Source organism: Chiloscyllium plagiosum, unplaced genomic scaffold (genome assembly GCF_037043375.1).
Source record: "Chiloscyllium plagiosum isolate Xiang-an unplaced genomic scaffold, Cpla_swu_hap1 HiC_scaffold_25, whole genome shotgun sequence".
In the NCBI taxonomy this organism is placed as follows: Eukaryota; Metazoa; Chordata; class Chondrichthyes; order Orectolobiformes; family Hemiscylliidae; genus Chiloscyllium; species Chiloscyllium plagiosum.
In genome coordinates, this window is record NW_028270163.1 from 20610762 (window position 1) to 20754940 (window position 144179).

The 144179-nt window shown below is 40.1% G+C and overlaps 1 long non-coding RNA gene across 1 annotated transcript; it reads left to right on the forward strand.

Annotated features, from left to right (window-relative positions):
- Nucleotides 1–14878: 14878 nt before the first annotated feature.
- Nucleotides 14879–102899, forward strand: LOC122562045 (uncharacterized). Its single transcript, XR_015761452.1, has 4 exons — nt 14879–14995; nt 81651–81743; nt 96032–96091; nt 102476–102899. It is a non-coding gene; the product is annotated as an uncharacterized LOC122562045 (long non-coding RNA).
- Nucleotides 102900–144179: the final 41280 nt, after the last annotated feature.

Genomic DNA, 144179 nt, shown 5'->3' on the forward strand with positions numbered 1-144179 from the left:
AACTAATAGAATGCCATAATTTATTGTAAGGGGAAATAAGCACGATGTCCACCAACACCCTGGAGTTGTTCAGTGAGGTTATGGGTCACTTCTACAGGGAACCAATGAGACCACACCAGTACAGCATTGATCTGCCTAGTTCGTGAAGAGTGTGAATGTGTTAAAAACAGTTCAAGGAAGGTTTACCAGACTAACACCTGAAATGAACAGTTTGGCTCTATGAGGAAAGATTGGACAGACTAAGGTGGTGGAATTTGGAAGAGTGAGATGTGGCTTTTATTGAAATATATACGATCCTGAAGGGTCTTAACAGGGTAGATGTGTAGAGACTATTCCCTCTTCTGGGAGAATCTAGAAATAGGAGTCACTGTTTAAAAATAAGGGGTGGTCCAATTAAAATAGGGAGGAGGCAAAAGTTTCCCAGACACAGCTGCATGAGTCTGTGGAAGTTTTTCGTGAAAAGAACCCTGGAATTCCTTCAGTGTGGAAGCAGGCCATTCAGCCCATCGAATCCACACCAACTCTCTGAAGAACAGTCCCACCATTTCCCATGGCTAATCCACCTAGTCTGTATGTCCCTTGTCACTATGGGAAATTTAGCAAAGCCAGTCCACTTAACCTGCACATGTTTGTACTGTAGGAGGAAACCCACGCAGAGACTGGGAGAATGTGCAAACTTCACATCGCCCAAGTCTGGAACCAAACCCAGATCCCTGGTCTATGAGGCAGCCATGCTAACCACTGAGCTCCGTGCTGCCCTAGGAGGACGGAATCAGAGGCTTTGGATATTTTTAAGAAAGAGGTGGACAGATTCTTGATATGAAAGAGGCTGGAAGATTGTCAACTGTAGGCAGGAATGTGGATTTGAGCTTGCAATCAGGTCAGCTCAGTTTTATTTCCTCAACTGAGGAGATTCTAATCTCCTAGTTATATGCTTTTTTTGTTTTCAGCTCAGATTTTATTAAATGGCAGAATTGCGCATTCTGATCCTTTAAGTTCATCTGAAATAAGTTAGAAATTGTAATTGAGAAATTTCTTCACTACTTAAAATGTGATTTACTCTTTGAGATGCTAGCTGCTCCATTACATATTTCTCATGTTAGATTAATGCAACTGATTACTAGAAAATAAGAATCAAATTAAACAATGATAATATGCCATGGCTTAATCACTATCGTAAAGATATGGACTTGTGTTAATTGCATGACACAGTTGTGACTGCTATGATCCTCAGCATTACCAATAGAAAAATTCAGATTCCTTACTACAAACTATATAGAAACACTAAAAAACAGTGATCTACACATGGCAGTGATTTCCAGACGCTAATATCAGTGTGAGGTTGGGATGATGGTTACAAGCCTCTGAGGCATTCCTTGCGCAATTCCTGCTGACACTTGAAACCCTTGATGAGATTACTGCCTAGTAATCACTTCCAGGTACTATTATATCGTCTATAAATACTGTGGATACAAGCTGCAGTTTCCCAGTCATCAACAAGTGTTTCTGTGATATTCCTGCATCAAAAAAGATCAAAATTAGTAATCTTTCAGTGTGGTTAATAACCTGCATCATCAAATCAAAGTATTGATCTACATGATCCATAGCTACAGTTCACAGAAAACAAACTACCAAATCAAAAGATCTTATATGTGATCAAGGTCATGAAGATATGTATATATTGCATTTGATATCGCATTTTAATCTCTAATCACTGGATTTTCTTGATATTAGATAGAATATTAGGTGATCTATAAATCAGTGTGAGGCAGACTTCAAACTTATAATCAGCAGTGTAAAATGAAACTGATCTAACCAGACTATTTCCTGTTAAAATGTATTCTAGTGATAGTAAAAAGAGATGAATGGATGATAAACTTGTCCTCCACGAAAGTGAGCTGCACACCATACACGCCATAGCAGCAATACACTTTCCTGGAATGGTCACTGGATTAGAATCTAATTTCACAGTTCAGGTGACAGGTATTGTCCATTTGAGTGTTATTTTGCCACTGATGTACAGTAATTTGAACTTGTCAATTAGCTCCTCGGCTTGGAATCACCTCCGGGTGACAACTGTTGTCAAGATCATGATTACATATTTTTCTTGCCTTTTTTTTTTAAATAGGAACATGCTTATTGTTGTTTCTAGTAGGTTGTTGATTTGGTTCTACACTTAAAATGACAACACGCACATGCATATGATTTCTGAGCTCCCTTTTCAAGCAGAGTACTTTGCTGCTGCAGATGTCAATAAGCTGAGGTCATGAAGATAAATGGTTCCTGCGTGATTTTGAACTTTAATCTTGGATCATAGTGTTTACAAGACACAGAAAAGAGAAGATCTATGTGATATGAAATGATGAGAGCTGTTCAAATATCTTCTGCATTTATCATCAACAGTCTAAAGAAATGCTATTCCAAACATCATAACTTGCTCCAAAATATACGATGTATAAAAGGATGAATCTGTGATAAACTGTTATTACAGCTTGTCTTACATGGCAAAGGACTTGCACACAGAATATGTGTCAACAGTACTGATAAGCAACATGGACCCCATTCTTGGGGCAACAGTAATCAACAGTGGGCATGCTTTACTTACAACTGATGATGCAAAAACAACATTAGCTAAAAGTACAGAAAAATGTTGGAATCAATGCTGAGAAAGGTAGAAAGATACTACAAAGTGTGTAATGCTAATTATTGCAAATTGTTCCATTTAATATCAGGTTAAGTTATGACTTAGATAGGGATAAGTAAAGGTTGAATTAAAAGAGCATTTCTGCCTTTGTGTCCTCTATTGCTCATACTTAAACCAACAAGTCCATAGTACTCCAAGGTTCTGTTGATAATTGAGTAGGAAGTCATACTTATTGCTGGGAGACAAAGCAGAAGATCCATCTTTGAGATTTTTTAAACTTGTTCCAATTAATTTGAATGCATTAATGTATAGAATACTTATAGGTAAGGTTAATAGTTTTACCAATTCAACTCAACCCTGCCTGCTTACTGGCCTACTGCTGAAATGTTCTGGACTTCAGCACATAGGAAATGATTTTCACTCTAAGTCGGGCAAATAGAACCTTGATGTGAATGGGTTGGGTTGACGGCCTTTAAGCTTTAAACATGTGAATGGAGCTCTGAATGTTACCGATAAAAACAATGCTGAAGATTCACAAAATGTTTGTTATAGTTGAGCCATTAATTATATTGTTCTAGTTCCAGAGGCGTTTCATATTTTTGGCAGGATGACCAATCTCTCGCTATGAATTTAAGAATTGTTACAAGTTAAAGAGTGTAGTTTAACATTCATGCACATTCCTTTAAAACTCATTTCCTTGAGAGTTACTCTGAATTCAATGCTGAACATATAAAGTTAAAGAGGTCAACCAATTACAAATGTAAAGATTTACAATGACTATTCCCAATTGATAGGTCTGTTGGCTCACAATATCTAGTTATCCTTCACAAGAATAGATCTTAATATCAGCTATTATGAATGATAACATTATATTACAAAAATATTGTTCATAAGATGTTGCTGTCTATGCCAACTCTTATCACCCATCCCTAACTGCCCTAGAGAAGGTGGTGATGAACTGCCTTCTTGAACCATTGCAGTCTATTTGGTGTTGGTGAACTCATTGCTGGTAAGGAGGGAATCCAAGGATTCTGACCAAGTGGATAGAAATTGGTAATCCTTGCTTGTTAACACTTTTGTTAATCCCTTCCATCACTTTTCCGGTATTTGAGAGTAGGCTGAAGGAGTGGTAATTGGCCAGGCTGGACTTATCCTGCTTTTTGTGAACAGTATATACTTGGCCAATTTCCCATACTGTTTGTAGATGCCAGTATTGTAGCTGCACTTACCTTTTGCATTGATTTGCTGAGCTCCCACATTATTGAGGTTGGCGGTATTTATGAAGCCATCTCCTCCAGTGGGTTGTTTAATTTTCCAACACCATTCACAACTGGATGTTGCAGGACTGCAGAGCTTAGATCCGATCCATTGATTGTGGAATCAACTTTGTTCTGTCTATCACTTTGTGCATATTGCTGTTTGGTATGCAAGCAGTCCTGTTTTGCAACTTCACCAGGTACAATTTTCAGGTTCACTTGGTGCTACCCTTGCCATGCCTTCCTGCACTCTCTATTGAACCAGGGTTGACACCTGGCTTGGTAAAGATTTAGGGGTGGGGGAGGTGGGGGTGGGGGGATGGTGGGGAAAGTTGCAATATGTTGTTATCAGCAAGAAGTGCCTTTGACCATGTTTGACTGATGTATTGAAAGGTCAACATTGAGAACTCCCAGGACTACTCACTTCCTAATAGCATATTGTTGCGCTGTCACATCTGCTGGGTCTGTCCTGGCCCCTACAGTTGGCTGATCTGTGAAATAGCTCTCCCAATTTTGGCATTAGAGTCCAGATATTAGTAAAGAAGGATCTGCAGGGTTGAGAAGGCTGTGTTTCCCATCATTGTTTCCAGTGCCTGGGTTGATGCTATGTGGTCCATCCAGTTCTATTCTTTTTTTGAAATTTTTAGGAAGTTTGACACAACTGGTTGTTTGGCCATTTCAGAGGACAATTAGAGGCATCCACATTGCAGTGGGTCTGAAGTCACATGTAGGACAGACCAAGTAAGAATGGCAAATTGCTTTGTGGGAAGAACACTGGTGAACCAGAGAATTTTACGGCAATCAATAATCGTTTTATGGTTATCATTAGAATGTTAATTCCAGATATTTTAAAAATTCAGATCCCACCACCCACCAATGATGAGCTTCAACCCTGACTGCCTTGTGCATTATCGGGAGCCAAAAGACTAGTGATCCACTCCAAGCTCTACTACAAGGATGCTAAACTGAGATGAGGAGAAATTTCTTTAGCCAGAAGGTGGAGATTTTGTGGAACCCATTGCCACAGATGGCTGAGGATACCAAGTCATTTAGGGTATTTAAGACAGAAATAGTAGGTTGTTGATCAGTAAGGGGACCATGGGTTATGAGGAGAAGGCAGGTGAATGAAGCTGAGCAAGATATCAGCCATGATAGAATGATGGAGATGATTCAATAGGCTGAATGGCCTAATTGTGCTCCTGTATATTATTGTATGATCAGCATGAACAACAATTATCACACTTGGAAGTCACTGGTTGATGACAGAGGGAAATAGCAACACCACCTGTTGGTGGGCATGTACCACACCACCACAGTAACTGGTGCTATACCAGCTTGACAAGAGATGCCATTGCCAAAAACAACTACCACAATACCTAGTAGTTTCTGCCAGCATTTGTGGCAGAACCTCCCTCTGCAGCAATGTTGCTCCATATGAAGACATCCTGTCTGAAATAGATTGCTGCTAAGTGTCCATCATCTTTCATCAAGAGAGGGATGCCAATTAACGGACATGAATATTACTAATTAGATTGGGATTAAGATTATTGGTTATAAGAATTGTCATCATTCCATTTCAATGTCTTCATAGCAAAAGGGAAAATAATCTTTGTGTTTTGTCATCTTTGCTTATTTAGTAGGATTTCTTAAGTGGTCACTTCAAACAGAAGTCATTTTTATGATTTTTTTCCGAATGAGTCATTTGAATGCATGTTTAAGCAAACACAAGTTTGCATCTTGAACAGCTCTTAGATAGTTTTCATCAACCTGTTCTGACATGTTATGCCACAGTTTTGGAACAATAACTTGAATTCAGGCCAAATGGTCCACAGACAGGGACATTACCACTGTACCTCTCTGAAGAGATTGTTTTCTGAACTGGAAAGCTGGATGCCACACTAGTCAACTCTGGAGTCATACCTCACATAAAGGCAGATGCTTGTGGTGGTTGGAGGTCACCTCAGCTCCAGGACATCTCAGCAATATTTCATAAAGGTACAATTACCATCAATTGCCTCCTCAAAGACCTTCCCTCCTGCTTAAGGTCAGAAGTAGGATGTTCACTGATGACTGCACAATGTTGCGCCATTTGTAACTCCTCAGAAGATTTGGATCATAACCAGGACTGGGCTGATGATAGTAAGTAACATTTGTGCCACACAAGTGACAGGCAATGGCAATCTCCAATAAAAGAAAATCACTCATCATCCTTTGACATTTAATGGTATTGCCTTTAATTCAATCTCCTCTATCAACAACCTGGGGTTACTGTTAACCATAAAATAAACTAGATTAGTTATATGAGTACTTTGCCTACAAGGCCATGTCAAAGGATAGGAATACTGCATCCCCAATTTCCTGTCCACCATCTACAATGTGTGGAGTGTGATGGTATACTCCCCACTTGTGTGGACGAGATCACCTCCAAAAAACACTCAGTAAGCTTGATACCTTCCAGAACAAAGCAACCCACTTGATTGGCAAAATGTCCACTCCTTCCACAACCAATGCTCTGTTGTATTAGGGTACATCATCTTCAAAATGTGCTGCATAAATTCACTAAGGCCTCTTAGACAGCATCTTCCAAACCCATGACCATGACCATCTAGAAAGTCAAGGGCAGCTAATACATGGGAATGCCACCACCTGCAAGTTTCTCTCTAAGCCACTCACCATCCTGACTTAGAAATAGATTGTCATTTCTTCAATGTTGCTGCAACAAAATCCTGGAACTCTCATTGCATTGTGGGTCTACTTACACTAAATGGATTACAATGAACTATATAAGCTGGTCAGCACCACCTTCTCAAAAGTAACAAGGGAGGGACAATGAATACTGGCTCAGCAAGCGATGCCCAGTTCCATCAGGGCATTTTTTTAAAAAAACTAAATAATTGCTCAATTTATCCTAACATCTTTTGTACCCTCAAATTAGCTTCTAATCTAGCGGATTTCACAGTAAACACTTGTTATGTTCATTTTGTTAAATAACAGCCTCCGACTCTCTACCTTATTAACTAGCTTGTTGGAGCTTGCTACTAGATTTTAGCAACAAATTTCAGCAACAGCGAAAGCACTAAGTTCAGATTCAGTGCATTTTAGATGAAAAGGTTCCGACCGACATCAGAAAATTCCACAGCATTCTGAAACCTCTTAGGCAACGATTTAATTTGGCTTCTGTTTATTTATGCTAGTGGGTAGTCCACCATTTTGAGCCTTTTGGAAAGGTATGGTAAATGGTTCTCCAGTTAACCTGATGAATGTGTTTCAGCTGAGAAGATTTCTTTGCAGTAATGAACTTCGGGAAGGCACATTTTAAACCATATGGAACTCATTCTTACCAAACATTGTGTACCTCTTCATTGAAAATCTAACATTTCAACACAATAATTGGTGTATCTCAAACAGTAATATGAAGATTATTTTAACTCATGCATGCAAATTAAATCCAGCTTGCTTCTTTTCCCAATAGAGAAATGTCTAGTAGCAAAGTACGGATAAGTAGCAAAAAGAAAATAAAACTCCTATGTTTACTTATTTTTGTATAAAGTGCAGTTACAGACCATTCCAATCGAGTTTGTTTTCTCAAGAATTTCTCCAGACTCCTCTGTTTCCAGAACCAATGCATGCCATATCATTTCCATGTACAATAGTTCAAAGCGATCTGAGGAGGACAGAGACAGCTCTCTAAAGACTCCAGGATGGTCATTCAGATTTTTTGCTGCAACTGCATTGTTCATTCGACTTGAATTGTTTGTAGGACAATTCCCTTATCCTCATTAGAACTTAGTTCCACAATTACATAAAACAAATACTCTGAGTGGACCTGAAATGATCTCCATTATGAAGCCTGTAACGGAGATAGAGAAAATAAAATAAATGAACATAGGTGGATCACAAATAAAAACTGCAAATTTAAAACAAAAGTGAGTAACATTCACACTCCACTTACCGTTTTGTAGAGTGAATGGATCAATTAAACTTATTTTTCTGAGTTCCACCTACGCTGACTGTGACAGTTCTCAGCAGTTTTTGTTTTCATTTCAGAAACACAAAATTAGTTGGCATCATGAAGGAATGTGAGTTTTAATTTGTTATAGACTGTGGGTAAGTGAAGGCAAAAAGTAGTTACATTCCTGCCAGACAAATTTGTGATCATACATTCATTGAGACTCATTATTCTTGGTGCAATCATTTCTGTAACCTAATTATTCCATTCCTGGCAAAAGAATAAGTTTCATTTTCATTGCACATTATATCACAAATTTGTTTCCAATTGTAAATTTTTAAAAAAAGAAATCCCTTCATCCAGTTTAGAAAGCTCACAAATTTGCTTTTGCAGTCCCAAATTCTTTTGGAATGTCAGTTGATGAAAATGATTTCAACACTGCTCAATTTTCAGCAGTTTTTTTTGGGCGTTGGTGAGAAAATTAAACTCTCTTTCCATGGCTATATTATTCTACATTATAATCCCTGCAACATGATCTTGGCCACCGTGATCTGATTATTATTTTCTATTCAGGCTCAAATCTCTCCTCAATAGTGCAGCAACAGGGCAAGGTTGTTTGCTTAGCTGTAATTGTAACTTGTAGCCTCTGCATCTAGCCTGTATTCTTGTCAGATGGGATGTGCTTCCCTGCTTTGAAGTCAGATGACTGGTCAAAGCCACACATGAGCAACATTATCTGGAAATGCCTCCTGTACAGAGCATTCGCACCGCCATTGCAACCTCTCAGATTACTAGCTGGGAGTGAGATGAAGACTTTTTTGGTGGTTATGTGAGTAGTTTAAACCATTTTTCTTTTTTTAGAAAACTGAAACAATCTTCAGGCATGAGTGTCTCTCCATTAATGGTTCTCAATTCTGGCTTCAAACTATAATTAGGACTAATTGAGTCTAAATCATACATCCAGTTAGAAGAATTATAGACTGGAAGGTTTAGATGGTAATTGCAAAGATGTATAATGAAACTTACTGAAATTTCCAGTGAGGAGAAAATGAAGTCTTGAAAGGCAAATTTGAGATCTGTTTCTGTGTCATCGTAAGGTTGAGCAAGCTGACTAACTCAACCAAATTAGGTTTTCCATCACTCCCATGACCCCCCGCCCCTACCCCACCCCACTACCCATACTGCTGAGGCTGCATGCCGAAATATACTTTCAGTATTCCTGCTGTCCATTATTAATGACAAAGTTCACATTTCTTCCAGAACAATTCGAGAGACATGTTTGATATGGGAAGGAAAGAGACAATTATTTTATTGCAGTGCTGGACTGTAAAATGTGGACCTTCCCAAAGGCTTAAATTATTTGTCCAGCGAGACGCTGCTGTTTCAGTATTGGTGGAATCAGATACTCATGGGTCAGATGGCTCGAAGTGAACTGTTGTCCTTTCTTCCAAAGGACTTGGTAACTAATGTAATAGTGAAAAGACACGCTGGATGGAGAAAACAGGAAAATACTTAAGTATTTTTAAGTAGAACAAGGAGCTATGGGAGCAGGAAGGGGAATGGAGTTGAGACCAGGATAAGATCAGCCATGATCATGTTAAATGGCGGAGTGGGCTCAAAGGGCTGAATCGCCTACTCCTGCTCCTAATTCCTATGTTAAAGAGAAGCAACCGGTATTTTCTTTAGTCTTTGATTGATGAGCCAGAAGGTGAGATATTCAGGGAGCTTCAGCAATTCAAGAGATAAGTCAATCTTTTTAAAGATACATGGATGTGGTGAGGTATATTTTTACAACCAGTTGATGAGTGGGGGGTATGATCGCACCCCTGGTTTTCCTCTCTTTCCATTCCTACCAAACTTATCTTCGCCATAAGTAATGAGAAAATCCTAAGAACAACCAAATCATTGAACTTCAGGTTCAGTACAACTAATTGTTAAGCTCAGATTCCAAGCAAGATCCCAGTTTGTCACATTCTAATCAAGAGACCTCAAACTGTTAAGCTCCCACATGAGGAATGATGAACTGGCTCCCTTTTATTCACCTACCCCACCCTCCTTGATTGGTTGAAAAAAATAATTTTAAGGATCCAATTTAATCAGACTTTCTTGAATTAACAAAGAGTGAGTTTGTAAAATTACTGCAGGAGAGAACAATCAGTATTGCAATGCACAAAAACAGATGCAAAATAAGAGATAAATACAAGGAAATAGATATATTGTGTCATCACTGGATTTTTTGCAAAGAGCAGATAGTTGAGTCCATGCACATGATTCATTTAATGGCACTGATGGGGCTGGAATGAAACTCCATAATAATCATTATAGTTGACCTGGAATTGTGAAATTTCCATTTTTCACTTTTTGTTTTTTTTAAAACTTGAAGTGCTTTTTTATGATTAAATTTAGTTCTGTGTTTATATTTCTACTTTTACAAGGAATATGTCCTTTTAGAAATACCTGAAGGAGCTGCATGTGGCTCATATTTTAGTTTTCTTAAAGAATTAGGAAATATCCCTTTCCAATCTTAAAGGAAATGGCTCAAGTAATTCTATACAAAGTAAGAAGTGTCCAGTGACCCTTCTTCAGGTGTTTACTCTGCTTTCTCACTCTGCAGATGCTGCTAGATTTACTGAGTTTCTCTAGCAATTTCTGTTTTAATACTTTGATGTGATATCTTTGACTTTATTCATGGCAGTGTTCTTTGCATGAATTAAAACACTAACTGAGGCCAAGATAGAAAATACTAATGTCGGCTGGAGAATGGGACAAAGGAACTCAGTGCTGTGAGCATTGGAAAATAGGAATAAAATGATCCAAGAGCATAACATTCCTGAGCACTTCCTAGTTATTCTGAGTGAAAAGGATATATGTAAAGGAATTAAGTGAGTCAAAGACTCTGGGCTGAATCTTAATGATTGTTTGGTGAAGTGTGAGATATATTAGGCTTTTTGGATGATTCTCTATGTGAGACTTAGCAAGAATTTTTTTTGTCATATCTGGCAAATCATTCTTCATTAACTATTCAACTCGCCCCATGGTGCCCTGCACATTTGATTCCAGCCCTAGTTTACCATGCATCATTCCTAGAACAATTGCCACTCAACAATCATCCACTGAAAGACCAGCAACCCTTTAGCCTGCTTCCACATGGACAAGGACTGATGATTCAGCGTTGCCCCTCAGGCAATGTAATGGCAAATCCACACTGCCCCCAGAACATTGCCAGCATGGCTGACATTCCCTGGCACATTCAACCCCATTGCTGTTTATCCACCAGGCCATACACTTACTTGTCCTTCGATACATTTCATCTAAACACTCTCTCTGAGCCCTTGCTACTTGTTCCCCAATGGTCTCTGGTCACCCATGTCTTGCCCTTGTTCAGTAGGGGAACATCAATTACAGGCAAACACTTGGACAATTCCAAACTTGAATGTTTATTTTCTGCCAGTGAAAAGGAACACAAAGGGACTGAATCCAGGCTGCAGATTACACCCAAATGCTGGTCTCTTGACTTTGACACTTCACAATGACCCCCTGTACCCAGCTCACAGCTACAGAAGACAGGTCTCACTCAGGTTCTGTCTGCCTGGGATACCCTTATACAGCTGACCTCTGTTACCCACAAGGAGAGCTTCCTCCAGCCCAATGTCCTCAGCCTTCTCCTCAGACAGCTGCTCCTATTTCCCAGTTCCTCAGCGACTATCACATCACCTTGTTACTGACTCCAACTATGGAGAGTACAGTACACCAGGTGGGTGTGATGTTGTTTGTCTTAGCTATATTGGAGGGAAATCCAAGACGACTGTAGAACTGAATTTCCCATCGACCTATCGTCTGCTCTATCTAGATCTTTATGACAAAATGTGCAATAACTTGCTGAAGGTGCCTCTCCTGCTGAATGACGAATACATTATATCCAAAAGGAAGAGCCCTGCTCTACTCCATCCCTCTTCCCATCCCAGACTTCCATCAACCAGCCCTTTGATGCTGTTCTTAATCCTCCTCATACACATAAAGTTTCTTCCATCACGATTCTTGACCCAAATTCTACAAATACCTCTGCTTTTGACACCCCCAGCCTTGTATCCCCCACTTCCTTTGGCAGTGACTCCCCAACACAGCCCCTAAAGGCCTCCCTTGCATTCTCCTTAATAGTCAACAGATGCCCCCTCCCTTGATCTCTGACCAACTTTAACGAGCAGCCCCTAGACTTGACAGACTAGACCCCTGACTGCTGAGCTTGTAGCTCCCTGATTGATGTTACTTGACTGCTGCTAGCCCTACAGGATGACCACTATCCATTCCCTTTTCGCTTGACTACAGTCAGACAGATCTCCTGAACATGACCAATCCAAGCAGTCTGTACCACCGATTGATGACACCAGGAGCAGCTGACTGTCAGTGCCCTCCCACTCTTGACTAGATTGATGAGTAGTCCCCATCTAATTTCTGTCATGCCCATTTAGTTCATCCTGGCTGAAGCACCATCATGCTAACTTGCATGGCATGGAAGGCAAGTCAAAGCATGGATGGTGTGAGCGTGCAGGTAGGTGCTAAGTGAGCTGCCAGTAAGACAGCAAAGGGACCATCCGTGAGATACAGCCTGGTCCAGTCTGTGAGATGGGTATCCTTGCAGCAGCCTTTCAAATCTGATTGGACTTCGAAAGCTCTGCAAGTGGATCAGAAAGGTGCCATGATGGTCATGAGGGAATGGAAAATTTTGGAGATCACTGTGTGAGGACGAGGGATGTATGAAGCTGGTGTCTGTAGATCCTGCCCTGAGATGCTGTTTGCTGCTGAGGAACACGGAGTATCCTTACAGCCAGCAGTGAACTGAAGTCTCCAGGTACTCACTGTGACTTTCTTCTCAAAAATGTCTGGCATGTTCCACTTGTCTGGTAAAATAGGAAACTGGATAGTAATGAGGTGAGTTGGGCTATTAATGCAGCACTTAATAAGCTCTAACTTCTCTCTTTAATTCTGCAGCTGTACAGGGCCCTGGTGAGACCACACCTGGAGTACTGTGTGCAGTTCTGGTCTCCAAATTTGAGGAAAGACATTCTGGCTATTGAGGGAGTGCAGCATAGGTTCACGAGGTCAATTCCTGGAATGGCGGGATTACTTTACACTGAAAGACTGGAGTGACTGCGCTTGTGTACCCTTGAGTTTAGAAGACTGAGAGGGGATATGATTGAGACATATAAGATTATTAAAGGATTGGACACTCTGGAGGCAGGAAACATATTTCTGCTGATGGGTGAGTGCCGAACCAGAGGACACAGCTTAAAAATACGGGGTAGACCTTTAGGACAGAGATGAGGAGAAACCTCTTCACCCAGAGAGTGGTGGCTGTGTGGAATGCTCTGCCCCAGAGGGCAGTGGAGGCCCAGTTTCTGGATTCATTTAAGAAAGAGTTGGATAGAGCTCTCAAGGATAGTGGAATCAAGGGTTATGGAGATAAGGCAGGAACAGGATACTGATTAAGGATGATCAGCCATGATCATATTGAATGGTGGTGCAGGCTCGAAGGGCCTACTCCTGCACCTACTGTCTATTGTCTATTGTCTATTAATTGACAACATTCTGCTGCCCAGCACAAAACTTGCATAGCTGTTCAGCAAAAATATAAAAGTGGGAGCAAGATACTCCCAACGTTGAAACAGGCTTCTCCTTTCTTTTCATCTAATTCTGACACAAATCTTACAATCGCCCAGTTGCTTAGACCCCTATGTGACCCCTGTAGCTGGTCAGATAGCCCTCGAGCATTTACTGTACAGTTTTCAAAACTGTGAAGACTGGTTGCTTGGCCAAGACACTTGAACGCTTCAGGGGTCAGCACAACCCACTGCCCGAAGAGAAAAGAAACAAAGCTGGGAAAATTGTATTCCCGAAATTAGCAAGTATATCTGAGAGATTGGTTTCCAATGGTCAAAACATCTTTAAATTTAGTTTTTAATATGGACTGTGTTAGGAACTGATCCTCCTCAAACAGTAAAGGTTTATTGCAAGGTAAAATTGTAGGATTTACCACTCCTCAGTAAAAAAATATAGAATTTCCTTTGCTTGGTTTATAATGTGATCAGTTCTGCTTTTTGATCAAAGGTCAGTAGAAGCTGGTCATTTTCTCCTTTATTTCTGTTCATTTCAGCTGAATAAACATCACTAATTCATTGGAGAAACAAATGCATGAAAATTTGCTTTAAAGCACAGCAGCATTGCTCCATTAGTGCATACTTAAATTACCACCTTCATATGCATATACTCTTGTTTGAACTTATGTACTGACCTAACTGGTGAACTTTACACATATTGAGTTATGCCTGCAATTTGAACAGCCATGACAGTAGAATTTTGACTGCATTTTTTACAGGGAATTTTATGGTCAATTAAGAATGTTCAGAATTTAGATCATTAAATTTAATTCCAACACAATGATATTCATTATGACACAGAATGACAATAAATATTATCCTAAAATTACTTGTTGATAGAACATACTTGACATAAGGATAACAGTTATAACACTAGGTATATCCAGTAAAGTTGGCAAACCAAGTTAGCAATCTCATTAACACTTTCCTTTTCCTTTCCAAGACATATTGTAAACTTCCAGCTGCGCCATCTGGAAAGAAGCAGAAGAGAATTTGTGGTATTATGAGGTTCATGTATATCATGATGCTGTAATTAATTGCATGACTCTGCCATCAGTAAGAGAGAGGGCACCAGTCTAAAATCAGCATGTGAAGAGAGACAGGACTAAGATATTACACGAGTAAGCTGTTTTTGATAACCTAATGTTAGATGTAAAGAGAGGACTGTTACAGTACATCAGAAGCTGAAGAGCTTTATTTTGAGATACGGAGCAAGCAGTCTCAGGGAAAGTGCATACGTAGACAGCTACAGTCCAAAATATTCCAAACCGATATCTCAGTATGCAGGAAGCAACATTGGCCTAAAATAGAAGATACAGCATGGTGCAGCCAAGAAACAAAACTTCCAGAGCCTGGATCTGACGTTAGTGGCTGGGGGAGAGGAAGTACATTGAAAAATTTTGAAGCCTAGCCATGGCAATACTCTGCAAAGTAAAAACACAAAATTGGAACATTTCGACAGGAAGAAGGAAAAACTCAGGCACTCCCCCAGGTCAGTCAGGTATAATAGTGTGTTACCAAGTGCACCCTGAAAGAACATGAAAACTAATCTCTTTCACAATGAGAGACTAAACGGAGGTAGCTCCAATAGAAAGTTAGCTTTTGCTCCAACCCTTCGATAAAATTGAAAGCCCATCTTGAGTCCAAAAATAGGAGCTCTTGAAGCAAGAGCTTGAGTGCTACTGAGCAACTTCAGACTTGCATACCAATAAAGTGAGCATGTTTTTATATTCCTTAGCCCAATAGTTGATGACGTTCTGGTAGCACATAACATAGAAAAATGTGCTATGGGCTATGATTAAAGCATTTGACTTGTATTTGAACGCCAAGAGAAGTTTAGTAATGGAACAGGAGGGAATTATTAATGATCTCAGCATTTGAAAGACTCAATGTAAGCCTTTAAAACTGATTTATATAATTTAACAGGATATTGGGAATTAAGAATCAAGGATTATGGAAGTAAGACAGGAAAGTGGAGTTGAGAATTATCAGATCACCATGATCTCAATGAATGGTGACTGGATCTAATGGACTGAATGGCTTATTTCTGCTCTCAAGTCTTATTGCTGAACTGAGTTTTAAAAGATGAATTAATTAGACACCTGTGTAAAGGATGAGAAATTATAGCGTTCTTCAATCCGAGGAGGATTTTTATGATGACACAGACAATTCATTTCACTACACAGGCAAATATCAGGGCACCAAAATGGTTAGTACAGTGAGGAATCATTCGGAATTCTGGGTAATTAGACTCCAATTTTACACCGTCACTCTCCCATAAACTGGCAACACTCCAAAGAGCATGTTAGGATATTCAAGACAGAGCTGTATACAAAATTACGAACATAACAAATGTCTTGGAGGGATAATTGAGTGTTCTGAAATATGTGTCCAACCAGGACACTTCAGAAAATATTTGAACTTAACAGGACCTTCATCCCCTCAAAAACAAAGAAAAGGCCCAACAAGATGAAAACTGCCAGAGATTTGGAACTTATGCAACAAGGAAATAGTTCAAGAAATTAGAGATACAAAAAAGGTAAAGACAACATTCTTAGGTGAGGTCAAAGAGAGTTAAAGCTGATTCTGAGCCATGACTGTGAAGATCCGGGACTTTGAAACTGAACTTCAACCTAACACAGGTGCAGCTGTTTCAAATTGGCAGACAGCTCACCATGCCAGAGATGAATGAAATCAGAATAGCTAGTATAAAACTCCAAGGGCAAGGAGGTACAGGTCTTCGGCTGCAAGGGGAAATCTCACTGAAACATTGTATCAGAGGAAGAAATATTAGTAAAGCATTCTATATACTGAGGAAACAGAATGCCTAATTGCCAAGGCTCATGTTCAGCTAGGTTTTTTAGAGTGGATGCAATATTTCAGAATGTCAGAGAGAGGTTTGTGAAGGATTTCCATAGCTGGAATTGAAGCAGGAGCATCACATTACTATGTAAAATTTCGGTGCACAAATCCAGTTGAAAACTCATGGAAGATTCCTCTTCCGTTGATAGGAAAATCAAAATCCCAATTGGGCAGCATGATTGAAAGCTGTATAAAGCAGTGATTAAGTAAAGTCATCCTGTTTAGTCTGTCAACATCAATTTTGGGAATGATGGCAACAAGTAAGTTTTTTTACAAAATTGGATACCATTGGATGTATGGGATGGGGAAGGGAACTGCAGGGATGGGCAAAATTGAAGTGTGGAGCTTGTTCAAGTAACAGCTACTGCATACCCTTGATAAGTATATGCCTGTCAGGCAGGGAGGAAGTGGTCAAGCGAGAGAACATGGTTTACTAAAAAAGTTGAATCTCTTGTCAAGAGGAAGAAGGAGGCTTACGTAAGGATGAGACGTGAAGGCTCAGTTATGGCACTTGAGAGTTATAAGTTAGCTAGGAAGGACCTAAAGAGAGAGCTAAGAAGAGCCAGGAGGGGACATGAGAAGTCTTTGCCAGGTAGGATCAAGGAAAACCCTAAAGTTTTCCATTGGTATGTCAGCAATAAAAAAAACTAGGGTAAAATTAGGACCAGTCAAGGACAGAACTGGGAGGTTGTGCGTGGAGTCTGAGGAGATAGGAGAGGCGCTAAATGAATATTTTTTGTCAGTATTCACACAGGAAAAAGACAATGTTGTCGAGGAGAATACTGAGATGTGGATCTCAGAAAAGCATTTGATAAGGTTTCCTATGGCAGGTTATTGCAGAAAATACAGAGGCATGGAATTGAGGGTGATTTAGCAGCTTGGATCAGAAATTGGCTAGTTGTAAGAAGACAGAGGGTGGGGGGATTGATGGAAATGTTCATCCTAGGGTTCAGTTACTAGTGGTGTACTGCAAGGATCTGTTTTGGAGCCACTGCTGTTTGTCATTTTTATAAAAGACCTGGATGAGGGCATAGAAGGATGGATTAGTAAATTTGCAGATGACACTAAGGTCGGTGGAGTTGTGGACAGTGCAGAAGGACATTGCAGGTTACAGAGGGACATAGATATGCTGCAGAGCTGGGCTGAGAGGTGGCAAATGGAGTTTAATGCAGAAAAGTGTGAGGTGATTCACTTTGGAAGGAGTAACAGGAATACAGAGTACTGGGCTAATAGTCAGATTCTTTGTAGTGTGGATGGGCACAGAGATCTCGGTGTCCATGCACATAGATCTCTGAAAGTTGCCACTTAGGTTGATAAGGCTGTTAAGAAGGTGTACGGTGTGTTAGTTTTATTGGTAGAGGCATTGAGTTTTGGAACTCAGTAAAAGAAACAAGTGTTATATGCAAAAGACAGGAGAGTAGGGTTGAGATTATCAGATGAGCCATGGTCTTATTGAATGGCAGACCAAACTCAAAGGCTGAATGACCTGCTTCTGCTTCTATGTCTTATGGCTTTACAGTCTGAGTCAACCCATGAAGGAACTTTGGAAATAAAAGTCAGAAATGCTATTGGAGTCAAGAACAGTCTGACGTTTGAAAAAGTAAAAGACAAGCTAATTGTTAGTGATGTTTTAGCACTTTACAATCCAGGCTTCATCACTGTGAGAGCAATAGAAGCATCATCCACAGGACTAGGAGCAGTCTGTTACCAAGTGCAACCTGACAGAACATGAAAACCAGTCTTTGGCCCAATGAGAGCTTTGATAGAGAGTGAATAGAGATAGACAGTCACAGTTGCAGGGGAATGTGAAAGGTTTGCAGATTACCTCATGGAATCAAAATTCAGGTCAAGATGGATCACAAGCTTTTGGTAACAGTGCTTTGATCAAAACTAAATCTCAAAAATTCCTCTGAGTAGACAAACATTCAGACTTAGGCTGATGAGGAATGATGACGATAATGTCTTTGTTTCAGACAAGTTTCAAGTAATGGCATGTACAATCTCAATGACAACAATGGATTGAGCAGATAAGAAGTAGGATAAGTGGAGTCTTTTTCTATGGCAAAAATAAACATTTTACTGGCAACTAAGGGAAAATTCAGAAAACCCTGCGCAGCTTAAAAATCTAACAAAGAGTGCACAAAGGTCGGACAACTTTGTCTACAAGGCCGGTTGAAATATAATCCAGAGGATCAAGAGCTGACAAGTTATCATGAGCAGAAACAAGAGACAATGGTGGAAACCTTTTAGTGAACCATCATTAAAGCTATACTGAAGCTGATGTAAAGAGCAATCCCACAGAAACTCCATGGGGGACATTTAGTTATCACGAATGAAAGCAAGAGTGCAATGCTCAGTATGGTGGCTAGGTATTTGAAAAGACATACAGAAATAAAATTCACCAAACCAAATCTATGCCACTCACAGCCTAGTAATGATACTATGAATTTATCAAGATTTTAGAGAGGCCAAGGGAAAGGCTGGCAATAGATTTGTTTGATAGTGAAAGGAAAATGTATATTGTTCTAGTCAACTATTATTCAGGTTGCAGTTTTGGTTTGATGCACAAGATAATGCAGATCTGACAAGAATTTTCTCTCTGCAATAACTAAAAGTGATCCAGGTACAGTACCAAAGAGTAGTTTGTGAGTCTAAGATTGACATCCCTTTGACAGATTACAGCATGAGAACTGATGTTGAGAAGAAAAAGACCCCAAGATGATTTACAATAATCTCTTTCTTCAGCTTTGGTTTAAACAACTTAACAGTGAAGTTCCATCAAGAGGCTGAAGACTAAATATGTCACATCAAATTTTTATTGTATTTGTGTTCACTGTAATGTATTCATATCAATGTGAACGGGATTGAATGTAATCCATCAAAATGTTTCCACAATTCAGCAGGCATTGCATTGGCATCAGTCTGATAACAATCTATTCACAACCAACAGCAAAAAGTTAAGAGTTTATAAATAACAGACTATTTAACCTCCACAAAAATAACAAATTCAACCAAAATATTATATGAAAAAAGCCAGTCTACAAGTTTGAAAACTCTCTGTGTGTATATTTGTATTTATGAACCTACGAATTACAAGCAGAAGTCAGTCATTTGTCCCCTTAAGCTTACTCCACCATTCAATAAGATCATGGCTGATCTGTTTGTGTTTCAAATTCCACATTCCCTTCTAACCCCGATAACCCTTGATTGCCTCGTCTAAAAAAAAATTATGCCTGCCTTAAAAATATTCAATGGCCCTGCCTCTACTACCTTCTGAAGCAGAGTTCCAACATCACACAAGTCACTGAAAGAAAAGTTTCTCCTCCTCTCTATCCAAAAAGAGTAATCCCTAATCTTGGAACAGTTGCCCTTAGTTCTAGACTTGCCCAGAAAGGGAAACATTGGGTGGAATTATTTCAGCCCCTGATTGGAGGTGAGCATTGGTGAGCGAGTTGGGAAAATGGGGTGAGATCAATAGAATTGGGATTCACAATGTCGCAATCAACAAGTCTGATTCTCCAACCAAGTTTTGAACATCAAAATAAGAATCCCACTAGTGAGTGGTGCGAGGCCTATTTGTATGCATTAGCACAGCATTATTTTTGAAAAGCACCTCATTGATGTGCAGTTTTCAATTCTCCCACCTGTCGGATAGAAACTAAACAGTCACAATAGCCAACATGAAAGTCAGAGTGGGTACCTGGTAGTTTCAACCTGCTGTGTGCTCCTTCATCTTGGACAGCCAACATGAACATCTCAGTGCACACTCCATGTGCAATGACCATCTCTACCCCCGATCCTCCTAAAGGACATTGGCATCGGCCATGTACCAGTGTCATCACACTCTCAGAACATAGCTTCAAATAATTTACAATATGGTTTCCCAATTCAATGCTTCACTTTGGAGTGCACTTACACATCCCATTGAAATATTGTTGCCTGGACACTTTGCATTCAAGCACAGGCACTCAAGTCCTGGACTGGACCAGTGTCCAGGGCTCCTCATTTCTTCTCTTAGTGCTTACTCACTTCACACTACCTTGGATACTCATAACATCCCTGATTTATGCATGACTCCGGTTGCAATCTAGAGATTATTATTGTTGAGGTCCTGCATTTTAATTTAGTGGCTAGGTTCTCATACTTCGTCAACACACTCTCTTAGGTCTGTGCGGTTGGTATTAACAAATATATATAAAAAGTTTCAAAGTTATTGATATTGGTAAACTACATGTCCAAAAGTATTTTATTAGGTGTGAATTGCTTTGAGACATCTGGTGAACACAGTAAAGTGTTATGTAAATGCAAACCTTTCTTTTAACAAGTTCCATTGTTAGCAAGCAATGAAATAAATTGACAATATTGTAGGAAAATATGTTCAAGGCAAACAAATACTTAATATTTTTTATAGATAAAAAAGGAATTGTGTTGTCTGGTACTGATAGACCTGCTCTGAAGGCTTGTACGTTCCCACTCATGACTACAAACCTTTTCTTAATTCAGTCATTTGAAAAGGTAGAAAACATTTGGTTCTTATAAAATTACCTAAATTATCAAATATAATCACAGCACTTCATAAAGTATTTCATTGTGTGCAGCACGTTGAGATACTTCTCCATGAAAGGTGCTGCATAAATGCTATTTATTATTATGCATTCCCTAGAGTTATCCATCTTTCAACTCGAGCAAAGTTACTACAAAGCTCCACATGATAATGTGGTATCCATGACAGAAGGAAGACTAACACAATCTATTCAAGCTGTTCTAGGTCTTACTGGACGGAATATTTGAAAGATATTGTGAAGGTGAATTTGGAGACAATTTGCAGAACTGGCACGAATTAAAGGTTGTGATGAAACATGCTCAGGGAGTATAAATACAGGTGATAATTGTATGTCTCTCCCATAAAATGTACATGGGATTAGGATACAGTGAGTTATTTATTGTATTTCTTTTTATTTTTCAAATAATTTCTGTCTAGTCGTATCATTGCTTGGTGGAGCAAGATTTTATTCAGTGTTCTTGTTCACTTATATGTTCAAACTTAGCACCTTTGAGTTGTCTCTCAGTTAACACTTTAACACTGGAGCAGTATGGTTTTTTTCTATACTAACCTGAGTGCATGTTTCATGTTCTGGTTGGTTGGGCAGTGGGAAATTAGTGATATTGAACCAAGGAAAAGGATAAACAATTATTGGGTCATGCAATATCATATTTCTTAATGACAACTGGTATAAACGTCAAAGGAATACCTTCATGATTTAAGTTTCCTCTCAAACACCCTACATATGTTTCCAGATAATGGCAGTCAGAGCACTCTAATTTCTCTGAATGAGACTATTTTCACGGAGTATACTTATAGCTAAAATAAATATGCATGTGCTTTCCTGCAATCAAAAAAACAGAATATTTTTACATTCCAAAGAAACATTAGAGAACTGGCATGGTATAATCTAATAATGACTCTTTTGTTTGCCTTTAAAGTATATAAGTGTGTTTGATTTCATACAATGAAACAGCCTGCAGCAATGCATATTGCAATCATGATCAAAGTAAATCTAATTTAAGTTTCATCTCTATTTTTAAATGAAGTGAATTTGAGAGCTAAGATGGGCAGGAAGCACCAAACAGAAAGATGCAGCTGAAGGTTACAACAAAAAGAAAAAAATAAGTTACAATTTTCAGGTTTGTGCGAGGCAAGAATTTGGATTAAGACTGTCTTTGGAAATTCATATTTTTCTAACCTCTTTCTATTTCAACATTGGTAGATGTTAATTGCAGACATAGGTACTGCACAAAGTAAATATACACAACCAGTTGCTTTGCATTTTAAATTTCAAACCAAACAGAATTAATGTAAGTAATGCAGGATGCAAAATAATGATGGTGCTTTTGAAATCCATTATGCTCCCGAGGGTGCATGTCGGACCACCAACGTTTCTGGCATAGTCCCAGCAGCGTTCCATTTCGAGGAAAGGCACATACCAGAATATTTTTGACCATTTTCTGTGAAAACAACTTACAGCCCAAATGGCTCTTGTGGCACACAGATGCCGAATTGAGACTGTTGCTGTCCAATAGAACTTCAATTCACATCAAATGTGCAGCAACCTGCTTATCACACTCACCAAACGGTCTTGTAACAATCTCCCAGTGATGAGCTAGGATTAAGATACAGGGCTAATGGTAAGCAATGCTGTGACAGCAGCTTCAGAACTTCTTCTACCAACAGCAACACAGCACCCCATTGTGGCAGAACAACTAACATATTTCACTGTATTTTATCTCCTTCAATCTCTTCACCACATGCCTTAATGGAGCCAAGCTCCTGTCATTTGATAAAGGCACAAAACTGTGAATACTAAAACAAATACAGAGAATGCTAGAGAAGCTCAGCAGGTCTCTCAGCATCTGTGGAGAGAGAAACAGTGTTAATGTTTCAGGTTTAGGGCAACTTCTTCAGAAACGTTTACTCTGTTACTGGCTCCACAGATCCTGCCAGACCTTCTGTGTTTCTGCCTTAATTCTATAAAGGCATTCAGTAAATAGCCACAGATCTTTATCAACCAGTCTTCCGAGGCATTTACTACATTGTTATACTTATATATTTGAAATATATGTTTTGGTTCCCCTGACTAAACTCCATTCTCTCGCCATCGACTAACTCTTTCAGCTAGCAACAGTCTGAAATTAAGCCAGTCTGTCTATATCCTTGATATCACTTTTGATCATGCCATGATATTCTGACTGCAAGTTCACGCCGTCACTGAGGCTGCCTTTTTCCACTTTTGTAGCATTTGTTGGCTTTACCCTGAAATAACTCCAGAGAGTCAATTTGCCATCACCCAAGTCACCCTTTGTTTACACATGAACATTCCTTGAATTTAGTACTGCCTCTTCAGAATCAGCGAGACCTCCCCTTTTTATCTTTCAACGAGGGCTCCCTGCTTGGACCCAAATAACAGCCCCAATCATGGAACTCATACTCTGAGGTCTGACTGGCTGACCTTGTTACATTCACCACACACCCTTCCTTCAGCTCATCTGCTGTTGAAACTCTCATTCATTCTTTCGTTACCTTTGAACTTGATCATTTTAACTTACTCCAGACTAATCTCTCACATTCTATCCTTAATGTTTGAAATAATCCAAAATTTAGCTTCTTACCTTCCGTCAAGTCCTGTAGCCCATAGCTCCTGTGCTTATAAAGCAAATTGGATTTCTGTCAAGCAATGTTGTGCTGTTAACATTCTGATTTTATTATTCTTTTCATGGCTTCACCACTTCCTATCTCTGTAATCCTATCTCTGTAATTGTTAACTATTTGCAGTCCTCATATTGCATGTATCTAGATTTAATACTCCACCATTGGTGGCTTCAATTATCGAGACCCAATCTCAAGTATACCCTCATATATTGCAGAAGGTAATGTTCCTGAAGTGTAAACGTTGAAAACTGCTTTAAGCTCCACCTTAACTGAAGACTCCATATTGTTTTGGCTCAGAAAAAGGAGGAACTTAGCAGGCAAATATGTCAGCATTGTCTCCAATAGTCTCAGTACTTATTTGCAAGTAGTTGATGCAATTTGTACCTATAACATCAGCCAATATCTATAACTTGTTAAGACAAGTGCACCTCCTCATTAAGACTCACTAATGGTTTACCTTTTATCATTAGTTAGACAAAGTGCCCTTGCTATGTGTACCTTGCCTTTAATACTTTAACTTTAGGGATCCATGTTAGATCATAAGACCATAAGACAGAGGAGCAGAAATTAGGCCATTCAGCCCATCGAGGTTGCTCTGCCATTCAATCATGGCTGATGAGTTTCTCAATCCCATTCTCCTGCTTTCTCCCTGTAACCCTTGAACGCCTTGATACTCACGAACTTATCTATCTCCATCTTAAATATACCCAATGACCTGCCCTCCACAGCCTTCTGAGGCAGTGAATTCCATAGATTCATCACTCTCTGGCTGAAGAGGTTCTGCCTTATCCCCATTCTAAAAGGTCTTCCCTTTACTCTAAGGCTGTGCCCTCAGGTCCTAGTCTCTCCTACCAATGGAAACACCTTTCCAAGATCATCTCTGTCCAGGCTATTCAGTGATCTGTAAGTTTCTGTTAGATCTCCCTCATCCTTCTAAATTCCATTGAGTATAAGCCCAGGGTCCTCAAACATTTCTGATATGTTAAGGTTTTCATTCCTGGGACCATTCTCGTGAACCTCCATCGAACATGCTCCAGAGCCAGTACATCCTTCCTGAGATATGGGGCCCAAAACTGCACAATACTCCAAATATGGTCTGACCAGAGCTTTATAGAACATCAGAGTATATCCCTTCTTTTATGTTTAGGTCCTCTCAAGATAAATGCCACCATTGTATTTGCCTTCCTAACTAGTAACTCAACCTGCAAGTTTATCTTGAGAGAATCCTAGAGTAGAACTCTCAAGTCTCTTTGCACTTCAGATTTCTGAATTTTCTCCCCATTTAGAAAATAGTCCATGCTTCTATGCTTCTTAGCAAAGTGCATGACCTCACACTTTGCCACATTATATTTCATTAGCCACTTCCTTGCTCACTCTCCTAACCTGTCCAAATCTTTCTGCGGCCTCCCTGTCTCCTCAGTAGCACCTGTTCCTCTACCTATCTTTGTATCATCTGCAAACTTAGCTAGAATGCTCTCAGTTCCCTCATCCAAAATGTTAATGTGTAAAGTGAAAAGTTGTGGTCCCAACACTGACCTTTGCGGAATACCACTTGTCACTGACTGCCATCCTGAGAAAGACCCTTCTATCCCGACTTTCTGTTTTCTGCCAGACAGCCAAGCCTCTATCCATGCTAGCACCTTTCCTCCAACTCTATGGGCCCTTACCTTGCCCTCTGTGTATACAAATCTGCACCTTGCCCAGCAGCTTTAAATTGCTTGATCAACAAGATCTGTCTTTGTTGAGTGATCTGTGGGTCAATGATAGTGTCCTTATCTCTGAGCAAGAAAGCCAGGGCTTAAGTCTCACTTGCTTCAGAGGTGCATTATAACATCTCTGAACAGGTTAATTAGAAAATATCTCAAAATTTGTAATTCTCCAGGGGAAGCACATTCTAAAGCAGCATTTGCATTCCATGAAAGAAAACTTGACAACACAAATAGGAATAACAGATAATATTAGTGATGATTGTTCCATGTCCAGACAAATTCACTATCTGGAGATTTGGACATATCAGCACTTTAACTATCACACTACTCATATACCCACTGAGTATTGGAAATAGTCAAACTTTCTTCTTGGAATGGAGGGGCATGTTTTATGAGCACTTGCCTTTAAGTGAATTCATCTTTGAAAAGTATCCATATTAGAGAGGAGGAGTGCTGGATGACTTAAAACGCATAAATATAGATAAATCCCCAGGAACTGATCAGGTGTATCCCAGAGCTTTGTGGGAAGCTATGGAAGGGATTGCTGGGCCCCTTGCTGAGATATTTGTATCGTTGACAGTCACTGATGAGGTGCCAGAAGACTAGAACATGGCTAATGTGGTGCCATTATTGATGAAAGGTGGTAAGGAAAAGTCAGAAAACTATAGACCCGTGAGCCTGATGTCGGTAGTGAGAAAGTTGTTAGAGGGGATACTGAGGGGCAGGATTTACGTGTATTTGGAAAGGCAAGGACTGATGAAGGAGTTTCAACATGGCTTTGTGCATGGGAACTCATGTCTCACTAACATGATTGAGTTTTTTGGAGAAATGACAGAGAAAATTGATGAAGGCAGAGCTGTGGATATTGTCTATGTAGACTTCAGCAAGGCATTCAACAATGTTCCTCATGGTAGATTGGTTAGCAAGGATATAGCACATAGAATCCAGGGAGAACTATCCATTTGAATACAAAATTGGCTGGAAGGTAGAAGACAGAGGGTAGTGGTTAAGGATTGCTTTTCAGACTGGAGGCCTGTGACCAGTGATGTGCTGCAAGGATCAGTGCTGGATCCACGGCTTTTTGTCATTTATATAAATAATTTGGATGTGAATATATGAGGTATGGTTAGCACATTTGCAGATGACACCAAAATTGGTGGTGTTGTAGATCATGAGGAAGGTTACCTCAGAGTGCAACGGATCTTGATCAGATGGGCTGATGGGTCAAAGAGTGGTAGATGGAGTTTAATTTAGATAAATGTGAGGTGCTGCATTTTAATAGGCAGATCAGGGCAGGACTTAGAGAATTAATGGGGACTATTGCCAAATAAAGAGACCTTGGAGTGCAGATACATAGTTCCTTGAAAGTGGAGCTTCAAATAGACGGGTACAGCAAAAGACGTTTCCTTTATTGGTCAGTGCATTAGTTTCGGAATTGGGATGTCATGTTGCAGCTGTATAGGACGTTGATGAGGACAGTTTTGGAATATTGCATTTAATTCTGGTCTCCCTACTATAAGAAAGATGCTGTGAAATTTGAAAAGGTTCAGAAAAGATTTACAAGGATGCTGCCGGGGTTGGAGGGTTTGAGCTATAGGGAGGGGTTGAATTGGCTGGGGCTGTTTTTCTTGAAGCATTGGACACTAATGGGTGACCTTGTGGAAGTTTATAAAATCATGAAGGACATGATTAGGGTAAATAGTCGAGGTCTTTTTCCCAGGATAGGGGAGTCCAAAACTAGAGAGCATAGGTTTAAGGTGAAAACGGAAAGATTTAAAAGGAATATAAGGGACAACTTTTTCACACAGAGGGTGGTGGTGTGTATATGAAATGAGCTGCCAGAGGAAGTGGTACAATTACAATATTTAAAAGGCATCTGGATAGGTACATGAATAAGAAGGGTTTAGACAAATATGGATCAAATGCTGGCAAATGGGACTAGATTAATTTGGGATATCAAGTCGGCATGGACAAGTTAGACTCAAGGGTCTGTTTCCATGCTGTACAACCCAACATTTCTAAGGATGCTATATACTATGTGTATACAATGTTATGAGTCTGCCGAGCAGTTTGTATGCTACAGGCCTTCAGACTATACACTTGGTCAACTGTAATATCTAATTTACAACTTGTAATGTGCTTTTCTGTATGAAATAAATGTATTCACAGAGTTAATCAATCTCTGGCAAGCAATTGATTATTTGACCACAATCATTAACTTTATATTCTTTTGACCCAGATAGAAAGGGTGATGAGAGTCAGAGATGTACAGCATGAAAACAGACCCATCGGTCCAACATGTCCATACCAACCAGATATCCTAACCTAATCTAGTCCCATTTGCCAGCATTTGGCCCATAGTGGCAACACTCTGTCTGAATCATTTAACTGGTAATTGTTGTGTCTGCAACATTTACATCACCTCACACTTCTCTGACTCTCTGCTTTGCTTTACCCCTTTATAATACTCCTTAAATTTTACCTCTTTGACAAAACTTTTGATCTTCTCACTGTTGTTTCCTGATATGGTACTGTGTCATACTTTGGTCCATAATGCTCTTACGAAGCAATTTGGAAAATTTCGTTTAAAAATAAAATGCTCTATGATTGTTGGAATGTTGTGCTATAGAAAAAATATCTATGCATAAAACCAATATCATTGTTCCATACATTTTATTTATTTTTATTCAGTAAATGCAAAATGGCCCAAGCCATAGCCTCCGCATTTGTTGACTTTAAGGTCTGTCACTCAATCTGTGGAAGGAGCATATACGTCAGTATTGCCACAGTATTGTTTGTGACTTTCCACAACTGTGTATGAGATTTGCTCTGAGGCCCCAGTAGTGGAGGTTTGATGTGCAGGCACTCAACTTTTCCTGAACTGGTTTAGCAAGGACAATTCTCACTATTGTAATGCCTACCGTTCAAAAGATTGTGTCTGCCACAAGAAATCTGCTATTGACTTTCCATGTTCCCTATTCTTTGCTGGTGGATCATGCTTGGGAAGGTTCCTCCATGTGGGGCATTGAGATGGAAAGTGGGCACAAGGTGGGTTGAACAGATCATCATGCAGTTGGTAAGTGATATGCAGCATGGATGGTTTCAGCCAGCTTGCAGGTTTCTGTCACTCAGTGAATGTGTTGGCGAGTGATGTTTGTGATGACAGGGAGCCAGAGGAGGGGTGTTGAGTGGAGGGTTCCAGTCCTCTATGTACAGTGTGATTGGGCAAGTGCTGAGGACTGGAGTGTTGTGGCAGCAGCATCGAAATTGATCCATCAAATTTGCTTAGAAGATTGTGAGGTGATTTTGACCATTGCTGCTATTTTCTTCAGATATTCCTGAAAGATCAAAGTCCTAACTCAAGTCATTCTCAAGCATATTGGGCTGGGGTCATACTTAGCAATCTTTGGCCATCGATGTAGTCATGGATTTGTTTTTGTTGGCATCAGCATTATGAATACACGGGACATAACTTGGGTGAGATATGTGAAATAGACTCTCAAGCTTGTAGCATCTTTATTAAGGTTGAGAGTGTGGTGCTGGAAAAGCACAGCACGTCAGGCAGCATCTGAGGAACAGGAGAATCTCCAACCCTGACTGAGAGTGGGTTCCTCTTCAGAGGTTTAGTGTGGACTTGTTGAATGGCCTGTTTCCATACTGTAGGGAATCTAATCTTACCCAGTTTTTTGGCAAAATCTTCAAATAGCTTAGCATGTCAATTTTGATGAGCGCAATATCATCTTCAGACCCTCGACCAAGTTGACAATAATATTCTGGATAATTCCATCCTACTCTTGAGAATATCAAAGAAAATCCAAAATAAGGTTGGAAAGCATTACTGAGTCAAAAGCGTCTGTCTCATCTACAAACATTATTCTTTGCTCTTTTGGTAGTATCTTGAAGGATTGCAGTACTTTCATCAGAGCTGAGGATTGTTCTATGAACTTCCTTCTGACCCAAATTTAAAAGGACTGCCATCACATGTTATTTCTCGATGAATTTTGTCAGCAATCTCAATAAAATTGGGCCAATCATTATAAATGGATAATCTACAATATTAGCCAATTCTTCTATGCATTTAATTTTGATATCAACGCTCATTTCCATAACATCTGGAATCTCTGAAATCAATCTTAAGTGGAAAACAAGAGTCTTAAAAGAAACGTCAAGTTGCTCAACATGAAACCTTCTGAAATTTTCAACATTCATCCTCTCAGACTTGTCTCGAGATCTTTCTTGTATGTTAAGACCACCTCATCCATCTCTTTTTGATCTACCCAAGCTATTAATCTTTAAAAGCAAGCACATTGTGATATTTCACATATGGACACCAGCTTTGTGTTAAATATTGATAGAGCTTAAGAGCAAAAACGTTACTCCTTAAAAGCACTTTTCAGGTAATAATCATCTGATGATATATTCCCATCAACTGCTCAGTCAGTTCTTTCTTTATTCCAAATATTTTGCATATACTCGTTCCACTTTATTGAAAAGACTGACCAAATATCTAGTTGTGCCTTCAATCAAACCAATTTCTCCAACCATTTTATTCTAAGATCATAATTCTGCACCTCAACAAAAAAGTGTAGATTAATTTGTTGGCAGAGTGTACCCAATATTTGACAAAGATTCAAGGTACATGGACCTGACACAGCATGGAAATCAAGGTGTATAGCAGAGACCCATTTCAGAACAATGATAATGTGAATAATAGGTCACAGTCTGTACAGACAGAAGGTTCAATTCAGCTTTAACTTGTTTACTGAGTTTGTAGTGAAACAACAGTCTACTATGAATAAAGAAATTGGAATTAAGTGAGGATTGATAAACAGAAAACTGCTTTCTTAGCTATTTACAGTCCTCAAGTATATTTAATTACCAGGGTTATTTTGCACAAACTCAATAATTATTAATATGAAATTATATCAGCCAGGATAAAATCATAACATATCTGGCTGCCAAAACATTTATTTTATTACTCAATTGAAGTTAACGACTGCATTGAAGTTCTAAGAACAAATCAGGAAAGCTGTAACCTTCAGGCAACTTACTGAATGAATGAGTAGTTTACTGATTCAGAACCCTCCAGCGCCACTCTGCATTGGTCTGAGTAGTATAGCATCAATAAAGCAAACTTGATCTCACTATTAACGCTAGTGGAAATTGAGCTATCATAATTTGCTTGGCAACTATTTGTATGGATCTCTGCAGTGAAGTGTAAAAGAGCCATCACATTATGAAGTGGTGCGTATAATGAATAAATCGCTCTTGCAAAGATTTGCTGGCATTGTAGTAATGGTGTACACCTTATTTATGTTAGTCCTATGGCACATACTTTCAACCAATTCTTACCTAATTTGTACAAGCGTGGATAAATTTCCTTTCCCTGTTGAATTTCTCATCTTCAATTTATTTTAGAAATATTTCTCAAGTTCATTTCATTAACTCCAGGTTTACAATTTTGCTTGTATCTAAAATATCCAGTTGGTCAATTTATTCACAACAGGATGATCATAAATGAACTTCTCTAACTTAGACAATTGAGCAATTTCTTCTGTTGATCAATCTAAAATGGTGTTCATGATTTCAACGCTGTTATAATTGTTGGTCTTCACTTTTCTGGTATGCACCCAATGACCTATCAAATGTTTAATCTTTCAAATTCACCTCCATGACCTTTACCTCTCCATTCTAGCTGCACTCCCTAAAGACAGAGCTGTAAAACATTTCAACAAAACAAGAACTAAAGTGCCATTGTTAACATATGTATAATCTGAAATCCTCTAACTATGGATGTATCACTCTGTGAGAAACGAAACTCACTCACTTCAATAATCTCAGTCCGAGACAAGATCTGAATCAGTAGTGACATTTATTTCGCTCTTGCAAGAGGGGTGTGGTGTCTACTGTGTACAAAGGCAGTCACACATACACACTGAATTCAACTAGTACACTATATTTATGTAATTCGTTCCTATTCTTTCATCCCATTGCTCCTCTCCTGTTTACATCTCCCGCTTCTCTAAGACCGGTGCCCATTACTCTTGTTTATCTCTTGCCTTATCCGGCCTTGTCTGTGACAAAATGCTTATTTCTGGCCTCACAAGGCTGTTTGGCCACATCCCACCATGGTCCATTGTTAGGTATATCCTCCTTCACTACCATCTGTTTCCCTCACTTGTTATGATCTTATGACCTCATGACTTCTTGATTGTGGTTTGTTCTTGTTATTGCAGAAGCGGGAAATAGATACTTATAACTACTGTTTGTACAGGCGTATCTAGCTTAACCCTGTCCCCTCACAGCACCTTATCTATTTGTGCGTAACATCTACCATTGTTTGCAGGCACATTTCATTCTTGTATGCACATTTTAGCTCATACAAAAACAATTGTGTATTTCCTTCACATAGTTTTCATTCTTGTTGACTCAGCTCTTGGCTGAAACAATTATACACTAGTGTGAGTTCATTTACCTTGCATAAGTAATTATGATTGCGGAAGTAACACTACTTTACCTCTATCCCACAACTCCATTGGCCAATTTACCGTCTGTACTTTTGAGTTGGGACAGTAAACAGCAATAACCACACATCTCTATATCTCAGGAAAACATCGAAAGGCACAAGAGAATAATTGAATAGAATAGTCTCCAATGTGCCCAAAGAGTGGTTATCAATAATGCTATAATCATTCACATGCCTTTTTCTATTTGTTCATGGGATATGAGTGTCTCTGATTAGGTCAGTATTTATTGCCCATTGCTAATTTCTTCCCCCATTAATGCCTCAGATAAACCTTCTGTCAATCAGGCATCTCCTCACCACTGCAAACAGCCAATCACTCCACAGATCAAAGAACCAAATATCCCATTGAAACCCACAATTTGCCAAACATACCTCCTTCTCTTTGCCTTTTGAATATTGCCCTGCATATTAATTGGTGCCCAACTCCCCCTAACTCTTGATAATTCCCAGCTTCCAAATTGCCAGCCTGGCCCCCATCACTCCCATCCCCACCACTGTCCAGAATAGCCTCCATCCAACCCAATGAGCAACTCGCTTTGCAATTTGACTGCAGCCTGACAACAGAATTTTTTTTAAAAGAGCTGTTATCCTGTATTACCAAGATTTACAATTTTCCTCATAGATACATAGAAGACATTCCTTCCTCATAATCCTCTCTCTCTCTCTCGCTCTCTCTATCTATAGAGAGAGCAAGAGAGAGAGAGAGAGGCATATATGTTTTTTGGGAGTGAAGGGTATACAGAGAATATTTTTGGCATTGTATTTGATCCATGAAGCAAAGTCAGTCTAATAGAAGATACTGTGTTCCAGTGAAATGTTGGGAGCAGTTCCTCACTGCCTTCGAGATTAATAACAAAGTCATTAAAGCAATTTAACCCCTTGGGTCAGAGGTCATTAGTTCACAACATCATCAAGATTACAGATTTTAAACCTGAACATACACATTCCTTTTGCAGGGCATTGTCAGATCACAATAGGTGACTTGTGAAGCAGAAATCTCTGCACACAGTAAGGTTAGGGCCTCTGTGTTTTGAGCAGCTATTTTCTAAAAATAAAGAAAGGCATGGCCATCTGTTGGATGGCAGCAGATACTCTAATTGCATGGTTTGAACACCTTAAAATCAACCAAAGCAGGGACATATTTTCTGATGATGGGTCAGGAAATTGACTTCAGAAGCCAGTCACTGGGACTCTATCAGTTTTGCACACAAGGGGGGAGGTGCAAATGGGCAGAAGAAGCTTTTATTTTAATAAAATCACAGTTAGTACTAAAATATGAAAATCATTGATGAGTTTCTTGTACCATTTTGTGAGAGACTTGTACAGACTCTGTATAAAATACAAATTATAGAGAGAGCTGTTCATTGTCAACAGCAGGCCCATGACTTCTACTTACTGTTATTTGAAACTGCAATGTCAATGAAGAATCATGGTACTTGGGATTTTCCCTGCTCTCTCATGCCAGGTTATCCTGCTTTAACTAAATTTAGTTCAAGGATATTAGCTAATATCTTTAGGTCCTACCATTTTTTTAAATTTTGCACCCATTGGCATTCCAATGGGAATATTATATTTGTTGTTCTATTGGAAACAAAGATAATAAACAGGAATATCAGGGAAGGTTGTGGGCGGCACGGTGGCACAGTGGTTAGCACTGCTGCCTCGCAGCGGCAGAGATCCGGGTTCAATTCCCGCCTCAGGCGACTGACTGTGTGGAGTTTGCACATTCTCCCCGTGTCTGCGTGGGTTTCCTCCGGGAGCTCCGGTTTCCTCCCATAGTCACAAAGATGTGCAGGTTAGGTGAATTGGCCATGTTAAATTGTCCGTAATGTTAGGTAAGGGGTAAATGTAGGGGTATGGGTGGTTTGCGCTTCGGCGGGTCGGTGTGGACTTGTTGGGCCGAAGGGCCTGTTTCCACACTGTAAAGTAATCTAAAAGTAATCTAATCTAAAATAAACATTGTACAATTGATAACATAGACCACAGAGACAGATCTGTCCCTTGAGCAGTGTTCTCCTTGGGGCTCAACTGTTTCAACATTATAATGTTGAGCTCTAGTTCAATCCTCATACCTGACTAAGAGCTCAAACATCCATTAGAGTGTTGAAACAACTGAGTGTCAGGGAAAACATGGCTTTCTTGATCCCTCTATCTCTTCTGTCAACATCACAATACCGATACACAAAATAAAGAAGTTTAAATTGCTGGTAGTTTCTACAATTGACACTTTTCAGTGTCTGAATGATTAATTTTCTTGACCTGTAGAGATAAGATTCTTTTAGAAAAAGTGATAAATTATTAACTGTTTTGTTGATTCTTTTAAACATGACCATTATCACCACATGGTTCATTATTTCTCTGCAGTCTGTGCTTGAACAAAGGAGCTTGGCATTTAGGATATGAAAGGCCATGGGGGTATAAGTGGCAGAGATTGGCATGGAGGAGTTGAAGGGCCCAGGCATCTTTAAGGGGCATAGTCTAGTAGTCAAATGAATCAAAGGTAGGTCAAAATGTGGAACTTGAAAAAGAAACAGATTACAGCCAGCAGGCTTGAGGAGCTGAATTACTTACTTTTGTTCTTCATTCATATGTTCATAAATTTATTCATAGATTGGCACGTAGGCATTAGTGAGCCATTTTAGTCTTACCTTTCAAAAGGTTCCATCATCTAGACTGTTGTTCATGACACATCTGGACAGTGAAACATGTCCCTTTAAAAAGCTGGCCTCAATTCATGAAAATTGTTGAGAACTGGGGCATGCTTAAATCTGGCCTCAGGGTGTAATCCTGCACCTTAAACTAGCACTGTTAGAAATCAGAAATCCCAGGAATGGTGTTAGAAATCCTGAAATCAGATTCCTCCATCATTTTCACACCACTGCAGTCTCCCTGAGTCCAGAAGATTCCAGTCCAACACTGTACCTATTGTCAACACAGCCACTTCTGCTTTTTTTTTCATTTAAGAGCTCACCATCAAGTTACTCATCTGATGATTTAAATGATTAAAGAATTTGAAACGTTGCCCACCAGATGCTGTGCAGCTATTACAAAATGAAGGAAGGGGAGGGATAAAAGGGAGCAGGAGGGTGTGATAATGCATCCCCGCCCCTGTGTTACACACCTCCCTTTAAATGCATTGAGAGTGTAGGAGGACAACTGAGCACGAATATAGCCACGGAACAGAGGACCAATGACCCTCTCTAAGCTTCAATGCCCAATGCTTCTGCTACTTGTTTTCTAAACCCATCACCAATGTACCTAAATAATCAATGAAACAAGCAAATTACAAGCACTTCTCACAGTGTAACAATAACAAAAATCAAAAAAGGAAGGGAAAATATGGAAAGGAAGCTCAATCAAAATGGTGTTGAAGGGGGTGATGATCCATTCCAGGCCCCGCGGTGCCCACCTCTCTACGCTTCTTCCTTTGTCTATAAAAATGCTTTCGTTTTTCTTTCATACTTTTTTTTATGTATTACTGATTTTTTTCCACCACCTGTGTTTGTTTCTGCTTTTTCTTTTAAAAAGAAACCAACTTGTTCAGAGATGTTATTACACATTCCTGAAGCAGGTGGGGCTTGAACCTGGACTTCCTGGCTCAGGGAGCTAGGTAGGACACACACTTCCATGTTACCATAAGAGTTCTCAATGCATTTGATATACCTTTCTACTTATTTATATCCAGAAATGTTTTGACACACTATTGAATGGTTTGTCTCCTCCCATCACCAAATCACACATGGATTTTTTCATTGACTCACCACCAGCAGTCAACCACCCATGTTTACCAATTGAATACTTTATACACAAAGCCCATTACAGGCAATGCAGACCATCAAAGGTGAGTGAAAGGTATGGAGAGAGGGAGGGGATTAAATCAAAATGGAGTTGGAAAAAGGAAAATGTTGTGAAACACCTTCAGAGACTTGAATCAGAGCCTCTTGATCTAGAGGTAGGGATACTATCACCATTCCACAAGAGCCCTAATGCTGCTCCTGTTGGCTGCAAGTATGAACATCTTGTACGTGCTTCTGAGTTAAAGCAATCTTGCCCACCCCCTGACCCAACATAATCTTTAACAATCAAATTGCTCCATTGGCTGAATTCAGGCCCTTGACTCCTTAATTCCTACATTTAGCCACATCTACAAACCCAACTGGGAAAAATTTCCTCGAATTTTGATGTGGGTGGCAGGGCTGTTTGGGAGTTAAATTGGGTGATCTCGGAGCAAGATCAAGAGCTGCTGGCTGTCCATGAGGGTAGATCCGTAGTCTGTGTCAGTGCACACTGCTGTACAGCAGTTTAATTATAAAAGCAATAAAACAGAAAACATTCCTCCAGCCCCCACCCCTCATAATCCCCCCTGCAATACACACTCACTATTCCATCTTCATGTCATCTCAATTATACTTTCCATGCTCCCTAAGTCTCTCCAACCATCCCTACTGCCCTTATGTTCTCTCTGCCCTTCAAGCCTCCCCAGTAGCCCTCCATATGTTCAATAACACTTAATGTTCCTCTCTTTATCTTCAAATGGTTTCTCATGCATCTTTTACCAAACTGTGCTCCTGTACCAATCTTCCAGCTCTTTATTGCCCCATGTCAACAATGCCAACCCCTGTCCCTATACTTTACACTTTCCCTCCACGTTAATTCAACTAATTGGGATTCAGTTAGTTGGAAGGTCTGTTTGCAATGCAGAGTGATGTCAACAATGCAGCTCCAATTCCTGCACTGGGTCAGATTACCATGTAGGTCCCACCTTCTCAACCTTGCTCCTTGCCTGACCCTCAGTTTAAACCACCTGTTATCAGCCTCTCTCTCTCTTAATGAGAGAGCAGCTCATGTTCTGGTAGGGCTAATTTACCTAATATCCATCCATGGCTATGTCACTATTTAAAAAAAAATTACACAAACTTCAATAAGTACATTGAAATTCCTTCAACTAAAGGCTTATGAAAAGGTTCATTAGTACTGTAAGTTTTTCAACATCTTTGACAGACCTTTGACAACTGATAGTGCTTTAACAGTTCTTTGACAATTATTTGATTGTTCCAATTTTTGCAATTTCAACCTGTACCTGACTCTCCCCAACCCAAGGGTGCCAATCCATTCCTCACAGGACCATTGAGATTCCATGCCCCACCCCTACAAGATCACCCCACACTCCCACTAAGGTGACATGGACAATATCCATATGAGTACCTCACCTTTTCAAAGGGATACTCTGGCTGTCCAAAATAAGTTCACTGAAATGTACCTGCTCTGACCTGGCCTGCTCTACTCTGTCTCCATTACAAACAGAGGGGAGATCAAAATCTGAAGGAAACTGAACATGTTTGAAACATAGGAAATTCACAAACCAATCTCTACCAAAATGGGAAATATTTCATGCAGGGTTGGGCTTCTGATTCTCTGGGGTTGTCAGCATTTTTAACCTGAGAGAGGGGCTTTGCTAAGCTGGAAAATCTCAGCTCATAACACCAAAACACAGGCAGCAGTGGGTACTGCAGATGCTGGAGGTTAGCGTCAAGATTAGAGTGGTGCTGGAAACACACAGCAGGCCAGGCAGCATCCAAGGAACAGAAAAATTGACATTTTGGTTTTCCTGCTCCTCAGATGCTGCCTGACCTGCTGTGCTTTTCCAGCACCACTCTAATCTTGGCACCAAAACACAAGTCCCAAGCAAACAAATTTTGCAGTTCCCTGTGTTTTTTGTGCCTTCCATGACTTTTATTTGTTCCTTCACTTTTTAGTTCCACAACATCTCCCTCTGAAACTGTATTTATATCCAAATAAACAGTGTTACTGTCGCCCTCTCTATCAAGTTAAATTTCCAATTATGCTTTCTACTATATTAATAGTAGTTTTACAACCTGATCTGACACAAATTTTTTAATAGATACAAATTCAAGGCTACTTTCAAAGATAGGTTTTTAGTGGTTCTGAATTGTTTGTACCTACCTTGCATTATTGACCATTTAATGAAGGCAGACAGACATATGGAATAACCAGTTTTGGGTACATGAATTAAAATATACCCCCCAGTGTGTAATTTGTTTTGGTGACAGTCTCGAGATTTGGCATCAGTATTTAATTATTTATTTGGAGATATGCTTCTGTTGTGTGCTAAGTAAGGAAACTGATCTTGACTATTTGGGGTATTGTGTCAAAATGAGGTTAATGCATATCTGCAGGAGCATCAGTCAAAGTGAACTCTGTTCCAGTTGATAGAAGTAGTTGCCCCATATATTGGTGTCAAATTTCATCCTTCTGTCTGACTTAAAAATTGAAAAGCTAGAAATGATATTCAAAGGTTTGTAGTGGATAATTGAAAAGATCAGGTAGCACACAACTTCATTTGACATTTGAACTCTGTGCCAAGCATATAAATTTCAATTACAGAGATAAGACGAGGAAATGGTTGAGAACTAAATACACGGCTCTATTTGGGAGATGTTGTGATAAACTAGGTGAAATGGATACATTAAATGGAGATATTTTTCCAACAGAAGGTCCAAGTTTACAGTAAACACCATCAATAGACAAGTAGAACATGACGGGACATCCTGTAGAATGACTGCATTTCCATTTTGCTTCTTGCTATCAGATGAAAAAGTTGACAATGTTTTGCAAGCTTGTAGCTAGTACAAAGAAGATAACAAGTTGGGGCAGCCAAATGAGTTCAGTGCTGCAATGGTGGACCACCCAATCAGAATACTCATGTTTCCCAATATGAAAGCAGCCTTTCCTTTTGGTACAGTTTCCTTAATGAAGGGTGCTCCTGATAGCATCCAAAGTGAATTTTTTAGATATGAAATGTTCCTTGAGTTTGCTTACACAGAGGAAAAATGCAGTAGAAGGTTAGTGGAGCATAAAAACGTAAATTAATTGTTTTAAAATATATTTTTATTAGAAAAAGGAACATTTTTTCTTTTGAATATTAGAACAAATACACAAGCAAACAATTCAAACTAATATTTTTAAAAACTGCTAATTACATCAATAAATATCAGCTAATAGCTAAGCTAAAAAAGACAAGTCTTAACAATAACAATAATGGTAATAACTATAACACAGCTCAGCAAAACAAAGCAATAGCCCTTGAGTGCATAAGTGTATACATATTCATATGTTTGTAGTTCCTGCCCTCTGGATACCAGATTCATTACACAGAATTGTCATAGCTATATAAAGGCTCTTATTAGTATGCTGGACAGATCGGTACCCAGGTAGTCCAAAAAGGGCTGCCACGTCTTATAGAAATCCTCAGTTTTATGGTGCACCATACTCATCAGAAAGTCCAAGGCGATATGCTCCATGACTAGCTTACGCCAGTCTACCAGCCCCGGAGGGTTTTCCGACACCCACCCTCACAGAATGTTCTTTCTTGCACAAAAAGTGAGGATACTGAAAAGCCTTTTTAATGTGTGCAAGTAATGAAAGTGAATTAACAAAGCCAAGAAGAAGAGACACCAGGTCCATCTCCAAGGCCTTCCCTATTCCGCCTGCCACAGAGCTCCAGTATATCCACAGTCTGTGGCAGGACCAAAGACAATGAGTAAGTGTGCCCATGCTGACTTTACAATTAGGACACATTGGAGACACTCCTGCTTTAAATTTAGCGAGGCGGTCTGGGGCCAGATGGACCCTGTGGAGAATCTTCAATTGCAAGGCATGAGCCATGTTGCAAATCGACATCCTTCTTGCATTTTCCCCACATATCTTCCCATATTTCAGAAGAAATCCCAATGTCCAATTCCCTCTCCCATACCTTATAGAGCTGTTTGGTTTTGTCTGAGGGACCCTCTCCCAATAGATGATAAACGTTGCTAACAGATGATGTAACCTCAGCACCTATAAGGATCAGTTAGAAGTGTGGTCTCTTTTTGTGTGAAGTTTCTAATTTGGAGGAAATGAAAGAGGTACCTACTGGGCAATTCACATTTCTGAAACAACTGGTCAAAGAACATCAATATATCCCCTTCGAATAAATCTCCAAGGCAAAACACGCTCCAGGCTGCCTATAGATTAAACGCAGAGTCCATTATCCCTGCCTGAAAGCCCGGCATACCGACTATGGGTGTCAAAAATGACGCTTTGGCATTATTATCCTCACTCTGACACATTGCCCTCTACGCCTTGACGGTATTGATAACTACTGGGCTATGGCAATGTTCCTTAACTGTTCTCATTTTGTCTAAGAACAGCAGGCTAATAAAGGGGTTAACTTGCCTGAGATCTTTGATGTCCAACCAAAGTGAGTGAGGCCTCCCCCCCGCCCCCAACCCAAACCCCACCCCCCCACCCCCCCAGCCAAATCATTCACGTAAGATAGCAACGAGCTTAACTGATAGTTTTTGATATCTGGGAGGCCCACTCCTCCCAGTTTGTAAGGTAACTGCAATTTAGTCAATTTAATCGGGGCCGCTTGCAATACCAGATAGAAGAACTAAATGAACCATTCGGTCTTCTAAATATTTGCTCAGTAAAAAGCAGAGGAAGCAACAGGCAGGGCTGAATGTTCATTTCAATGAGGACTATCCGACCTAACCAAGCAATCAGAAGCGCCTCCCATCTTTGAAGCTGCTTGATTCTGTCAAATAAATGGACAAAATTGGCTTTAAATAGCCAATCAAAAATGGGAGTAATAAATATACCTAAGTAGAGAAAGCCCTCCTGTGATCATCTAAAGGGGAACCAAGATCCACCCTCAGGATCAGGCACTCTGAGACCACCCAAGGGCATGGCCTCTGACTTCACAAAATTGATCTTATAACCTGAGAAGTCACCAAATAGATTGATGCACTGTATCAGGTATGGCACTGAGACTGTTGGGTTTGATAAGAAGACAAGAACGGCATCCACATACAGTGCGAACTAATGTGACTTTGTGCCCACTTCTGGGGCAGTTATATTGGATTGCTTACATATTGCCTCTGCCAGTGGTTTAATCACCAATGTGAAAAGCAATGGTGACAAGGGACAGCCCTATCGACTGCTCCTACAAATATTAAAATTGCTTGACCGTACGCCATTGGTGAGGACCGCAGCAAGAGAAACACTATACAAAACCTTCACCCACCTGATGAAGATCTCTCCCAGGCCAAACCGCTTCAAAGTATGAAAAAGATATGGCCACGCGACCCTGTCAAATGTCTTTTCTATATCTAAGGAGATCACCAATCCCTGTACCGATTGCTGTTGACAAACTTGGATCATGTTAAGTAATCAATATTATCCGTCGAGATGCAATCTTTTATGAACCCCATCTGGTCCCCCTTAACGATGGAGGGCAGGACAGTTTCTCACCTTAATGCCAGAGTCTTGGATAGGATTTTGAAGTCAACATTCAGGAGTGAAATGGGTATATAGGAAGCACAATCCTCCAGGGCCTTCCCTTTTTTAAGAATGAGAGAAATGTTTGCCTCTCTTAGAGATGGTGGGAGGAGGCCACAACTATGTTAGTCATTGAACATACTAAGCATCCATGACAATATACTTATAAATTCCTTATTGAACTTACAGGGGAGCCGATCAGAACCCAGCGCCTTTCCATTCTGAACCTACCTCACAGCCTCCTGCACCTTTTGCTCTGACAATGGGGCATTGAGGAGAGACTCTTGTTCGAAGGTCATTCCTAGAAGGTCCAAATTCTTAAAAAAGATTCCATCCTAACCTGCCCACTGTCACAGCTTTCAGATTGGTATAATTCAGAGTAAAATTTTTGGAATGCTGTATTAATCCTTTTAGAATCGTAGGTCAAATTTCCAGTGTCCTCTCTGATCGAGGTAATGGCCTGGGGGGCATGCCTGTTCCTGGCAAGGTATGCTAAATACTTGCCCAGCTTATCCCCAAGCTCAAACAGCCTTTGACTTGCAAATGTAAGCTCCCCCTTGGCTGTCCATCTGAGCATGGAGTTCAGAGTAGATCGAAGTGCCGTGATCCTCTGCAGTTTAACCAGCAAGGGCCTGTCAAAGTATGCCTTTTCAGCTACTTTCAGACACATCTTGAGCAAGCGTTGCTGCTCACCCGTCTGTTGCTTCTTAATAAGAGATAACCAAACCCCTAGCACAGGTTTTAGCTGTTCCCAAAGGATAGATGGGCTACTGGCCAAGCCTGAATTAATATCTAAAAAAGCCCTGAACTCAATAGAAAAGAATTCGATAGACTTGCTATCCTTGGGGATGAAGGGGTCCAGTTGCCAGTGCCTCGAGCCTACCACTGTATCCTTACTCTTAACCATTAAATACACTGGGGCATGATTGGAAATAGTGATATTACCAATTGTACATGATGCCACCGAACCCAGATGTGCTGCAGGGGTCAGAAAATGATTAATCTTGCTATAGCATTTACGTGGGTTCGAAAAGAAGGTGAAGTCCCTGCCAGTAGCTTGACGGTGCCTCCAAGCATCTACCAACCCCAATTCAGCACACAGATCCCTTAATAGTTTAGATTGCAAAGAAGATATCGGCGGGTCTTTGGGCAATCTGTCTACCATAGGGTCTATGAGACAATTGAAGTCCCCTCCTACAATGATATATTAAGATGCAAGGTTAACCAGTCTAGAAAGTTCATCTGATAAGAATTTAAGGAAGTGGGTCAGGGGACAGTGAACATTTAAGATCAAACCTTTAAGGATTACAAATCTCTCGTGTGTGTCTTTAATGCACTTTAATAACTTAAATGGGAAACTCTTTCTAACTAAAATGGCCAGCCCTCTACTCCTGGTATTGAAAGATGAAAAATAAACCCGGTCATACCCATTCTGTTCCAGCTTCAAATGCTCTGCATCATCCAAGCGTGTTTCTTGTAATAAGGCAACATTCACCCTTTCCCTTTTAAGGCTGGATAGTACCTTCTTCCTCTTGACTGGTGAATGACTCCCCTTAATATTTCAGGTAAACCAGTTAAACATATCCTTAGCGATAACCTTCCATAGCACCATCTAGATTCCAGAGAGGAATAACCTGAACTACATATTGCTGAGCTTTAATGCAAAAAAATCCACAAAATCCAAAGACTACACTGACTAAAATAACTACAACAAATCTACAAAAGTTACAAAAACTATGTATAGCAAAAACAGAAAAACAAAAAAATCACCAAAGGCACTGATTGGAGGAATTTACACCCCATTCACAGGGGTATCTACACATCCTACAACCCTACTTACCATCCTAACCACCCTCTCAACTCCTACCACCTAGAATATCGCCATTTACAATGACTACCCGGTAGAGAAAAACAAAACACCCAAAAGCTAGGTTAGTACTATAAACTAGTAAACAATAAATAAATATAAATGATGTCCATCCGGGATGGACATCATTTCACACAAATTATTACCAGAAATGAGACTCCACCAAGTCCTTTTAAAGAGAGCAAACCTGAACATGCCTATTCTGCCATTCGACTTAAGTCAACGTGCCCACAAAGTTCTTCACTTTCAATGGCGAAGTGAACAAATGTATAGTTCCATTATGATTGATCTGAAGCACCACTGGATATCTTAAAGAATACTGGATCCCAAGCTCTGTCAACCTCCTCTTGACGCCATCATAGGACTTCCTTTTCTGGACCACTGCCGCTGAGAAATCTTGAAAAACATGATCCTGGAGCTGCCACATACCAACGCCCTCAAATCCCTCTCCGCAGCTCCACAGGCTTCCAGGATCCTCTGTTTGTCTCTATAATGATGGAACCTTACCAGGACAGGATGGGAGCGCAGATCTGCACCTGGCTTTCATGCCGCAATCTGGTGGGCTCTTTCAATTGTTATCCTTCGCTTCTCAACCTCCAAACCAAGGAACTCCAGGAGCCACTTCTCAATGAACTCCACCGGCCGCTCCTGTATGCCAACAATGCACAGGTTCTTTCTTCCGCCACTGTTTTCAAGATCGTCCACCAGATCCAACAGACCACGGACCTGTATTTCCAGGGCTCTTGGAGGGGTCAGTCTGCCTCTACCCTGTACCCTGGGGCCCGGGCTTATTGGTCATTTTTCTCTAGTCTTGCAGCAGATGCAGGAGCCAGCTTCTCCTCAATTTTTTCCTGGATCTGCTTCCCAAAACTTCACAAGATTTGGCCAGCTCCTCAACCCCGGTCTGGTGAGTAAGCAACAAATTGCTTCAGAGGCTTGGGCTGTGGCCCTGGCCTGGGGTGAGGTTCCTCCTTTCTTCGGCATTCTTCAGCTGCAAAGGCGAAGCTAAGTAGATTTTTCCAGGTTTCTAGCTCCTTTACTGTGTTCTTACTCACAGCAGAGTGTTTGGAATGGGTCCTGGCTCTGTTGGGTCAGTGTTGCAGCGTGGAGCCCAGCAATCATGATCCGAACAGGTCGCCGCCATCTTGGATCCCCAAATTAATTTTAAACAATAATAGAAGCCCTGCCACATCAGGAACTTCTGTTTTCCTATCAGAGATATTTGTTCTGTTCATAGAGACATTGAGTGATAGTAACAGGCCAGCATTGCAATGACTTTTTACTAAAAGAAGTACTTTGTGTTTAAAGTACTGTCCTTGTAGAAATCAACTTCTTCTTAACTCCTGAATTTTGAGTTTACAAAATAATGCAATAATAACTCATCATTAAATAGTAATGAATGAGTGTGACGATGCTGTTGCTTTAAAAAAATTATTTTGTCCTTGGTTTTTTTTGAAGAGAGATCATAAAGGCAGAAGTTCTGAAGCGTCTATCTTAACAATGGAAGGGGAATGGCCAGTTCTCCCAGTTCAGGGTTTTTTCTAGTTTGTTTTAACTGTAGCAGTCACAAGATGTATGAGTCCAGGGGAATTGCAAGCTTCAGCAAAGAATTCCTCTGCCTTTCTGCTTAAATCTCTGTCTGGATGTCGTTCCCTCCTGCCTGTAAAAATCTGGTTTTGAAATTACCTTTTTGCCAAAGGGTGTGGTTATGGGATGTTACTGAATTGGAACAGTTAATTAGTAATAGTTACTGTGTTGGGTCTGTAAGTTTTCCAGTAGTTAAGTTAGCCTAAATTCTGTTTTCTTTTGTTTGTGTTTCAAGCAGTGTTTAAATAAATTCTGGTTTGCTTAAATGAGTAGTTTGAGCAGCTGCATTACACCTGGAACACCCACTTCACATCTGCCTTTAAAATAAGAAAAAGTTAGGGTTTAGGCTAACTTCTTAAAATATTTTGAGGGGAACGGGCTTGATCCATAACACGAGGAAACAATTTACTGTATCTTAATCCATTCAAGAAAAATTCTAATGCATCCCCATGTAGCTTACAGTTCTTTCTCAAATATTTACAGAATTTTAGTTCCATTATGCCTTTTGGATATATTCCAGACATTGGTTGCCCAGTATGTGAGGAAATGTAACTGTTCCCTGTCCTGAAAGCCCTCTTCTCAAGTTTGATTCAATATCTTTTAGTCTCATGCCCACAGCTCTCAGGGAGTCAGTGGTGTAGGGATATTGCATTAGATTAGTAATGCAGTAGGTGCAGTATGAATGTTTTGTGGGCAAGGATTCAAACCCCACCATAGCAGCTGCTGGAATGGAAATTCAACTAATAAAATCCAGGACCAAAAGCTACCCTTGTAATGATGACCATGAAGCTATCCATGTTTTAAAAAAAATCTAATTTATTAATCGCTTTTAGGGAAGGAAATCTGGCATCTTTACAGGACTGGCTCCAGTAATACAGTTGACTCTTAACTGCCCTCTGATATGCCAAGTAAATCTCCAGTTCACTTAGAGGTGGGGAACAAATGCTTTCCTTGCCAGAGATGACGACATCTCATGGAAATATAATGTACTTAAATGTACTTAAAATTATGTATCAACTTTCTAATGTACCCTAAATTGCCCGCACTTATAAAAAGCAGGCGTATGGAGTTAGCCACAGACCAGCTATGATTTAATTAAATGGTGGAACAAACTCAAGAAGCCAAATGGTATCCTCCTATTCCAGTGTTTCTTCATATTCCTGTCCCTTCTCAGTCACCTTCCTCCCAGGCTGATTTTGTTATCGAAATTGAGAAACATGGTAAGTGTGAAAGAGAAAAGATCATTAGTTATTTGTACACACCGAATATGGTAGTGACACATTTTAGAATCATTGGTAAAAGCTCATTGCAGCTTATGAGACTAATCTGTTGAAATTCCAGCTGAGGAATGATAGGTGTTGTTATTGAGTTTGTATAAATGGAAATGGATAGCTAAATACATCTTAGGATTAAATAACACAAATCTTGAATTCTTAAATAGGTATGCCCATTAAAAAAAAACTCCAGTAAAGCTAAAGCAATTTAGCCAACTCCTGTGGAGTAGTTAACTGTTTAAAAAGTGATGCATCATCATCCATCATCTGAATGTAACCTAATACGGGTCATGATTTTTGTTTCCTGCATATCTTTGACTCATGGACAGCAGGTAAGGTTTATGGAAGACTTTTCTGCTGGTTGCGATGTTATTCTCTCATTCCAACTTTTCTAAAATCTGTGTATGGGGGAAGAGATTTTGTTTTAGTTTTCCTATTCTGTGTGAATCATTCTTTCTTGGTGAATGAACGTAAAAGAAAGGAATGGTATTTAATAGTATGGCATCTATTTTACATTATTAAAGAAGTGTATTTTACTTAAAGGATGGTGTTGTATAGATAACTGAACTCAACATCAAATGTACATTTGCAAATAAATTAATGCTCAATACCTTTTCAATTTTCTTCTGATCTATGTCGAGTATTATGTTTCATTTCTTTTCTGTTGCATCTGTTCTAAAAAAGCATGGAACCTGGTTTTCTTAATATGCGTGTCAATTCTTGGCAAGGGGAGCAGGAATCAAGCTCCATTAGGGTCACCTTCCCACAATCATTTTGGCAATCCCTTGGCTGTATTTTGACTGGCTAGTGTGTTCAGACTGTGGGAATCTCATTTGTCCATTCATGCATGCTATCAATTAGATGAGTGGGTACTTGGCTATATAAGCTATTACCTCCATCTTTTCCAGGCTAACAAATGACCTGTTCATGTTCCATGGCTGTCCTATTGCCCTGCCATGTATCCATTAATAAAATGGAGTGTTTTATTTTGGTCTGCAGCCTGAAGCAAAACCAAAACAAAATGTCAGTCTTTTGACACCATTACGATGGTTCTAACATGTGATTTCTCCAGGGATAATGTGCTGCACCAAAAGCAGATTACATTATTGACCTCTGATAATTTAACAAGATAAATCTGCTTTGAATGTTCTCTCACCCTCAAACTTTAAATGAAGGCATATCAATTCTGACTACTCAAGTTTTTTTTATTCCTCCTTTAACTTCTTTGTTTTTATTGTGAGAATTCTGTGCATATAAAGCTGCAAGTGCTGGAGAATAGAGCATTGCTTTGCTTCTTTCAGCCATTCTCAACATTTTGAATTAAGAGGTTGGATTGCAGATTCTCCCCACACCCACATTCCCACCACGTTCCCCCCAACCACCAACCCCCCCAACCAACCCCCTTCCTGCCCAAGTGGCGTCTGCATCTCTGAAATCATTTGTCAATTCTGCTGCCAAAGCTAAATGTCCCTTTTCTACAATGAACAACAGTATGGACTTTCGGAGTGAGTTTAATGAAACAGTACTGATTTGCACCATGTTGCGGGCACTGTTTATGATACATTTCAAGCTGTGAAGGAATAAACTAAAACTGACACCTGCTTTTTGTGTCTCAATGACCCCCTTTGTAATAAAACTATTGTCAGATAAAGGGACTAAAATTGCCTCAGTGTGAAGAGTGCAGACATACCACTGTGCTCTTGTCTGACTCACTTTATTGGTCAATCTTAATCATAGAAACTGAAGTTCCTGGATAAAACTGATAAAAAGTTCAAACAAATAATGAAACTTGGGATGGGGGGGAGTGGTAGAGGAGTGGGTTGGGGGAGGGTGTTGTATGAGGTTGTAATGAGATGGGAATTGGAGTTCAGGAGTATCTAGTAATCTTCAGATAGTCACCAGATAGGCTGGCACTGATGCCTCATAGCACCAGGGATCCACTGTTGGGCGACTATCTGTCTGGAGTTTACATGTTCTCACTGTACCTGTGTGGGTTTCCTCCGGGTGCTTTGGTTTCCTCCCACAGTCCAAAGATGTGCAAGTTAAGTGGATTGGCCATGAGAAATGCAGGGCCACAGGGATGGGATAGGTCTAGGTGGGATGCTCTCTGGAGGGTCAGTGTGGCCCTAACGAGCTGAATTGCCGGCTTCCACCCTGTACGGATTCTATGATTCAATCTCATTACTCCCATTTCTTTCTGATCTCACTCACCAGTCAGGAGCAGTACAGTTACAAATCACCTACATCCAGGTGATTATATAAAAGGCAATGTTTGGTGACACTGGAACTTTGGGGTGACTACGTTCATATGACAATACGGATCCAGAGCCTGTATGTCGATGTGCACGGGAAAAGCACAGGCTTGAAACAGGAATTGAATGGGGGCTGGAGGGAAGAGATGGGACTGCGAGGATGGGAAAGAGAAAGAGAATGAGAAAATGGACAGAACTGGGAGGATGATAGGGAGAGTGGGCCCCATCTGATATCTTCCCCCCACTCTGATCATCACTCTCTCACTCCACCCAATCTCTCTTTCCTTTCCCTGGCAGATCTCTGTATCCACTCCCCCATCCAATCTTTAAAGATGAAAATGGGTAAAACTATACATTTGAAAATGTAACTAAAGCCTGAAGGTGTGTTCCAACCAAAAAGCTGCAGACATGTTTCTGAAGCTTACATTGAAATTGGCCAGCCAAAAGGTAAAAGGAGTTAAGGTTTCAAGGCACAGAAAGCATTTGTGGATTCAACCCTTTTCATATTGGAAGCCAGCCCAATGACAAAGATGCACACACACACACACTTTTCAATGAATGCCATACGTTAGCACATTCGCAAGCATCTCCCCTAATGCACACTGCGCACGGTCCTCACTGTTAACAAATGCAGTCTATGTAAGAAGATCCTTATTTTCCATTGGTTAAAGCAGCAAGACGTTGATGTAGACATTTTGCTTGGATTAACATATGCATTGTCAAAAATTCTTGTTGTTCTGTAGTGTATCCTGACAGAGAGCTTTTCTTATTGTACTCGTTTCTTCGATCAGTTCTTCCAGAACTTGGAATTGTCATGGTTTGACAGCGTGAAGACAAAGCAATAAGAACAGTATCAGAGAAAGTAAATGGGAGGTCTCATACATACATGTCAATGCTCCATTTCCCCAACATCTTTAAAACTCGACATATCTCAAACTGTTGCAAGTTTTGATCAAAACATCCACAGTATTTTGCTTCTGAACTGCCTATTTTAGCTGATTTCATTTTTGAACTTCTGAGCCTACATGGCTGCAATATAATCTAGTTGTCAGATGCAGAAAAGTTTCAACTGCAAGGTCTATTAAGATATGTTAATTATTCCCTCCCAGAGGGCATTGAGGATCAACCCATGGTACATGGACTGTAGTGATTCAAGAAGACAGCTCACCACCCCTTCTGAAGGGTAACTGAGGGTAGGCAATACATGCAGCCTTCGCCAGCAACTCCCACATCCGATGAGTGAATTACAAAAAGGTGCCAACATGTTCCATGAATGACTATGGAATATCAATGCCATAAGTCAAAATTGCACACAAATTGTTATAGCAGTTCCATGTTTGCTTAAAACAAACTTACTAATCTCACACTAGGACTGGTCAGCGAAATGTTGGTTCTGTTTACTCGATTGCTAAGCAGACAGATTCACTTTAAGGGTTCAATGACTATTGTTACTGGAAAGCACAGTTGCAACTTCTCACACTGCACGCTACAAGTTAAATTGTGTCAGAGATGCCAATTTCATTTTCTATATCCTGCTTAAAGTGATTAGAGTGATATTCTCCTCCTGCGCAATATTCAATGTGTCACAAAAACTCTCTGGTAGGCAGTCTTCAGTTGATGTCAGAAGCCGTTGTAGTACTAAATTTTAAGCACATTAATTTTCTGCACTTTAATCTTTTTAAAAAGGACTTGCATTTGATTTGGTCATTTAGTAAACTGTTACCTGCCCATAGGAGAAACATAATCAATATATAAAGCAGTAAACATTGGAAATGAACATGCTAATCATACTGGAGTTCCATTTTGAAGTGTATGAGACAGTTCAGACCGTTACACATCATTCACAAGTTTCACTGTTTTCCTTTCCTTTAGTGCTGGTGTGCTTGTAACTTCAGAAGTTTCAGTTCATGTGTGCTCAGTGAATCCCCAGTGTAGACCTTGTTCACTTACAATCCATACCAGATAGAATGGTAACTTCTGTACTTTTGTTGGAAGACTAAACAAGTATTGCTGAATTTTCTGAATGTCTCCCTTCGCATACTTTCCGTCTAGAACATCTGAATCATCTGGTCCATGGAGAAAGGTCACATAATTTTTATTTCTTTGTATTTTTTGTTGTGGACTGAAATACAAGAGGGACTGTTTTAACATCAATAACTGTGGAAGAGATTGTTTCACTTTTTAAAAGCAGGATATTGATTATCATTGTATGAGCTGTTTACATTGCTACTTTGTTTGTGGCAGAGAGGCAACACTAGAGGGTGTCTACAAAGGGAAATTCTGCTAGCAACAAGTAGCTGATTGGTTTGTGGAGTTGTGATCAGCTGTAGATGAAAAAGACGATCTACCTACCAACAATAATGTGGTTGGATCCTGGGTAGCTGAAAAGTTTGTGGGTGGGAATGATAATGGTCGGAAACCTTCAGAACATCAAGGCAGTAGAAAATACCTGGTCTATTTTCCTTCCCAGGTTCCCATGTAAGCTGTTGGTTTTAATTAACAAGTAAGAGACTTTATCATTTCTGAACCAGTCGCTCTGTTCCTCCCACAAAGAAGTGGAAAGTATCTGACGAAGAAAGGTTGAAAAATAGCAAATCCTGGCACACAAGTGATTATCTTCATGAATCATTCAGACAGAGGTCATAAAAATTCTTTCTCAGTCTCTTTTTTCCTCCACCCATGGCATCAACTGGTTTTATTCCATCTGTGTCTGCCTGTATGTATTTGTAGGGGGAGCTTTTAAAAGCAGGTTCGAATTTTAATTAGTAGAGTTGCCTGTCAATAGTTCATAGTTGCTTATTTGTAGATAGTATCAATTTAATTATAACCAACGGTCATTTATTACTTGAATTTTGTTTGTGTTTTCTGTTTACGTGGATCTAAAAAAGTGGGATACTTTGATAAAATATTTAATTTTAAGATGACTCCAGAAACAGTTGGGCTTTATTTTGAATCTGTTAGTCAGGATTGACGCGAGAAAGGTTAGCAGATAATATAATGGTAAACCCTAACAAATGAGTGGGATGTAATGCACCATCAGGTTGTCATTCTTTGAGCATGATTAAGAATTATAAAGATTAAGGAAAGGAAGCTGAACTACTCAAATACACTGGTTTCCACTTTTGCTAGCTCTGATATTGTGGGTACGTTTGCTGTCAATAACATAGGTAGCAGCCTCTCCTATTGTTGTCAGTATTACGAAAGGATGTATCAGCTGCTCTCACAGGGTGGAGGTGAGTCAACACAGCAAAGTGGTTTTTGACATGCCATTTATCAGAATGTGAATGATGACAGAAAGAATCTGGAAGTGTGAACATGAGGGCTGAAATGGTTGAGAAGGCTTTGAAAATTTGAATGTGAGGGAGGGCGGGGGACGTGGACGTTATGTTTGACGTCAATTCCAGGACCACAACAAGAAGTGAGCAAAAGAAGGAATCTTATTGGTCAGGTATAGTCCCGCAATGAAGGCTGGAGCACATGGATTTTGTGAAAGGAAGTATTACCTTGCTATTCTGGTCAGATCACTAATTTTTATTTGGCTTATAGTCAGACCTATGAGGCAATGCTAACAACACTGGCATTTCTGCCATCTCTCCAAGCCCATTTCCTGACTTTCATTCATTGGCAAGTGAGTCTGATTTTCCAATGCACATTTGACATCTCCAACCGCAGCATTGACAAACCTTGAGATCTCATTGGAGGTCATTTTGCCTTCTGCACAATCTTGTTGGCAGCTGACCAACAATGAAAACCATGTCCTGTTTAAGGTATAGCTGATAATAGTCTGTAAAAACTGTGGCTTTGCTGGGTGTGCTGTCTTCCTAGTTCACAAGTTGATTGGGAGCAAGGGTGATGGCACACTGACAGTTCATTGATTTCAATCTAATCAGGGCTGACACTGAAAATGGCATGGACCCAACCACACCCTCTCTGTGCTGTTGCCCATTGCCATATTTAACTGCACCCCATGTAATTATTCAAAAGCTGTTCAGCCCAATTTCACTGAGTCTATATTTATTTATCCTTGCTCCTTTTTTGTTATTCTTATTTCTCTGAAGGTGGGATATGTATTTTTTTTCAGATCTTCAATATTAATTTTGTAGGTTTTCAAATAAGTTTCTCTTACACAATGCTACTTAAACTCCTCTATAAAATCCATAATTTCTGTCTGACCTATAACTTATGGGTCCCTTATGTGCTTTATTGACTACCTATTGAAGTTTTTTTAATGTCTTCTATTACATATACAATGCCTTTAAAATTCACAATTTCCTGTATTTAATGTAAGAGAAGCTCTGGCACTGGTTACTGGTATGAGATAGCTTGAGTTTTATCTCACTCTATTTCACAACTCCTATCTTAACATTTAGTTTAATCCATTTGCATGCAGAATGTTGAATTTACTTTGAACTGAGGCATTGTTCCCCCTACAATTGAATTTTAGAAAATAGACTTCAGTGAGCTTTAGGCAATAATTCAATCTTGAGATTCAGCTGTAGATTATAAATGTGTAATAAATGTTTTGTACTCTGTTATGATGATGTCATCCAGACCATTTGATTTGCATTACCAGCTTGTCACTGTCTATTATTTATTTCTTTCATAGTATCTTTTAATATATTTGAGCATCAGTTCAAACACCACTGAGCATTTCTTATAAATTCCTGACACTTTCTGATTAAAGTGTGTGGAGTTGCATTGATTTGAGATTCATGCAATCAGCTATTGTTTGTGTATTCAAGTGAGCACATTGAAGAGTAGGAAGGCAGTAGCCAAGTGGTTTTATCACTGGGCTAGTAATCCTAAAATATGAGTGGGTTCAAATCCTTGATAGGTTGGCAGCTTGAGGTATTTGAATTCAATTTAAAAAAACATAGATTTGAAAGCTTGCCTTAGAGATAGTGACCATTAAACTAGCATATGTTTAATTTTTTTAAAAAGCCCAGCTTACTGATGTCCCTTAGGAAGGAAAATCGCCATTTTACCTAATTTGGCTGACAAGTGACTGCAGAACCACAGCAATGTGGTGAACTCTGATATGGCCTCATAAGTTATTTAGTTCAAGGTGAGGCAATGGTCTAGTGGTTATCACTAAACTGATAATCCACAACTCAGCTAATGCTCTGAGGACCCAGGTTCAAATCCCACCATGGCAGATGGTAAGAGTTGAATTCAATAAAAAATATCTGGAACTAAGAATCTACTGATGATCATGAAATCATTGTTGATTATCAGAAAACTCATCTGGCTTACTCATGTCCTTCAGGGAAGGAAATCTTCCATCCTCACCTGGTGTAGCCTGTGACTTCAGGCCCACAGCAATCTGGTGGACTCTCAACTGCAACAAATAAATGTCTTACCTATAGCCCATGAAAGAATAAAGAATCCTTTGTTTTTTTTCTTTACACTGTTTGTGAGGTTGCATATTCAGCTAAGTTATTTTGTTCTTTAAATGCTGGGTGTAAGCTTAGTTAATATCCTCAGTCTATTACATCAGGTTTAGATGTTCAGCCTCCAACATTGACTTTGCTAATACCTTTTGCTAAATTAACTAAAAGGGGCATTATTCCAGATTAATCGGCACAGTTAGTGTTCCAGTGCATAGTTATGTCCTGCTTTCTACACCTTAATGATCATACCTGCTGTATATACACATTTTATTTAGTGTCTGTCATAGTACTGTTTCTTTCGAAGTAAATTTACTACTCTGCAGATTATAGAATGGGAAACCTTCCAACACTTGGCTGCCCAGATGTTTTTCAGCTTTAATACTTCCTCTCTAGCTAGGTGCGATTCTTGGATAAGTACAATGCTCCATTTTAACCTGCTCCATTTCCTCAGCATTTTGGCTCCTTTTCATGGATTGCTTCCAGGTGTATTTTTCCATCAATGGATGACATAGACAATAATGTGCAATGTGGCAGAATTGCTCAGCAATTGTCTGATGGGACTACCTTGACGTTGGGAACAGCTCATTTTAACTTGATCTAAGTTCTGCACATCGAGGCAAGATTCTTGCTAGGCAACGGTAAGTGGACTATTTAAGGAGGGGTTATTGTTTTTTAACAATATTATTAGTATCTCCTCATTAGCATCCATCTTCGTAGCCTACCACAAGCAAATTGGTTGCCAAGAATTGTCAATATGGAAGTCAGAGTGGGTACCTGGTAAGTTCATCTGGCTGTGGGCTGTGAGGAGTCGCTAAGTTGCTCACCATGCAACAGCATCTCAGAGCATGATCCACAATAGATGGTGGAACTTGAATTCAATTAAAATAATCCAGACTTTTGAGTTTCATGGCAATCATGAAACTGTTGCTGAAGGTTGGAAAAACCTATCTGGATCACTAATGTTCTTGAGAGAAGGAAACTGCCATCTTTACGTGGTCTGGACTAGATGGGTCTCCAGGGTTTCAGCAATGTGGTTGACTATCAACTGCCCTCTAGGCAATTAGGGCTAGGCAATAAACTCTGGCCTGGTCAGGGATGTCTGCGTCCTGTGAATGAATAAAAAAAACGTGATGTGTGACCGTGAGGAGGAGACTTGGGAAATATTCTTTGGGATTGAGGGTTGCAAGCTTGGGGTTAAGGGAAGATGACAGTTCTGAAGGAGGGGGCCATCTGCATTTGTCATGGGCAAGGGGGAAATATAGTAAAATATGGACGGGAAGAGAGCGAAAAAAGAATTGGCCCAGGCCACTGGAACTCAGAGCACTGGCGGAGATCAGGCACCTGCTAAGCACCAAGCAAGAGAGGACACTGTGACGCTGGCAACCCAGGAACTTTGTACAATGTCACAGGAGGAATAGGAGCAGTAGCTGAAAATGTGTTGCTGGAAAAGCGCAGCGGGTCAGGCAGCATCCAAGGAGCAGGAGAATCGATGTTTCGGGCATAAGCCCTTCTTCAGGAATGAGGAAAGTGTGTCCAGCAGGCTAAGATAAAAGGTAGGGAGGAGGGACTTGGGGGAGGGCAGGAAGAAGATTGCAGGTTAGGAAGGTGGTGCTGAGTTCGAGGGATTTGACTGAGACAAGGTGGGGGGAGGGGAAATGAGGAAACTGGAGAAATCTGAGTTCCTCATTTCCCCTCCCCCCACCTTGTCTCAGTCAAATCTCTCGAACACAGCACCGCCTTGCTCACCTGCAATCTTCTTCCTGACCTCTCCGCCCCCACCCCACTCCGGCCTATCACCCTCACCTTGACCTCCTTCCACCTATTGCATTTCCAACGCCCCTCCCCCAAGTCCCTCCTCCCTACCTTTTATCTTAGCCTGCTGGACACACTTTCCTCATTCCTGAAGAAGGGCTTATGCCTGAAACGTCGATTCTCCTGTTCCTTGGATGCTGCCTGACCTGCTGCGCTGTTCCAGCAACACATTTTCAGCTCTGATCTCCAGCAACGGCAGTCCTCACTTTCTCCTCGAATAGGAGCAGTAGACAGGTATGTGGGAAGGATAGCCTAGAAGCTGCAGGAGTGCTGCTACACTATGGGGAATCAGCTAGCTCAAGCATGTGATTGTCTGCCTGTCTCCATGGACAGGGTGGCAGTTGCTTATGTGGCAAATATATTGCATGTGCTTCAACTGAATAGCCATGTCTTAAAGACTAAGGGAGTAGTTTAGGGGTATGTGCTCAGCACTGGCACAGCATGTCATGTGCAGCAGGTGTCAAGCAACAGACTAATACCAGCCCAAGCTTGAACATAGTCAGCTGGGCACTCGGGGTGATGAGGTCAGGTTGGCCATATCCTTACAGTCTGGGCGGGTGGGTCACAGGCAGTCCCTGCAGGCCCAGTGTAACCAGTGTGGTGACTAGCAGTAAATCAGCTGGGGGAGATGCACAGATATCAGCCAACCAACAGCTGGGGCTATCCATTCACGTCAGTCAGGGATTTATGCCGTGGTCAGTCTGTTCACTGAAAGTCAAGGGATTTGTTGGAGCCAATGTTGTGGTGGAAATGTGTGCATTTAATTGCAAGGATTAGAGGCAGCAGGCTGAAATGCAGAATGATACAGTAACTGTAGCAATTCAACAAATAAGGGTGGGAGATGGTCAAGGATCGAGGTCATGGGTACACCAGGAGGTGAGGTTGGGGATGGTGACAGTCCCCATTACCCTGGTTTCAATGGAGGACAATGTATAACTATATTTAACATGACAAAGCTGTGCACCTGGGCCTTAGAGGGTAAAGCGGAGAAGTGAACAGTTAGATAAGAGAGTTGGTGGGGACATAGGGAAGTTCAAACTTGATGGGGGGGGGGTTACAGGGAGGTCAAGGCAGAAAGGAAGATGAAGGCTTGGGTGGTCAATTAGATTGACAGGCTGAGCCTGCAACTCACTCTGTGAAGCACTCCCTGTGTGGTCTTGTATTCTTAACCCACACGCAATTGCGCAACTAGAATTAAAAATAACTTTCTTGTCACCTTGGACAACTGGAAGACACAACAAAGCTATCTGATGGATGATGACGATCCATGTGAGTTGCATTATTGTACCAAATAGGAAACCAAGGACCTTCATCAGATAGAACAGCACCTTCAGCACCCTGCAGTATAACAGAATCAAACAAAGTAATCCAGGCAGGATTTCTTTCTCCTCTATTTTCCATGGAACTGAGTTATGGGAAGTCACCATTTACTGGTTGGAAATGTTTTGATGCTGCGGAGGCCAGAATCCCTTACTAATCCCAATAATAAATACTGCTTAAAACTTTGATGTTTGTTTAAGTTTCCTGTTGTTTGATAAAAGGTACGGTTATAAATTGTTGAAAGCCATCACAACCTTTCGATTTGATTTATTGCTGTCACATGTATCAGGTCAATCATACCTTCCATAAGTACATCAGGATAACAGAACAGAGAGCAGAATACAGTGTTCAACTACCAAGAACGAACAGAGAAAGATCAAATCTAATATATGAGAGATCCGTAACAGAGAGGAAGAAGCTGTTCTTAAATCTGTCGGTATGTGTTTTCAAACTTCTGTATCTTCTGCTCAATGGAAGAGGTTGGAAGAGAGTATAATGGGAGTGAGAGGAGTCTTTGATTATGTTGGTTGCTTTCCCGAGACAGTGGGAAGTGTAGATGGAGTCAGTGGAAGGAAAGTTGGTTTGCGTGCTGGACTGGGCTATGTTCACGACTCTCTGTAATTTCTTGTAGTCTTGGGCAGAGCAGTTGCCATTCCATGCTGTGATGTATTCAACAGGGATACTTTCATTAGTGCATCAATAAAAATTGGTAACAGTCATTGTGGACATACCAAATTACCTTAGCCTTCTGAGGAAGTAATGACATTGATGTGCTTTCTTAGCCGTAGCATCGACATGGATAGACCAGGGCAGATTGCTGGTGATATTTACTCCCAGGAACATGAAGCTCTCGACCACCTCCACCTCAGCACCATTGATACAGACAGGGCATGTCCTCCACCCTGCTTCCTGAAGTCAATGACCTGCTCCTTCATTCTACTGACATTGAGGGAGAGGTTGTTGTCTTTATACCATGCTACTAAATATTCTACCTCTTTCTTGTAATCTGTCTCATCAGTTAAAAATCACACAACACCAGGTTATTGTCCAACAGGTTTAATTGGAAGCACACTAGCTTTCGGAGCGACGCTCCTTCGTCAGGTGATTGTGGAGGGCTCGATCGTAACACAGAATTTATAGCAAAAATTTGCAGTGTGATGTAACTGAAATTATACATTGAAGAATTGATTGTCTGTTAAGCCTTTCATCTGTTAGAATACAGTGATAGTTTCACTTCTTTCATGTGTAAATCACAAAACCCTTTTTTTAAAAGTTGCATTCTCGGGTTAGCTGTTAACAATGGTGATAGCTAGACAATATGTTGAAGGTGTTAGCCCCCTGTGTTCTCTGTCTATGACCTGATGTTTAGATTGATTCTAATCTAAAAAGTGAGATAACAGAGTTTTACATAAATTCATGCAGTTTTTGAGCTCAGAGTTCTACATGAATGTATGCAGTTTTTGAGCAAAGTGCAATGTAACTCTGCAAGTACAAAAAAACTCACCACGCAAAATATATGTGTGCATGTGGGTCTTTGTCTGTCTGTGTGTGTGTCTGTCTGGGGTGGGGGTTGTGTGTGTGTGTGTGTGTGTTTAGTGAGTGCAGAGTGTCTTAATTCTGTGAGGGGGTGCATGTGTGGGAGTGTGTGTGTCTATAAGGGTGTGTGTGGGTGTCTGTGTGTGCGTCTGTGTGTACTTGTGTCCGTGTGTATGTGAGAGTGTCTGTTGATTGTTGTGCGGTGCCCATTCTTCCGTTGTCGTGATTTACACATGAAAGAAGTGAAACTATCACTGTATTCTAACAGATGAAAGGCTTAACAGACAATCAATTCTTCAATATATAATTTCAGTTACATCACACTGCAAATTTTTGCTATAAATTCTGTGTTACGATCGAGCCCTCCACAATCACCTGACGAAGGAGCGTCGCTCCGAAAGCTAGTGTGTTTCCAATTAAACCTGTTGGACTATAACTTAGTGTTGTGTGATTTTTAACTTTGTACACCCCAGTCCAACACCGGCATCTCCGAATCATGTCTCACCGGTATCTGAGATCTGACCCACTGCAGTGGTGCCATCAGCAAATTTGTAAATAGAATTAGAGCTAACTTTAGCCAGACAATTGTGAGTGTATAAGGAGTATAGCAAGGAACTGAGTACACAGTCTTACGAGGCATTGGTGTTGAGGATTATTGTGGAGGAGGTATTGTCACTTATCCTTACTGATTGTGATCTGTGGATCAGGAAATCAAGCATTCAGTTGCAGTAGGGGGTGGAGGGGGGTTGTGTAGCAGAGTACTAGGTCTGAGTTGAGTTTTGTGGGAATTATGGTATTGAAGGCAGAGCTAAAGTCAATAAATAATAGTATGATGTAGATTTTCTCATTATTCAAATGTTCCAGGAATTAATATAGAGCTGGGGAGATGGTGTCTGCCATGGATATCTGGTGCTCCCTCAATCAATTCTGACAATTGTTGCATGTTAGCATGGGGACAATGGATGAGATAGCTATTACTCAGTGTGAGAACATTGTGTGGTGCTGACGTGGCTAACCTCAGCTACAATAGCAGTCATTCACGTGGTCAGTGATGAAAAATGACCATATATTTACCAATGTGATGGTGTCTTTACAATCATGTTGCAACTCTGCCATATCTGTGCCCTCAGAAAAAAAAGTCTTTTTCATTTCTCTCCCATTTCAACTGCATGCAATTCCATCATCTGCAGGTGAAGTGGAGGAGTCTGCTCTGTGATGGAGTCTGTTGGTCTTGCAGGTTTAGGAGGCCAATCCCAGGAGTGTTTGCCACTGCCTGGGGCACAGAAGGTACCTGATCACCAGCATAGTACCAGTAATGAAGGGCATTTCTTCTTGGAGAGTTGTGGAGATGTGGTACTTATGTGTTCACTAGAATACACTCCCACCTGTAGTCTAGCTGAAGCAGCCCCAGGGTATCATTGCTGGCAGAGGGTGAAGGAAACACCTTTTTGGTGCACCATCTGTGGGTTCTGTGTCTTTTTCATACAAGGTGGAGGAGGAGACGTGGGCTGGAGGGACTTTTTCCCTCTGGGAAGATGTTTCTTGGAGGCCTCTAGTGTCTGTAGAATACAGTAGATAATGAATGACAAAATAAGGTTAGAAACTTGAGTATCTGAAGAATACATCTGTAGTGGTGGTAATGTGGATCGATGATACAGTTCACAATGAATCCTGCCAGAATACAGAGATCTCAACATTCCCATGTGAGTGATCAATCCCAAAGGTACTCTCCTGGTATGGGGTGAGGAGGCAAATGTTGGACATGCTGAGCTTTTACAACCATTTTCTCCTGCATTGTGAGAAAGTGAGGAATTGAGTGAGATGAAAATAACAGCTGTTAGTGTTAGAGTAAGTGGAAGAAAGTTGGTGAGGTGTCTCATGTGAGCGAGTAGGAATCACAGAGGGCAGGAAGGTTTAGTAGTGAATGGGAATGGAGTGGATGAGAACATTGAACTAAGTTGGTGCCTGCAATGGTAAAAGTTGTGGACTATGAGCAATGATGGGTGTTGTAAGCAGTGGCACAGTTAGAATGAGTATGAGGTAGCAGATGGAAGATGTTACACTTATCCTTGTATGGTGCAGAATGTCATTAATCTTCTTCCTGCACACCTGGGAATTCTTTCATACCATGCATGCTGCACACTAAGCCGGGAGTTAGCTTCAGACTAGGCTGGCATGGTCTGGTGGTGCAACATCTTGTGCTAGTCTTAAGATAAGAGAATACTTGTCTCCTCAGCACCTGTCCACCATGATGTCCAAGTCCTGTCAGCAAGCCAGGTGCCAAGCTGTCTCTGTCAGCCATCTCTGGGGTGATTTTACTTCCACTGCAACTGTCAGTGACTGTTCTTGGTTCACGGTGATTGACCTGGTGCACAACTTGGCTTTTAGTATGGTGCCAGCCAATGTTCCCTCTACTTTGTTTTGGTGCTGCACAGACTTTCTCCCAGGTCTGGGCATTGCAGTGGCTTCTAGAAGGAGAAGCCATTTCTCAGCATACCAATGAACATGCGCAGAACTTGCCAGTGGCTGCACTGTCAGACAACAACTCAGAAGGAATATTGGTCCCAGCAGCATGAGTCTCAAAAAGTCTTTGCTATAGAGGTTACAAAATCATCCCAGTAATAGCTGGAAATTTGGAAGGGGAAGGGAGAATGCAACTTATTGACACTACTATCATGGTACGTGATTCAAAGCAAACTAATAACTCTGTGGGCTGACAAGTCCCAGGACTAGGTGGATTTCATTCTAGAATCTTCAAAGAGGTGGCTAATGATGTACATGTCTTGATGTAATCTTGCAAAATTCCTTTGACTCAAGAGTTATTTCATTGAAGTAGGAATGAGCAAAGAAAACCCCTCTATTTCAGAAGAGACAATGGCAAAAGAAAAGAAATTATAGTTCAGTTGGCTTGATGTTTCTCATGAGAAAATTGTTAAAATTGATCATTAAAGAAATTATAGCTGTACACTCAAGATTATCAAGAGGTTTGAACATCGTTTGTCAAGGGGAGATCCTGTTTAACCAATTTATGGGTGTTCTTTTAAGGAGTAATATAAATGGTTGATATAGAAAAACCAGTAATTGTACTGTATTCGAATTTTTAAGAAGCATTTGATAAGGTGCCACATTAATGGTCATTGCAGAGAATAAAACCCCATGGTGTAGGGGCTGATGTGCAGGCTTGATGCGTTATCCATGGGAATTACAGGGTAGCTGGGTGGGAGGAGGGTCAGTGTGGACTCGATGGGCCGAATGAATGCTGTAGGAAAAGGAAGGTGCTGGGAGTGGAGTTGGTGGCTAATGAAGGAGTTGCAGAGGGAATGGTCTCTGTAAAATGCTGACGGGTGGGAAGGGGAGTATATCTTTGGTGGTGGTGTAGGCTGACCACTTCAACTCCCCCTCCCACTCTGCCAAGGACATGCAAGTCCTGGGTGTCCTCCAAGCCACCCGAAGCCTGGAGGAAGATCACCTCATCTTCCACCTCGAGAACCTGCAACCACACAGCATCACTGTCGACTTCACCAGTTTCCTCAACACCCCCTCCCCCCACCTCAACCCAGATCCAACCCTCCAACTCGGCACTGCCGTCTTGACCTATTGTACCTGTCCATCTTCCTTCCCACCTACATGCTCCACTCTCCCCACTGTCCTATCATAATCACCTCCCCCCTCCCACCTGCATTGATCTATCGTCTTCCCAGTTACCTCACCCCCACTCCCACCCTCCTTTTATCTCTCAGCCCCCTTCCTCCCAACCCGAACATTCCTGAAGAAGGGCTTATGTCTGAAACATTGATTCTCCTGCTCCTTGGATGTTGCCAGACCTGCTGTGTTTTTCCAGCGCCACACTTTTCAACTCTGATCTCCAGCATCTGTAGTTTACACTTTCTCCTATTAGACGTAAAGAGCTCTTTTACGGACATTTCTCTGACACACATGTTACCGGGTACCTTTATACACAAATAAAAAAATAAGGAAGAGGACAGTTGGGATTTCTCTATCTAATGATTTGTCTTCTCATGAAGGACATTCAATATTTAACATACTGTCAAAGAAAGATTAAAGATAAATCTAGGCTCTATTCCTTTAAAGAAAAAGAGAAAATCTGATAGAAATATTCACAATTGCAAAGTGCTTTGATAAAACAAGTAATGAAGATGGAACAAGAAAATAAAACTATTCTTTCTGCTGACTAGTTAGTAATAAATTTGAGATCATTGCTAATAAAAACAAAAAGGACATTGGGAGAATATTTTTTCATGCAAAGAATTATTAAGGAACTACCAGAAAAATAGCTGAAAGCAGAATTCACAATGACCTTTCTGAAGATAAGCGGATAATTATTAGAAAATAATTATTAGAAAACAGGTAAAGAGAAATAGTAGTACAGTATTCGGTGGCTTAGTGGTTAGCACTGTGGCCTCACAGCAGCAGGGATCCGGGCTCAATTCCCGCCTCGGGCGACTGTCTGTGTGGAGTTTTCACATTCGCCCCATGTCTGCGTGGGTTTCCTCCAGATGCTCCGGTTTCCTCCCACAGTCCAAAGATGTGAATTGGCCATGCTCAATTGCCTGTAGTGCTAGGTGCATTTTTTAGGTGAATTGACCATACTAAATTGCCCGTAGTGTTAGGCGCATTAGCCAGAGGGAAATGGGTCTGGGTGGGTTACTCTTTGGAGGGTCGGTGTGGACTTGTTGGGCTGAAGGGCCTGTTTCCACGCTGTAGGCAATCTAATCTAATAAATCTATTCCTTTTCGCTCTCGTGCCCAGAAATGTTCTTACACATAACTGAATTATCCCCATCATCTAATCATCTGTGGCATTTTTACATGTATTAACCACTATCAGTAAATCAGCCATCTTTTCCAATTGATTAATTCATATGCAAGACCCATTAAGGCAATGCAGATCATAAAAGGTGAGGGAGAGGTAGGAAGAGAAGGAGGGGAGTGCAGTGTTTAATTATTCTGTGCTCAATTATATATGTTTTCTGACTGTTTTATGTTCATTGTACATGATTAATTATGTCTGGGTGGGGATGTGGAGAAGAGTACACACAGCTGTCAGATGTTGCTGAAAACTAGAGCTCTAAGCATGGAGCAGACATTTTAAAGTATTGAAATAAATTGCTTAAATAATAAATTAAATAAAATGCTTGCTACACATATAGACATTGGTGTGTCATTTCTAGGCTGCTCAGAGGCGAATAAAAGAGATGAAGACAATAGGCAGGGGAATGGATTAGGGGAAAAGGCTGTCAAAAAGCTGGTACACTAAATAGCTGCCTTTTGCATTATGCAACCAGTTGATTCTATTGTTGTCAGCCTGTGTTGAAAGATTGAAGCAACTGAGTGGATAGAAAACACAAAGATAGTCTAACATAGTTGATATTTGTCTGGCTTTAGGTAGAGGCTAAGTAGGACATGGTTTTTCTGATGTATGTTACATAAACACTATAGCTACTTTACATGTTTTGGTCAGGCTCCTGGCATATATTCATATGCCTGGGAGACTCAGTAAGGAGGATTGACAAATCTGCTCATGGAATCCTCTAATTAGCCTGCATTAAAGGGGAATAAAAATTATGCCTTCTCCAAAAGGAGATAAATTTCTGAAGCTAATGGAACGTTGATGCTTGCTACATACCTAAAGTAGGGCTTGGATAGAAGCCAGTGCAATCTAATACTTAGTTGCTAAAGACTGGAATGATGAAAAAAATGGAAGTTAATCATCAGTCATAATGCCTTTGGATTTGATAACGTTTTGTGGTTTGAAGCAAGAAATACAGCAAATAATGGCCATTTGGGAAATGTGCTAGATAGTGACATTCCAACTGTCCCTAAGTCAAAAATAATATCAGTGGCAGGAGAGCAGGGTGATAGTTTTGGTCTATTTGTTTGAGACTGCTTTCTTGCCTTCTGTATTTCAGGCTCATAGTTAGAACTCAATACATCAATGATGTCATTTTCAGTTGGACTGGTTTCTTGGATATGGGATAATGGATAATAAATATTACTAAACATCATTTGTAGTTGCAGGTGCTGTATTATGGGTTTCACATTTTCAATTGTTGTAGGATATAATTTCATTAGATCTCAAAGATTTAGCAACAAAATGAATATATTGAGCTGTAATAAAACAAGTCAATAATAGCAATAGGAAATATATTTTTCCAGAGTTTCAGAAAGGGTTTCATCACTCCTCATCTCCGTGGTAAAGTTGTGATTGCATATTGTTTTATACAGTGATACTTTAATCCTTGCTTCGTTAATCATAAAGGTTGGCTATCTTATTGTCTTCAGTGGCTATGGTTGGATAATCTCTCTTTGAGGACTGCTAAATATATCCACTGATTTGTAAATACAGCCTGATAAATCTTAATTAGAGCTTTCTGAATGTAAATGACTTTAACTTCAAAAGACGTTTGACATGAATTAGAATCAAGTGGCTTTTGTGAGTAGGCTGATCAATTGCGAGGCTCTTTATTCTATCAAATTGTGGCTTTTTTCATTTCGTCATACAGAGGGTAAACGAGAAAGATAAAACAGAAAATCTGAACTAAATTTAAATCATGTACGGCAAGTGATTAAAAAATGGAAAATTCAAGTGAGGATAAAGAGAAGAGCTGTAAAACGGACATATAAAATTGATATGTGCAACATTAATTTTCCTCTGAGAGAATGAGATTCCACACTGCTAAAACTAATTGACAGGCTTAGGAGGATATTCAGCACTTATTCTACCATTAAATCTGCACTTAGATGCATGACCCCTAACCTGTTTCACCTGCACATCCACCAATGTCATTTATTGTATCCGTTGCTCCCTATACAGTCTCCTCTACATTGGGGAGACTGGACGCCTCCTCGCAGAGCGCTTTAGGGAACATCTCTGGGACACTCGCACCAATCATCCCTACTGCCCTGTGGCCCAACATTTCAACTCCCCCTCCCACTTTGCAGAGGACATGCATGTCCTGGACTTCCTCCACCGCCGCTGCCTCACCACCCGACGCCTGGGGGTAGAACGCCTCATCTTCCACGTCGGAACACTTCAACCCCAGGGCATCAATGTGGACTTCACCAGTTTCCTCATTTCCCCTCCCCCCACTTTACCTCAGTTCCAACCTTCCAGCTCAGCACTGTCCTCATAACCTGTCCTACCTGCTAATTTCCCTTCCCACCTACCCACCCCACCGTCCTCTCTGACCTATCACGTCCATCCCCACCCCCATTCACCTATTGTACTCTTTGCTACCTTCTTCCCAGCCCCACCACACCCCCCACCCCCCATTTATCTCTCCACCCTGGAGGCTTCCTGCCTCTATTCCTGATGAAGGGCTTTTGCCCGAAACGTTGATTTTCCTGCTCCTCGGATGCTACCTGACCTGCTGTGCTTTTCCAGCACCACTCTGATCTGAAACCTAACCTGTTCAAGGAGAAAGTGAGGTCTGCAGATGCTGGAGATCAAAGTTGAAACTTTATTGCTGGAACAGCACAGCAGGTCAGGCAGCATCCAGGGAACAGGAGATTCGACGTTTCGGGCACAGGCCCTGAAGAAGGGCCTGTGCCCGAAACGTCGAATCTCCTGTTCCCTGGATGCTGCCTGACCTGCTGTGCTGTTCCAGCAATAAAGTTTCAACCTAACCTGTTCAGCCTTGTGTAGGGCAGAATCAAGATGATCATTCCAAGTTCATGCCATTGGAATGATTTCAATGTTGAGTCCATTAGTGAGGAATAGAAAGCAAAGTCTGTACACGAGTAGTCAATCTCTGACAGCAAGTTCTGGATTCTTCTCTCTAATTCCACATGCGCAGACACCAGAGATTGCTGCCAAATTTATCCTGTAATAACGATGAGTGCTGATAACATTACTATTATTATTACAGCAAAATCCCAGCCTTTATCATTATCATGTCTCAGTTGAACTGTAATTATTTTAGTGGATGAGCCTGGATTTTAAGTCCTTTATATGCTTTTGCTAAATTAAATAAATTTAATAGCTTTTCATTTTTATCACAGAAAGAAAGTGGCAGCAGAAAATAATTAATTTTACTTGTGAGTTTGATTTATGCAATGTTGATTGGCAATAAATCTTTGGACCTAATGAACAGTTTGGAAAGTTATATGAGAAGTTTATTTTTTTTTAACTGAGATCCTCATTGTTTTTGGTTCTGAGCTGGTCAAACAAGTATAATTCCAAACATAAGTGCAGACAGAAATTTCACCAAAAATAAATATCAACCACTATTTTATTCTCTGGAACAAAGGGTGGGCAAAACTTATCTGAGTGATTATTTAAATAAATAATAAAACTATTAGTATTTTGAGCAAATTATCCATGTTCTCCAAAAGATTTTATTTTGTATAAATACTGATTCACTCAGTGCAGATTATAAACTGATCATTTTTATGTTGTGAGAAAAATTTTCCCATGTGCCAGCAGATGTTCTTTCTCATATAATTAACATCTTTGAAAAGGAAATAACTACATAAAGTAATTTTTTTTGTTTACTTCCTACCCACTACAATTCCTTAATTTGCACAGTACAATGATGTCAACATGATTTTGCCTTGACACAAAAGTGTATAGCTATAATTTGTTTCTGCACCATAATCTCCAGTTTATGAACTCCTCAGGGAACAATTCCACACAGCTCAACTATTAGCTCAAATCATAATTGTTCAATGGTTTTCAAATGGACAAAAAGCTGAAAATTGCAAGAGACGGTGCTTTAATAAGAATAATAGTCAATGCCTGTAAGACAGGCTGTTGCCGTTCCTGTTTTTCTCCACGTAACTTTAATGTGAAGGAATCACAGAATATTTATTTATCACAGATATCAACATAGATCCAAAGAACTAAGTGTGAAATGGACATCCAGCTCCTTACAACAGCAAGCTGTCTTTACTGTGTGAAGAATACTTCAAGTGTGGAACATTTTTTGTTACATATGACGATCGAAATCAATAATTACTTTTGACAGAATTGCATCAATTCACCAATCATTTTATCATCTACATCAAACAATTTTATGCCAAAATGTTCTGTGTTTGTAAATAACATTGATTCACAACTGAGTTAATTTCTGTTTTGCTTCTGTGTTAATCTGTCATAGAACAATGTTTAACCCATCACAAGGTTCCTCAATGCTCTCAAAATGCACAGAACGATCTGTTTTATTCCCATGCATCTTATGATATTTAAATATTGTGATCAGAAAATACTAGTAAGATTTTGAGATAAGGAAAACTATTCAAGCTCACCTACCTAATGAAAGGCAAAAGTGTCTCCTACCCACGCTCCACTCCGCTACTTTACTTCCCCCTTATAATATCCAAATGCTTTCTTCAATAGTTAAAGCTCTTTCTGCATTCAATCCTCTACCTGGAAGATCATTCTTATGTCTGAAAAGACAATTTCTTGACATCAGCATCAAATGCTTCACTGAATGGGTTAGCACTGCTGCCTCACAGTGCCAGGCACCTGGGTTTGATTCCAGCTTCGGGCAACAGTCTGTGTGGAGTTTGCACAGTCTCCCTGTGTCTGCGTGGGTTCCTTCCTATGATCCAAAGATGTACAGGTTAGATGAATTGGCCATGAGAAATTGCCCTCAGTGTTCAGGGATGTGTGGGTTAGGTGCATTCGTCTGGGATAAAACTAGAGTAACATAGGAGGGGAATGGGTTTGGGTGAGATAGTCTCCGGAGGGTCGGTGTGGACTTGTAGGGCTGAAAGGCCTGCTTCCACACTGTAGGGATTGTATTCTTGAACTATCTGGTAGGAGTTAGTCAACACAATACAATATGAGATTATTCCACATGGTTATTACATTATCAATTATACAATTTCACCTCAGGAAGGACATACTGGCACTGGAACGTGTCCAGCGGAGATTCACACGGATGATCCCTGGAATGACAGGTCTAACATATGAGGAACGGCTGAGGATACTGGGATTGTATTCATTGGAGTTTAGAAGATTAAGGGGAGACTTAATAGAGACGTACAAAATAATACATGGCTTGGAAAAGGTGGATGCTAGGAAATTGTTTCAGTTAAACGAGGAGACTAGGACCCGTGGACACAGCCTTAGAATTAGAGGGGGTCATTTCAGAACAGAAATGCGGAGGCATTTCTTCAGCCAGAGAGTGGTGGGCCTGTGGAATTCATTGCCACGGAGTGCAGTGGAAACCGGGACGCTAAATGTCTTCAAGGCCGAGATTGATAGATTCTTGTTGTCTCGAGGAATTAAGGGCTACGGGGAGAACGCTGGTAAGTGGAGCTGAAATGCGCATCAGCCATGATTGAATGGCGGAGTGGACTTGATGGGCCGAATGGCCTTACTTCCACTCCTATGTCTTATGGTCTTATGGTCTTACGTCATGGAAGCCTAGAAAGATTAATTTGTGTTTGAGATCAACATTTCCTCTCTGACCATTCCCAAATTCAAAATGTATTTCTGTTTATTTTTGAATGTTAAAAAGGGTACTTATGTTCTCTTTCCCGAGTAGCAGGAGGACCACTTAGCAATGACAAACAATTTCCTTTAATATGGTTTTAATTAATTTGAAGCTTCAATCTGGAGCAATTGACAGTGATGGAAAAGGGATGGTTCATTGTCTTGCATGAATACTTTCAATAATTTGTTGAGATAATGGTGATTGCACACCAATAGTAATTAACCATGAATGTACTTCTCTAAGGTGCTCTTTAAGTGCAAATTCTTCCTCTCTTTGTTTTACTTGTTCTTCAAGTCTAATGGTAAGGTCCTGAGGAGTGTTGCTGAACAAAGAGATCTTGGAGTGCAGGTTCATAGCTCCTTGAAAGCGGAGTCGCAGGTAGATAGGATAGTGAAGAAGGCGTTTGATATGCTTTCCTTTATTGGTCAGAGCATTGAGTACAAGAGTTGGGAGATCATGTTGCGGCTGTACAGGACATTGGTTTGGCCACTTTTAGAATATTGTGTACAATTCTGATCTCCTTCCTCGCGGAAGGATGTTGTGAAACTTGAAAGGGTTCTGAAAAGATTTACAAGGATGTTGCCAGGGATGGAGGATTTGAGCTATAGGGAAAGATTGAGTAGGCTAGGTGTGTTTTCCCTGGAGCATCGGAAGCTGAGGGATGACCTTGTAGAGGTTTATAAAATCATGAGGGGCATGGATAGGATAAATAGACAAAGTCTTTTCCCTGGGGTGGGGGAGTCCAGAACTAGAGGGTATAGGTTTAGGGTGAGAGGGGAAAGATATAAAAGAGACCTAAGGGGCAAATTTTCACACAGAGGATGGTGCATTTGTGTGGAATGAGCTGGCAGAGGAAGTGGTGGACTTTGGATTAGTGGTGCTGGAAGAGCACAGCAGTTCAGGCAGCATCCAAGGAGCAGCAAAATCGACGTTTCGGGCAAAAGCCCTTCATCAGGAATAAAGGCAGAGAGCCTGAAGCGTGGAGAGATAAGCTATAGGAGGGTGGGGGTGAGGAGAAAGTAGCATGGAGTACAATAGGTGAGTGGGGGAGGGGATGAAGGTGATAGGTCAGGGAAGAGGGTGGAGTGGATAGGTGGAAAAGAAGATAGGCAGGTAGGACAAGTCATGGGGACTGTGCTCAGTGGGAAGTTTGGAACTAGGGTTAGGTGGGGGAAGGGAAATTAGGAAACTGTTGAAGTCCACATTGATGCCCTGGGATTGAAGTGTTCTGAGGCGGAAGATGAGGCGTTCTTCCCCCAGGCGTCTGGTGGTGAGGGAGTGGCGGTGAAGGAGGCCCAGGACCTCCATGTCCTCGGCAAAGTGGGAGTGGGAGTTGAAATGTTGGGCCACAGGGCGGTATGGTTGATTGGTGCGGGTGTCCCGGAGATGTTCCCTAAAGCGCTCTGCTAGGAGGTGTCCAGTCTCCCCAATGTAGAGGAGACCATATCGGGAGCAACTGATGCAATAAATGATATTAGTGGATGTGCAGGTAAAACTTTGATGGCTGTGGAAGGCTCCTTTAGGGCCTTGGATGGAGGTGAGGGAGGAGGTGTGGGCGCAGGTTTTACAGTTCCTGCGGTGGCAGGGGAAGGTGCCAGGATGGGAGGGTGGGTTGTAAGGGGGCGTAGACCTGACCAGGTAGTCACGGAGGGAATGGTCTTTGCGGAAGGCGGGAAGGGGTGGGGAGGGAAATATATCTCTGGTGGTGGGGTCTGTTTGGAGGTGGCGGAAATGTCGGTGGATGATTTGATTTATGCGAAGATTGGTAGGGTGGAAGGTGAGCACCAGGGGCGTACTGTCCTTGTTACAGTTGGAGGGGTGGGGTCTGAGGGCGGAGGTGCGGGATGTGGACGAGATGCATTGGAGGGCATCTTTAACCACGTGGGAAGGGAAATTGTGGTCTCTAAAGAAGGAGGCCATCTGGTGTGTTCTGTGGTGGAACTGGTCCTCCTGGGAGCAGATACGGCGGAGGCAGAAGAATTGGGAATACGGGATGGCATTTTTGCAAGAGGTAGGGTGGGAAGAGGTGTAATCCAGGTAGCTGTCGGAGTCGGTGGGTTTGTAAAAAATGTCAGTGTCAAGTCGGTCGTCATTAGTGGAGATGGAGAGGTCCAGGAAGGGAGGGAGGTGTCAGAGATGGTCCAGGTAAATTTAAGGTCAGGGTGGAATGTGTTGGTGAAGTTGATGAATTGCTCAACCTCCTCGCGGGAGCACGAGGTGGCGCCAATGCAGTCATCAATGTAACGGAGGAAGAGATGGAGAGTGGTGCCGGTGTAATTACGGAAGATCGACTGTTCTATGTAGCCAACAAGGAGACAGGCATAGCTGGGGCCCATACGTGTGCCCATGGCTACCCCTTTGGTCTGGAGGAAGTGGGAGGATTCGAAGGAGAAACTGTTAAAGGTGAGGACCAGTTTGGCCAAACGAATGAGAGTGTGGGTGGAAGAGTACTGTTGGGGACGTCGGGAGAGGAAAAGACGGAGGGCTTGGAGGCCCTGGTCATGGCGGATGGAGGTGTAGAGGGATTGGATATCCATGGTGAAGATGAAGCATTGGGGGCCGGGGAAACGGAAGTCTTGGAGGAGGTGGAGGGCGTGGGTGGTGTCTCGAACGTATGTGGGGAGTTCCTGGACTAGTGGGGATAGGATAGTGTGAGGGAGGTAGAGATGAGTTCAGTGGGGCAGGAGCATGCTGAGACAATGGATCGGCCAGGGTGGTCAGGTTTGTGGATCTTGGGAAGGAGGTAGAACCGGGCAGTGTGGGGTTCCCAGACTATGAGGTTGGAAGCTGTGGGTGGGAGATCTCCTGAGATGATGAGGTTCTGTATGGTCTGGGAGATGATGGTTTGGTGATGGGGGGGTGGGGTCATGGTTGAGGGGGCAGTAAGAAGAGGTGTCCTCGAGTTGGCGTTTGGCTTCAGCGGTGTAGAGGTCAGTGTGCCAGACTACCACTGTGCCCCCTTTATCCGCTGGCTTGATGGTGAGGTTGGGATTGGAGCAGAGGGATTGGAGAGCTGTGCGTTGTGAGGATGAGAGGTTGGAGTGGGGGAGGGTGGTAGACAGGTTGAGGCGGTTAATGTCCCGGCGGCAGTTGGAAATGAAGAGGTCGAGGGCAGATAATAGGCCAGCGCGGGGTGTCCAGGTGGATGCAGTGTATTGGAGGTGGGCGAAGGGGTCCTCGGAAGGTGGGCGGGAATCCTGATTGTGAAAGTAAGCTCGGAGGCGGCGGAAGAAGTGTTCGACGTCACGGCGTGTATTAAATTCATTGATGCGTGGACAGAGGGGGATGAAGGTGAGTCCTTTGCTGAGGACTGATCGTTCATCCTCAGTGAGGGGAAGGTCTGGAGGGATGGTGAAAACTCGGCAGGGCTGAGAGCTGGGATCTGGTGTGGGTGCAACATTTAAAAGGCATCTGTATGGGTAAATGAATAGGAAGGGTTTGGAGAGACATGGGCCGGGTATTGGCAGGTGGGACTAGATTGGGTTGGGATATCTGGTCGGCATGGACGAGTCGGACTGAAGGGTCTGTTTACGTGCTATGCATCTCCATGACTCTATGACTCTCCTGAGATACAAATGAGGTCACAAGTAGAATCCAGACACTCATCTGTCTTAAAAAGTTCAGGTTGGTGTTGGCCAGTACTTAGAATCCATAATTTTACATCAAATCAATGAGAAATTAGAGCTACTTAGAGTCATAAAGATTTACAATATGGAAGCAGAACGTTCTGTCTAACTCGCCCATGCCGACCAGTTATCCTAAATCAAACTGCTCCTATTTGCCACCATTTGGCCCATATCCCTCTAAACCTCTCCTATTCATACACCCATCCAGATGCCTTTTGAATGTTGTGATAGTATCAGCCTCCACCACTTCCTCTGGCAGCTCATTCCCCTACACGCACCATCCTGTGTGAAAAAGTTGACCCTTAAGTCACTTTTAAATCTTTCCCCTTTCACCTTAAACCTATGTCCTCTAGTTCAGGACTCCCCTACCCCAAGGAAATAAATGAAGGATAGGACAGGAAATGGATCTATTAAAGATAAATGACATTTGACTCATTCAATAAATAGCTTTGATGAAGCAATTGATATTATTAATAAAAGATAGAATAGTTATGGTGCCTATGGCTTTTCAAAAGACATTCAATAATGAGTGAAAACTGAGGCAGAAGATGAAATGTAACACCACATATGGAAAGGAAGCTGACTGACAGGAGAAAAAGTGAGTTAATGTCTATTCCTGAGTTCAGAGGAGGGTTATCAGCGATGTACCCCTGGAGCCCATCTTGGTTTACTTAGGTTTCCAGATATATATCTGCATATTATACATTATATAGGACCAAGTGGTGGGGACAATCATATTAAAATTTACTGATGATGCAAAGTTTGACAAATAACCAAGAGACTATAAAATGATGTTAGGACATAGTTTAGCAGAATACACAGACACTTGTCGATGCAAAGCATTGTAATAATAAAAATGACAGTTGAGAATGTGCCATATTAAGATTCTAATGGATGTAGAAGAACACAAAAGACTATTTATGCAAATGCAGAATGCTAAACCATGCTGAAAAGCCATTAGAACTTGGATTGTGTACATAAAATAACATAGTACAAGATCAAAGTGCTTGTGATAAATTTGTTGAAGATCATAGCGAGTCTACATTGAGAGAATTAAGTACTGTTTGGATACTCCAATATAAGAGAGGACATTAAAATCAGAGAAAGTGTGCATAATAGATTCATTGTGGTAATACCAGAGATGACAAATTATAGCTTTGAGGATATACTTAAGGCTCTAAGATTCTTTCCACTAAAACACAAAAGGTTAATCGAACATTTAGCTCTGCTTTTTTTTAAAATATAGGGTCGATAGGGTGAATAGGAAACTATTTCCTTTGGATGGAAACTCAGGAAATAATAGTCATTAACTTTAAATGATTGCTAAGCAAGTGAGGAGAGAGATTAGGAGAAAGTTCTTTACACAAATTGTAAGACAATGGTGGGTTTTACTACAGGGAGGCATTATTTAAAGGAGAATTAGACACAACTTTGATGTGCAGAGGATGGGCAATGTGATTCATTTTCAGTTGCTCGAGTTAAGTACCAATCTCAGCCTCATCGTCTTCACTGTGAATGAAAAATGAATGACTCTGTAATTTGCAGCAGTTTATTTTCATTGCATTGTGTAAATGTTACAGTCCCATATGAGTATTTGTTAATCAAACAAGATACGTTTGGATGAAGATTATGTTTCGCTTATAAGATCCTTGACAACCTGACTCAGTGAACGCTCCCAATCTGATGAGGGGAGCATTGATTTAGTTACTTCTTCTCATTGAAAGTACTGCTATAACTTTAAATAGATCCCTTAATATAGAATTGAGAGAAAAAAATTCTAATGACAGTGAGTTAATCACAAGAAATTCCATCTTCAGTTTTATTGTGTAGTAAATATACACAAGTAAATTACTAATTGGAAGGTTATAACTTTATATACAACTTATAACACCGTTGTTATGTCTGATTTGAACTTTTGGATGTAGTCCAAGATTTTTGGATTTTGGTTTACATTTACATATATGTCTATTCAGCTAATACCATTCTGCCAAGCCTGATAGGAGGCAACACTTTCCAATGTCTTTTTGTGTTGTGGTCTTGTGTTGTGTTTCAGTGCATTACCTCGTCATGCTGTGTTAATGGTTAATGGTACAGTAATGTATTTGCCTCAAACCAATACTTCCATCTTCTTCACCCTGTCTGAAACTAAGATATAAATAAAAAGATTTTATTTATGTTTGCATCCCTCAGCAGGTTGTAACAAAATAGCATTGTCTTGTCCCAAGTTAAAGGAACAATCTCATTTATCTGCCAACTGTCTCCTGGCTAACTGTTTCATACTGACAATGTATTCAGAACTAATTTCTTCAATATGCTATAATGTAAATTGCTGTTCTCCACAAAGTAAAACCTTCAACAAATTAACACTTAACCTTTGAATATTTGAGTAGCAATCTCCTAGTCACAGAAAACTGTGAATGCTTCAATTTTCATTTCGGAGCAGTCTTGCAAATTTCCTCATTCAAATATTTTGAACGCAGAGGTGATGGCTTATCTCAATCCACATATGTGACCCATTTTACAAAACTATCCAATCTGAAAATTGATCGCATTTTCAATTCTTGTCCTCTTGTCATTCACGATCCTTCCAAATTCTGATTTATCTATGGTCTCAGAGGATTTGGTAAAAGTACCATGGATCTGAAACCTATTAAAATCTCATTCTTTCTTAGCTTGTATTTTGCTGAATCATAAAATCACAGACCCAGATAATCATTTTTCCAGTGTTAGACAGGAGTTGCACATGGAATCCCCATTGTAGAAGACTTTGAGGGAATTGCCCAGAAAGTTTGCAGATTTGGCTCAGCAATTCACCTATACTTGGAACCCTCTAAAAGTATCCATGTTGTCTGAAAATTCAGTGGATACCACTGAGATTAAGTAAATAATTATCAGGATAAATTAGACTAGTAAGTACATAGTCTAATTCCTGAGTGACTATTAAACTGACACCGAATTACTTCACACACCTCAAACTGCATCTTGCCTAAAAATCCAAAATCCTCAGATCTTGACCTGACTCTATCCGCTTTTCCCTGCAACCTGACATCACCCTTACCATTAAACCCAACATCCCAGCAATATGCCTGGCACCCAACACCCCGCAAGACCCAACCCAAAATTTCCTGCCCTGTTGCTGGATGTCATCTCCCCAGATCTGGTCTTAAGCCCCTACTCCACCTTTTGGTCCAATTCCTGTTCTCTGTCGCTGGATCGAAATCTTTTCCCCTCTGCCAGATACAACCCACTTGTCCCCTCTGCCAGAACTGATCATCTATCCCCTCTTCCCACTGCTCCAGACCTAACACTTCTTTCTCACACTGAACTAACCTCCCTTTCCCCTGCTGCCAAATCCCCTCACCCCAATTTTCACACAGTACAGATCCATCCTCTTCCCCTGATTCAACACCCATATATCTCACACAGATTGCCACTCCTCAGAAAAGTTGGCCCATGGTGACTTACAGAAGAAAGTCATTCAGTTTATTATGACTCTGCTGGTCTTTTTGAAATAGTTGCACCCATAGGTTGTGTTCACTTGAAGATTGGCACATCATACATGACCACAATACAATTTTGAGATGAATACTCTAAACATCGATGCAACCAGCAAACCAACAATTCAAGGCAATGAAACAAGATGGGTCGACACATTAGGGATTGCTGGGTTCCCAGCCACCAGAGGGCGGTAGACCTTGAGGACGGGAGGGGAGCTTAGTGGTCAGCACTGCTGCCTCACAGCACTAGGGACTTGGGTTCAATTCCAGCCTGAAGCTACTGTCTGTGTAGAGTTTGCATGTTCTGTCCATGTCTGCATGGGTTTCTGCCAGGTGCTCTGGTTTCTTCCCATAGTTCAAAGATGTGCAGGTTACATGGATTGGCCATGCTAAATTGCACCGTAGTGTGTGAGTTAGCCATGGTAAATATAGGGCTGGCTGAGATGTTACTTGGAGGATTGGTACAAACTTGATGGGCTGAATGGCCCTTTCTGTCGAGGTTTTATGACATAATGGTGCTGACCTCCACATTCCTGCTTTAGTTCATAACCTACTAACTTCCTAATCGTCAAATATCTATCCGATTGCCTTCTGAAACAACTTAAAAAATAAACTTCCACCACTTTTGAAGGCAGTGCATTCCAGTTCCTGAAAATGTCTGAATGGTATCATTTCTCTTTATCTCTCCTCTAGACCTTTTGTCAATGATTTTGAATCTATGACCCTATTGTCAGACTTGCTATAATGAGTATTTCTCTATAGTGCCCATCAAAACCTTATCATTATTAAAATCTTTACCAGATGATATCTTATTCTTTGCCATTGCAAGAGGAGCAGCTTTAGTTATTCCAAACTCCCAAACATGGCTGAAATATTTGGTAAACATCCTCTGAATCTTACAAATTTACTGTTTCCTATGGTATGGTGCTGGCATTGTCCTCAGCACCTCAGCTCAGAGTTAACCAATTAGTTAATTCTAAGAAATTAAAACTACTGAAGTTCTAATAGAATTTTGTTTAGTTTTATAGTCTATTCCTCTATTTAAAAATGCAAGTAATCCATATGCTATTTTAACCAGCTTGTCACTTTGCCCTTCGTCTTCTCATTCTCTCTGTCGCACTTATGTTCTTTTATTCATTTCTGATTATGCTTTAAGTTGAGGAACAAATACTGACCAGGACAATTATATTTCTTTCCTTAACTCTCTGGTGTACCTTTATTTTTCTTACACCCTGCATTGTTTCTCAAGTGCTCTCATTTGTTAGTGTCTTATTTTCTTTTACTCTCCCACTTTACTTTGCTGTTTTGTGTTCATTTTCACTGTTCGCATTTTTATATACAAGAATTGTTAGTCAGCTACTGCACTTAATCAGATGTTGAAAGTGCAAGGACAAGTCAATGATTGCAGTGCACTAGTTGCAAACAAGTGATTGATCGGGTAAAATGGAATGCTGTAAAAATATGATTCACATCACATTCACAACAAATATTTGAACAAGTTCAAAGGAGCATTAATCTTATATAGAAAAGCCTCTTTATAGATGTACCTAAGAGTCAGATATATACCAGTTATATAACTCTAAATTAATAATGGAGTTACAGCATTTTTCTGGAGGGTTTTCAAGATTGCGCTTGAAATCAATTTTCTCTGTAATTAATACTTGCAATATGTTTAACAGCTTTTAAATTACTTAACCAGAGGCACTCTCAGTCTCAAAATTACACCTTAAGAACAAACTACTACCGATATGGGAACTTTGAAAGAAGTGCAGGAAATGCTGGAACGTTTTGGCATTGAATAGATGTTCAGGTAAATTTTGCGTCAAAAGGCCAGTCATTAAGTTAGAGAAGCTTCTAGACAGCTCTGATCTATTTGGAAAGAGCTTCTCCAAAAATTAGCCATAACCATGCATTACCTATTATTGTGAGAGGCTTTCCTCCTGATGTCGAAAGACCTTAAATCTCCTGATCTTCTTAGTAACCTCAGTCGTGTGCAGCAACTGCAAATGAAGGTGCCTTTACCCCTTCCTATCTACTTCAACAGCTTCTACCTTCGACTGTACAGTTGCCATTCTATTAGCTCTGAGCAGCATTCTATTGACCCTTCAGACTCAGTATGCATCCTCCAACTTTGATTGGATGACAAACCCACAACCTAGCCAAAAATTGGTCACCTTCTTAAAGACTGTTTCTGACAACAGGTATTGCAGTGGTGTGGGTGTTAAATGAGAGGTTGGTCAATTTTGTAGCAGTCTTTCGATGAAGAGCCAAACACATCCTAGGACACGCGTGAGAATTCTTAGAGGCATGACGTTCGAACCAGAACTCCATCAATAAACACATCCATTTAGATCCCATCTACCTTCCCTTGAAAAAGAGAATTGGAAACCAATTAAGAAACCAAGACCTATAAATAGAGAGGTGGGACATACTACCAGTGCTTCACCAGAGACTCTCACTGATGATGTTACCTAGTATGGTGACGAAATTCTGAAAACAAATCTTCCAGCTCAGCGAGCTAACTTACATACTTATCATCAACTTGAGCTACAAATCTCAAAAATCACTAGCCAAAGATTATCTTTTTATTTAAGCATAGTAAACACAACTATGTACAGGTCAAGACTTTACTCCAGTTGCGAGGCTGCTCGGGGGAACCACTTCCTGGTAGCTGGGTGAGTGTGTGTCACTTACCATTAATGTTGTAAACGTGCTGATTTACATATTCATTCAATATATATGGAATGGCATGGTGGTTAGCACTGCTACCTCACAGTGCCAAGGACCTGCATTTGATTCCAGTCTCTGTCTATGTGGAGTTTGTACATTTTTTTCTGTGTCTGCATGGATTTCCTTTTGGCGCTCCAGTTTCCTTTCACAGTCTAACGATGTGCAGATTTGGTGGATTGCCCATACTAAATTGCCCAAAGCGTCCAGGGATGTGCAGCATAGGTGGATTAGCACCAGTAAATGCAAGGTTTCAGAGATGGGGTGTGATGCTCCAGAGAGGGTCAGTGTGGACTTAATGGGTCAAATGGCTTGCTTCCACACTGTAGAGATTCTATGATTCCCATTTACCCTTTCCCCTACCACTCCTGAGTTTAAGGTCCTAACCCCAGACTGAAAATTCAATTTAAAGTCTGATATCAATGACACTTGATCATTGAATTCTGAGCTGTAACAGTAACTCTGTAGGTCTCTCCACTGATGCTAGTAGTATCTGCTGAGTGTTTCTGCCATTTTCTGTTTCTCTCATATGATTGCTAGGATCCATTTCTTTCTCTACTTATTGCAAGTGAAGAAACTACCCAGAGTCTGAAGTGTTTCAGGCAGAGTTCTAATTAGTTGTCATGAGAAATTTCATAAGTTTAATTGGATTTCTATCAGCTCATCACGATTCTACATTGTATCGTAATTCAAAACGACACATGATATCTAGCGCTGAATCAATGAATTCTGATGTTGTACAGATGTAATGTGATACTTTTCTTCACCACTGGATGTGTCCAAGTTGGAATGGCTTGATGCTTTTTTTTTAAAAAATGAATTTGCTTGAAACAAGTAAACTCTTGGTACTCCTCACATAACAATTTGAAAAAGGAATCCTCTTTTGGATTTCACGTCATTTTTTTTCCTTCTTTAGATAAGATACTGAGCTGATGTGGCAAGGATCATCCTTAAAAAGGTCCAGCAAGTGGGGTAAATTGTCCACAGAAATACAATATGATCTCTTGGTGATGCCCAGAGTTGTATGGATGAATTTAATGCTTGCAAATTTTATGCTGGTCCCTACATGTGAACATAAAATAGTACTTGTGGTTCTGCAATGCAATGACAGTCTCTAAATTTTGAATGCAAGCAGATGCAAAAGATTGGCAGCCCATCACCCACTACTCACCACTTTTAGATGACTATAAAATTATAAGACAATGGAGCAGAAACAAGGCATTCAGTCCATTTGTTCAACCATTCAATGAGATCATGGCTCCTCAGCTCCATTTTCCTGTCTTTTCCCCATTACCCTTGATTCGCTTACTAATTAAATATCTATCCAGCTCAGCCTTGAACATACTTAACAATCCAGTTTCTCCTGCCCTCTATGGTAAAGCATTCAAAAGATTAAATTTCCTCTGATAGAAGAAATTCCTCCTCATTGCTCTTTAAAAGAACAACACTTCTTTTTCTGGGGGCCTTTAAACCTGTAGCTGTGTCTGACTTTTTGTTATTGGCATTACACCGTTTACCATATAGCATCCCCATTACACCGTTTACCATATAGCATCCCAATCGTGCTTGAAGCCCCCTTTGCTCTCTTCTACCAGACAGTCACTGATTAGTCACGGAGCGCTGGATTTGATGAGCTTAGATGACGGGAATGGGAGCGGCTGACCGCATAGTTTCTGTTCTGATCCTTCCACCCAACTGAAAATCAGAAAATTCTGCCGAATGATTCTCATCCTGGTAACATAAAGTGTGAATCCACATTCATAAGCAGTTGTCCTTAAGCCATCTTCCATATTGTTGCTACGATTGTTTCTGCGATTAAGTCCTGTTATTAAGCACCTTCATTACCATTTTGAAGGGTTAAGTGTAGGGTTTAAAATGCCTTTTAGAGAAAAAAAGCAACTATCCAGGTATTAATAGACAATCTGACATTTTGCAGTAAGTGACCTTGAAGGTCAAGAATTATGCGGTTATGGCTTCCTAGTGGTCTCTACAGTATATGGTTTATCGTCCACGGTCTATTGTATGTTTAAAGAGGTTTTAACATATGTTATTGACCTTAAGACATATCCCTGGTGTGTTCTGCAGTCATCAAATCAGGTAGGGTAAATGACTGTAATTCAAATTGCTCAAAGCCCAAGACTAAACGCAAATGCATTATCCTGCACTCAAAACCTTTTCAAAGCATTTAAGCTTAGAAAATGTTTTAAGTACTTGAGCCATGAGAGACAAGTAGCCTGGCTCAATGCAGCATTGAAAATTACTTGAAGTCTCAGTGAACTCTGTTGGAGGCTAAAATGTCTTTTTTTTTTCTTTTCAGATACTTTAGCCGTCAATGCCGTTTACCGAACAGATCACATCAAATGCCAAAAGGCACTTCTGATGATCATCCCTGCCTCAATGGCTTGAATACACTGAATAATTAAGCTTCTAAATGCTAACTCACTCACAAAGTTCATTCTGAAAAAAATGCTCTTGTCTTTGATGCAATACTCACAAATCAAAGCAAAGGGCTGAGAAAGAAAAAATAAATGAAGAAGTGTCATTTTGTATGATTCATTTTCTGGGTAGCTGTGACCTGACAAAAAACAGTTGCCTTTTAAAACTTTAATGGGAAAGGGTATCTCGGCCATACTTGATCCATGTGCTAACGCAAGCTAAGCTGGGGCTGCACCAAATATGACAAGGGGTTCCACTTAGGGAAAACAGGCTGCTTCATTTACCTCAAGAAAACCAGAAACTGGGAGTGTGAGTCAATGTATGTGTTTCATTTCAAAGTTTTAAACAACTGTCACAAATCTTACTATGTGAGGCAATGTTTATTTTCCTTTAAATGCTTTTTGACATGATTAGAAGTCGAAATGGTTTCTAAATATGTTTAGAAATGTTTAACTTGCACTTTTTAAAAATCCTAGCAGATATGTATAAACAATTGATTGCTCTACGAGGCAAAGATATGTCTTTTTCCTGAGCTAGTTCCACTTCAAGAGTCATAGAGTCATAGAGATGTACAGCATGGAAACAGACCCTTCGGTCCAACCTGTCCATGCCAACCAGATATCCATCTATAGGAATCAGAAAGAATCATCAATTGTAATTGAATGAATACTGGAAAGGTCAATGAAAATTTAAAACCATTCTATTTCCATCCTTTCAGGTGAAAAGCACATTCAAGGATAGTACTGTTTTCCAACTGCTGAAGATATATAGAATTCGGAAAGTATGTTAATCTTGATGTACCATGCTGCAGGTTTGTATCTCTGCTGTTATAAGACATAACTCTATAAGAATTTAAGAAATAAAAGCACAAGTAGCCTTCTCAAGTCTGTTATGTTTGTCAATCAGATTATGTCTGATCTTCTACTTGACTTTCCTGTGCTCTCTGTGACCATTTTCTCATAATTGAGTTATTAAAATCATGTTTCCCTTTTTATTCATTCAAGTGATGTAGGTGTTGTTGGCTAGCCCAGATTTATTGCCTTTCTCCAATTGTCCCAAAGAATGTGGTAGTGATCTGCCTTCTGAACCACTGAACTTCTTTGGGGTGTAGATACTCCCACAGGCCTGGGAGTAAAGGAGTACCAGGATTTTGAACTCGTGACAGTGAAGGTGAGGTGATATAAAGGTTCTAGTAGTGCTGTGATTGTGTCCCTGCCTCCGAGCCAGGAGGTTAGATTTCAAGTCCCACATGTAATAATATCTTTGAACAGGTTGATTTAGAAAATATCTCCAGAGCCCCAACAAAATTGTCTCTTATAATGTAGTGGTGGTGCTCCTACTTGTGAGCCATAAGGCCTAGGTTCAAGTCCCACCTGCCTCAGATGTGTGTTGTAACATCTCGGAACTGGTTGATGTAGAATTAAGTCGTGAGCGCACATAAAACAGGACAGTCTGGATACAGCATGTTAATTTAATTAACACATTTCTGTGTGTCCAGTGGAGATTCACATGGATGATCCCTGGAATGGTAGGCCTAACATATGATAAACAGCTAAGGATCTTGGGATTATATTCATTCGAGTTTAGAAGGTTAAGGAGAGATCTAATAGAAACTTACAAGATAATACATGGCTCAGAAAGGGTGGACGCTGGGAATTTATTTCCGTCATGTGGGGATACTATGACTCATGGGCACAGCCTTAGAATTAGAGGGGGTCAATTTAGAATGGAAATGAGGAGATATTTCTTCAGACAGAGAGTGGTGGGCCTGTGGAATTCATTGCCATGGAGCGCAGTGGAGGCCAGGACGTTAAATGTCTTCAAGGCAGAGATTGATAAATTCTTAGTCTCACAAGGAATTAAGGGATATGGGGAGAGTGCGGCTAAGTGGCGAAGAAATGTCCATCAGCCATGATTGAATGGCGGAGTGGACTCGATGGGCCAAATGGCCTTACTTCCACTCCTATTTCTTATGGTCTTATTTCCTTTAAAGATTTTTTGATACACTGCCCCTTTAAAGGGTTGTTAATTGGCTAATTAGTTAATCTGGTTTTGGTTACTCAAAAGAGAATAAAAGGACACTGCTGGGATGCAGACTTGTTTACTAGGTGTAAAGGGATATGTTCTCAGAACAAACTGGCTGCCAAGAAAATAAGTTGAGAACTAGAGCTCAGAGTCAAGAACAGGGTGCTTGAAAAGCATAGCAGATCAGGCAGCATCTGAGGAGCAGGAGAATTGATGTTTTGGGAAAGAGCCCTTCATCACTGCCCAAAAAAAAGAATGAATTTTTCACCATCTGACTTGGTGTCCTCGCTGTAAGCTGTTTAATGCCAATAAGTGGCATTTGAGGTTGATCAGAGATGTATGAGGTCTTCTGCATCATCAAATATCCTTCAACAACATAACCAAACAAAAACCTGTGGTCTCTACCAACAGCCCACTCAGGACTGAACAATATATTGCTCCTGAAGTTCTGATCTTAACTCTGTCAGCATAAGGTGGATCGCTTCCCCTACACTTTGTTCTTTTGGCTGATTTTAACCACTCTCGGGACCTTGCCTTAAAATTAGTGTCAAGGTGTAACTTTAGCACAGGAACTGACATTCAATTGGCTACAACACAATTGCTATCTGTACTGGATTGGATGTGATGTGGTGCCTATGGATTCAGCCTGATGTTCAACTACTCCATGTGCTTGTTTAAACTGAACAAAAATTCCCAATGTGTGAACATGTTCCTCCTGTCTGCAAAGAGGGTCATGTGTATTAAAATGTAACTATGTCACATTAATCTTTCAATTGCAATTTTTCTTACACTTGGTTGTTTAGTAAATTCTGTTCAATTTTAAAATCATATCTAACACTCTCAGTACATTCCCTACCATGTAAGTGACTAATGTGGTAAATGAATTTTACTGCTGGTCTGATATTAGTAATGGAGGCCATTCATCCCAAAAACAGGCAAGGTGCTGATTGTGTTATGTTCAACCAGCTCACACTTGCAAAATGCACAATGTCCAGCATTAGATGTGATTCTATGATTAGGCAAAAATTTGCTTGCAAACCCTTGACTAATCAAATTCAAATTAGCTGGCATAAAATTTTTGTTAACTACCAGCCATCATTAACTGGTGCATTAACCATTTCAATTCCTCTACCAATCAGAATCCACTTGCCAACAAGTGCACACTCTAATAGAAGTAATAGCCTCTCATTGAGTGTAATTACTATTTTCTTTTTACTTTGGTATTTTTTACAGATTGTCCAAATGAGTGCAGGAAGAAATATGATTACAAAATGTTATACTTGTCATCATGACTTAAGTTCTGTGCTTTCCAATGCTTAATGTTAGTAGAAAAGTGTTGACTTCTTACAGTCACAAATCATTTACCCTTGTATCATTTAAATAGACCAACCATGGATAAATTGTGTAAATGTTTACCCCTACCATTGCACTAGATGTCCACTAATCAGTAGAGAAACAATTCTAAAATTCACGCCAAGGCCAGGCCTGGCCTCTACAAGCAATTTAGCATAGCCAATCGACCTATCCTGCACATCTATGAATTGTGGAAGGAAACCGGAGCATCCTGAGGAAATCCACGCAGACACAGGAGAACGTGAAAACTCCACACAGATAGCTGCCCAGGCCAGTTTGCTTCTAAGTTGGCTGGATATGGTTACTCAAATGTTATCCTAGGACTGCCAGGATCTACCAAGGAATGTGATGGTGAATACCCTTGGCAGTATTTGCCATAAGTGATGGATTAAATGTAAGGTGGTCCTCAGCACTGTGCATAATTTTAAATTTGATGCCTTTATGCCGGATCCAAACTGGATTGACTTTAAAACAAAATCTACTTCAGTGTTCAGTTCTGCAGGTGAGTAGATATTAAATTTTCATCACCTCTAATTAATAAAGCAATTATGGGCAGACTGGTAGCTGTCAGTTGACAAATGCAAGTCTCATTACAGAATATTGCTGCTCAATTCCAATCAGTCATGTGCTGCAATTGGTTAATTACAAAGGAGCTGCTTTAATCAAGTGGTTTATAAGGGCAGACTGAAGCAATGACAGATCCCTGGAAAACACAGGCCTGGAATTTGAACACAGTAGTGCTTTGTTTAGAGCTCAAAACCAGGGCTGAATTTACCCAGATTTGAGTTCCCATTTAACAGAATTGAAACGATGAGGCATGTTGGAAATGCACAAAATCACAGTCAGTCTTCCTTTGGCTTCTAAAGTGAATTGACCTAATTGAAGTTTTCTTATATTTTGACTGAAATGAATCTTGTTTTTTTTTTGTGTATTTGAAATCAGAATTGAGACATCAGATCTTTGGCCATTTTATTCTGAAGATGGCTGGTCTCAGAACAAAGCAAAGACAGAATATTGTTACAAATGCTGAGCTAACATTCCCAAAAACCATATTTGGTCAAATATTTCATCATACCAGGAAGAAATTGATCATAAGTATAATACTTCAAGATTACCATTCACTTTAATTTTAGCCCTACTAACATTAAACTAACATCCCTACTCCAAGGATGTTGGCATCCCATTCTCAAATGCCATCACTCTTCAGTGAATCCACTACAAAGGCTCATATAACTACTTTGCAGGGGCATGTGCAAAGCAATTGATCTCTGTATACATGTATATCAGCACTCTTGTCATAGCCTGAAAAGTGAAGCAAGGCAGAGGCATCAGTGATCTTCATCAAAATGTTATGGGGTGGAATAATCCACTGGAGTGCCCTGATCTCCCTCTGTTACTTTGGCAGAACATCATTGTCAATGCTGGGGAAATGGTGTGCATATATTTTAGTTTCTCCAGGACTGCTATTCCAGTGAGGGTGGGGTCAGGCTCATAAGAAACCTCCTTCTCTAGCACTGACCCCATTGCTGGTTACGAACTGAAGTGGAACCAAACCAACTGTGCAAATGTGACATTCCATTTAATTCTGAGATGAGCTTCCAATTACATTTCCACTCCATCACCAACACTGTCTAGTTCCACTTCCCTTGTGCCATGAAATGGTTTGTTTATTGGTATTGTGTTGATGGACCTTCAGGTTTGGACATTGTGTATATTCTCAAGTAGTTTTTTGCCATAAAACAATATTTTAATGAAGTCATGAGTTTAAACACAAGACACATGGTGCAAGTACTCAATTAGCGATTAAAATTTGAAGCCTACTTAGAAACACTGTCCTCCAGTGTTTGTTAGTGCATGAACTATGCAGTTGTAAATCTGGAATCTGCTGCACAGTATAAACTTCACTTTTTGTCGTAATGAGCCAACTGTAAAAATGCACTTCAGCAAACGAATAAAAATGACTCCACAGGACAATGAGACAACAACCATACTTTTGCTGAGGTGGTCTGTACTTTGTTTGTGGCCAGAACAACGATTTGCAGATGAAAACAATTTGGAATTATTTTTGGCCGAAGGGTGAAAACAGGCACTAAATGGGTGCAGTGTTAATAAGACTAGTCTGGATTTAGAATGCAATTTTGGTCCTAATTGCTGATTACCATAATTTTGGACTTGCCTCGAGGTGCCAAAACAGACCTCTGCAGGTTTATCACTCAAGCTGATTAGACACAGTTTTTTGTGGAGTAGTGAGTATGGGTGCCATCTATCCACTCCCACTAAAGCTGTGGAGTGCTCAGGCTTGCTCACAATGCCATGTTACAGGATGGTTCAGGGACTGAGCGAGGGCACACGGGCTCTTAAGGATGAGGAACCCTAGAGGAAGAGGAATATCCTCCACCTGCAAGGGTAAAATTTGTCAGCCACCACCCCCCCACCCCAACCCCAATCCCCCTCTCCTGGTACTACTTTATCTGGTCACATCTCCCAATCCTCATCCAGACCAGCAGAGACAAGATACCCAAGAACAAGCACTCCCACTATTCTGGTATACTTCAATTCCAGCCTTGAGCAACTGTCTGTGTGAAGTTTTCACGTTCTCCTGTGTTTCCGTGGATTTCCTCAGGGTGCTCGGGTTTCCTCCCACAATCCAAAGATGTGCAAGTTAGGTCGACTGACTATGTTAAATTGCCTGTAGAGACCAGGCAAGTGCAGACTTGGTGGATTAACCATGGGAAATGCAAGGTCACAGGGATAGGGTAGGAGAATGAGACTGGGTAAGGTGGTCTTCAGAGGGCTGGTATGGACATGTTAAGCCAAATGGCCGCTTCCACATAGAATCCCTTCAATGATTTTATCATTAGCTGGAATGTACAGTACTTACTTGATTGAGTGAAGTTCTCACAGAACTTGTGAGACTTGTGGTTAGGCTGACAAAATACTAAGTATGCATCATTGGATATTTGTCTGATGAGCAGAATGTGGCTAGTCAAGTCCTGCAGGGGTCTGTGCTGGGCCCAAAACCCTTTCTCTGTTTATATCATGATTTAAATGAGGGAAGTAAAGGAGGGTAGTTAAATTCACAGCAGCAAGTCAAGTAGGAAAATAAGTTGTGAAGAGGATGTAGGGAGGTTTGTCAACAGGTAAGGATGGGTTGAGCGAGTAGGAAAAAAATCTGGCAGTGGGAGTACAATGTGGGTAAATGTGAAGTTGTTCATTTTGGCAGGAACAATGGAAGAGTAGAGTATTAACCAAATGAAGAATGATTGTGGGATTCAAGATGCAAATGGATTAGGTGTTCTGGTGTATGAGTCACAGAAGGATTAGTATGCAAATGCAGCACATAATTAAGAAGGCTAAGAAAGGATATTGTGTTTGTTATACAGGCATGACTGAGACCAGCTCTCAAATATTGTGTGCAGTTCTTGCCTTCTTATTCAAAAAGAATGTGAATACATTTGATGTGGTTCAGAGGCCGTTTATGAAACTCAGTTTAAATGATTGTGTCATCTTGAGGATAAGTTGAAGCAGGTGGGCTTCTTTGCACTGGGAGTTAGAGTGAGTAGTGATTTGATTGAAGTGTCTGAACAAGATGGATGTAGAAAGGATGTTTCATATTGTAGGTCTGTCCAGAATTAGAGGACACTGTTTTAAAAGTAGGAGTCTTCCTTTTAGGACTGAGATGAGGGAAATTTATCTTCTCTCAGAGCATTTTAAAACTTTGGGACTGTCTGCCTTACAAGGCAGTGAATGCAAGATCACTTAAATATTTAATATTCTTGATTGGCAGGAGAATCAAAGCTTATCAGAGGTAGCTGGAAATGCAAAATTCAAAACAGAAACATATCAACCATGATCTTATTGAATAATAGTGCAGGATCATCATGCTGAATAATCTACTTTTACTTCTATTTTGTACATTGGAATTTTATGCGAGCAACCACTAAATCTTGATGAAATAACCCAGAAAAGCTCTCAACAACTTTCAGGCATTCTTCACAGTTCCAGAGGTAGTCTTCATGGAGGTGGTCTTCCAACTCCAGCAGCAAGTAACATGAAATCAGGAGTTACTACTTTAAATAGTGCTTGAAATCCAGGTCACTGCTGAGTTTACTCTTAAACATGTCGTCCCTTCAGGCAATGGCATTAGGTTAAGCACTCATCACCAAATAGTGTGAAGTCTCATTTGTGAGTAAGTTAGTAAGGCAGTCAGGTCCTCAACAACACCCTAGATGAGTGTTCTGAGCACAGACTTCAAGTCCTTTACCAAGATGGTGTCTAAAGATGAGCTAAAACATTCCCCATTAATGAGATGCTCTGCGGTATTGACATAATCTTGGGAACATCACCCCCTTTATTCTTTACAGGCATCAACCTCCGTTAAATAATTGCACAGCCTCATGTACAATGGGAAAACTACCATTTACCAGTTCCATTCCAAACAGCACACCAAACTGACTTGGAATTATTGCTGAGCCAAAATCCCAGAACTCCTTTCCCAATGCTACTATTAAGCATCCCAAAGCACATGGACTGCAGTGATTCAGGGTGACAACTCATCGTGAACTTCTGGTTGAGGCTTGTCAAACCAGTGATGTCCAAATCCCGTGAATAAGAAATCGAATTTCAATAACCATTCTTAAAGATTCACTTGTGGATTAAATAAATGGTGATGTACTTACCAAGTCAAGAAATCTTTTATATTCAGATAAAGCCTTGCTGTGGCCAAAGACTCTGAGTAATTTCAATTGTCTTGGTGTAAAACAAACACTATCAGATCAGCTACCTATGGTTTGCCCTGTATGATTTCCCTTTTATTTGTGAAAGGGAGTCAGGGTAGGTCATATTATAGGCTCCTAATCTGATATTACTCTTTCTACACCATTGCCTTTCTTGAATGAATGCACATTCCTCTCTCTAGACTATTCCATCATAACTTGAGTTTGCCCACGTGTAATTCATTCAATTATCATTTCCAATTTAATTTATACTACATGGGGAAGAGAATGATCTTGTATGTTGAGATTTTGCTCACACATCTTTGAGCTATTATGCCTGATAATTGCCTCCTTTGCATCTGAATCATCCACTTTTCAGCATTTCATATTGTTAAATATCTAGTTAGCAGATTGAGAAGTATGACAGTGGGTCATTATGGATATGTGGTGATTGGTAGGTATTCAGTCTTTGCTGCCAACAAAATCATATCTAATAAAATCACCTATTGAAATAGTTGCATGAAGGCAATTTTAACCCCCATAATATGTGTGAGCTCAGATAAAGAAAAATGCAAGAATGTTAACAATCTCAAACCCAAATGCTCACTGTCTCAAACATGTCAACCTCTGGCTTTTCAGAAGCAGGATGAGAAATGGAAACTGAGCAGCTCCTATGCCATAAGCTATTTGTTTCTGCAGCTCAGAGTTTATCTTTTTTTTTAAATTAGTCCTTGGCCTGGAGGAATTATTCGGCCTTGAGAAAACAAATAGCTAAAGATATGCAAGAACTGTTGCAGAGTTAAGTGTCTTTCTTTTGGGTCCAGCTTAGCAGAAACATTTTCTTGCAGCTCGCTTAGCTAACCTGCTTTTCCTTCCAACGTTGGATCGATCCCCCGCTGTAACACCACCAACCATCCCAGTTCTTCTCCGACATGCCTCTGATTCCACATCATCTCTCAAACAACTGTGCAAGTTAGTCTAGCCTGTCAATTAGTCCAACAACATAAACTTGCCTGCTCCTCAGCTGTGACCTCTGTTGCAAATTCATATCCTAGGGTGTCAGGTTAGTTTTCATGCAGACATCTAATATAAGTTTTTAAAAAAAACTAACGTGGATATTAAGCAGATTATTCTGTCACAGCACCCCAAAACACACTCTTGAGACTCCTACCCCAGAGAGAGAGAGAGAGAGAGAGAGAGAGGTTTATATATGTGTGCGTCTGCATGACAGGGAAGGAGTGTTTTTGCCTGTGTAAGAGGGGAGTGCAAATGAATGTGCACATGCATGGAAGGGAGGGACTGTGTATGAAGGAAGATGTGAAAGAGGTGGAGAGAATCCAGTATTAACCCTGAATCTCAGTGAATCAGACACAGACAAACACCCCAGACATTGTCTCCACGTCTTCCCTCCCCATCTGCTTTCTGTCACCAAAAACTCTTATCCGCACACCTCGCCAGAAGAAGCTAGTGTTACCTACTCATGTGTGAATTCTGCTGAGGTCAGTTTGGAATATCTAATATCAGAGATTAACTCAAGGTCAATGTTAGTTAACCCCAATACTGTTTGACTTTCCTGATGCCCAGGACTTGGGTGTTCAGTCTGTCTCTTTCACATTCTTTGCTTTTCAATTGAAAATTGGTTTTATTAGTTATTTGGCATTTCTTAGCATCCATTTTTACTAATTTTTTTTAACATTAGGAATTTTATTGCTTTGAATTTTTTTTACTCTACATATTGTTTTCTTTATCTTTGCACCTCAACTCTTATCTTGAAGTTAACATTTAATGTTGTGCCAAACCTTTTCATTTTGAAATTGGCTCATCAGCCCCTTGACTGAGAAAAGTATTAAAAAGTAGACCCTCACAAGAAAAGTTGATTGAACCTCTTTCTCATAACTGATTAGCCACAGGAATCAATTAGACTCTGATGCAACTTGCTTTTACTATCTCAGCTAGCCTTTCGCATTAGCACTCCAGATTCCTCAGAATATGTTGGAAGTTGATCATGGCTTGAATATATTATGGCCATTGGATATTTGCACCATTCTTGTTCTAGAATATAGATCATTACAGCCCCTCTGTTGCACCAACCTGAAGCCCGTCTAACCTACACTATTCCATTCTTGTCCATATGCCTATCCAAAGACCATTTAAATGCCCTTAAAGTTCTTATCTGTTATTCTTGTCACAAGAATTTCTGCGACTAGTCAGATAATGTCTTCTGGCGATTAAACAAGTGATGGACTGTAGTGCAGAATTGTCAAATGGGTACAACTTTTCCCTATAAGTAGGACATAGTGTCATTTTGTTCTTGAATATATCAACTATCTTTTAATTCTGTTAGCTTTAATTAGTGGAACAAGAATTGGACTAACATTAATCATAAAACAGCAGACAGAATGCATGCCCATATTCTTTGGTGAAGTATGCATGCCGAATGAATCTTTCTCAGAACTGTGTTCACTTTTATTTGGGATTCTAAAATAAAATCACTGTGGCCATAGAACAAGCTGGTCTTCATTTATGAGGCAGAGAGACTGCCAAACCTGGGATTATGATACTTATAAATCTCCATGAAATAGGCCCTTCCTGTTTGTTTAATAAAGCAATGACTCCGAATTATTACCTTATAACTGATTGCATGTTTTAATCCGGTCAGAAGTGAAAGGTAAAAATGTGTAAAAAGCCATGGCTTGGCTCTTAGCCTTTTTACTAATCCATTTGTTTTCAAGCAAAAAAAAACATGCACATATTTCTGAGTGCTTAAAAGTTATATCTCAAACAAGGCTTTTACCAATAGACCACATGATTAATTACCCACAGAAAACGAAGGCAGTTGGTCCAGCTTGGACAAACAGCTCTGACTAATTTTAAACTGAAACACAAAATGAAATAGATGCTCCACTTTATCACTGGCCAAATAGCTGGTTATTAATCTATCAATATGTGAATCTCCTAAAGACTATGAAATTGTTGATAATATTTGGAAAGCATTTCCACCTCTTTTTGTTGTAAGCACTCCGTCACAACATCAAAATACACTATCGTGTGAAAATGTCACCCATAACTAAATTGATTTTTTTTTAACAACTCTCAGCAAACTTTTCAAAGGTTCATACTTCACCATTGTTCAGTATTTGATATTTTTATTATCCGGGAATGAGCGTGATTCCTTCTTTTTTTTGCAACACTGCCATAATGATTTACTGTAAGCAGCAGTTAAATAAAAACCGGATGGTATTTGGTGCACTGCCCGTGCTAATGGGGTCATTGCATTTATTGTTCTGTCAGAGGACAGCTGGCATTCTTCAAACATTCTGCCTCTCACACAGGCTTAAAGTTTTACCTGGTGATAATCTTCCCAAATTAAGGAAACCTGCTATGTTTGAAACCATGGATGCTAATTCAAACTGGCATTATTTATTTAGTGCAAATCACTCAACAACCTGTTTTCCTAATCGTATTTAATACTTTGTAAAAGGACGAAAAACATTAGCCCAATAAATGAAGAAGGCACAAATAGTTATTGCACAGAAGATTCCTTTTTCTAACTAACAAAGGAAAATAAATTGCATTTTACACTACTTCTGTTAAATTAAGAAACTGAGATAAAGTGTCACAATGCACTATTTAAGATGCCACTTAACAATGAAAGGAATAGTATGAAGAATAAGTGAAATCTAACAATAGCAAATAGTCATGATGAAACTTGGATAGTAAAAGCCTGAAGACTGAGAAAGAAAGAGGCTCCCTTCCCCAGGAGAGAATAATTTAGGGTAAATGTTAATAGAACGAAAGATTGGTTATGCGTTTGATCACTATGCTTTTAACACATCAATGCCTTAGTCCCTCAGCACGTAACTTAACAATTGTAAAAGTTAGTTAGGAAATAGAATATTCAATGGAATTATTATTTCACATTTGAAGAGGAATTATGTCATTGTTGCACTCATAACCTAATTTGTGGTGCTTCCAGTTCAGTCGAACACAGACTTTGGCCAATGAGATGTCCCAGAGAGATGGGAGAGCTGCGAGAAATTCTCACTAGCGCTAAACATTTCATAACAGAAGAAAGTGCGACTGTAAACACTCACCAGTCTCCTGCTTCTGGATGGTTTCTGTCCATTGCAGGTTCCAACTCATGGAAAACCAGTTTTGTTGACATTTACCTGAAAATTATGCAGCATTTTAATGCTTTATTGACTTGCCTTTTGGAGAGCTTCCAGGTTTACGAAGTAGATGGTCATTTATATTGTGTCTCAACCTGTTCCTCAGTGTATGCAAGTGATTAATTGAGGTAGCTGAAAGTAAATTATTCAACCCCACCACTGAATGTACCACAATCAAGTTCAGCACGTTTCACATTTGATGTCCTCATTTGCATAACTCCAGCAGCTGTGTAAGCACCACAATCAAGAGAAGGGTCGCTGAGAAATATTTCCTCCATAATCCAAGGATACTTGGGCTGATTGGGCAACATTAATTCTGCTCCAGTTGATGGCACAGACTGTCCCTTAACATTGGCTCTGGACCCCCTGAAGTCTCATGGCTTCAGGTTAAACATGGGCAAGGAAACCTCCTGCTGATTGTATCTGACTTCACCACCTCCTATACATGCACCACCCACTGTGCGAAAAAGTTGCCCCTTAAATCCCTTTTAATTTTTCCTCTCTCACCTTTCCTCTATCCTCTCTTGTTTTGGATTCCCGATTACCACGTACTGTCCTCCCTCAGCTGATGCCTCTGTATTCCTCCTGGGAAAAAGACATTGTCGGTTTACTCTATCCATGACCCTCACGATGTTATAAGCCTCTATACAGCCACCCCTCAGCCTCCAAAGCTTCAAAGTAAATAGTCTCAGCCTATTCAGCCTCTCCCTTTAGCTCAAGCCCTCTAACCCTGGTCACATCCTTTAATTCTTTTCTGAACGCTTTCAACTTTCACAACATCTTTCCTATAGCAGGGAGGCCAGGATTGAAAGCAGTATTCCAAAAGTAGCCTAACCAATGTCCTGTACTACAACAACATGACCTCCCAACACCTTACTCAATGCACTGACCAATAAAGGCAAGTATACCAAACATCATTTTCACTAGGAGAAAGTAAGGACCGCAGATGCTGAAGACCAGAGTCGGGAGTGTGGTGCTGGGGAAAAACACAGCAGGTCAGGCAGCATCCGAGGAGCAGGAGAATTGGCATTTCAAGCATATTTCTTTCATTAGGAATGAGGTTTGTGGGCCGGGGGTCTAAGAGATAAATGGGAGGGGCTGGGGGAAAGGTAGCTGAGAATGCAATAGGTAGATGAAAGTGAGGGAGAAGGTGATAGGTCAGAGAGGAGGGTGGAGCGGATAGATGGGAAAAGTGATACACAGGTCAGGAGAGCGGTGCCAAGTTGGAGACTTGGGACTGGGATAATGTAGGGGGAGGGGAAATGAGGAAACTGGTGAAATCCACATTGATCCCATGTGGTCGCTGGGTCCCAAGGTGGAATATGAGGCATTCTTCCTTCAGGTGGCGGTTGGTAAGGGTTTGGAGATGGAGGAGGCCCAAGACCTGCATGTCCTTGGCAGAGTGAAGGAGAGTTGAAGTGTTCAGTCAATGTCAACGTCATCTATTGTATTCATTGCAGCTGATGCGGTCTCCTGTACACTGGGGAGACCGGACACCCACTTGTGGATCTTTTCAGAGCACATCTGTGACACCCGCACCTACCAATACCATCGCCCCATGGCTGAACACTTCAACTACCCCTCCCACTCTGTCAAGGTCATGCAGGTCCTGGGCCTCCTCCTTACCACCTGATGCCTGGAAGAAGAACACCTCATATTCTGCCTTGGGACTCTGCCACCACAAGGGATCTATGTCAATTTCACCAGTTTCCTCATTTCCCCTCCTCCCACATTACCCCAGCCCCAAGCCTCCAACTCGGCACCATCCTCCTGACCTATCCATCACCTTTCCCATCTATCCGCTCCATCCTCCTCTCCGACCTATCACCTTCTCCCTCACTTTCATCAACCTATCGCATTCTCAGCTCCCCAACCCCACCCCTCTCCCATTTATCTCTCAGCCCTGGCTTATAAGCCTCATTCTTGATGAAGGGCTCATGCCCAAAATGTCAACTCTCCTGCTCCTCAGATGCTGCCTGACCTGTGCTTTTCCAGCACCACACTCTTGATCTTCTTCACTATCCTATCTCCTGTGACTCTACTTTCAAGGAACTATGAATCTGCTCTCAACTTGTATGACGGTTCAGCACTTCAACAATGTACTTTGGGTTGATGTATGGGACCCCTCTTATGCATCTCAGTACTTGTCGCTGGCACTTTTAGCTCTCAGTCACATGGATGAGCGCACACAGTCTGCATACCTTACCATTGCTACTCCACTCAGAACCTAAGGTTCACACTAGTTCTACCTTGCATTGTCTTTAACATTAGACAGAAAACTAGGCAGATGTCGTTTTTCTCCGTAATAATCGGTCAAGGGGTTGGGCATGGTGCTGTATGACATTGGGCTGTGTCACTATCACATCTATAACATATGCCTGCAGCTTATGTGATAAGCACCCAGATGGTCATATTTTGAACTATAAAAGGCATAATCTTTAGTCCTATCAATGAGGATTATAGTCAGTCAGGGTGTTTTATCACAGATAGTCAAGAATAGCATCTGATCTCGGTCCAGGTGCTTGTTTATGGTCATTTGGCTACCTGGGACAATCAGTGTCCAGGGAGCTGTCTTATAACCATTCGGAGAGTGGAATATGATCAGCCCTTCAGGTCAAATCCAACCAGTCCAGGAATTGCCAATAATTCAGTCAGGGAGCTTCATGGAAATCTGCTACTGTACTTGCCTGGCATGGTTTGTGCAGCATACATCTTCTGGTCAGAGGAGTTTATATCCCATTGTATCAAGGATTTTAGTACACTGTCATTTGTGTGATGTAACTGGTGATTGATCATATTGCTAAGGATCAACTTTCTTTCCAATATTGCTCTCATAGGCTCATTGAAACTGACCCCAGTAGATCCAGTCACAAGCAGTGTCAACAGTGCCATGGCTGGTACGTATCGAAGGGCCAGAGAAACTGAGGAGGATCATGTGTCAACAAACCCAGGGTCACCACCAACATACTGTAGATGCCAAACAGTTTCCAATTGAAGAATTTGCAGTAAAAGATCCCCTCAGGATGCAGAGAAGATACGGGAAGGCCACAGTCTTTAGAATGAGATGTCACTTCCTCCAGATCATAATGTGCAAGGTCATCACTAAGTGAGGCTGTCATAGACGACTACCTCAGAATTGTCATCTTCTGGAACATTCCAGGTGCAGGGTGGAGTATACCATGCACACACTGCAGTGAGAGTTCCATATTATAATGCAGCTGACTTCATTAATAGGGAAGAATTCCATTTGTTCAATATACAAGTATCACATCTTAGAAGTCTGCACTGGACACCTTGTTGAAGCTGACATGATATCTACATCCTTGATCATTCTCAGGTTCCTGTTACATTTTAAGAGCATGAATGCCTTACAAGGATGGTTGCTGGGGGTCTGAGTACTACCATCAACAGCTTGATGACACCGCTATATAAGTCCCTGACTAATGACCACCATTAGATGCAATGTAACCCATCTTCCACTGGGCCAACATAGGGTAGATGATAACTTACAGTAGAAAAGGGTGGCTCTGGGCAAGCACAGCAGACCAGGCAACATCCGAGGAACAGGAGAGTCAGCATTTCAGGCATAAGTCTGGTAACTTACTCCTGAGGAAACATTTGGTGATTGGGAAGGTCTGGGAACGGGGAGTGGAATTACAGTGCGCTCCAAATGGAATGCATTGCATAATTCTAACATGCCGTGGGCTGGACAACTAGTTCAGGAAGAAGGGATATGGTAAAACCTAGGACGAGAAGCAGGAGAAGGCAATTCAGCCTCTCGAGCCTGCGCTGCCATTTAATATGATCATGATTGATCTCCCCTCAACCTCATCTCCACTTTCCTGCCTGTTCTCCGTAACCCTTCCATCTATGATTTTAAAAATCTGCCTATCTCCTCAAGTTTATCTAATGTTCTGCTATACACTGCGCTCTGGTGTAGTGAATTCCACAGACTCACAACCTTTTGAGGGAAGTTATTTCTCATCTGTTTTAAATCTGTAACTGCTCATCCTAAAATGATTAATTCTTGTTCTAGATTGCCCTACATAAAGAGCGATCCTCTCCACATCTGCTTTCATCAATCCCTTTTAGCATCTTCTACACATCAATTAGATTGCATCTCATTCTTCTAACTTCTAGACAGGGTATGCATAAACTGCTCCATCCCTCTTCTGGATGAGGCGATGGTTATTGAAGAGCTGGGAGTAGCAGTCTCTCTAGGAGAAAGTGAAGACAGGAACATATCCTTCACCATGACAGTGGTGCCCTGTCAGGTTCAACAAACCAGACAGGAGTTTATTGATACCTTCTTGCAACAGCACTGGCACAAGTGAAGACATCACTCAATAACTGTAAATGTACTGATGCTGGAAAGGCAGCAACCCCTCTTCGTCCACAAATGCAAGTTTTTGTTTCCTGAGAATGTTAAAATTAACAATTGTTTGAAAGCTTCACAACATCTGATCTTCCCACATTCTATAAGGATGGCATGTTATACAAGAATGGGTATTAGGGAAGCAGCAACTGCCCGGAGCTGAGCAGGTGCCTGGTCTCCAGCAGTTGGCCAGATGCTGGTGCTGGTGGGAGGAACATTTCTTTTCCACCTGTTGCAGAAACATGCCAATGACATAATCACAAGAATGTGCTCCTGAGTCGAATCGAGATAAAGATAAAGAAGTGAGTATCTGGGAGGAAATCTTCCCAGTGCTTCCTCTGAAGACTTTGTGTCTTCAGAATTGGAGGAGGAACTGGAAGGGCTGTTGTCTTGCAGTAGATTGATGTTTGAATGTCGTTCGTGCTAACAGAAGAGGAGGGGAAATGAGCAGTGAGCTAGGGAGAGAAATCTGGGCATGTTTAAAATATACTGATACTGGTGGTAATAGGGGGAGCAATGCAGCACAGTCCAATGGATCATACATGATTGCTGGAACATCTGTGTGAGCTCACTCCTTCTTCTATCGTGTAAGGAGATTAATGCCCTCCACTCAACTACCTGTCTCAGCTGTCTTTGCCCCCATTGTGAGCATTTTAGATCTGCAATTTTAAAAAAAACATTTTGAGCGACTTGGGCATCGCTGCCTGGCCAGCATTTATTGCCTGTCCCTAGTGGCCCTTGAGAAGGTGGTGGTAAGCTGCCTTCTTGAACTGCCATAGTCCATCTATAGGTTGACCCATTAGTTGGAGGTGCGGGGGGAGAGTTCCAGGATTTTGACCTTGCAACAGTGAATGAACAATGATATATTTCCAAGTCAAGATGGTGAGTGACTTGGAGAGGAACTTGAAGGTGGTGGTGTTCCCATATATCTGCTACCCTTGTCTTTCTAGATGGAAGTGGTTGTGGGTTTGGAAGGTGCTGTCTGAGGATCTTTGGTGAATTTCTGCAGTGTGTCTTGTGGACAGTATACACTGCTGCCACTGAGCGTCAGTGGTGAAGGGAGTGGATACTTGTGGATGTAATGCCAATCAAGTGGGCTGCTTTGTCTTGAGTGTTGTTGGGGCTGCACCCATCCAGGCAATTGAGGAGTATTCCATCACACTCCTGATTGTGCCTTGTAGATGGTGGACAGGCTTTGTGGAGTTAGGAGGTGAGTTACTCACCACAGTATTCCCAGCTTCTGACCTGCTCTTTTAGCCACTGTGTTTATATGGTGAGTTCAGCTGAGGTTTTCGTCAACGATAACCCCCAGGAGGTTTGTAGTGAGGGATTCAGTGATGGGTACACTGTTAAATGCCAGGGGGCATGGTTAGATAAGACAAAGGGATGGATTGAATGTGATGAAAGTGGCTGGCACAGCTGTTAATGCTGGTGGAAGTGCAGGAAGGCTGGTGGGGAGCACTGAATGAGTGGGAATCACAAAGGGCTTGGAGTGTTGATAGTGTGGGGAATGGTTGAGGGTGGATGAAACACATTGAAGAAAGATATTACATGCAATAATGAGTAGTAGACCATGAGCCTTGGTGAAAGGTGGGTGTACTGACAAATAGTAGAGAAGATAGTAGCATTTACCCTTGCAGAGCATAGAAGGTCATTGACCTTTTCCCTACACTGCTGGACATTTCATCAGACAATGAGGCTAATTTTATTGAATTAGACTGTAAGTGCTACTCCACAAGTGACCTCACACTGTGCAACAATATAAGAACCGAAGAAATAGGAACAGGTCTGGGATATAGAGCCCTCAAGCCTGCTTTACTCTTCAGTAAAATCATGACTGATCTTTGACATCAATTGCATCTTCCTGCACTCCAAGCAAACTTATTAAAACCAGCTAGTTGTTCCCCCCAAAGCAACAAGGGCACTAAAATATTGTTAGGCCAGCTCAAGAATATTGAGAGGAAATTATTTCTGATTGACCATATTCTTTACAGTACTGAGACAAACTGGATGTGGTCTTAGTTGTCAGGAGTTATGAACTGTAATAAGTAAATATGGATCAATAACATTTTTCAGTAAAATTAGGAAGAAGAAAAGCCTCTTCATGTTTTTTTGGGCCAATTGCAGGAATCAGTCAAAGAAAATGTGAAGATGGTATTATTTTGCAACCTTTAGCATAGCAACTTTTAATGAGGTTTCTGAAACTTGAATGTACTTGAGAACATTTTGCACCCCACTCTGTCCAACTGGATTGTGTAACTTGAGGAAGAATTGTTCCAAATGTTAGATTTGTTTTAGGAAAATAATGCTTTAAATTCTTTTGAAGTACAAATGACTGTAAATGTAGAATCCAAGACGATGTCACAATGTTGCTTTTTCCAGATCACCCTCACTTCCAGACTTGTCTTCCAAAAAAGGTTAACTTATTATTCCAGGTTCTGAACAGTTCTTGAAGAGAGGTTGCTGGACTTGAAATATTCACTGATTTCTCTCCAGCCCACAGAATATCTCAAGCAATTTCTGTTTCTGTTTCAGATCTTCAACATCCACTGTTCTGTTTTAATTTATTTAACTAGATTTGTGCAAGGTTATAATGGGTGATGGCAAATCATATCTGTGACACATTGCACTGAATTTTTATCTCCCACAATGCACTTCTACAGAATGAAAACTTGTCTTCCTGAGTCTTGGTGTTCAAGTGTTGAAAGAGCAGAGACTTTCTTATCTGATGGGACATGGGCATCACTGGTAACAGTGGTATTTGTTGCCCACCTCTAATTGCCTTTGGACTAAGTGCCAGACCAGAGGCAATTAGGAGTTAACCACAGTGTCTATGGATCTGGAATCACATGGAGGCTAGATCGGGTCAAGACAGCAGATTTCAGTCTTAAAGTACAGTAGTGAATCTTTACTTTTCTAGTTAATAATTAATGTTTTACTGTCACCATATATAGCTTTCAATTCCAGTTTTAATAATACCAAATAAATTCTACCAACTGCCAAATCCCTCTCCGCAGCAAGTTAACCTGACTTGCTTGATTACTATATTTAGCACATTACGACTTTGCCACCATTCTGGTAATATTTGTAGAATTAGACAGTGATAGGTTTCTGTCTGCATAACACGAATATGCAATTTTTTTTTCTCTTCAAACGTTCCATTCAATTTAATGAATAATGGTAACTAGGCAAGTTGTGTTTTTAGAGTTGGCTTTTGTTTTGTCTCCAAATGTAATGGGGCATCATTTTGCAGCTTCTATTATTTAGAATCACTTCCAAATTAACCAGGTTGGGCCCTGATGTGTTCTTTATTCAGTGAAATAGGGAGTTAGCTTAGAGACAATCCATATCCAAAATTGATCCTCTACACAGTGCAATGTCCTGTGGGTAGTGGTCTTGTCTCTGAGGCCCATGCTCCAGGTTCAAGTCACTAAGGCCAAGGACAGGGCATTCATAAAATAGCCACATCGTTTGAGGAAAACTATTAGTCAGTAAATTCTTCCAACATACATCAATGGCAAGTGGCAATGGAAGGAAAGAATCCTGGTCTACGAGATGGTCGAGGAAATATTGGAACCGTTATTCATCATTACACAAGTTCATGCTACAACATGCATATAAAAGTGTATGTTGCCACAGTGTCTCCAACCTCCTGAGTTTTCAAGGAGTTGGATATAGTTCAGAAGGCTAAAGTGATCAAAAGGGTATGGGGAGTAAGCAGATTCTGATCTGAATGAGCAGCTGTGATCCTATTGAATGCCAGAGCAACATTGATGGTCTTTCTCTATCTTCTATTTTCTATATCGCTATGAACTGTAAGACATCACCATCATGAGCAACAACACAATGCGAAGCTACCTGTTTCACTTAAAACTGACACAACAGGCTGTTATTGCTCTAACAAATCTGAACCTGGATCTGGAGGCATATGTAAGAAAACCAATTCCAATCCTGAAGTATATCAGAGATATTGAGGTATATTCTCTCCAGCAAGTGTGCATTCTGAGCAAACTGGCTAGAAAATATCAGCTGACATGATGAATAATTGTCAAGTTCAATATCTTCATTTGAATGAGTCATTTAAAGGATGTTGGCACCAAGTGTGTTCAGATAGTCATGGTAAGAAGTAATTACTATTTCCAACTCTCTAAAGGTACTTTTTATAAGTCAGCAACGAATGATAGTTTGAGTTTGAAAGAAAGTTACCTCTAGATGTTCTCTAATGGCACCTCCTTTTGTTTCTCAAGTGCAATGTCCATTTGTGCCAGGCAAAGAGATTTTGTGGTCAGTCCATTTGAAATGAAATAATACTTTTATTCACTGGAGTCTTGAGCAGATCACTTTTTTTTCTGTAGAGGGAATATGATACTACCTGCAGCTAGACTAACAGTAACAGTACAAATATGAATGTTAAGCAACGTAATTACTTTTCCTTTAATAACCACTGCACAAATGCATCCTTTGTTTCAGATTTATCACCAATTATTGTAGGAAAATCTGAAACTCACAGGACATTGTGTTTTCATACTGAAGTCAGCCCTAATAAAAATGCTGAAATGGCATTCACCATGACGAGCAGGACTTGGTAATTCCATTTCGTTTTCAGTCGATTTTTAATAGAGAGACAATCAATCCTCTCTTTCTTTCTTCAGAATTGTGTTTTTCGCCTCTCAAGATCATGAGGATTTTTGCCATCAAGTTTTGAAAGCTTTACAATGATTTTTTTTTAAGTACGTTGTATAAAAATATTTAACTCCAGTTTGTAATTCATAACTGTTCTTGTCGTTACAGATTTCATTTTGTTCTTTCTAAGCTGGTTAAAAGTTTGTCAATATTTTAGTAATTTAAAGTTTTTCCCTCTAGGTCATTTTGTCATGCAAATTCATTTGCCTCTCTGTCCATACAGCACAGTAGGAGAGACATATCAGCTGGAGCAATGGACTGTCAAATAGAAGCATGTAGCGACAACCGAGCACCCAGGACTTACATCTATCAGCTGGAAACCATTTGTGTCAAATCTGTTTTTTTTTTAACAATTCTGTCTCACTATTAATTACTAATATGTGCTTTATAACAAAGTAGCAGCTGTATTTAAGTCTATTTACTTATGTATTATTCATACTTGGTTACAGGACACCAGGTGTGAGTTACAAAGTAACTAATGATTAGGTTTCTAAATTGATCACCTAGAGGAAGGTGACGGCTGCATTATAAATTATTCACTTTTCAAAATATCAATAAATAACACATTGAGGTAACAAGCAAACCGACGTTGCTCATAAATTGAGTCTGCAACAGCCCAGCAAACTAACAGAATGGTGCTTGTGTTGGGTACACAGAGACTCCAGCACACAAAATGAATGAATAACAAAAATGTTAAATGACAACATCACAGGCTGGTAAATAGGAGACATTTTCTCTCTGGACTTGAGTATTCTGGAGATAATTTTGAAATAAAATGTTTGAATAATTTCTTTTTAATACTGCAATATTTTTAGTTATTTTGCCACATTGGCATTGTAAAATTCCTACTTTAACTTTTAAAAATCATACCATTTCACTCTGGCAAAATGTTGGAATTATATTACAGATCAGTATTTCAAGTGACAGTTTAATGCTGAGGATGAAAATCTCTCTTTGCAGTTCTCGATTAGAAAGAGAAAAGGAATATAGAGACTAGATCTTTCTGAAGTGATAGGGTGGGAGGGGGTGTCCCAGGACCATGTTTTACAGGTGGCTGGGCCTTCCTCATCCAAGTGCAAATGGCCCAAACAGAGAGTTGGCTGTTCAAAGCCTCTGCATTGTCACTTCAAGCTGTAACTACCATTAGTGCTGCAACAGTAAGAAAACAATGCATGGATAGATATGCCTTCTCAAAGTAAGGTAGGTGGGTATTGGGAGTGACTTGATCAGTCAGATTCTGATCAGAAGGGTGCTGTTGAGAGAAGGTGGCATTAATGCCATAAGGGTGGTGTTGATATTGGCCATTTTCACCTCCAATTTATTGGGAGACTGCCAGCTCCCCTTTACCTTGCAGTTACCCCAAGCAGCCCAGGGAACCTGGCTGATAGTGAAGTGTCAATACAGATGCAAAGAGTCATTTCAACTAGCTCTATTGGGTGCTGAGCAGTCTATGTGCCACCCTTCCCACCACAGGGAAAATAGTACAGCAATGGGAATACATCAGGAATGTCCTCTATTGCCTTTCCATGATAATTTGCTAGCCATCCACTTCCCAACATGTTCTCAAGGTCTTTGTAAAACATCAACCAGAAAAATTACATGAGGAGGAGAAAGAAACTGAACAAAAATTCATTGGGAATTTTGGAATGATGCTATGGAATTTGTAATGCCAAAAGTGAAAGGAGAAGGCAAATACCTTTTGGATAGTCATCATTAAGTCTTCTCTCCTCTTTCTGGTATGTGATGCTTGAAGGTCGGAAACACTATCAATTTGCTTGTCAGAGAACAAGTAGAAATAAGTGCAGTAAATCAAATTAGTAACTAATTTGATCAGAGAATGAGCAGAATATAAAGGTTTCCATGGTGTGGTGAGAGGGCCCAGCCTCAACATCAAGGCCAAAGTTGACCAATAGTGGCAACAAGGAGCTTGAGCAAAACCGGAGTCAGTGGGAATCAGGGAAAATCTCTCTTTTGAATGAATATATACCTGGCACATAGGAAGATGCATGTATTTATTAGATGTCAATCATCTTAGCTCTGGATATCCCAGGAGGGATTCCTCAGGGTAGTTTCCTCTGCTCAACCGCTGCTTCATCAATGACCTTCCCTCTAGCGCAAAGTCAGAAATGGGGATGTTCACCAATGATTGCACAATGTTTATCACCATTCTTGACTCCTTAGACAGTGAAGCAGTCCAATCTAAATGCAATAAGTCTTGGACAATATCCAGGCTTCGGCTGACAATTGATAAGTAACGTTCACACCACTCAAATGCCAGGCAATGATCATTCCTACAACACAGAATCCAATAATTGACACTTGATGTTGAATCTTGTTACCATCATTGAATCACTGTCAACATCCCGAGACTTACCACTGACCAGAAACTGAAATGGACAATACATGAAAATACAATGGTCACAAGAGCAGGTCAGAGACTAGGAATACTGCAGTTAATAACTCACTTCCTGACTCCCAAAGCCTGTCCACTTTCTGCAAAGCTCAAGAGAGAAGTGTGATGGAATACTCCCCACTTGCCTGGTTGGGTACAAATCAACAATACTCAAGAAGCTTCAAACTATCCAGGACAAAGCAATCTGCTTGATTGGCATCACACATGTACATTTAGTTCCTTCTCCACTGATGTTCAGTAGCACCAGTGCATACTATCTATAAGGTGCACTGCAGAAATTCACCAAACATTCACCAAAGAAAGACAAGGGCAGCAGACATGTGGGTATACCACCAGCTGTAAGTTCACCTCCAAACCACTCACAGTCCTCACTTGGAAATAAATATGTTGTCATTCATTCAGTGTCACTAGGTCAAAATCCTGGAATTCCCTCCTTAACGCCATTGTGGATCTGCATATAGCACATAGACTGCAGTGGTTCAGGAATGTGGCTCACCACCACCTTCAAGGGCAGTTGGAGATGGCAATAATTGCTGGCTTAGCCAGTGACATCCATGTCCCACAAGTGGACAGAAAAAAACAGTATAGCCTACTAAAGGACCAAAAGTTCTGATTTAAGAGCCAAATATTTCCCAACAGTTCTCATTTTGTTTGTGTTAGATTTTGATTAATCAAGCTGTGTATTTGCAACATATTCTGCCTTTATCTGAGAGCTTGATTATTTGTCATTCACTTTCCAGGTCTTGAATGATGAGTCTCTGGCATTCAGTTACACTGGTTACAATTGATGACTCACTGCGAAATAGTTCAATTTTTAAAAGTCAATGAGATGTGCAAAATATATAAACTTGAACTTTCCACAAGCACGAGAGGAATTTTTTAATCACCTTTTTTCCCTTTGACAATCACATTGTCATTTGAGATGTGTGGATGTCATTATGCACGTAGAGTGACTATCATCCGGAATATTCAATTATTCCACGTCGTACTCAAGTTTCCATTATAATTGAAGAGCTTGATCTAAGTTGCAACTTTCTGTGTTATGGTGGCGATGTATTCCATTGCTATTTTTCAAATGGTCCAGATTCCAGTTTTAAAGCTTTTTGAGGCTACTGCAGCCATTACAGGATAATTATCAGAGCGTAAAAAGGCAACATCCTACGAATGCTGGACATCAGAAACAAGCACAGACAATGCTGAAGAAAATCTGCAGGTCTGGCACTGGCTGTGGAGAGGGAAACAGAATTAACACTTTGAGTCCACTATAACTCTCCTTCAGAACTGTTGTTCTGAATTATTGGAGCTGCTTTCTTTTGTGCTCTCTCTCAATCTTATTGCTGATTTCCCTTATTGTTTGCTTCATAGTGATGAAATTCACAAGCTCAGGTGTTTAATTTTTTGAGTCTTAATATATAGTGCACACTCCTACTTCCATTCAATGACTGACTGTAAGGAAGTTGTTTCTTCTTTGGTGACATGTTTAGTTGAAACGTAAAGTCACCCATGCCAAGGGTATACTCTTATTGTAGTGACGAACACCTAATGACAGGATTGGAAGTGAGGGGGCCTCCCATTCAGAGGCAGGACTGCTGGTCATGTATAATCATGCAGCAGTCAGTAAATCTAGGTGCCAGGCCATTTGTAAAACATAAGTGAACAGAAAGCTATCAACCTCCCCATTACCTCACAGATCAAAGATCTGGTGACATATAGAAACTGCACTCAAACAGACATTCACCCCCTGCAATCCAGGGGCATCAAACCACCTCTAAAAGAAGGATATTTTGGATTTGAACTGCTGCCAGACCTTCTGCCCCTTCGCATTTGGAACTTGCTGCCACCATCCCATCCATGGACATTCAAACCCTGAGCTTCCTGAACAGCAGCTCCCCAAGCTCAAAGAAATAATCAGCCCCGTCTCCCACATATCAATTTCCCGTACAAGAAAAGCAGGTTCTTCTCTCATCAAATCTACCAGAAAGTCAATCTTGCCTTTGCATGCTAGCTTCAGCCAGTCATGAGTCTAAAGGGATGTGCTTCAAGTTTGTTGCCAACTTAATTGTGAAGGTACAATTCCATCTGGTGATGAGCTTATCATAATATTCATTAAAACACATTAAAAATAGGTTCCTGCCACTTGCTGTTAGGAACCATGGTCCAATTTAACTTTGCCTCCAAACTCGTATTCCAACTATCACCTCATGGTTGAGAAGCAGACTTTTCACCTCCCACAAAGTCTTTGCTTGGCTCACTTCCCACTCAGGGAGCTTTGCTAGATTTGATTCTGAGATCTCTGTTAAAAATCCTGGTTCAGAACTCTTATGGTAATTTGCTTTTCAGGCACAAATACAAAGAAATGGCATGGTCCCTCAAAATGGCTTGGTGGTAATGTCACTAGACAAGCAATCCAGAGTCCCTCATGCTCTGGGAACATGGGGTTTGAGTTTCACCATGACTGGTGGTAGAAATCTGGACATTTAAAAATTGCAAATCCAAAGGTGGCCATATAACTATTGTTGATTGTCAAAATAAAACTCATCTGATTAATTATTGTCACCAATAAGGGAAGGAAATCTGCTGTCCTTTCTCAGTCTACAGATCTACAGTAAAGTGTATGACTCTTAACTATTGTCTGAATTGGCCCAGCAAGCTGTAAGGGATGGGTAATAAATGCTGGCCCAGCCAATGATACCCATATCCCATGAAACTTTTTTTTTAAATGGCACTGGTCTGCAGACAAATCTGCTCCATTTTATATTTGCAACATCAGGTTCTGTGTTTTGAATAGGATCACTTGCCTGTTGCACATTTCAGGTGAAATATCAGGTGGCCAGAATTGGCCCAACTCGTCCATGCTGACCAGATAGCCCAAATTAATTTAGTCCATTTGCCTTCATTTAGACTTTATCCCTCTAAACTCTTCCTTAAAACCTAAACCCTCTAAATCACTTTCTTAGGTGAAAGTGAATAAATTAAACTATAATCTTGATTAGTGTTGATGGTATCCCACAACAGACATTTCAGTCATTTTAAACATGAATTCATGAATTTCAAGCTTCAAGAACATAAAATGACCAAGAAAACTTGAGGGATCTCAGTTATTACCAAAGATTCTTGAATAGAAGGGCGTGTAACCACATAGAAGATTGTGAAGAGAAGTATCTTTCAGAAGAACAGTTATTAAAATGTATTTCTAATGTAGACCGACTATGCTTGAAGCAAAATTTCATAAAAATGGGTACATTCCTCACTCAATATTTCATTTCCATATGAGAAATGTAGTGTATGTATACATATCTCCCAAGACAAGCCTGTAGACTGACAAAATGCAAGCAAAAATACAGCTCAGAAAGCTATTCCAAATGATTAATTCCAGGACTGTTTTTTTCCAGTATTAATGCAGACAAAATCTCCTAGAGGGAGCCACTGATCATGAATTTTCATTTTGTCATTCTGATATTTCATTACTTGCAGAATTCTCTGATAAAGTGTACAATTTCAATAGCATCTCTACTGTCAGCACTTTGCTACCCTGTCTTTTGGGTTTTTTTTAAAAAAACTATGTGGTATACTGTATTTGAACACATTCCTGCAGTGAATTTCTTGTTGTTGGCAAACTAGGCTCCAGTCACTTCCCTTGAGCTATTATTAAGGAAGAAGCAATAACATATACCAAGCCTTGAAAGTCTTAAATTTTTCCATTATTGTCTCAAACGAAACAGAGGCATGTGAGCAACACAACTAGGCAAATTCCAAGGTTTCTTCCTCAGATCAAAATTATTCACAACCATAGTTGGTGGTGTTGCAAACCACATCCTTGTCAGCTTCTTTACGTTTGTAAGAGACAAAAATCATCTGAAGCTTCCAATCTGAAATGTGAATTAGTTCCAATAGAATGAATGGTTTATGACTAAGGGGAAAATTGGGTTTGGCAATAATACCCCTGCACTTCAATAAGTTTTGCATGCTTGGCTGCACTCTGTGGTTTCACAGCCTTTATTTTGGAGACTGTTTGTTTCAATTAGGGGCAGAGATTCTAATTTCTGAGGGGAGTTGTTAGTAGGAGTTCCTGGCTGTGACATTGGGCTTCTGAGAAATTTACCATGGCTTGGTTGCTCAGAAAGCGGGAGATGATAGGGGGAGAAAATGAATGCCGGGCAGAAATTTCAATTTCAACCTGTGGTCAAGCACAAAAGACTTACTTTCTTTTCTCAACAGACGTACATGTCTTTGTTGCATCAGTTATTTAATGTATAGTTTACAGGTTTTATGGGATACAATTTACTAGCTAATTTATGTTTCATCTTTGCTAATTTTGGCTCCATTGTTCCAGTAAAAATTTTACTTAGTGAAATCTTATTCATTGGGCTTTTCAATCAAACCTGTTTGAGAAGTTTAGTTCTCCCATGTTATTGTTTTCCAATGGAAACCTAACACTTGTTGTAAACAGATGAAGAGGAGCAAAATAGCTCCCCGCTTTTAACACATACCTTAGCTGGCCACAACAGAAATCATAACGTTTTTTAGCATGCTTCACTCTAACTAAAGTGTGGTTTGTCAGAATCAAATAAAGAGCCAATTACAAAGTTTTCGAGTGAAAATAAGAAAGCCCTGATAATCGCAGGGTATTATTAAATTGGAAAGAGTTCAGAAAAGATTTACAAGGATGTTGCCAGGACTGGAGGGTTTGAGTTATAAAGAAAGGCTGGATCGGCTGGGACTTTTTTTTCATTGGAGCATAGGAGGTTGATGGATGACCTACAGAGATTTATAAAATCAGGAGGGACGTAGAAAATGTGAAGAGCGAAGATCTTTTCCTTGGTGCGAGGAGTTCAAAGTTCGAGGACATATTTTTACAAGTAGCAGATACCTTCCAAAAGATCAATAGTTTTGGAGAAAAGTTGTATTGAAGATTGCCCCAAATGCAGAAAGTCTTTCATTCTAGAAATCTTTGTTTCCCAATTATTTACTTTGTTATTTTAATAACAGACCTTTAATAACAAACATAGTTAAAAATAAAATATTAACTTTGTTGTATTACATCTATCAATATGGTTATAGATAACTTGTACTTGCCTCCATTTCTTTTTGATTTGTGTTTTTTTTGTACATTGCACCAGAAACGATGTTTGGACAGTTAGTTACCTGTAACTCTTTTGAAAATAGTGTTTAAAAATAAATTGTAATATTAGACAAGCTGCAAACAATGTTCAATTGGCTGTTTCAAGAACATTATTATTAATTTTGATTCAATTATTCTTTGTCCTTTAGATGGTTTGCCAAGTAATAAATTCTCATCCATTCACCCGAGTGAAAGTCAAGGTACATCAAGATTGTATTCCTTCCTTCTTACTACTGCTCAGTTTTCTACATTTCAGTTTTCTAGGCAATAGTTCTAAGTCTTTCTTTTCCTTTTGTTTTCTGCTACTTTGACATTGGTCATGGTTCATTTGTGGGCAGATATAGAAATTATTTTAACATCCTTTCATATGATTATTTTATTAATTTTTCTGTAAGACAATTGAGAAGAAAGTTGCTGTTGTGGGGTATTAGTGTCAAATTCTTGAGGACCTGTTCAATTTAGCAACTGAACCTTTCCCTGGAGAAGGGGAGAAGTCCTATATATTGATTTTCTGAAGGTGATGTTATCTTTTCATTCCAGTTAAGAGCACAGCAACTCCTCTGTTTAATATCCTGAACCATTAAAGTGCAGGGGATTTTTATTGGCTACTTTACATGTATTTTTTTCTCTGTGTCAGATAAAAAATCTATTTCTAAACAGTAAAAAGTTTAGTTGATCATTTAAAGCGCTCTTCCATATTCTTCATATTTTCATTTGTCCTCTTGTGAATTGTAAAGAAAAGTTGGGTGACTGTTTGCAATATTAAGAGAAGGAGCCAGATGTTCTAAGGAATAAGAATCTCATGCAGATTATCACTCTGCTAATCCTTTTTTTTTAATATATAAAAGAAGGGAGCCCCACATTTCTAACAGGAGATCCCACTCAGTGCTTCTTCCGAAATGCAGAGATGCACTTCAATTTTAACTGATCTTTCAGCAGTACTTTAAGAGAAAGGCCAATCAAGTATCCTAAAATAACTACACGGAGGCCAGTATCCCGTCACCAAGTCAACCTTTACTTACTTGTGCACTGTACATTGGCTGTGGTCAGCCAGCTCAGAGTCAGTCTCATGAACTGAGGAGATTCTGAAGCCTCCTGTTCTTTTTCTCATCACCTGGTAATATATATTCTTTTTCTCAAAACCCCACACCACCACCTAACTGCGGTAGTGCTTATTTATTCCCCAGCACCCATGTTGGGTGTGTGCAGGTGTAGGACACAGTCAACAACAACAAGTGCAGAGATCTTTATTCACATTTCACTACCAGGAAGAAAGGAAACACCCAGGTGGCCAATGACAGACAGTGCCTTTCTCAGCACAGGGCAATTCCAAAGTGATTGAAAAAGTAGGGGAGGACACAAGGATCAAATCAAAATGGATCAGAGGGGGAAATAAAACACTTCATACCCCACGGTGCCCACCTCTCCCGGAAAACCTCGAGTCTTGGTAGACACTGCATGCTCCTTCTCCAGGAACATCTGGGCTATGACATAACCACGGAAGAGGGTCAGACAATCGGCCCTAATGGCACCTTCCATGGCCCACTGCCCGGATCTGTTTATGGCCATTTTGGCCAGGCCCAGGAGCAGACCCACGAGGATGTCCTCTGATCTAGCCTACCCCCTCCACACCGGGTGCCCAAAGACCAGGAGCGTGGGGTGGAAGTGCAACTAAAAACATAAAAGAAGGTTCTGGAGGAAAACAAAAAGGGAGTACAGATGCTCACACTCCAGCAGATGCTGGTGATCAGAGTTGAAAAGCATGGCAGATCAGACAGCATCCAAGGAGCAGGACAGTTGATGTTTCAAGTGTAAATCCACCACACCACACCACTGACTCCTGTTTATATATTTTTTTATTTTATTAAACAAATTACAAAAACAGTTTACAACAAACAGTTGCATTTACAGCTGCATACAAGAGGCAGCAATTTTACAAGGGAGAGGAGCAAAGCCAGGCCCCAAACCCTACCATTCAAACAGTTTACAGGGACATGAGGACAAACCTCAAATCCCCTGACTCCTGTTTATATTTTTTTCTTTTTCCTTTTTTTATTTTATTTTTTATTTTGTTTTACCACCTAAGTGCGGTAGTGCTTATTTTTCCCCAGCATTCCTGTTTTTTTTCCTTTCTCTTTTGTTCTTTTTCTTTTTTGTTGCCCCAGCACCAGTGGTGTGTGTGTGCAGGTGTGAGACACAGTGAAAGACACAAAGTGCACGAATCTTTATTCAATTTCCACCACCAGGAAGATAGGAAAACACCCGGGTGGCCAGTGACAAGCACTGCCCTTCACATCAAGGGACAGTGCTGTGTGATCAAAACAGTGAAGGGGAGGGTAGGGACTAAATCAAAATAGAATTGGAGGGAGAAATAATGCACTCCACTGACTCCTGTTGATTTTTTTTTTATGCACTCCACTCCCTGCGGCGCCCACCTCTCCCTGAACAACTCCAGGGTGTTGGTGGACACCGCGTGCTCCTTCTCCAAGGACACCCGGGTCTCCTGGTTATATATATTTTTTTTCTTTTTTTTTTTCTTTTAACCCCCACACTACCGGCTAAGTGCGGTAGTGCTTATTTCCCCCACCTTGGTTTTTTTTTTTTCCCTTTAACCCCCACACTACCACCTAAGTGCGGTAGTGCTTATTTTTTCCCCAGCACCCATGGTGTGTGTGTGCAGGTGTGAGACACAGTGAAAGACACAAAGTGCACGAATCTTTATTCAGTTTCCACCACCAGGAAGATAGGAAAACACCCGGGTGGCCAGTGACAAGCACTGCCCTTCACATCAAAGGACAGTGCTGTGTGATCAAACAGTGAGGGGGAGGGTAGGGAGTAAATCAAAATAGAATTGGAGGGAGAAATAATGCACTCCACTGACTCCTGTTGATATTTTTTTTTCTTTTTTCTTTTTCTTTTTTTTTTTTTTATTTTATCCCCAGCACCCATGGTGTGTGTGTGCAGGTGTGAGACACAGTGAAAGACACAGAGTGCACCAATCTTTATTCAATTTCCACCACCAGGAAGATAGGAAAACACCCGGGTGGCCAGTGACAAGCACTGCCCTTCACATCAGAGGACAGTGCTGTGTGATCAAACAGTGAGGGGGAGGGTAGGGAGTAAATCAAAATAGAATTGGAGGGAGAAATAATGCACTCCACTGACTCCTGTTGATATTGGTCAGCCAGGGTTTTCTGAATTGGCCCAGGTTAACAACCCCAATCATAGATCACCTTGTCAACAAGTTTCACCTGGTTCCAATGACTACATATCCTTCTCACAGCCCTGCCCTGTTCTGAATGTTAAAGGTCCTTATAACTACATGGACAGCTGCTGACAAACTCTGAATACATAAAGTAAGTGTGATGTTAGGGTGGGGGATAGGTTGCCAGGTAAGTAGGACTTCAGTTGGAAGGAGCGCCAGCCAGGAAAGATAGGGTCCAAGGGGTTGGATGACAGATGACTATGTAGTAGGATGCCAGGGTTTGGATGTAAAGTCGGTAAGGGGTAGTTACCAGGGGTTGGAAGCCAGTTGAGTAGGGAGTAGAATGCCAGAGGAGGAGGGGGTAGCATGCTGGGTGAACAGGATGCCAGTTTAGTTGGGTCTAAGTAAGCAGAGGATAATGTGTCATGTTAGTAATGCATCAGGTGGCTAGGAGGTAGGGTTGCCAGGTAAGTGAGGTGAAAGGTGGCAGGTTTAGCAAAGCCTGGTTTAGTGCAAATGGTGGGGGCTTGTGTGGGTTGAGTCCACTTAGGGGAGAAGAGTTGAGTCCATCAGGTGGGCTGTGATTTGATGAGGTGCCTCATGGGAGGCTGCTGAGTAAGGTGAGGGACCGTGGTGTTCAAGGCAAGCTACTGGCATGAACTGAGGGTTGGTTGTCTGACAGAGGCAGAGAGTTGGGATAAAAGGTTCTTTTTCGGAATGTCAGCTGGTGACAAGTGGTGTCCCGCAGGGTTCAATGTTGGGGTCCCAGCAGTTCACTTTGTACATAAATGATCTGGATGAAGAGACTGGGGGCACTCTGGCGAAGTTCACCAATGATGTGAAGTTAGGTGGACCAGCAGGTAGTACTGAGGAGATGGGGAGGCTGCAGAAAGATTTAGACAGTTTCGGAGAGTGGTCCAAGAAATGGCTGATGAAATTCAATGCGAGCAAATGTGAGATCTTGCACTTTGGAAAAAATAACACAGGCATGGACTATTTTATAAACGGTGAGAAAATTGATAAAGCCAAAGTACAAAGGGATCTGGGAGTGCTAGTACAAGATTCTCTAAAGATTGACTTGCAGGTTGAGTCCGTGGTTAAGAAAACAAATGTTGTCATTTATTTCAAGAGAATTGGAATGTAAAAGCTACTAAAACTTTATAAAGATCTGGTTAGGCCCCATTTAGAATACGACATCCAGTTTTGGGCCCCACACCTCAGGAAGGACATACTGGCACTGGAACCTCTCCAGCGGAGACTCACACGGATGATCCCTGGAATGGTAGGCTTAACATACGATGAACGGCTGAGGATCTTGGGATTGCATTCATTAGAGTTCAGAAGGTTGAGAGGAGATCTAATAAAAACTTACAAGATAGTGCATGTCTTAGAAAGAGTAGGTGCTGGAAATTGTTTCTCTCAGGCGGGGATACAAGGACTTGTAGGCACAGCCTGAGAATTATAGGGGGTCAATTTAGAACGGAAATGAGACATTTCTTCAGACAGAGAGTGGTGGACCTGTGGAATTCATTGCCATGGAGCGCAGTGGAGGCTGGGACATTAAATGTCTTCAAGGCAGAGATTGATAAATTCTTAATCTCACAAGGAATTAAGGGATATGGGGAGAGTGTGGGTAAGTGGCGTTGACATGTCCATCAGCAATGATTGAATGGCGGAGTGGACTCGATGGGCCGAATGGCCTTACTTCCACTCCTATTTCTTATGGTCTTATGGTCTTATTTCCTTTAAAGATTTTTTGATACACTGCCCCTTTAAAGGGTTGTTAATTGGCTAATTAGTTAATCTGGTTCATTGGTTACTCAAACGAGTATAAAAGGACACTACTGGGATGCAGACTTGTTTACTAGGTGTAAAGGGATATGTTCTCAGAACAAACTGGCTGCCAAGAAAATAAGGTGAGGACTAGAGCTCAGAGTCAAGAACAGGGTGCTTGAAAAGCATAGCAGATCAGGCAGCATCTGAGGAGCAGGAGAATCGATGTTTTGGGAAAGAGCCCTTCATCACTGCCAAAATGAAAATGCATTTTTCACCATCTGACTTGCCATCCTCACTGCCAGCTGCTTAATGCCAATAAGTGGCATTTGAGGTTGATCAGAGATGCATCATCAAGTATCCTTCAACAACATAACCAAACAAAAACCTATGGTCTCTGCCAATAGCCCACTCAGGACAGATTGATGTTGGACTGAACAGTATATTGCTCCTGAAGTTCTGAGCTTAACTCTGTCAGCATAAGGTGGATCGCTTCACCTACACTGTTGGTTCTTTTGGCTGGTTTTAACCACTCTCGGGACCGTGCTAACAATTAATGTCAAGGTGTAACTTTAGCAGAGGTACTGACATTCAATTGGCTACAGCACAATTGTAGAAACATTCGCCTCTGCTATCTGTACCAGGCTGGATGTGATGCGGTGCCTATGGATTCAGCCTGATGTTCAAATACTCAATATGCCTGTTTAAACTGAACAAAAATTCCCAATGTGTGAACATGTTCCTCCTGTCTGCAAAGAGGTTCATGTGTATTAAAATGTAACTATGTCATATTAAGAAAAATTGCATTTGAAAGATTACACTTGGAGTTTCTTTTAGTAAATTCTGTTTAATTTCAAAATCATATCTAATGCTCTCAGTACATTTCCTTATGGTCTTATGGTTGTGTGGAAATTGGGTCCAGTTGGGAAAGTAGGGTATTGTCCAATTGGGGAATGTTAGGCTATGAAAGTGTCTATAGTCTGGGGAAGATCTAGTTGGGTGTGTGTGAGATAAGTGTGGGGTCTGTTGGGTAGTTACTCAGGAGTTAGATAAAACATTTTTTACTTAATGGAATGCTCCCAATTCTCTAATTTAAACAGGCGGTTTCAGAGGTTTCCAGCAATAGAAGAATAGTCCCATGGAATCTTCAATTTCCCCAGCAGACTCCTTTTAGAGTCTGCTGTGACAGGAACTCCCCCATGTCCCTGATTACAATTCTCATCTATTCTGGAATAATAGCTGCCTGGCCAGCAGAAAATCTAGGCAAAGATTTTTCTTTATTGAAATAAATAGAAAATATCCAACAAACAGTCATCGATTTTGGACCAGAGAAAGAATAGATCAAAACCTTGCTTCAATAGTGAAAAAAATAAGAATAGTGAGAGGTGCAAAGAGATTTATGGATAACGTACACAATTTATGAAAATATAGCAGTCAAGCACAAATAAAAGTCTCTCAGAATGTTAACCTTTAAAACTAGACTCCTAGAATGTAAAAGGAACAAATCTTTGTTATAGCTGTACAAAGCCCTGGCTAGACCACATATAAAGAACTGTTTGCAGGTCTAGACACCATTCCTTGTCTTAGAAGTGTGTATATTTCCCTTGAAAAATGCAGCACAGATTCAGCATGTCATTGTGCCATGGACAATATTTATGTCCCTTTTTATTACCCATAATTAATATGCTTCTGTGTGACTGGTATATGTTTTCTTATCTGGGCAATGATTGTTCCAATTTAAATGAATCCAGTTGCACGTTTTTTGTAATTCCTTAAATAAAGAAGGTTATTTAATATCATACACTTGCCCTGGATACCTAAACCACAAACGTCTCACTCACTCATCTCTTACACACTATCACATATACAGAGACTAGACAAATATAAATATAGAACAGTACAATTACAATTTAAGATTATCTCAGTGCCTTTTACAGTAGGCTTATAATTTCTGAAATAAATTGCTGCTTTCATTGAAGGTAGTCTTATAAAGGAAAGGATTCTTAGTAAACTGCAAGGGGTCTTGTGCTTGAATTTCCAGAAGATTGTTTCTCACGTGAACTTAGTTGGAACAGGTTGGAGAGAGTTGTCTTCCCACTTTCAAGGTATGTCTGTTTATTATATTAGCAGCTTCGATAATTTGCAACCACTTTGATGTTGTTCTTGTGAAAGTGGGTCTCTGCAGAATGGGTCCTTGCTGTTATTTAAAAGTTGATAATTAAGTTCTCATCTTGTAACTTGGACAAGTTCAAAGCCCTTTTGCTAAAAATGGATGTGAGCTAATCACACATTCTGTCTTGTTTCAGTTCTAATGAAGAGTCATCTAAACTCAAAGTTAAATTGCTTTCTCTCCATGGATGCTGCTTGACCTGCTGTGATCTCCAACATTTTTTTTTTGTTGTCAATTCAGATTCCAGCATCTGCAGTAAATTGCTCCTATACTTCTGTAAACAACAGGGAGGAGAGCAGATGACATTATTGCTTGCCAAAGGCTAAAACAAACAACAGACAAATTTGAAGAGGTACTGAAAACCTTTGACAATATTTCAACCTCAGAAATAATAAATTTTGCTCCATCACAAATGTTATTGTGGATGTTGTTATTCTTCTGTTAATCTAAAGCTGACTTTATTAATAATCTCCTCAGATTGTAGTGAGATATAACCATAGTGATTTAAAGTCAGATTGTATAAGAAACCAAATTATTGAACACATTGTTATTCTGTCTTTTGTCAGATTTTATTACAATTCAAAGAATTCATGATACTAGCGAAAGCCATGTGGATATATATATAAAGCAGAGGCCTGGAAACAATGTAAGGGTCAAAGGGGAGAAGATCAAACTTGGAACAGGAGAATCCATTCAATATTGGAGATGGAAGAGAAACCAAGCTAATGCAGTCACTAGGACAGACACCAGGAACTAAAAATCCTTGCTAATATTGTTCAGCAATAAACTTCACATGTGTGCCCAGTGCCCAATTGTTAAAATTGAACGTTTTTTGTTGTAAAACAATAGGCCACTTTCAGAGGAAGTGCCAAAACATCCATAAAAAATCAAAAGACCAAAGAACTAACAAAGACCCACAGAGAGAAGTAAATGAGATGTAACAGTCTTCAGTGAGAGAAACCCCCAAGTTTTCTGTGGGGAAATCAGTGACCCAGATTAAACATTTTAGCAAGCTGACATTTATGTGAATGGGCATCTTATGAATTTCAATTTGATCAGAGGAACAAACGTCACAATATTACCAAATGTGACAAAACACTCTTGCAGCTGACAGAAATTCACTGCACAGACCAGGGTTCCTCATACTTAACATTAAAAATATGCTACAAGCAAATCTCCAACATAGTAGACACTAAATACTAAAAAGAAAATGCACTGCACAACGAGGAGTTCCTACTCCTGAGTAGAAAGGTGTGCATCAACTTCAATCTTATTCAGAAGCAGAAAGGAGTTAAACAATGTAAGTTCAAGGAATATCCAGTCAAGGAATAACTAGTTGAAGATTTTAGGTAAAAACAATGACTGCAGATGCTGGAAACCAGATTCTGGATTGGTGGTGCTGGAAGAGCACAGCAGTTCAGGCAGCATCCGAGGAGCAGTAAAATCGACGTTTTGGGCAAAAGCCCTTCATCAGGTGCTCTTCCAGCACCACTAATCCAGAATCTAGTTGAAGATTTTATCAGGCTCGTAGCAGCACCTAAACAAAAAACAGGATTCTAGGAGATTAACCACTTCAGAATATGCGATTTCTTTTATATTATCAATAAGATAGGAAGTTGAGACTATATTGGTTTAGTAAAACTGTTTTACTTTGCTAACAACACTGAAGAAAGTTCAGGTTCCAAGGGCCAACAAACTTCAAGAAGAGAGGCAAACACAAAGGTGGCTATTGAACAATATATTCCACTCAAGGCAATTAAAGTATCTGCAAGTGAATTAAATCAGATTGAACTCAGCACAGTGAACAACTAATAATGATAAATCCCGGTCATGCCTTTGATGCTGAGATGACTAAGGGTCAAGTTCAGGTAAAATATCTGACCCCTTACCTTCCATAGGAAAATCCCTCAGAACTATAATGGATATCACATCAATCATAAGAAAATCTTTAGGTAACACAGTTGAGGAATTAACCAAGTTGAATTCATTGATAATTCTATTACCGAAGGCAAAAGAAAAACTATTCAACAAGTTGAAGAATCAAGCCTACCTACTGAAGCACAGACTGAAAACAAAAATCCACAGTCACAAATTAGATTCGTGGTGCAAAAAAGATATCACTAGGAAAAGACGAGTATTGTCTAAAGATTTCAAGATTCAGAAGAGAATGCTGGATCTTGGAATATCTTGATGACTGGTCAAGACAGGGACCTTCCACACATCAAATTATCATTCTTCCAAATTCAAAATAAGAAAACGTTTGAGAGAACAGAGAAACTGCCAGATCTGAAATTGTAAAGTCAAAGACTTGGGGGTAGTGAGGCAGTGGTAAGTATAACTATATAAGTAAATGGATAGCAATAATACTTAACAGAGAAAACATACTGAGATGTTGCTGATGGGATTAATACCTGTTTGAGTATATTAAGCACAACCCACTATGATGCTGTGAAAATTTGGAAGAGAAAGAAAAGTAAGATTTCATGGAAAACAAGCCTAAGACTAGATCTTCTCAGCAGTGTTTGTCGTAACGTAAAGTCTATTTTTATGACTTATAATTAGTTGCAGAAAACCAATAATCTACATCTTGATTAGCCTTTTACAAGATTTTGCTTGGTAGAACAGAATGAGACTGCCCTTGCACATAATAGACCAGATAAGCCTGAAGGAGCTGACACATTTAAAAGCTACACTTGGCATCACACACAACAGTCATCAATTATTACAAGGACAATTAGGGATAAGCAATAATATTATTGTATGATGCAATTGGCTGCATAGCTTTCTCTGTTTCCTATTCTGATGTATAGAACATAAATGGGCTTTAAGAGATGTTTTAATCCTTCATATAAACAGGTTACTGTTAGGAAGTGCGTGAGTTCCATCCAGGTAATTCTATCACCAAAATTCTGCTTTATTTATTTGATCACTTAATGAGCCTTAATTAATGGATGCTAAATGATTTTGCACAGGGATGTTCATCTTTCAGAAATTGATAAGTTGTGTGTGCAGTCAGAGGAGATAGGGGAAGTGCTAAATGAATACCTTTTGTCAGTATTCACACGAGAAAAAGACAATGTGGTCGAGAAGAATACTGAGATACAGGCTACCAGACTAGATGGGATTGAAGTGCATTAGGAGGAGATGTTAGCAATTCTGGAAAGTGTAAAAATAGCTAAGTCCCCTGGTCTGGATGGGATCTATCCTATAATTCTCTGGAAAGCCAGTGAGGAGATTGCCGAGCCTTTGGCTTTGATCTTTATATCATCATTGTCTAAGGCATAGTGCCAGAAGACTGGAGGATAGCAAATGTTGTTCCCTTTTTCAAGAAGGGGAGTAGGGACAACCCTGGAAGTTATAGACACGTGAGCCTTACTTTGGTTGTGGATAAAGTGTTGGAAAGGGTTATAAAAGATAGGATTTATAATCATCTCAAAAGGTATAAGTTGATTAGGGATAGTCAACACAGTTATATGAAGATTAGATTATGCCTCACAAACCTTATTGAGTTCTTTGAGAAGGTGAACAAACAGGTGGATGAGGTTAAAGTGGTTGATGTGGTATATATGGATTTCAGTAAGGCAGTTGATAAGGTTCCCCATGATAGGCTATTGCAGAAAATAGGGAGGCATGGGATTGGGGGTGATTTAGCAGTTTGGATCAGAAATTGGCTAGCTGAAAGAAGACACTGGGTGATGGTTGATAGGAAATATTTATCCTGGAGTTCAGTTACTAGTGGTGTACTGCAAGGATCAGTTTTGGGTCCACTGTTGTTTGTCATTTTTATAAATGACCTGGATTAGAGCATAGAAGGATGGGTTAGTAAATTTGCGGATGACACTGGGGTCGGTAGAGTCGTGGATAGTGACAAAGGATGTTGAAAATTATAGAGAGACATGGACAGGCTGCAGAGCTGGGCTGAGAGGTAGCAAATGGAGTTTATTTTGCAGAAACGTTTGATGTAATTCACTTTGGAAGGAGTAACAGGAATGCAGAGTACTGGGCTAATGGTAAGATTCTTGGTAGTGTAGATGAGCAGAGAGATTTCAGTGTCCAGGTACATAGATCCTTGAAAGTTGCCACCCAGATTGATGGGGTTGTCCAGAAGGCATACGGTGTCTTAGTTTTCATTGGTAGAGGGATTGAGATCCAGAACCATGAGATCATGCTGCAGCTGTACAAAACTCGGGTGTGGCCACATTTGGAGTATTGCGTACAATCTGGTCAGCACATTATAGGAAAGATGTGGAAGCTTTGGAAAGGGTTCACAGGAGATTTACGAGGATGTTGCTTGGTATGGAGGGAAGGTCTTACGAGGAAAGACTGAGGGACTTGAAGCTGTTTTCATTAGAGAGAAGAATGTTGAGAGGTGACTTAATTGAGACATATAAGATAATCAGAGGGTTAGATAGGGTGGTCAGTGAGAGCCTTTTTCCTTGGATTATAATGGCTAGCATTAGGGGACATAGCTTCAAGTTCACGGGTGATAGATATATGACAAATGTTAGAGGTAGTTTCTTTACTCAGAGTAGTAGGGGCGTGGAACACACTGCCTGCAACAGTAGTAGACTCGCCAACTTTAAGGCTATTTAAATGGACATTGGATAGGCATGTGGACGATAATGGAATAGTGCAGGTTAGATGGGCTTCAGATTGGTTCCACAGGTCTGCACAACATCAAGGGCTGAAGGGCCTGTACTGTGCTGTAATGTTCTATGTTCTAAATGTTTGATGACCTGTGTGTTGCTGCTCCATATAGGAGCGTAAAGTGCTAGGCTTTGGGCATGAAGTTATTTTGACCAATCTAGATGCCTCATCAAGTGTATTAAAAGATCAGGTCTAATTTTCAACAGTCCTGGATTCAAAGATCTAATATTCACTTGATTGTTGAATGGTAGTGGGCGACTGGATTTTTTTGTTGTGGTATTCTTTATTAACTTGGATGAAAGTGGAATTATTTAACTTGCTGAGATGCCTCATCAATATCAAAGCACTTCTGTTTATAATTGGATGCAAAAAAAAAAACAGCACAAGAAGAAAAGGCCAAATGGAAAACCAGAAAAGCAATTCAGCTAAATATCTTGTTCAGAGGAAACTGGCACCTTGACCTACATTTTCTGAGTGCACCTTATCCTTAAATGGCTTGAATTATGCTTTGCTTTGAAATAAATGGAATATTTTGTCAGTTTTACAAGGCAGCTGATTATCATATTTATGAGTCCAAATGTAGATTTGTATGAGTTCAGGGTGTTGCTATTGGTAGGAGTAAAGAAATATATGCAGGTGGGGAAATTGAAAAAAGGGGGATTATTAAAGGAGTGTTATGATAGGGAATCAAAACTATGAAAGTCACTGGAAATGTTATAATGGCATTTCATTGCATTAGTGTTCATCATAGAATCACAGAATCCTTACAATGCAGATGGAGACCATTGGGCTCATCGAATCTGCACTGACCCTCAACACCATCCCACCTCATCCCCGTAATCCCTTCCATTTTTCATTCTTATCATTCCACCTAACCTGCACATTTTTGGACTGGGGGAGGAAACTGGAGCACCTGGGGAAAACCTTTTATCAGGACTGCAAAGGATGAAGCTTAGATTTAATGCAAACAAAAGGAAATGAAGCCCAAGATACAATCACCTTCTCATTTGGTGGTTGTGGAAGAGATGGTTTTGCACAGGGTGGTTATAAGATGAATGTCATCATCAACAATTTTATGGTCCCCTCCAGTATCCATAACGGTGCAGACATAATGGATGAAACACTATAAAACATTTGCGATTTGTTTGTGTGTATAGGTGTGTGCGTGTTGGGCGGGATGGGGGCATGTGTGTTGTGTGTGTGTGTGTGTACATATACACTTAGAGGGGTATATATTTCTAATTTTACATTATGAAATGTGTGTGTTAACCTGTTTTGCATCTTTGTACAGTAGGTTTTGCTGTATAGTCCATCAGTTAGTCTGTTTATTAAATTAATCTTGTTGAATCTTTTCATTCTAAACCTAATAAAGATAAATTATATAATTGGTCCGAACAGTAACTGAGTAAAATAGCTAATTATATGTCATGACCAGTGAAGTAGTGGGACTACATAGAGAGAGAGAGAGAGAGAGAGTGCATTCCTCCAATATTTGTCATGACATGACTGTGATAATAACTATGTGATTATCATTAAGGAAAATACTTGTAAGGTTCATTTTATTGTCCATTATTTCTTAAGATTATTGTTCTTTTGTTAGGTTAGTAGGCCAACAATCAGAATTATAAAACAGACATGTTTACATAATACGTTTTGTTCCCACCACAAATCACTTTTACGACCAATGAGGTTCTTTCCAAAGTATTGCAAAGAAATGAGGCAGTTTGCTTGTACACAGCAAACTCCCACAAACAGCAAAATGTTAAAGTTCAAATAATCTGTCTTGTCATATTGATTGAGGCATAAATATTGACTAGGACATCATGGATAACTGCTCTGCTCTTCTTCAGAATACTGGTGGGATGTTTAAATCTGCCAACTAAGCAGATGCTACACTGTGTCTCAGTGGGCCTCAGTGCTACACTGCACTGTCAGTTTATTTTTTTTGTGCTCAGTTCCTAAGGGGAACTTGAACTTGAAACCTTTTGATTCAAAAATGTCAGAGCTTCAAATTGTGTGATGGCTGACATAAAACGGGAGAGCAGAGGGCACATCTGAATCGGTGATAAGAACATAAGAACTCGGAGCAGGAGCAGACAATACTGCCCCCTGATCCTGCTCTGCCATTTAATACTATCATGGTTGGTCTCAACTCAACTTACTTTGTCTGTTTACCATAACCTTTTAACCCATCACTAATTTGTCTAGCTCCTCCTTAAATTCATTCAGTGTCCCAGTGAACACTGCACTCTTAGTTGGTCAAACCCACTGATTTACAACCCTTTAGGAAAAGTAATTACCTCCTCATCTCTTTTAAATATGCCACTTCTTGCCCTAAAAGTATGACCTCTAATGTGTGATTAATTCTTAGTGTTGTAACAAGTGAATCAGTATCCAACACTATGTTACGATAGTGATAAATACAGACCATGAATTTTAACTTCCATTACCCATTGATTACACCTACCATGGACTAAATGGTTTTTAAAAGGTAAGACATGATCCTAAAATGGCTGCAGTGGCCACTTGAACTCAGACTGAGACAAAGTTCATTTATCTGGGAAGAACAGATTTGTCCGCACAGAAATTACAATTTTTATCTAGTCATCAGAATCATGTAGCTCAGTCACTATCAAGACATTCACATCTTCTGTTTTAATTCACACTTGTATAATAATTTCACATATTGGGAGATGCAAAATTCACCTACCAATTAAACATCTTGTAAAGATAATGGAGCCAGACTCAAACACACACAAAAACTATATTTCACCAGTTGCCTTTGAGAGCAGAGTATAGAGAAAGAACATGGGTTGATACAGGAAGGACCAAAGGTCTCTCTCTCTCTCTCTCTCTGTTTGTGTCTCCCACCATCTCAGAAAACAGCACCTAGTGAAAATCAAAAATAGAGAATCATTTACAGAGAATCATGAAATTCTACAGTACAAAAGTAGGCCATTTAATACATCATGTCTGCACTGGTTCCCAAAATAGCTACCCAGGTAGAGGTATCTACAGCTTTCACCATTACTGATGATGGGTGCCATATTAAAAAGCTAACAACATCAAAATGTATCAGAAATGTTAACAGTGCAGCCTTAATTGTCTCTATCCATAAAACAAATGTCTCTTTTAAACTTACCAACTTGTTTGGGTGTGTGTTTCTTTTGTTTTCCCTCAGGAATAGTTGGTATTAAGATTCTTTCCTCCACTCAAGCAAACTTTGAGTCATTTTGATCCTGTTAACTAGATCTTTGATTGCTGTGTGATGTAACAGCATGCTAAAAGTAATAAGATAAATTTGGTGGGGCCAACCAAGAGGAGATTAAAAGCATCGATTTAAATTTGTCCTCCTCAGCTTGTCTTAGCGACTAGTGTCTAAATGTACAATCGATGACAGAACAGAGGATAAGCCATTAAAGCTGCATTTTGCTGTAACTCTTAAAGGTAAAAGTTTGTTTAGTTTCCTGCATTTTAAAATAAAATTTCTATCCATTTGTTTTTGGCAAACAGAGCTCAGAACTCAGGTTTAGACTGCAGTCCAGTTTTTATGGTACAATTCCAGGACATTGTACCAAGGATCCATAAACCGTTGTTATTCGCTGTGTCTCTATCTTTGTCTTATTTTATATAGTCCTTAAAACCAGATTTTTGATCAGGTTTTTTCTCATATAACCTGCTATTGCCTTGTGTGGTTTGGTACTTTTCATTGATAATACATTTGCTAAGCACTTCTGGGAATTTACCATATCAGATGCACTCATATGAATAAAGATACTTGCCGCCTATGTATTCAGAACAAACTAACTTTTGATTTTTGGAAGATCAACTTCCAGAGCAGTCAGTCGGTGTGTTCATCTGTCAGTCGAAAGGCTAGTTGTTCGAGATGGTCCAGGGTGAAGCTTCTGCTGTTCTCCCCTCATTAGTTTTCTTTAAAATCACTCACTGTTTGTACTTGGCAGCTGCAAAACCCATTTGGCTCCAGCCATGGAAAATTGTTTCCTTGTTTCTGTTTGTGGTTTGTGTTTTTTTTTAAAAGCTGGGTGGTACTGATTCGATTTTACAGATTATTTTGCTTCTTTGGTTAGGTACAGCATGTCGTAGATCATAGAATCCCCCTAATATGGAAACAGGCCATTCAGCCATCAAGTCCACAGCCACTCTCTGAAGGGCATTCCACCCAGACCCACCCCTCCACCCTATCCCTGTAACCCAGAAATGAATTGTTTGCTATTGATTGCACAATATTCAGCACCATTCACCACTCCTCAGATGCTATGATAGTCAGTATCTATATGTATTAAGACCTGGACAACTTTCAGACTTTAGTTGAAATGTTATAAGTAACATTTGAGCCACACTGGTGTCAGACAATGACCATCGCCAGCAGGAAGGAATCAAGTCATTGCCTACTGACATGCAATGAATCCACAGCTATTGTCATCCTGGGAGGTACCATTTACCAAAAACTGAACTGGACCAGCCATACGAATAATATGGTTATCAGAACAAGTTAGAATCTTGGAATTGGGTAGCTAGTAATAACCCTCTGTGTCCTCAAAGCCTGTCCACCTGTATAGTAAAAATCAGGAATGTGGTGGAATACTCTCCACTAGCTTGGATGTATACAATTCTAACAACATTATTCAAGGATTATGGAGATAAGGCAGGAACAGGACACTGATTGAGGATGATCAGCCATGATCATAATGAATGGTGGTGCAGGCTCGAAGGGCAGAATGGCCTACTCCTGCACCTACTGTCTATTGTCTATTCAAGTAGCTCAACACCGTTCAGGACAAAGCAGTCCACATGACCCTCTATCCATCACTTCCTACATACACTGACTTCACCCCCCCAAGCACAGTGGCAACAGTGTTTAAATTTACAACACGCACTGCAGCAACTCACCATGACTCTTAACAGCACACATCCACAAACTCTCTGATGTAACAAAGAAGATTGATGAGGGCAAAGCAGTAGACGTGATCTATATGGACTTCAGAAAGGCATTAGACAAATTTCTTCATGGTAGACTGGTCAGCAAGGTTAGATCACATGGAATACAGGGAGAACTAGCCATTTGGATACAGAACTGGCTCAAAGGTAGAAGACAGGGGATGGTAGTGGAGGGTTGTTTTTCACTCTGGAGGCCTGTGACCAGTGGAGTGCCACAAGGATCGGTGCTGGGTCCTCTACTTTTTGTCATTTACATAAATGATTTGGATGCGAGCATAAGAAGTACAGTTAGTAAGTTTGCAGATAACACCAAAATTGGAGGTGTAGTGGACAGCGAAGAGGGTTACCTTCAATTACAACAGGATCTGGACCAGATGGGCCAATGGGCTGAGAAGTGGCAGATGGAGTTTAATTCAGATAAATGCGAGGTGCTGCATTTTGAGAAAGCAAATCTTAGCAGGACTTATACACTTAATGGTAAGATCCTAGGGAGTGTTGCTGAACAAAGAGACCTTGGAGTGCAGGTTCATTGCTCCTTGAAAGTGGAGTCGCAGGTAGATAGGATCGTGAAGAAGGCATTTGGTATGCTTTCCTTTATTGGTCAGAGTATTGAGTACAGGAGTTGGGAGGTCATGTTGCGGCTGTACAGGACATTAGTTAGGCCACTGTTGGAATATTGCGTGCAATTCTGGTCTCCTTCCTATTGGAAAGATGTTGTGAAACTTGAAAGGGTTCAGAAAAGATTTACAAGGATGTTGCCAGGGTTGGAGGATTTGAGCTATAGAGAGAGGCTGAATGGGCTGGGGCTATTTTCCCTGGAGCGTCGGAGGCTGAGGGGTAACCTTATAGAGGTTTACAAAATTATGAGGGGCATGGATAGGATAAATAGACAATAGGAAAGATATCAAAGAGACCTAAGGGGCAACCTTTTCATGCAGAGGGTGGTACGTGTATGGAATGAGCTGCCAGAGGATGTGGTGGAGGCTGGTACAATTGCAACATTTAAGAGGCATTTGGACGGTTATATGAATAGGATGGGTTTGGAGGGATATGGGCTATGTGCTGGCAGGTGGGACTAGATTGGGTTGGGATATCTGGTCGGCATGGACAGGTTGGACCGAAGGGTCTGTTTCCATGCTGTACATCTCTGACTCTATGACTCTATAAGAGGATAAGGGCAATAGATGTATAGAAATCACCAACACCAGCAAATTCTCCTTCACAATACAAATCATCCTGACTAGGAATTATATCACTCTTCAGTCATTTTCACTGGGTCAAAATCATGGGATTACCCTCCTAAGAGCATTGTAGATATACTGACATCACATGGACTTCAAGAAGGCTGCTAACGCCCATGTCCCTATGGCAATCAGGACAGTAATGGAGGTCCAACTAGTGATTCCTGCATTCATGAATGAACAGAAAAAGCTGCATAGTCATCAAAGAAACATATAGTTATGATCCCTGGTGAACAAACTGCAATAAGATCCCTAGAGATCAATTCATTCCAGAGCAAAGTAAACTAATTATGTTTCCACAGTCAAACAATTTTATTATAACTCATACTTAGAAAAAATATTTTGCTGAATTGTATGAAGTTGCTTCTTTTTGAGTATTAGAAAAACATTGCAAATACAATGGATCTTTTGATCTCTTCAAAACATCTCTATTTCATTGTCAGACACTTGAAAATGCTTCAAATTAACCAATGTTGTAAAGATTGTGATAGGTTGCCTCAGGTTCTCTGTCCAGAACACAAGTGACAGTTATCGTATAAGGCAAGTAGCACCTAAAAAAGGTTAACTGACATTGTGAGATAACCTCCACCCATCAGGGTATAAAAGGCTGATCTTGGGAGGAACCATGCCGTGTTTGACTGTTTTTCAAGGTTCCTGTAAGTTCTCGTTCTCATGCTGACCGTGTCAGTAACAGTAATGTGTACTTATTCTTAATTTGAGACTGATGCCTCCAAGAGACTGTCATGTATGTCAGATGAAATGTGACTTATTCCTAAGTTCTATAAACCTATGCTGTTTATTAAGACCGAACCTTTCAGTGAAGACCCTGTGGGTTTTCTTCCTCACTTTGTATCAATAACTTCGATTGATACCAATAGGAAGGATTGATTGTATTTCAAGTGGTTCTGTGGAACACAGTTACACCACTATAACAATGATGGCCATCAAACCAGATAAGCTATATTTGTCCATTATATTTGGCATGTTGTTGGAGCGAGGCAAAAGGAATTACATTTTCATGTTTGCTTCCCATTTGCATTGCAGCTAGTATTGTACCTCCAGAGGGTTAGAGTAGAATGTCTCCCAGAGGACGTGCAGGGTGAAGTTATGGTTATGAATGAAGTACAGAGGAACCTTAATTATCTAACATTCGATTATCCAAATTTCAGGTTATCTGGCAAAAAAACACATATCATCTTTCTGCTGATCCTCTTCCATCCTGAATGTGTTAACACACAGCACATTGACAGATTGATTGCCTTTATTATGCCATTAATACTGTGCTTACCCAAAGATAGATGGATATTTCTATTGATGGGTAGAATTGATAGTAAAGGGAGTAAACTGAGTTAGGTTCCTGCCCCAATCCAAATGTTGCTGCAAGAATCAGTTAGGATGGAACCACCAGGGTCCCTTAATATCTGAAATAAAAGAAAACGATATTATCCCCTGACTAGGTGTTTTCTGTCTTATGTTCATTGTTTGAACTTTTAAAATTCTTATCAAGTTTAACTTTTTCACCATACACAAATCTCACAACATAGTCTGTCTTACATTTTCTGGAGGACAATGTTTTTTCACTTAGTGTCGGCTGGACCATTTGAAATACTGAATGAAATATTGCATTGTACATAACATCTTGAATACAGTTATAAAAAACAGCTACCAAATCAGCTGGAGTTACACATTTCCAATCATTCACTTGCACATTAGTCTTTCACGAGGCAGGACATTATTGTCTGTCAAGTGTTCAATATGGCATCTCGAAATTTTCTTTTACATATGTTTAATATTTAAATCATTATTCTTTTAAAAGAAATCTTTGTCAAAATTTATCAAAATGTAATGTGTCAATCAATCTCAACTGCACGTCACTACCTCACCTATTCAATTTAATTTTAAATATCAAAATATTTATATTTTCCATTAAACAGGGCCAAATTATAAATGAATCATCTCCATTGACTTGATGGAAACATAAGTCAGAATTTGGACTGATTAAGGTTTTGTGCACTACCATACTCTCAACTGAATTTTCAAATTGTTGCCTTTGGCACCTCAATTGAGTTGGCAGAATAACATAGATACAGGAAGAGGGAATTCAGTCTCATTTATTTAGAACATAGTGGGTTCGGGGTAGCAGAAGGTACTTGGTTCAAGCCCCACTATGTTAATATTCTAAGCTGCCAATCTAGTGCAGTATTGAAGGAATTAAGACATTATGTTCTAGCTTTGTTTGCACGTTAATTGTGTAATGAACATCATAAGACATTGTGAGAAAAACTAGGAAAGCTAACATTGTTATGGCAAGTATTTCTCTCTGTCCCTTGAATTTTGGAGGACAGACCTTCAGGATTGACTATGTCACATGGCCTCAATCAATGTAGTCCCAATGATGAGTGGCCAGACCCCTGACTGACAGCCATGCAGCTCCACAACCACCTTCCCATGATTCTCTCAACTGGTTGTCCTGGAGCCAAGGGCTGATTGTGGCCTATTTCCAGGGCTGTAGAGGAACTGACCTCCTGAATGTGACCACCCTGAGTGACTTTCTGACCATACCAAGTCCCTGGACCAACACAGGAGATTGCTTTGACTTACTGTGCTTTGATTCCGAACTAAAGGGTGTCTCCTTTGACTTGGCTGAGATACTCCTCTTAGACATTAACACACAGCTACTCAATTGATGCATATTCAGTGCAGTTGCTGCATATGATATAGCTGAGAGATTGATGTAGCAACGTGTCCACCCCCTTAATTAGTGACTGCTGACAACCATGACAGGCTGCCTGGCTTTGTATCTGCTCTGAAAGGTAAAGCAAGACAGAAGCCCTATGTGCCTTAAGCTTTTAAGCTCTCACTGAGGAGACAAAGTACAACAAGGCAAGGTTAGGGAAAGCAATGAAGTTATGAGCATTAAAATACATACAAAATGAATGAACATTGAGACAGTCAGAAAAATAGCCTTGAGATGCACCTTGGTTCAATCCCTGAGTTAGATGCCTATACCTGTGTGCAAAGTGTCCTGGCAGCAATGTTCCAATGAGCCATGCCAGTGCACTCCAAAGTGCAGAACTGAGTGCAAAAGCATACTGTGTAAGTATATTAGATGTGCGCCATGATAATATAGTCTGGGTGGGGTGGGGTTGTGTGGGGAGGTGTTGTTGGTCCATGCCAATGTCCATGAACATATGCCCTAAGACACTGATACCTCGTGTCCAGAAAGGAAATCCAGAGCAGCAGGAGATGAGCTGGGGTTGCCACCTAACTGATGTGACCTTCAAGTCAGGAATTCTCTGGCTCTAGTTTCTATCTAATGAGTGGGAGTATAGGAAGCTGCTTAAAAAGGAGGCGAATTAGAAGATAAATAGGGCTAGTGCCACCTATTAGTGATAACCTCAAATCACCATCAAACATTTGGTTAGAAAATTGGACTTTTGGGTCTCAATGATGTAAAGACCACATAATGTCTTTGCCTTTACTTTTAGATTGTGGATTAAGACGGAGTTGTATATAATGTTGCTTTTCCAAAAGGCAAACACAATGGGTTCTGAACTGAGGAGAATAGCTGCTTAATGACAGCACCATTTTGATTGATTAGATTACCTACAGTGTGAAAACAGGCCATTTGGTCCAACAGGTCCACACTGGCACTCTGAATAGCAATCTAGCCCTACTCTACATTTACCCCTGACTAATACACATAACAGAGCTGAAAATGTGTTGCTGGAAAAGCACAGCAGGTCAGGCAGCATTCAAGGAACAGGAGAATCGACATTTCGGGCATGAGCCCTTCTTCAGGAATCATTCCTGAAGAAGGGCTCAGCCCGAAACGTCGATTCTCCTGTTCCTTGGATGCTGCCTGACCTGCTGTGCTTTTCCAGCAACACATTTTCAGCTCTGATCTCCAGCATCTGCAGTCCTCACTTTCTCCTCCTAATACACATAACACTATGGGCAACTTAGCATGGCCAATTAACCTAAACTACACATCTTTGGACTGTGAGAGGAAACTGGAGCCAACCCAAGCAGACATGGGAAGAAAGTGCAAATTCCACACAGACAATTGCCCAAGGCTGGAATCAAACCCAGGTCCCTGGCACTATGAGGTACAATGCTAATCATTGAGTCACCATACCATCCATTAGCTCCTATCAGGTGACCATGCTTTGTGAGTGGGGGCAGTGCAATGGAAACCACCTTGCCTGCAGAGAGAAAACATTAAAAAATCTCTGTCTGTCTGTCTGTCTCTCTCGTTCAGTGATATAGGAAATTCTCCATTAGCAGCTAACTGCCTTTTACTTCCCTTTCTCCACAAATTCTCTGTTGAAGGAAGAATAAAATAAAAACACCTTTGAGGTGGTGAAAGGACAAATTCTGAACTTGTGAATGAAAGAGTGTCAGTATGCTAACAACTTCGTGCCATTAGCAAAGAAGTATTAAGGAATATAATGGTCCAGATTGGTGTGATCAAACTGTGTCTCCCTAGTTTGTTTTTGCTCTTGTTATCACCCTTAATATCTATGTCTTGCCTGTCTATCTGTTTGAGAAGGAGAGATAACTAAAGAAAGGATACATTTTAAGTTGTACAGTTATCAGCGAGCAATTAATATTTTCTGATTGCCATTGGTTAAAGACCATTTGTTCAGAATAAAATTGTTATTTTTAAACTCAGAAACAGAGTGGAGAGGGCACGGAATGCCCTACCTGCCAATGTAGTTAACTCAGCCACATTAGGGAGATTTAAACAATCCTTGGATAAGCATATGGATGATGATGGGATGGGGAGGGGGGGCGAGCTGAGAATAGTTCACAGGTTGGTGCAACATCGAGGGCCGAAGGGCCTGTTCTGCGCTGTATTGTTCTGTGTTCTAAACATCTTAAATGTTTTCTTCTACCTTGAGTTCATCGGTCAGGTAAATTAGGGATTTTGGATAGTTTAACTATGTATTTTTATGTTTGTGATGGCCACATGAATAGTGGAACTTCATTTCCAGAGCACTATCCCAATCAGCCATGCTAGCATCGAGAAAACTATCTCGCCAGGCCCACATTCTTCAGGGACTGGAAAATTCCATTAATTGAAACATATACATTTCTGAAAGGGCTGGACAGACTTGATGCAGCAATGATATTGCCCCTGGGTGGCATTTGTCAAACAAAGGCTCACAGACACAGATTATGGGGAATGCAATTTTAGATTGAGATGAAGAGAAATCCCTGCACTTAGGGGGTGGTCACCTGTGAAATTCATGAACATAGAAAGCGATGGAGGACAAAACAATATTTATATTTAATAAGGAAATAGGCAGATTTACGGAGATGAAAAGTGTCAAGAGGTATTGGGAGAGAGCGAAAATGTGTTGTTGGGATAAGTGATTAACCATGATCCTGTTGAATTTTAGAGTGGGCTCAATAGGCCAAATGTCCAATCTAGCTCCAAGTTTTTTTAAGATCTTGTGATCTTTGCTCTTACTGGAAGTGTCTTTGTGCACAAAGGATATATCAGGTTTACCTACAAAACAAGTCAGGGTCATTTCAAAGTAATGATACGTATGTGAATCACTTTGAAATATCCCCATGAGATAGAATGGACTACAAAAATGCAGTTTTCTTTTCCCTTAATCATCCCTAGTTTGCCATTGTTTTAACTTTTTTTCATTAATAGTAGTTCCTTTCTTGTCAAAACAAATCAAAAAAACAAGAAGCCAAGAGCATGATGAAAAGATGATCTAAGAGAATATATGATCTCACAAGGTCCCCAGCCTACTCCATGAAGGTGGGTGGTCATAAAATCAGTGCTTTGCTAAAAACTGGTGGTAAAAGTAATTTGAAATTTTTTACAAAGTACAGTTATTTGTTGTTGACTGCAATATAGTTACATCTTGGTTCGTGCAGACTGTATATTAACTCTCTAACATTTAAACTTCAATGTTCTTTAATGTTCAATGGAATGATACTTCAAATTTTTGATCCATAATAGATCTCTCCTGTTTATGAACTGAAGCATAAAGGATCAGTTTCAGTGTTTGATCTAACCCCATGTGAATCAATAATGATGGAAAATATATCTTGGTGTAGTGTGCTGTACTGTAACCTTCAACACTCATTAGTCCCTTGTTCAGTTAGATTTGTTTTCTCATAGACACGAGGCGGAATTAAAGTTCGCATCAAAAGATGGTTCAAGGTTAGTATACAAAATGAAAAATGCTGGGATTTTTGTTGATTCCAACCATTTAAGCTCACACTGCAGTTTTGGATTACATTTACTATGAGCTGTAATCCATTATACTGTATTGTTCATCCCAATGTTTTTGTCATATTTTTTCCATGTAAGAAAATAATATGATGCCTTTTCAATTTTACTTCAAGTCTCCTTTTTAATCGTTTTCTCTGCTTAATTTCTTCATGAAAGGGTCAGTAAAAGAACCACATACTGTTTCATACCTGCTCTTAACTGGTCATCCAGCAAAATAAGCATTCCAGCTTGAGTATATGCAACATGTGTACTATTCAAAATGGCACCTGACTGTGGTGACTATTGAAGCTTTTCAACATTTTTACTGTATTATTCACATAAAATGCAAGTGACAATAAATAAATCATTTGTCGTTTAGCTGGTTAAATCGTAGAATCCCTACAGTGTAAAAATAGGCCAGTTGGCCCAGCAAGTCCACACCAACCCTCCAAAGAGGGACCAATCCAGACCCATTCCCCTACCCTATCACTCTACATTTACCCCTGACTAACCCACTTAGCCTTCACATCCCTGAACACTATGGAAAATTTAGCTTGGCCAATTCACCTAACCTAGGAGAAAGTGAGGACTGCAGATGCTGGAGATCAGAGCTGAAAAATGTGTTGCTGGAAAAGCGCAGCAGGTCAGGCAGCATCCAAGGAGCAGGAGAATCGACATTTCGGGCATAAGCCCTTCTTCAGGAATCGGCTAACCTGCATATCTTTGGGAGGAAACCAGAGCACCCAAAGGAAACCCACGCAGGCACAGGGAGAACGTGCAAACTCCACACAGACAGTCATCCAAGGCAGGAATCGAACCTGGATCTTTGGCACTGTGAGGTAACAGTGCTAACCACTGAGCCACTATGCCACCCCATGAGTTCCTCACTTGTTTTAGATTCTCTTTGTTATATTAGCAGCTTAAAACAAGTAATATTTGAATGATTGAAAGGATTCTCTCTAAGCATATGTCCTAGTAAATTACTGGACGAGATTAATTCTGGCCAACAAGTATTTCCATGTATTTTTTATCTATGCTCAGTCTTTCTAACTCAAGATGTGTGACTCCAACAATCGATTGTGATAGCATTTCAGTCTTCAACTCTTAGAATATCTTTCAATGTGTCATCAGAGTTGTGGACTGGCGTAGTTCTTATGACACATCTCAGCTGCTGCTTAACCTTTAGCAAACCTTAAAACATAATATTGCCTTAAATTTCAGATTACATACAAAGAGGTAATTTTATATTTTAATGAATAATGATGAATACATTCTCTGCCCAACGGTCCCTCAATTAATTGAAAAAAAATTCAATATCTGACCATGAAAGTCAAATGTTCAGTAAAAAATCTTGCATGTTTGTGTAACTAAAACCTACACAACTGAAAGCTTAGTTTGAACACTGTATTCTTTGGAGCTATGATGATAGTATAAATGTATTCCCTATGGGTGTGTGCAGAGAGATTAGAAAGGACATAAGGAAAATTAGTGTCTATATAACATACAGGAAACATATGTGCACGCTATGATGAGACTACCTTTGAATGGAAGATGTTTATTTGAGCATGAATCCATGTTTAAAATATTCTCTATCTTGGATTGAGAGCACACATTTATGAGAGATATAAACAAATTAAAAAGTGTAGCAGAAATATTTGTACTATCCAAAGTGGGCGAAGAGAGATTTTTGCTTTTTTCAGATACTTGCCATTTATTTCTGAACTTTGCTGATATAACTTGTTCAGCCTCTTCTTGCATCTCTTCCTTTGTGTTTTGCAGCTATCACGGATTCTAAAATGAGATTCTCAGCTCATTTCTCTGATTTGTTGTTTGAGGACCTTGCTGCACCCAATACAACAGTAATTACAATTTAAAGTCACTTTGGAACTTCATAAGCACATAAGAAGTAGGAACAGACTTAGATATGGGAATTTAACCCAAGTTGTTGAAAACCAACCATCTAGCCAACTGAACTAGGCAACTCCCAGGAGTTGCTATTCCAACACAAGTTATGCTTGAAACCAGTTCAAGTCCAAACCAGTGTCAGGCAGGCAGGCAGGCAGGCATGCCTGATGGGGTGGAAAGTTAAGTAGAGGTCAAAGGCAACATTAGTCTTTATTGGAAAAATTTCTCCTCAAATTCAGACCTAGATGGTAAAAATCTTTTCCCAAGTTTTTAAAGTTTGGGTCCATAAAGGAGGACTCCACTTAGAAATAGGAAACTAATGGTTACGTTTGATGCATTAATAAAAGTAATACAAGAAATGTAAGTGTGCAGTATGATACGTGAACTTCTGTGTAATTTCTTTCTTAAAAAGGGAGGGTTGTCACAGTACCTGCTTCACTGTATTCCTATCATGGCTTACTTTTTTCCTGGATGGTTTTTCTTTCACTGCCTGAGATAAATGTAGCTTCAGCAATGGAGACTTCACTCTGGGATATCCTCTGAGTAAAAAATTCAGGAAGTGTAATGCAGGGCACTGTGAAGCGTGTTATAATAAATAAAACATTTGCCAAATAAATCAGTGAATACCACACTGCCTCAGATTGTGTTGAGAATTTTGCTTAATTTAGAGGATCCCTTCCTTTATGGATAGCATTCTTCAAGACCACATGAAATTATGTTTTAAAGGAGCCACTTTAAACAGGTTTTCTTGAATTAACAGTAAGTTTATTCATTGCTGTGGGGAGAAGAAATGCTTACCCTATACAGATACATATGCAGATTAGAAATTAAAAGTTGATTGCAAAGAAAAAGTTAAAAAGATAACTTTATGGTCATTATTGCCTTGTACTGTTAGCATGTACATTGGCAGTTGAACAGTCATTTTTGAGGATTCTTGGTTTTGGTAGGCTGACTGAGGTTTCTTTGTTCTGATTCTTTTTTAACTGGTTTTTAGCACTCTGAGTGAGAGAAATATTTCTTCCTGTTTTTACCTGCAGTGTAGGAATGCCTACTTGCTGTTTGCAAGCTGTGACTTCTACAGCAGCCTTGTAATAATACAGAGACTAATATTGAAACTCTTTTTACTTTTTTTTTGTCTATTCCCAAAAGGCAAAACCACACAAATGTCAGAGGTGGCAGTCTGCCAAAGACAGGGTCAGGGGGCTGGAGGGTGGGGGTTATAATTAATCTCCTCATTGTTTCCCGTTGATGTCTTTCTTTCTTTGAATTTTATTTGACGTATTTAAATGTTATATTCAAATAATCAGATAGAAAATGTTAGGCAGCCACCTGCAGTGTTTACACATGTGGTCATTTAGATTCTATAGTTGTCCCCCTTTTTAAAACAAAAAGCACATTTTAGAATTAAGGGCTAAAAACACTTGCAACCTATCAGGTTCCAATTTATCATCATAATGCCAACAAGGATGGTTTATCAGCCTTTACCCTAACAATGAGTAATTTTGGACATTGCTGCTTGCTTAGGACTAAAACCAATATATTATCGTGATTTTGCATCTTCCATGACTTTATGCATAATTTCTCTACCTGATGTTAACTCAACATTTCAATTATTCCAAAATCATGATAACTGATGCTCCACTATTCCTGTCTGCTGAAATCCATTGACTCTGATGAAGTATGCAATCTACTCTAAAACTTTATCCTTATTGACAAACCCCTCCACAGAATCACTTCTTCAGATCTCTGTGATCTAATGAATTCTTGTATGTCCCCCTCAGTCATCGAACATCAAGGTAAATGATTCTCATCATGAGGGTCATGCAGTCACTACACCCTCCTTCAAAATGTCACCCTACGCACACCTACACCCCCCCACCTTCTCATGAACTACAGCATCATCTCCAATGTTTTGATTCCTCACATCTTTGACCATGTTAACTGTGCACACATTTTCTGCAATGCCCTGATTGACACTCTTTAAAATTAGACAAAATTAGATTCTTCCTTGCAACATGAGAAGTTAGATGACTAATGCAGCCAAATCCAATATAATGCAGTTGATTTCCAGAACATTATGTATAGCCATTACATGCAGTTGCTGAAGCTAGATGTGCCTGGGCCATATTTGATATCTGTTAAATTACTCAATGTTCCATTTTTAAATGACATAGAACTGATAACTTTTACTCACATTGTAGTTCCTTGAATTCAATCAGGAAAATTAATTGCATTTTATTCTAGCTCTTTCTTTTCTTGGGAAATAGAAAAACATCCTTTTTTTTAATCTCTTTTCATCTTTTTTTCCTTAATCTATTTCAGCTACCATCAAAGCATCAAATCACAAATACCCTATATCACTGCAAACAATAAAACTGAGACTTAAAGGAGAGGTTCCTATTGAACAACAGCAGAGCAAACAGAGTTTTCTAATATCCACCTGGGTTTATTCAAGGAAATGACAGTGTATACTTGACACACATTAGCTTTCTCTCCCAGTTGAGTTTCTAATTTATCTAGCTTTGCACGCTATTCATTTGACCTTGGCAATGAATTGCGTTGCTACTGCAGTTTGTGAAATACAGCTGCAAGCCAAATTCTGGGCAATTTCTGATTTGAAATTAAACACTGACATGTAAATGTCACTCTGCAATATTAGTGTCATTTGCTAAATATGGCACTAGAAAGTACAATGTAGGAGTTACCCTTGATAGAATGCTAATAACTGAGTCCATTGTATCGATTTATCAGTTGCATTCATGAAATTTACATGCCTCTCTATTGCATTTCAATATTTACAAAAATTTACAATAATTTTCTTTAAGTCAAATATGTGCAGTTCTGCCTTATGCATTGCTCTAAAAAACACGACTTGGCTAGTAATGGAAGAAGGGGCAATGTAATTGTCAAGAGTTCCCAATTCACACCTTCCTCACCAGAACAAGGATGATCCTGTGGTACAGTGGGTTTGAGTCCCACCCAGGAATTGTTGGTCACAGAAGTGGACCCCTCCAAGGGGTGCCTCTGGTAGACTGGAAAATGTCCTAGTCAACCCACACTTGATGCGAAGTAGCTCTGTTGAGGCAGGGGTGATAGGCTGCTGACTTGTTCCAGGAAATAATATCCAGTTATAGCAACAGAGATATGCTCATGCTTTATCTGCCTTACACATCATTAGATGCAGGAAGCTTCTAAGTCTTGAGCATATAGTGTTAGAAATCTTCTAGACTGCCAAGCGATTTGATGCATGTTTCACTCTTCAATGGAGTGTTAATGACTAGTGTATACTTTAGGAATTGACCTGTCAGGGTTCTGGCCCAAAATAAATAGACATTAATGGCAGAAAGACCCTCTTCTACTCTCAATGTTAAAACTCCTTATCTACATTCATTCATCACAGGAAGCATTTAAATAGGCAACTCTTCAATCAAAAGCAGGAACAATTACAACTGAAAATTATTAATCTTGTGCTGACAACTTGTCTGGACAATCATTTGGCTGCAGTTGTAATTGCCAAATAGTTAATTTTAATGAAGAAATGTTTATCATTGAATGGTATTTGATGTAGACAAAGTTGTCCATTTCCCATGAACAAAGCAGCCATTCAGCTTTCTTATTCAATTCCATCATTCCTGATCTGAGCCTCCACTCCATTTTGCCATCTTTGCTCTATTTCTGTTGGTATCCTACCCATATCTACCTCAGTCTTGAATCTTATGGCAATGAGAGTTGCACATTTCTACCACCCTTTGTACGGAAATAGTGTTTTCTTATTTTGCTCTTGTTACAACTACAAGATTATTGTGATATAAGTTTGTAATATATTGTTATATTTGGGAATTTAGATGCAAAAGTGGAGAAAATGTAGATTTAGTTGTCACTTCTGTGAAGACGAATGTTAGAAAAGAGCAGTGAGTTCTTTTCAAAACTGTGTTAAATGACTCAGTCGATGACTTGGGATTTAACCGCTGAATGTTTACGAAGTTGAGCTTTTTGTGATAGAGACATTAATGGTCAAAGGCCACTTGCATGTTCAGTTCAGAAGGAAAGGAGTCAAACTTACAGAGGGCCAGAGATCAGGAGCCAGTAGCTATGGAATGGAGTTGAGCAGCAACCGAAATTAGTGGCTCCACACTTCCAAATATTTAATTGCAAGAATATTCTGCTCATCCCAGTACTGTATGTTGGCATTCTGCCAATTTGGAACAGTGGAGAAGTTCATCAGGCATGAGCACTATGCCTTCAGATGGAGCAATGGTTGAAAAGCTGGTTAGCTGGTTGCTGAATTAAACAACTCCATTTCTTAGAAAACACAAATAAATCTGTAACAAATATCTGCTTCACTAAAGCATCTTTGCTAGGATTTTGTCTGAAGATGCACTCAGACTTAATCTCTTCTTATCGTAATTACTAACTTAAGAGAGGGAATTTAATCATATTTTAATTACTCTGACAGAACACTTGACATTCCATTACATTATTTTGGACTATTGATGGATGGTTTGGGCAATTGAATTTATATGTGCATTTCTGCATAAAGGAGAGGTAGTCCTGGGGAAGAGTTTATTTTTTATTTATTCATGGGATGTGGATGTTATTGGCTAGGCCAACATTTATTACTGATCCATAGTTGCCCTTGAGAATGCGGTGATGAGCTGCCTTTTTGAACTACCACTGTCCATTTGTGGAGGTAGATCCATTAAGCCAATAGGGTGGGAGTTCCAGGATTTTGTTCCAGTGACAATGAAGGAATAAAGGAGGTGATTTGTTATGAAATTCCTTATTATAAGGAATATATTGTAATGTCCACCTCCTAACTGTTTATTACGTGCACAATCTACATCAAAGGTTTAACGATACCCTATTTTTAAAAAATTGACTAAGATTTTGCAAAACTCTTTCTCTTAAAAGTTTAAAGTCATGGATAAAGTCAAACAGTTAAAGGAGAAAGATAGCAAACTGATGTCATGCCTTTCCAAATTTGAATTAAAAGTAATCATTGATGTTCCTTGTTCTTTCATTTTCCCCTTTCCAAGCTTATTGATTAGTGAAATGTTTCCTGTTTCCCTGATTATCCCATGTTGCTGTTGCTCTACAAGGTCAGCTATGAAATTGCCATGGGACTTACTGAATGAAAAATATCACGGTCTTCCCTGATAAATATTTCTATCTGGAATGTGTAAAAGAACAATTATGTAGTTTTGATTCCACAATCTTGTAGAAGCTTGCGTTGATTAAATCCTGCTCATGCTTCGAAACAGGTGGAGTTGGAATTTAAACGGTTCCTCACATCTACTGCATGCAGCTCCCTAAATACCAAGCTGCATCAAAGAACCAGGAATATTCAAATAATTAATCAAATGAGTTTGGATGAAATAAACATTCCAATCTCTATGGTTGCCATCGCGTCGGCATTTTGAGAACCTTGAGGGATTTTAAAATGTTAACGGATTCCGTGTGGTTTTACTTCAGAGATAGCCTTTGGTCAGGAACATGGTTGTAATTAGCTGCTAATGCAGCATTTTCCCACCAGGTTATTCTCAAAACAGTCAAATCTAGGATCATGTTGGTTTCTTTTAAATTATTGAAGTTAATGAATGGCAGAAATTTTAGGCTTCAGGTCAATGACATCCCTTTTTTCTTGATTGCTGTGTGTTAGTAGCAGTGTATGATGAATGTAAACAAGAATGCTTTTATGAGCAGGTCAATCTGTAATGCTTTTTAAGATAATAACTTTGCACTTTTGTTTATTAACAGGAATTTTATACCATGTAATGCAAAATATAATTAGATATCCCCAAATCCATATGATATTATCACAGTGGGTGGTACTTCAGGAACTCCTCTGTGTTAACCTTAGAGTTATACAATAGCTGCTTCATTTAAGCTTATGGCCTCTGCACATTTTTAGCAAGTGGCAGACATTCTGATCTCAGTAAATTAATGGTACCAGTGTAAAATGGTGCCTAAATGGGATTTAACTGGATTACTTGCCTGTCCCATCTAGGTTTCTAAGAGCTAGGTTTCTCTGGAAGATGACTTCTTGCAAAAAGCAACTGGCCTCCTGGAGCTAATCATGTGACTGAGCTGCTTGGTAGGTAAACTACAAAAAAAGGGACAAGAAGATGTTAGTTACAGGGGGAATTAGATTCCTAGGATGTGGTTCTCTTCCAAACATTTCAGTTTAGCTGTCTACAAGGAAGCTATCACCAAAGCATGGTTCAATTGAATTTGTGCTGAAAATGTGTTGCTGGAGAAGGGCTTATGCCCGAAACGTCGATTCTCCTGTTCCCTGGATGCTACCTGACCTGCTGCGCTTTTCCAGCAACACATTTTCAGCTCTGATCTCCAGTATTTGCAGACCTCACTTTTTCCCTTCAATTGAATTTGTGTCTGCTGGCTAGCCCTCAAAATCCCTCAATAGTTGAAAGAGGGAGAGGTGGATGGAGAAGAGGTGATGGAGAGGGAGAAGTCAAAGGGAGACAGGGTTGTGTGGGGAATCAATGCTATATTGCTATAAAATGCCCAGAGACATATTATTGACTGTGAAGCAGTCAGGCGGTTATTAGTATGAAGATGAAATTTGAGCTAAAAAATTTAGTTTTAGCTTTTGAGCAAATGTGTTTAATATATTTTTAATATCCTTAAACATAACTAATTGGTTAAGATAGGATGTAGTGATTAGTACTTGTGTTCTTTAATTTTTATGTCGTAAAAGATATTCATTTCAAGTAGTGAACTTATGATTCTAGTGATAAATATTTATGTTTTTGGATTTCCAAACAAATGACTGATCTCTACAGAGATAGTAATGATTTCCATGCAGCATCACAACACTACCATCTTTCAGATGAGAGCTTATACAAAGGATTTGCTTTTAGTTCCTTGCTGAATCATACATTTGAGACATTAACTCCAAACAATAATCAATATTCACTGGAAAATACTCTTCCAACATCAAACACTTTCTTATCCCTCTCAGTGTGGTTTAGATGGAGTAGCTAGCCCTGGATCATTTCATCAAAATGATAATAAATATATCTATATTGTCACTTAACTGATGACAGCTCCACATACCATTCCAGAATTAATTTAAGGCCACACTCGAATTTGAAAAATCATTTACTGTCCCAGAATAAACAGAATATCTAACTGGCGACTGGGTTCCAGCCTTTCTTTCATTGCCTCTGCCATTTGAGTTATGACTCTTTTAAATGCTGCCATGTACATATCCTGTATGTAATCATCTCCGCCAATGTACCACAATAGGTTTATTCTTGTGTCAACTCTCACAGCAAAACCATGCATTGTAAATAAAGAGAGGAGAGGCAGAACACAAAAAAAAATACAGAAAAGAACATGTCCCACAAACTGATCATGGTCCATTTTCAGGCACATTACAAATATTATCCTGTAGTATTTGGCACTTCTACCAGTATATGGTGTGAGCTAATGTTTGTTGCCACTAATCCTGTGTTTTTGTTTTGTCTTGGGCTTATCTAGTGATGAGCAATGGCAGGTAATCCACTATAGAGTATCTACAGAAGACATGTTTTGCTTGGATAACTCTATAGTGGTTAGAAAGGCGTTTGGCATACTTGCCCTCATTGCTCAGTTCTTTGAGTATAGGAGTTGGAAAGTCATGTTGAGGTTGTACAGGACATTGGTGAGGTCTCTTCTGGAATACTGTGTCTAATTCTGGTCATGTGGTTATAGGAAGGATATTATCAAGCTGGAGAGGGTTCAGAAGAGATTTACCAGGACATTGCTAGGTATGGAAGGTTTGAGTTACAAAGCAAGGCTGGATAGGCTGAGACTTTTTTCACTGGAGCATAGGATGTTGAGAGGTGATCTGATAGGAGTTTATAAAATAATGAGGGGTATAGATAGAGTTAATGGTAGTTGTCTTTTCCCTAAAATGGGGGATTTCAATACTGGGGGCACATTTTTAAGGTGAGACAAGATAGATTTAAAAAAGACATGAGACAAATGTTTTACACAGAGGGTGGTTTGCGTGTGGAATGAATTTCCTGAGAAAGTGGTAGATGCAGGTACAATTATAATGTTCAAAAGACATTTGGGTAGATACATGAATAGGAAAGGTTTGGAGGGATATGGGCCAGAAGCAGACAGGTGGGACTAGTTTAGTTTGGGATTATGTTCGGCATGGACCAAAAGGTCTGTTTCCATGCTGTATAACTCTATGATAGCAACAAATACATTTGGCATAATTACTGGGATCTTAAGATGGCAG